This window comes from Pleurodeles waltl, chromosome 11 (genome assembly GCF_031143425.1).
Source record: "Pleurodeles waltl isolate 20211129_DDA chromosome 11, aPleWal1.hap1.20221129, whole genome shotgun sequence".
NCBI lineage: Eukaryota > Metazoa > Chordata > Amphibia > Caudata > Salamandridae > Pleurodeles > Pleurodeles waltl.
The window spans coordinates 251,151,965-251,296,143 of record NC_090450.1 but is presented as its reverse complement, the minus strand read 5'-3'; the positions used below and the strand labels follow the sequence as shown (position 1 = coordinate 251,296,143).

The 144,179-nt window shown below is 44.7% G+C and overlaps 1 protein-coding gene and 1 long non-coding RNA gene across 2 annotated transcripts; one reads left to right on the top strand and one right to left on the bottom strand.

The window, feature by feature from the left end:
- The first annotated feature begins 27,127 nt into the window (after positions 1 to 27,127).
- Positions 27,128 to 37,877, top strand: LOC138265630 (uncharacterized). The gene is made up of 2 exons (XR_011199390.1): positions 27,128 to 28,024; positions 34,026 to 37,877. It is a non-coding gene; the product is annotated as an uncharacterized lncRNA (long non-coding RNA).
- An 11,584-nt stretch (positions 37,878 to 49,461) lies between these two features.
- On the bottom strand, positions 49,462 to 139,665 carry IRS1 (insulin receptor substrate 1). The gene is made up of 2 exons (XM_069213516.1): positions 135,336 to 139,665; positions 49,462 to 50,424 (listed from the first exon to the last, which is right to left on the bottom strand). Exons 1-2 carry the CDS (start codon positions 139,336 to 139,338, stop codon positions 50,420 to 50,422), a joined length of 4,008 nt encoding a protein of 1,335 aa, XP_069069617.1. The 5' UTR covers positions 139,339 to 139,665; the 3' UTR covers positions 49,462 to 50,419.
- Between the last annotated feature and the right edge of the window lie 4,514 nt (positions 139,666 to 144,179).

Below are 144,179 nucleotides of genomic sequence, written 5' to 3'. Positions count from 1 at the left end.
AGGGTCCCACAATGTCGGAGTCCAACTCAGAGGGTTGAGCACTGCAGGATGGAGTGCTGGGGACCCAGTCTAGGCTGCGCACAAAGGAATCCTTGGAGGAGTGCACGGAAGCCGGAGCAGCTGCAAATCGCGCAGTACACAGGTTTGCAATCTATCGCGGGGAGGCAAGGACTTACCTCCACCAAACTTGGACTGAAGGATTACTGGACTGTGGGAGTCACTTGGATAGAGTTCCTGTGTTCCAGGGACCACGCTCGTCGGGGTGAGAGGGGACCCAGAGGACCGGTGATGCAGTCTTTTGGTGCCTGCGTTAGCAGGGGGAAAATTCAGTCGACCCACAGGAGGGAGATTTCTTCTTGGCTTCCAGTGCAGGGTGAAGGCAGGTGACTCCCAGAGCATGCACGACCAGGAAACAGTCGAGAAAGCCGGCAGGATTAGGCGCTACAATGTTGCTGGTAGTCGTCTTGCTACTTTGTTGCAGTTTTGCAGGCATCCTGGAGCAGTCAGCGGTCGATCCTTGGCAGAAGTCGAAGAGGGAAGTGCAGAGGAACTCTGGTGAGCTTTTGCATTCGTTATCTGAAGAATACCCCAGAGGAGAGACCCTAAATAGCCAGAAAAGGAGGTTTGGCTACCAAGAAAGGTAAGAGCCTATTAGAGGGGGTCTCTGACGTCACCTGCTGGCACTGGCCACTCAGAGCATCCATTGTGCCCCTAACACCTCTGTTTCCAAGATGGCAGAGGTCTGGGACACACTGGAGGAGCTCTAGGCACCTCCCCAGGGAGGTACTGGTCAGGGGAGTGGGTCACTCCCCTTTCCTTTGTCCAGTTTCGCACCAGAGCAGGGCTGGGGGATCCCTGAACCGGTGTAGTTTGTCTTATGCAGAGATGGGCACCATCTGTGCCCATCAAAGCATTTCCAGAGGCTGGTGGAGGCTACTCCTCCCCAGCCCTTGACACCTATTTCCAAAGGGAGAGGGTGTAACACCCTCTCTCAGAGGAAATCCTTTGTTCTGCCTTCCTGGGCCGGGGCTGCCCAGACCCCAGGAGGGCAGAATCCTGTCTGAGGGGTTGGTAGCAGCTGCAGCGGAAACCCCAGAAAGGCAGTTTGGCAGTACCCGAGTTCTGTGCTAGAGACCCGGGGGATCATGGAATTGTCCCCCCAATACCAGAAAGGTATTGGGGGGACAATTCCATGATCTTAGACATGTTACATGGCCATGTTCGGAGTTACCATTGTGACGCTATACATAGGTAGTGACCTATGTATAGTGCACGTGTGTAATGGTGTCGCCTCACTCACAAAGTCCGGGGAATTCGCGCTGAACGATGTGGGGGCACCTTGGCTAGTGCCAGGGTGCCCACACACTAAGTAACTTGGCACCCAACCTTCACTAAGTGAGGGTTAGACATATAGGTGACTTAAAGTTACTTATGTGCAGTGAAAAATGGCTGTGAAGTAACGAGGCAGTGGCAGGCCTGTGTAAGAATTGCCTGAGCTCCCAATGGGTGGCAAAAGAAATGCTGCAGCCCATAGGGATCTCCTGGAACCCCAATACCCTGGGTACCTAAGTACCATATACAAGGGAAGTATATGGGTGTACCAGCGTGCCAATGAGAATTGGTAAATTTTGTCACTAGCCTGCAGTGACAAATTTAGAAAGCAGAGAGAGCATAAACACTGAGGTTCTGGTTAGCTTAGCCTCAGTGATACAGTTAGGCACCACAAAGGGAACACATACAGGGCACATACTATGAGCACTGGGGTCCTGCCCAGCAGGATCCCAGTGACACAAGGGCTAAAACAACATACATACAGTGAAAAATGGGGGTAACATGCCAGGCAAGATGGTACATTCCTACACTTTACCCGTTAAACACGCTCACATGATTTAAAAAATTGGTTCAAATATAACTAAAATGCACAATTCGTATAGTCTGGGGGAAGATTTGCATGCTTGAGGTTTCCCTTGGTAATCTGGCCTACTGCCTAGAACTCTACTAGAGGTCAACTGGGTAATGTGAAAAGTGAAAAATGCAGAGTATTCAGCCTGGATGACAAATTAGTTGAATACAGTTTTTGCACAAGGTCATTGGAGACCGTATCTGTTGAGTGCACTTAAATTACATAACAGAAACAGTCTAGCGCAACAGTTAAATTCAGTCAAAAGGTGGCAGTGTTCAGTAACCTGTTTACTGACGATTGTGTAGATCAGGAGGTTGTTACTACTTGAGACATTTATTGTTCGTATCCTTTATAATCAGAGTAAATATTTAAACTTTCTTTGATATAATTGTGCAGCTCATCTAACTTGTATTGCTCTTTCCCTGCTGTTTTAAAAAAAAAAAAATTTAACAACGTTACAAAATATGTATTGAACCAATAAGGATAAGGCGCATCTTGACTTGTGGAGGAAACGCTTGGATGCACAAGACAAAAACACGAATAAATGCTTACAGTATTAATTCCTTAACTCGATAAACAGGAAACTGAATTACAGATTGTATATGGGTCAGAACGCCTTTACATGGAGTCTGAGACATATTGCCACTGTATCATCTTGGTATTCCACAAAAGGGTAAAGTGTCATATGACAATCCACCTTGACCCTATGTTTAAGCGCCGGTTCTCGGTGCAGGCTCTTCATAATCATCACCATCTGAGTCATTACTAAGCTGTGGTGGTCTGTCGGTCAGTCCGTTCCCTGTCAGACTCTTCAGAAGCGCCGGTTCTCTGTGCAGGATCTTCATAATCACCACCATCTGAGTCATTACTAGGTTGTGATGGACTGCTGACAGTCCGTTAGATCCCTGTTAGACTCTTCAGAGTGAGGAAGCCTCTGAAATTTGCATATGTAACTGCTCGGGGAAGTGTACTCCGGGTAAAACAGTTTCAGGTGCTGATTGGCAACAACTGAATGTTCTTGCAGGAGTATCAATTGAAGATTCAGTTGTTATCGGAGTTATCTGTAAGAAAACCTTCAACAAGGGTTGTTGACGACGGGTTTATCCTTGCTAACAGGTCAATGCCATTGAGAGATCAATGCCATTGAGAGATATATTGATAGCCGAAACAATATCAAGACTTTATGTACAGGGCTTTGCTTTTGGCGATAGTGCAGCAGTTGTAGGATTCCTGTTCTTTGTTGTCGTCAATTTTTGTCGAAAATGTTGTTGCTGGTGACAAAAAGTAAAACCTTTACTTCAAAGAACTACCTGGTACAGACATAGGCTTCGGAGAAGCACGCTTTAACAGAAGCTTTTTAGCAATTCCCACATCAGAAGATGGTCTCTGGTGGCGTGGTCAGCCTTCCTCCTGGGAATCTGGGTAGAAAGATCTTTAAAGGATGGCAACCACACTGAGTCGCTGACCGTGAAGCTCCGTGTGAGCCCTCTATTAATCCTTCTCAAATGGTGTTATTGGGCCCAATGACTGTGTGCGAAGATAAGCGTACCCTAGAAACCCCACTGAGGGACAACTGGTAGACAGCTGCCAGTGTTGAAGGCGAGCGAGAGAGCGGGCCGCGACTGAAGACCGCACGGCTCGGCCTGCCCGGGGGAGGGCAGCGTAGGATCGGTGGAAGCGGCACAGTGCCTATACCCCAGAGGCACATGTAGTCAGACCCCCAGGCGATCGGAGACACCTCTGCCTGCAGCAGATATGCGGGCCTCCGAAGCGATCTGTGTTGAGGTCGAGATGGAGGCCGCAGCTGAAATTCCTGATGCCGGCGGGCTAGATGGGGACTTGGGGGGAGCAAAGGGCTTGCCCTGTCTCCCCCCGGGTTTATCGGGCTGTAGTGGAATGTTCCACGAGCCCGAACGGGAATTGGTTTTTTGACAGGATAGGGCAGTGACGTGGCAAAAGGGATAAAAGGTAGGGGCTGCGTGTGAGCGGCCTCTTTGGCCGCTGTCACACCCAGTGGGCGTTTTGTCTTCGTGCCAGGAGTTTTTTCTGTGAGGTTTGTTGTTGGTGAGGCGGTCTTAGACTGTTTTTTGGGAGGAGTTTTATTTGTGACGTGGTGTTGGTGCTTATAATGGAGCCTAATAAGGTTGTTCAAGCTCTTAAAGTACTGCGGGATGAGGGTAGAGAGGATTTATTAAAGGACGGTGTTTTAGAACAGGCGTGGGTGGGTTTAAAAAGGCCTAAGCGTGTATCAGCTGATGGAGTTTCAGCTGCGGAGGCGGCGTGTACATCACCGGTGAGGACGGGTAAAAAATTCAGGGCTAAGAGTGCTTTTGGCAGGAAATTGTTGCACTCACCTCGGAATGATGAGGAGCCGATGCAGGAAATTTTTGACACGAGTTTCCTTAGCGGTGGGACGCGGCGTGGTGGGAGCCGCTTTTCCCGGAGGCATGGTGCGTCCTTAGCGCAGCGTGTGGCTGCCGGGGGCAGAGGGTCTGCTGTGGCGGGTGCGGTGAGCGCTTATGGACGCATGAGGGCGCGGGCCGTTATCGCGCATGCGCGAGCGGCTGGTGGCTCTAAACAAGCCCGACCGTCGTTAGAGAAAGGCGGTGAGCTTGTGGCAGTTACTTTGGAAGAAAGAACCTTAAGAGGTGCGCCCAAGATGGCCTCGTCCTCTGTTTCTGATTCGATGGCAGGAGAGGCATTAGAGGAAAAGCCCTTGGGCGCGGCGAGCAAGATGGCCGAGCCCATTACTATCGATGAAGGAGAGATTATAGTTATTTTGGATGATGAGGAGGTTGAACAGGTGTGCCAGAAAGGAGTTGGGGGTCAGGTATTTGGTGGTTTAGGTGGTGTTTTTAGATGTGGGGTAGGTAGGGGGATACAGCGTTTCCCTAGATTATTTAGTCCTATGCTGCATAAAGTTCAGTCTTGGCAGATGGACAATGAGGCTGTTCTTAGGCTGGGTGAGCAGGTCGAATTAGTGGATGGAAGTGGGTCTGTACTTAGAGGTACGGTTTGTGGCGAGACTATTGGTGATGGGTCAGTGGGTAGGGCATATGTCAGCTTGGATGTTTCGCAGCCGGTTAGTGGTGAGGGAACCTCTGGTGTGACACGCCTCATGCTTCGGGCAGGCATGGGGCGCAGGCGATTTATCGGCCATCTGGGCGGATGGTTGGTGATCAGAGCCTGCCGGTGGAGGTCCGAGCGCCTTCAGAACACCGGCCTGAAGGGATGGTGCGATCCGGAGCGGTCCGCCCGACTTCGGGGGATTCCACTGGAGATTATGAGGCTCAGCCATCCACTAGCCAGGGCTCTGGTGCTGGTTGGGCATATTGGGACGAGGATCTACTCGACTATAAAGAGGATTTGGAGGAGCCTGTTACGTCCAGAAAGCGGGTTGTGGTGGCGGGAGAAGCGTCTGGTGTGGTCCAGGGCGGCCATGTTCCGGAGCAGTCCCATGAGTTGTCTGCGGGCAACTTACCTAGAGGTGAGGAGAGCTTGGCTGGGTTTTTGAGAATGCAGCAAGGGCGGGATAATTTTGGGGCTTTAAGCCGGGCACGGGCATCGAAAGGTATGGGTACGGGGGAGCTCAAAAGTAAGGTGGATGCGTCAATTCAAGTGAATGCGGTCGCAGTGGATGGTAAGTCGGAGGTAAGTGTTGGTAATGGTGATAGGTCATCAACGAAGGCTGAATCTGGTGAGGGTGCTAAGACGGGATCAAGAAGTAATACTGGTGGTGATTAATTGGGGGGGGGGGAGTGTCAAGTTAAAGAAGCTACCTTATATGGGAGTGTCGATGCCTTTGGGGGCGCATCTCACTCTGAATTTGAAGGAGAAGATTTGGAAGGGGGAGTTCATTGATGTTTTTAAGTTGCTTCATAGGGAGGTTCAGGCCAAAGAAGGTTCAAAAGAAGAAGAATGGGAATTAGCTAGGAGACCTAGAGTTCCGACCACGATAGAAAATTGGACTTCGGCCTTTTTGATTTATGCGAGTGTTTATTGTGAGAGACATCAGGACTCTTGTGTTCCTTTGCTGAAGTATATGGATGTGGTGCGTAGAGCTCAAATGGATTTCGGCGGTTTTGGTTGGTTTAGGTATGATGAGGAATTCAGGGCAAGGAAGGCTATTGACTCTTCTAAGATGTGGGGTGAAATCGATAACGAATTATGGATGCAATGGTTGAGGACGGCGAGGAATGCGCCCACAACGCATACAGCGAGTGGTTTGCCGGTTCAATATAAGCCCTTTCAGGGGCGTCCCACCCAAGTTGGGGTGGGTTTCGGGCAATTCCAAGCAAATGGGGCGTGCTGGTCTTACAACAGCGGCCTTTGTAATAGACAGCAATGTAAATTTAGACATGATTGCTCCAATTGCGGTGGGAAGCACCCAGTGTACCAATGCTTCGGTGGTTTTCAATGGTCCTGGCACGGGCCACAGGGAAGAGGTGGCGACAGAGGTAGAGGTTTTACACAGCAAGTTGCGGGAAAAGGGCCCTACGCCTATTAAATTGGAGGTGGTGGCTTATTGGTTACAGTTTTACACATTTGGGGAGGAGGCTAAGGTTTTGTTTAGTGGTTTTTCGGAAGGTTTTAGGTTGCATTACCAGGGCCCGAGGTTGAGGAGATGGGCCAACAATTTGAAGTCGGCAAGGGAACATCCTGAAGTGGTGAGGGCCAAGTTGAAGAAAGAGGTGGATTTGGGCAGGATTGTAGGGCCTTTTTTAGAGTGGCCATTGTCAAATTTGACCATTTCTCCTTTGGGTGTGGTCCCTAAAAAGCAGGTGGGTGAGTTTCGGTTGATCCATCACTTGTCCTGGCCTGCAGGGGCTTCAGTAAATGATTTTATTGCAGCAGAAGATTCGATGGTGCATTATGCTTCGGTAGATGAAGCTATTGCATTGGTACGGAAGTGTGGAAGAGGGGCAGAGATGGCTAAATCAGATGTGGAGTCAGCGTTTAGGTTGTTGCCGGTGCACCCGGACGATTTTTCATTATTGGGCATGCAATTTGAAGGGGCCATATATGTTGATAGGATGTTGCCTATGGGGTGTTCAGTTTCCTGTTGTTTGAGATGTTTAGCTCATTTTTAGAATGGTGTTTTGTATTTCAAGGTGGTTGTGGTTTGGTGACTCATTATTTAGATGATTTTTTCTTTGTGGGGACTGCCAGGTCGGGCGATTGTGGCAGAGCTATGAAGGGTTTTGAGCATCTGATGTCTCTTCTTGGGGTACCTTTGGCGAGAGACAAAACCGAAGGACCTGCAACGTGTCTCAGTTTTTTGGGTATAGAATTGGACTCTGACAAAATGGAAGTGAGGTTGCCTAGGAACAAGGTACAACAATTGGTTACCTTGTTGGAAGAAGCTGTTAAAAAACCAAAGTTGGAGTTACGTCAGGCACAATCGTTGCTTGGTCATTTGAATTTTGCTTGTAAGGTGGTCAGGGTTGGCAGGGCATTTTGCCGCAGGCTTGGTTTCGCGATGCGGGGTGCCGTTTTGCCACATCACCACATTCGCCTTCGGGCAGGTGTTAAGGAAGACTTGAGGATGTGGATCGAATTTCTAAAGGATTTTAATGGGGTGACTATGCTGGTTGATGATGAGGATTGGTTTTGGCAGATTCAGATTTTTTCAGATGCGTCCGGTGCTCATGGATTTGGTTTGTTTTGGGATGGTCATTGGGCATCAGAGGCCTGGCCTGTGAGTTGGAATTTTTTTCTTTGGTGGTGGCTTTGGCCATTTGGGGTAGGTTCTTGGCCAATAGGAACGTAGTTTTCAACGTAGACAATCAGACGGTGGTGCATTTGGTTAATTCTCAGAGGGCAAAGGATGAAAAGGTACTTAAGCTGTTGAGGATTTTCTTGCTGAATTGTTTGAAGTTCAACATTTTGTTCAAGGCTCGTCATGTGCCTGGTGTTAATAATGACATCGCTGATGCGTTATCTCGATTTCAGTGGCAGAGATTGCGTGGTCTGGCGCCGGGAGCGGATTTTCTGAAGGCGGTCATTCCGGGGGATTTATGGGCTCTAGGAGATTGAGGATGTTGGAGCTAGTTCAACAGTCTATAGCTCCGTCAACGAGAAGGACTTATTTTCAGGTGTGGTTGGAGTTTCTGGATTCAGGTGCGGTAAGACGACCGTGTGGGTGTGATGTGCTATATTTGAGACAGGAGGATGCTGTTCGTTTCCTCATGCAGCAGATTGAGGCTGGTTTGGCGGCGGTTACCATATCGGGTAAGTTATCGGGAGTGTCTTTTTATGGTAAGTATTTTTGGGGCTATGATCCCGTGGATGGAGAGTTATGTAGGAGGATTTTAGCTGGTTGGGCTAGGTCAGGTGGTGTGAGGTGCGATCGTAGGCACCCTATCACGCTTAATCTTCTGAAGGCGTTCTTGGGGGGTTTGGGTGACCTGTGCTTTTCAGAGTGGGAGGTATGTTTATTTTCTCTTTGCATGTCATGGATGTTTCATGGGGCTTTTCGTATTTCGGAGCTTTTGGAGGTGAAGGGGAAGGATGGACTCATTCAAGAGAATGTTCAGGTTGGTGACGGGGGCGTTTGCATATGGTTACCATTTTCAAAAGGGGACCAGTTGGGGAGGGGTCAGGACGTTTTTTTGACGGCGGTACATTCTAGTGATTGCCCGGTGCGTTGTTGGTTTACAGCATTGTGGTCACAATTTTCAAGGTTTGTATTTGTTCATCAAGATAGGACGCAGTAATTAGCATCACAGTTCTTTGCGGGACTGAGGTTGGCGGTCAGGAGATTGGGTTTGGACCCTAGTAGCTATGGTACTCATTCTTTTAGAATTGGGGCTACTACGGAAGCAAGACGACAAGGTAAATCCGATCAGTCAATTAAGCAATTGGGTAGGTGGAGGTCGGGCTGTTTTCAGAAGTACGTGCGTTCTTTTAAGCAGTAAGGTTATTTCGTTTTTTTTCTGCTTCTGGCTATTTTTTCTGTCTGTGCTCTTAACTGTCTTTACTTATTTTAATTCTCTGCTATTTCCTATTCTGTTTTCTTTTCAATTTTGTGGACTGTATGATGTGGACGTGCTACTTAACATTTTTTCTTGTAGGTTTGGTCGGGGGTCCTGACAAGGTGTGCGCCGTGTGGATTGTGGGACACTCCTTTGTTCGCTGGGCGGAGAAGCAAGCTGCATCACGACATTTTGGGAGGCAACTGGGGCTCGATGGTTCGAGGATAAAAATTAGTTGGGCAGGGAAGAGTGGGATGAGATGGGGTGAGTTACTCTATGTGTTGGCTAAGAAGATGGAACGGGGGGTTTGTGAAGATTTATTGGTTTTACATTTGGGTGAAAATGATTTGGTAGCTCTGTCAGGTATTGGGTTGCTGAAGGTCATGAAGCTGGATTTATGCAGGCTTAAGGAACGTTGGTCAGGTACACATATCGTTTGGACGTGTTTGGTGCCGAGAAGGGTATGGAGGGGTGCTAATTAATTTAAGGGCATAGAGAAGCAGCGTCGGAAGATTAACAGGGAAATGAGGAGTTTCTGTAAATCTCAAGGTTTTTCAGTTTTGTCTCATGAAAATATTGGGGTGTCGGACGTTGATTTGTTTCGGCAGGATGGTGTACATCTGTCGTTTTTGGGGAATGAGCATTATTTGTTGGAGCTTAGATTGTTGATTGCTGAGTTATTGTGTGAACGCTTATGGGATGGATAGATAGGTTTGGGTGGGGCAGGAAAACACCTTTCGGGTTTTCCTGTGTGGCCTTTCGGGGGGGGGAAGGGGTAGATCAGAAAGAGGAGAGGGCAGGGAATTTGCACAGACAAGGGTAACTGGAGAAGGTGACTGCAGGACAGATGGGTTAATGGGTTGGTCGGGTCAAGGTGGGGATGGGACAAGGGGTAGTGCGGTGGGGTCAGTTTAGAGGGAGGGGGAGGGGTTAGGTGATGATTTTGTATTAGTGAGGTTTGGGTAGTTTTGTGAGGCTATCATGCCAAGGTTGTAATTTGCCAGACCTGTTCTATTAAAGCGGCCTTTTACCCCTTATAGTGAGTGTTGTGGTCATTTCACTTTTCAGCCCAATGGGGACTTGGGGGGAGCAAAGGGCTTGCCCGGTCTCCCCCCCCGGGTTTATCGGGCTGCAGTGGAATGTTCCACGAGCCCGAACGGGGATTGTTTTTTTGACAGGATAGGGCAGTGACGTGGAAAAAGGGATAAAAGGTAGGGGCTGGGTGTGGGCGGCCTCTTTGGCCGCAGTCACACCCAGTGGGCGTTTTGTCTTTGTGCCCTCCCGCCCTCCCCTTCTAAATTTCAATTCCTCAGGGTTTCTTAATGGGGGGAGGTTTTTTGGTTTGAGTTTGTCTGATTCTTCTGGTTTCCCCCTTTTCCAGGTTTCAGAATTTTGCTGTTTCATGTTTTAACAGGGCAGGTCTAATTCAGTTTGTTTGTTATGTTTTTGCTGGGTTTAAGGGATGTTTGTAGCATGGGGGGGGGGGAGAGGATGTTTTCTTTTTTTTTGTATGTCATTGCCGCTGATAGTCAGGTCTGGGATGGGTAGGGTAGTTTGTATAATTTTCCTAATGGCCTTTCGGGGAGGAAGGGGTAGATCAGAAAGAGGAGAGGGCAGGGAATTTGCACAGACAAGGGTAACTGGAGAAGGTGACTGCAGGACAGATGGGTTAATGGGTTGGTCGGGTCAAGGTGGGGATGGGACAAGGGGTAGTGTAGTGGGGTCAGTTTAGAGGGAGGGGGAGGGGTTAGGTGATGATTTTGTATTAGTGAGGTTTGGGTAGTTTTGTGAGCCTATCATGCCAAGGTTATAATTTGCCAGACCTGTTCTATTAAAGCAGCCTTTTACCCCTTATAGTGAGTGTTGTGGTCATTTCACTTTTCAGCCCGATGAAACCAGGCCAGGACAGATAGAGTCTCTCACGCGGTACAGAGGGGGCGTGACCAGACTGGGGTCCAGGAGGTGCAGAGACTGAGGGGCTCACAGAGAGGAAAACGAAATACTGTTTGGGCCTCGAGTGCGGTGGCAGCGGTTTCTGAGGGGGCAGGGCTGCCAGTGAAACTGACACAGGCCCAAAGAGATACTGCGGCGATAGTGCGGCCTGCCCTGGTAGTCGGTGGCGGTCGTAAAGGGCTGGCGCTAAAGAAGACAGCACTGAGACAGTGCCCCTGCGGTGGCCTCTGCTGGTTCCCTCCCTTCCGGAACAGAGCAGTGTCAGGGGAGCAGGAGCGACTACAGATATACCGCCGGAGCTGGCGAACTAACAGTGAAGACACGAGTGATCGCATTAACGATCTATTAAAAGGCATCCCCACTCACGCTGAACGCGCTCTATCTGCTGGATTTTAAGGGCCTGGGGCCTACGATCCAGATTCCCTCACAGGTGGTGGTGGCTAAAGGGCTGAATACCTCATTGTTCTCTTGGTTCTTAGTACATCAAACATGATTGGGAAGACTAGGTCCATCAAGTCATTGCCAGTAGAGGCAACTGAGACCCAGGTACCCTCCAGTCCCCCGGGAAAAGTACCATGCAGTCTACAACACCTTGAAGCCACACTGGCAATCCATTCCATGCAATTTTACAAGGTTCTACAGGCCACATCGGACATGAAATCCTCTTTGGAAACCCAGATTGACACTATCTCGCTGAGGTTAACCTACAGTGAGTGGACCATCACAAACTAGCTGATAGGGTTGGCAACACGGAGTCAACCCTAGATGTAATAGGCCCGTTGGCCCAGGAAATGAAGGATCAAATAAAGCAAATGGAAGCGGAGGTGGCCACATTCCAAAGCAGAGCAGAGGACACAGAAGGACGTTCTTGCTGCAATAACATCTGCTTCCTCGGCTTTCCGGAGCATGCAAAAGGTCCCAGTGTAGAGTTATTCCTAGAAAATTGGCTTACTGACCCTGTGCTTGAGGGAGCAGTCCTGAAGTCATTCTCCATAGAGCGAGCACATTGCATCCCGGGACGGCCCCCACCGCCCGGTGCTCCACCGCGACCCCTGACAGCTCATCTGCTTAACTACCAAAATAGGGACCTTCTCCTAAAGAGGTTCCGGCCCAAGGGGCCATGGAAATACGAAGACTGTATAATCAAAGCCTAGCCAGATTTTACCATGAAAGTGCAGCACCAACTAAATTCCTACACTAAGGACAAGCTACTCACTCCTGTGCAAAGTAAATCTGAAGTATGCCCTACTATTCCAGGCAAAGCTCTGTATGACTGATGGAGAGCAGACCCAGTTTTTCCACTCTCCGGAAGACGTTTGGACGTGGCTGTCCACTAAAAATCCACCAGGATCACCGGAAGAGACCACGGAGAACATGCTATGGCTTCCACCTAGGGGACAATCTGAGAGAGCGCTCAAGTCCAAGCCAAGTAAAGACAAAATGGAAACAGCTCAAGTGCAAGCAATCGAGAAGCATCGCTATGCACTGCTAATCCTTTTGCTTCACTGCACGCATAACAGACTCTGGCTGTGACACTGGGGGGGGGGCTCCTCTTCCGCGCCTGAGCCCACGGGTCACACCCCGCTCTGCAGATGACATATAAAGTCACAAATCCTTTTCACAATACTTGGTTTGGCAGACCCCACGTCTGGTGAAGGTGGTCAGTCGTTGCAGACTTGGGGACCTGTCATAGCAGAATCCGAAGGGGCACACACTGACACCATTAGATACCTTCAATTGGACACGCCTCCCCGTTGTTGAACTTTCCCGTATCAACATAATTGGAACGCAAGTATCTGCTGTTAACTGCATATCTAGTTTGTTAAAGGGTGGCATGGGATTGTTTTATGCTCAGGCCTGAGGAATGGAAGTTCTTTACCGGGTTGGGTTTTTTTTGTTCTGTTTTACGCTGTCTGGAGGCCTCCTTGGAGAATGTGGAGGTTGGGGGGTGGATGTGATATGGGTAGGGCTGGGCACCACCTGGACATGGACATATTTACTTATACTTTATGGCCACCGGAAACAGTGTGCTGACGTGGCATTTTAGGGGACTAGCTACACAGAAGGCACAGGTTATAAGCACACCTCAGACGACGCACATACATATACAGGGAACTCACCGCACTATAAGTGAATTAGATAAGGTAAGCAGGAGATGGGGGGGCAGGTATATGGTACGGAGTACTCTGCTTACGCACAAGGGGCCCTTGTCCGGATTGCTCTGGAGGTCCCCTTTATGAAGGAAAGAGCCTTGATAGATACAGAGGGCCGGTATGTGGCAGTCGAGAGAAACCTAGATGGACGCCCATTTTACTTAATATCAGTTTATGCCCCAAACACAGCACAAGCTGCTTTCCTGGACACTAACACCCACCACACTTCTAAGGCCACAAGCACCAGAGTTGTGTGTGGCAGTTGGACTTCAATTCTATACAAGAAACAGACTGGGATAGAGCTTTCCCTCCCTCGCCAAGATCAAGCATATATACCACTAAACACTTGGCAGTGGTCTAAGGCCATGGATCTCCATGATGTTTGGCAGATGCAACATCCAGGGGAGCGTGAATATTCCTATTATGCACCAGGACACCAGGTACATACGCGCTTAGATTATATTTTCATTAATTCAGAGTGCTGGGCGTTGACATACACATCTGAATATCTATGCAGAACGCTATCAGAACATAGCCCACTCAAGGTCACTTTTCAGATGGGTGGTGGGGGAAAAAATCGAGACCCGATATACCTTCATGGCGCTTGCGCACTGAGGCTTTACAGGATACTCTATTTTGCACCACAATAGCCTCACAAATTACCACATGTTGGGGAAAATTTGGGCACTGGCAAAACTAGAGGAACAAAATGGGACGCAATGAAGGTCACCATGCGAGGAACCTGCATTTCTACCTCATTTGGGGGGGGGGGGGGGGGGGCATAGTGCGCTAACCTGCAGCGTGAGGGAGCTGGAAACAACTCTGTGCCATAGAGCAGGAATCGGTTACATCATCCCATGCCAGATCTAGATTAACGCTACTGCGCCACAGATACTCCTCGGAACACCAACAGCTAAGTGACCGGGACAATAAAGTCTCGGTGACTCACCAACATACAGATGGTAGCAAACCTGGTAGGGTGCTGGCTTGGCTTTTACAAACGGAGGTCCCCAAAAACATTGATGGGGCTATTCGAGAACATGACGGCGAGGTTAAAACCACCCAGATAGACATTAATGACGCGTTTACTAAATACTATGAGTTATATTAATCTCCTGAACAAGTGCAGGCATATTTGAGAGAGGGACCACTACCCACTTTAAATGCACTGCAAAGTCAGGAACTGGAACAACCCCTGCAATTGGAGGAAAGTAAATTAGCTATCCACCAGATGGAGTGCAGTAAGACACTGGGAATAGATGGGTTCCCGGTTGAATTTTATGCAACATATAATTATACCATTGCCCCGCACCTTCTGGAAGAAGAGGCTCACAGGCGTGGTTCTCTCCCCACTTCCCTCAGTGAAGCAATAATTATTGTACTACCTAAACCAGGCAGGGACCCCTGGAGGTGAGTTCTTATAGACCGCTTTCCATGTTAAACGTGGATTATAAAATATTGAATAAAATCCTTGCTAATAGACTGCTTCCCCTACTGCGCAACTCAATACATTCAGACCAAAATAGCTTCATACCAGGCAGAGCCACATATTTGAATAGTAGACGCCTGTGCCACATAGTGGACGCCTCAGCAACAGACCCTGGTGTCCCAGTTGCTGTTTCCTTAGATTTTGAAAAGGCCTTCGATACAATCAATTGGAGCTACTTGCGCCAAGTGCTACAGGTTTTTGGCATGGGCCCCAACCTATTACAATGGATACAAATATTATATACTAATCCTAGGGCCCGGTTAAGACAGGCTAATACATATCACGCTCCTTTAATATAGAACGAGGTACTCTGCAGGGCTGTTCTCTGTCGCCTGTGCGGTTTGCCTTGGCCATGGAGTCTCTGGGTGCCATACTAAGCAAGAAAGGAGCAGACTGAGGAGTCTGAGTGGGGACTACCTGGCATGTCATCTCCTTATATGCCGATGACGTTCTTATTTACATGAGACCAGCCTTCTACAATAATACACTTTTATGATCAACTCATGCACTTTGGTGACGTAACAGGAGTCAAAATTAACTGGGGTAATTCCTGTATTTTTCAGCTGTGGAGGGTAGAGCAAGCCCAGCGCCATCTGACAGCTGACCATTTACCTTGGGGCTTTGACACTTTTCGATATCTGGGGGTAAAAGTATATCACACGACGAAAGACCTATTGGATGGTAATCATGGGAGGGTGCTAGCGTCTCGCATTGTCGCCTATGGGGAGGGAGTCGATCGCTAAAGATGGTGGTCCTCCCACGGCTATTACATTTCTTCGCAACTATACCAGTGCTCCTGCCTACATCCTTTTTTGCCACCCTACGTGGCTTGATGTCAACCCTTATATGGGGCCTAGCAAGGAAAAGGACCTCGTTATTGGTTCTTCAATACCCTGGCTCAAAAGGGGGCCTAGGGCCCCCCGATCTTGAATTGTACTTCGCAGCAGCCCAGCTTCAGTGGCCAATGAAAGGGCTAACAGAGAAGGCGTCGGAAGAAGGTAATATGGTGAAAGCGATCTTGGGGAATACTGACCTACTGGGATGGTTGTTTTCCCCACCTAAACCGAGGGGAGTATACTCTTACAGATAGCAAAGCAAACATGGAACAACTACATACACACCAAAAGAGCTCCACACCTGTACACGCCCCAGATCGCTCCATGTAGCCTACCAACCTTGCACAAGCTACTTAAAATATGACTGTACAGCAAGGTGTAAGCTTGGTTTATCCCAACTGGGTACGCTGTACCAGGAGGGTGCTCTACTCCCTTTCCCCAACATTTGTGCTCAATTTGGCATAGGTGTGGGCCATTTCTTAGGATACTTGGTGCTCAGGGAAGGAATATGACCATCTGGCACCAGGGACCAGTCGAACCACCGGTACATCTAGGACTCCAGTGTGTGCTAACCCATGCTCAGGTCCGTAACGTAATTTCACCATTATATGTAGCATTATGAGAGGGGAAAAAAGAACCCCCTCAAAGTCTAGAAGGAACGCTGGGAGGCCTCCCTATCTACAACACTCACAACTCCACAATGGAACATGGTGCGTGAACAAGTTCAACTAATCTCTCGCAATACATGGCTAAAATATAAACAATTCAATTATGTGCATCAGACTTCATGCCATATCGCCTCAGCAAGATGTTCCCTGCGACAAATGACAAATGCCTTAGATGGAATTTACCTGCTGCAACATTCATTCACATGGTTTGGGACTGTCCCTCGTTGTGATGCGCATGGTATCAGGTAATGTAACTCTTTTCAGCCATTGTGGAGGTACAAATTCCTCTGGGACCGCAGATTTGCCTGCTAGGTATTGCAGCACGCACCATGCATAATAAACACTATCTGAAACGCAGACCTAATAACTGCGTTATATAAGTGACTCATTGCAATGCAGTGGAAGGCTCCTCACCACCCCCTACAGTATTTACTTGACTGAGAACAATTCATTAGTGGGCTGTTGCAGAGTCTGAGGCGATGAGACTACAAAGGACTGCAGCTAACATTGCCTGGAACGGATACATACAACGCACAGCCGAGAAATTATACTCCCCTGTGATAAACTGACACTAGCAGAGGGTCCTACCATAGGATGCCCACTTGACAGTCCCTATGGGATGGAGTCATTGGGCATGATACTGGCTACAAAGTGCTATACGCTACCTTGATAACTACTTACATGTTACGCGGATCTTGCATTTCCCTCTCACACACTCTTGCTTTCTGAAACCGTTTAGATATGGGTGATTGTTCCTCCGCCCCACCCCCCCCCCCCACACTCCTGACACCAGACTCTGTAGACAATAAGATGCCTACCTCTGACTGCTTGATTCAGACAGATGTTTGCTCATTCTGCACAGTTGCATTGTTAACTAATTTCCTTGTTGTATAGTGAGTTCTTTAATTGGCAGTTCCTGGGATCATCCTGATGGGTCAGAACCTCTTTTCCCAGATACACTTATTGCCACTTTGTTATGGTGGCCTTGAACTCATGATTGACCTCTCTGGTGAAACGAGGAGTACCTCATGACACCTGTGGTGTAATGTTAGAATCACACTAAGGTAATTTGTATTGCCTATTTGCAAATGTATGAACTCTAAAGTGCCAATAAAGAAATTATGAAAAAAAGGTCTTTAAAAGGTTGATAGTTTCCCCTCCAATTGTTATTTTCCACAAATTTTGTGCTCCAAATGTCCCCGTTGGGATTTTTTTAAATGCTCAGAGTCCGTTCCTGAAAAGGAAGGGTGTGGGTTTTGGAAAGGGTGGGGATGAGTTTTTTACCTTTGACTATTGGAACCAAGGTTTGACACACATTTGCAATGCATTAGGTCTTGCATCTGCTTGAGTTAGAGCTACTCGATGTAAATTCATAACTGGACTTTTCTTCCTGCATAAATTGGTCACACCTGCCTCAATTTTGTGTTTTCCTTCTACATAATTCCAGTGGCCCTGTAAATAACTAAAGCACTTCCATTTACCTTCTTCCTCCATCTACAGCCTGAAATGAAAATGTTGCCATTTAGCATACTAATTTAAATTGGTCATGTCAATTCCAATTGAATACCACTTTCATCACTCCACCATCAGAGTTGCTGGCAGGCTAACAATTCGCACCCCGCCAAAAAAGCAACAAGACAGCCACTGAGGAGTAATGAGATAAACTAGAAGTGTCGCCCAAACATAGCAAGAGTGTTCAAACAGTCAGTGTAATAAGGATGTTAGGTTGGCCTGACTCATGATCATAATTGTAATAAGGAGAGATTAATAAAACATACAATTATGTAAACCCCAAAAAAACCATCAGGGGAAGAAAAAAAAAAACACTTGGCATTAAGGCTGTAATGCTCAGAATAGCCCGTAGAGGACACCACAATTAAAAAAAACACTTGTAAGAAATATGGTTTTGTAACCATATACTTAGAGCCTGCAGGGCATAACCATGTGAAAAAGAAAATGGCAGAAAGTAATTAAGTGTAACCATATATTTAGCCCTTAACCCCTTCCCCGCCAGGGACGTAATGGTTACGTCCATGGCAGCGCCCGTGTGGCGCCATGGACGTAACCATTACGTCCTGAATGCTGCCCTCGGGAGAAGCGCTAGCGCTCCTCCTGAGGGTCGCCCCCCCACCCCCCTAGGTCAGGGCTGACAGGGGAATCCCCTCCCCTTCAACCCCCGCCCCCCACCCCCCCTGTGACGTCAGCGCGCAAGCGCGCGCTGACAATCACACAACCTCCCCCATCGTGCATTTCTCTTTCGATCATGTGGGGGAGGCCCGGAGGGGCTTCAAAGGGAAGGAAATGTATTTCCTTCCCTTTGAAGTCTCTCCGAGGGTTTCAAAAGCCGGATTGCTTGCAATCCGGCTTTTGAAACCCCACTAGACACCAGGGATTTTTTTTTTTTTTATATGTAATTGACAGAAGGGAGCGACCCCTTGGGCAAGGGTCGCTCCCAGGGGGTCATTTTTTTTTAAGGCCTTTTCTGCCCCCCCTGGGGGCAGATCGGCCTAATAATAGGCCGATCTGCCCCCAGGGGGGGCAGAAACCACTAGACACCAGGGATACTTTTGTTTTTTTTGTTTTTTGATTTGTTTTCTTTTGTGTTTTAGGTGTGGGATGCGACCCCTTAGGCAAGGGTCGCTCCCATAGGGGGGAAATTATATTTAGGCCATTTCTGCCCCCTTTGGGGGCAGATTGGCTTATTTTTATGAGGCCAATCTGCCCCCAAGGGGGGCAGAAACCACTAGACACCAGGGAGTTTTTTTTGTTTGTTTTTCACGTAAGGGGAGCGACCCCTTAGGCAAAGGTCGTTCCCATGGGGGGCAAATTTATTTTAGGCCATTTCTGCCCCCCATGGGGGCAGATCGGCCTATTTTTATTAGGCCGATCTGCCCCCACGGGGGGCAGAAACCACTAGGCACCAGGGATTTTTGTTGTTGTTGTGTTTTACAGATGGGGAGCGTCCCCTTAGGCAAGGGTCGCTCCCCTGGAGGGGCAAATTGTATTTAGGCCATTTCTGCCCGCTTTGGGGGCAGATCGGCCGATTTTAGGTCAATCTGCCCCCAAGGGGGGCAGAAACCACTAGGCACCAGGGATCTTTTTTTTGCGCCGTCACGCAAGGGGAGCGACCTTGTAGGCAAGGGTCGCTCCCCAGGGGGGGGGGGGGGTGAGGGAGGCAAATTTATTTTAGGCCATTTCTGCCCCCCCTGGGGGCAGATCGGCCTATTGGTATTAGGCCGATCTGCCCACAGGGGGGGCAGAAACCTCTAGGCGCCTGGGCAAATTGTTTTTTTGTGTTTTTTTTTTTGTTTGTTTGTTTTTTTTAAGAGATGGGGAGCGACGCATTAGGCAAGGGTCGCTCCCCTGGGGGGCAAATTGTATTTAGACCATTTCTGCCCCCCTTGGGGGCAGATTGGCCAATTGTAGGTCAATCTGCCCCCAAGGGGGGCAGAAACCACTAGGCACCAGGGATCTTTTTTTTGCGCCGTCACGCAAGGGGAGCGACCTTGTAGGCAAGGGTCGCTCCCCGGGGGGTGGGGGGGTGAGGGGGGCAAATTTATTTTAGGCCATTTCTGCCCCCCCTGGGGGCAGATCGGCCTATTAGTATTAGGCCGATCTGCCCACAGGGGGGACAGAAACCTCTAGGCGCCTGGGCAAATAGTTTTTTGTGTTTGTTTTTTTTAGAGATGGGGAGCGACGCATTAGGCAAGGGTCGCTCCCCTGGGGGGCAAATTGTATTTAGACCATTTCTGCCCCCAGATTGACCGATTGTAGGTCAATCTGCCCCCAAGGGGGGCAGAAACCACTAGGCACCAGGGATCTTTTTTTTGCGCCGTCACGCAAGGGGAGCGACCTTGCAGGCAAGGGTCGCTCCCCGGGGGGGGTGGGGGGGCAAATTTATTTTAGGCCATTTCTGCCCCCCTGGGGGCAGATCGGCCTATTGGTATTAGGCCGATCTGCCCCCGGGGGGGGGGGGGCAGAAACCTTTAGGCGCCAGGGCAATTTTTTTTTGAGTGGGTTTTTTTTTTTGTTTGTTTGTTTTTTTAGAGATGGGGAGCGACGCATTAGGCAAGGGTCGCTCCCCTGGGGGGCAAATTGTATTTAGACCATTTCTGTCCCCCTTGGGGGCAGATTGGCCGATTGTAGGTCAATCTGCCCCCAAGGGGGGCAGAAACCACTAGGCACGAGGGATCTTTTTTTTGCGCCGTCACGCAAGGGGAGCAACCTTGCAGGCAAGGGTCGCTCCCCGGGGGGGGGGGGGGGGGAACAAATTTATTTTAGGCCATTTCTGCCCCCCCTGGGCCCGGCTGTGCTAGAGGCCAAAATCCACAGGTAGGCACTGTTTTCTATGAAAAAATTTGATGTGTCCACGTTGTGTTTTGGGCCATTTCCTGTCGCGGGCGCTAGGCCTACCCACACCAGTGAGGTATCATTTTTATTGGGAGACTTGGGGGAACGCTAGGTGGAAGGAAATTTGTGGCTCCTCTCAGATTCCAGAACTTTCTGTCACTGAAATGTGAGGAAAACATGTTTTTTTAGCCAAATTTTGAGGTTTGCAAAGGATTCTGGGTAACAGAACCTGGTCAGAGCCCCACAATTCACCCCATCTTGGATTCCCCTGGGTTTCTAGTTTTCAAAAATGCGCTGGTTTGCTAGGTTTCCCCAGGTGCCGGCTGAGCTAGAGGCCAAAATCCACAGGTAGGCCCTGTACTCTATGAAAAAATGTGATGTGTCCAGGTTGTGTTTTGGGCCATTTCCTGTCGCGGGCGCTAGGCCTACCCACACAAGTGAGGTATCATTTTTATGGGGAGACTTGGGGGAACGCTGGGTGGAAGAAAATGTGTGGTTCCTCTCAGATTCCAGAACTTTCTGTCACCAAAATGTGAGGAAAATGTGTTTTTTTTAGCCAAAATTTGAGGTTTGTAAAGGATTCTGGGTAACAGAACCTGGTCCGATCCCCACAAGTCACCCCATCTTGGATTCCCCTAGGTCTCTAGTTTTCAAAAATGCACAGGTTTGGTAGGTTTCCCTAGGTGCCGGCTGAGCTAGAGGCCAAAATCTACAAGTAGGCACTTTGCAAAAAACAGCTCTGTTTTCTGTGATGTGTCCACGTTGTGTTTTGGGGCATATCCTGTCGCGGGCGCTGGGCCTAACCACACAAGTGAGGTACCATTTTTATCGGGAGACTTGGGGGAACGCTGGGTAGAAGGAAATTTGTGGCTCCTCTCAGATTCCAGAACTTTCTGACACAGAAATGTGAGGAACATGTGTTTTTTTAGCCAAATTTTGAGGTTTGCAAAGGATTCTGGGTAACAGAACCTGGTCCGAGCCCCGCAAGTCACCCCTCCTTGGATTCCCCTAGGTCTCTAGTTTTCAGAAATGCAAAGGTTTGGTAGGCTTCCCTAGGTGCCGGCTGAGCTAGAGGCCAAAATCTACAGGTAGGCACTTCGCAAAAAACACCTCTGTTGTCTTCCAAAAATTTGGATGTGTCCACGTTGCGCTTTGGGGCGTTTCCTGTCGCGGGCGCTAGCCCTACCCACACAAGTGAGGTATCATTTTTATCGGGAGACTTGGGGGAACGCTGGGTGAAAGGAAATTTTTGGCTCCTCTCAGATTCCAGAACTTTCTGCCACAGAAATGTGAGGAACATGTGTTTTATTTAGCCAAATTGAGGTTTGCACAGGATTCTGGGTAACAGAACCTGGTCCGAGCCCCGCAAGTCACCCCTCCTTGGATTCCCCTAGGTCTCTAGTTTTCAGAAATGCACAGGTTTGGTAGGTTTCCCTAGGTGCCGGCTGAGCTAGAGGCCAAAATCTACAGGTAGGCACTTTGCAAAAAACACCTCTGTTTTCTTCCAAAAATTTGGATGTGTCCACGTTGCGCTTTGGGGCGTTTCCTGTCGCGGGCGCTAGGCCTACCCACACAAGTGAGGTATCATTTTTATCGGGAGACTTGGGGGAACATAGATTAGCAAAACAAGTGTTATTGCCCCTTGTCTTTCTCTACATTTTTTCCTTCCAAATATAGGAGTGTGTGTAAAAAAGATATCTATTTGAGAAAAGCCCTGTAATTCACATGCTTGTATGGTCACCCCGGAATTCAGAGATGTGCAAATAACCACTGCTCCTCAACACCTTATCTTGTGCCCTTTTTGGAAATACAAAGGTTTTCTTGATAGCAATTTTTTACTCTTTATATTTCAGCAAATGAATTGCTGTATATCCGGTATAGAATGAAAACGCACGTCAGGGTGCAGCTCATTTATTGGCTCTGGGTTCCTCGGATTCTTGATGAACCTACAAGCCCTATATATCCCCGCAACCAGAGGAGTCCAGCAGACGTAACGGTATATTGCTTTCGATAATCTGACATTGCAGGGAAAAGTTACAGAGTAAAACGTAGAGAAACATTTATGTTTTTTTTCACCTAAATTTCAATATTTTTCTTTTTCAGTTGTTATTTTCTGTAGGAAACCCTTGTAGGATCTACACAAATGACCCCTTGCTGAATTCAGAATTTTGTCTACATTTCAGAAATGTTTATGTTTCTGGGATCCAGCATTGGTTTCATGCCCATTTCTGTCACTGACTGGAAGGAGGCTGAAAGCACAAAAAATTGCAAAAATGGGGTATGTCCCAGAAAAATGCCAAAATTGTGTTGAAAAATTGGGTTTTCTGATTCAAGTCTGCCTGTTCCTGAAAGCTGGGAAGCTGCTGAGTTTAGCACCGCAAACCCTTTGTTGATGCCATTTTCAGGGGAAAAACCACAAGCCTTCTTCTGCAGCCACTTTTTCCAATTTTTTTGAAAAAAACAAAATTTTCCCGGTATTTTGGCAAATTTCTTGGCCTCTTTCAGGGGAACCCACAAAGTCTGGGTACCTCCAGAATCCCTAGGATGTTGGAAAAAAAGGACGCAAATTTGGCTTGGTTAGCTTATGTGGACAAAAAGTTATGCGGGCCTAAGCGCGAACTGCCCCAAATAGGCAAAAAAAAGGCCTGGCACAGGAGGGGGAAAAGGCCTGGCAGCGAAGGGGTTAAAGGGCATAGTGCATTACACTTTTTGAAGGCTAACAGGCCTACTTTAATGATAAAACAAACAAGGCCCTTAAAACAAAATTACTGTCAGCTGCAGAACAAAAGTTCCAGCCATGAAAGAACTTTAAAAAACAATGGTGGGAGGGGTTATTATTTTGGAGTACCCACTAACCTTGTGTGGGGACCCAGATATGATGTAGACAAAGAGCACATTGTGGTGAATGTTTTGAAGGTGGTTCCATTGTCCTAGGACCACAACAAGCTGAGTTATGAGCAAAAGAACAGGTTAATTACATTTGGCAACACATTATCTAGTAGAGACCATCTAGATTCAGATTCCTTACCTTTAGAATTTCCTGGCGCCAGCTTGGAATCCGGAACTTTTGCAGAGCAATACCCTTGCATGCGCCATCAGGTGGCATCATTCAGATATGAGTGGCATCGTCAGAATCGCTGAAGCAGTCAGTGTCACCTCTAAAGGCACCACCCAGGCACATGAACATCAGTTCCTTTCTCGCAAACTTCCATGCCAGAAAGGTAGAGCCATGGAAAGAACTAACAGTTTGTCTATGCCAAAAAACTAGGGCCTAAAAGGCCCTAACCTTAGCAGAAATGTTCGCAGAGCTAGGAGGCATGGGTTGGTGTAAAGAATCTGCAGCTAGAGTCTCTACCAGACAATGTGTTACCGAAGATAACTTGTTCATCTGATACAGACTTCGGACTGCAGATTCCATACCTTTAGAATAGCTAGCCAAGCCATCACCTCTTGGCAGTGGGCTGCGCACAGATCTTCTCACGCTAAAAAGTCCCAGAGGACTGAATGGGCAAAGAGCCAGTCTCTACTGACCCAGCTGTCCAGGCAGTAATGTCTTGCAATCGTGAGCAAGGACGCCCACGTCTCTGCCTGACAGATTCCCAGGACTGGAACATCTTGTGCTAACTCAGTGGTAGCAGCTTTGCACCTGGTGGAATGAGCTCTCAAGCTTTCAGGAGATTGCTTCTTGGCCAGTGAGTAGCAGATCTTAATGCAAAGAATGACCCAGCACGAAATGGTTCGCTTCAGCACTGCCCGACCTTTCTTTGCTCCCACGTACCCCACAAAGAGTTGGGCATCCACACTGAACTTTTTTGTGCGGTCACGGTAGAACGACAACGCTCTTTTTGGGCCCAGCCAGTGGAGTCACACCTCTTCTTTAGAAGGATGCAGTAAAGTAAAGAAGTTGAGCATGGTGATATTCTGATCCAAGTGAAATGAGGTCACCGCCTTGGGATCGGAAAGAAACAAGTTTTAAGTGCCACCTTGTCCGGGAACATGGTGAGATACACCGGTTTAGAGGAGTGCCTGCATCTCACTCACCCTCCTGGCAGATGTTATTGCCACTAAGAAGGCTATCTTGATGGTGAGCAGTCGGAGGGGACAGTTGTGCAAGGGCTAAAAGGGAGCACACATGAGATATGTGAGGACCAGATTTAAGTCCCACTGAAGCATAACAAAGGGCGTAGGAGAATACATATGTACAAGCCCTTTGAGAAATATATGTACAATAGGTGATTTGAATAACTAAGGCTGATCGGACAGCCAAAGAAATGCCGATTAAGCGGAAACATCCTTTACTAGTGCCCAATGCAGATCCTTGGTGGGCAAGGGATAACACAGAGAAGAACGTCAGAGAGAAGCAGAAAGAGGATCAATAGATCTTCCTGTACGATAATATACAAAGTGTATCCAACAGAGGCGTATACCGTCTTAGTGGAGGGACGCCTAGCTGTCAAGAACAAGTTACTTACCTTCGGTAATTCTTTTTCTGGTGGATACACTAGCTACCTGTGGATTCCTCACCTTGTGAATTCTCCCAATGCACCAGCATTCGGATAATTTTATTTTTTTTCCCCAGCTCTTCATGTCAACGAGGACGTCACAATTGCCCGACTCGCACGTGACTACGTCTGACGTCAACAAGGCAATACGAGGTCCTTGCCGGCGTGCGGACGTCAGTTTTCACAATTTTTTACGTGCCTTTGAGACGAACAGGTGATCACCAACATCACATACTCAACATAAATACATCAATCAAATATAATACATAATATTTATTCAAATAGAAACAGTAAAAACACATATCTATTTCTGTACACACACACACATTCACCCAAAGAAAACTTGGTATGACCAGACAGGCAACGGGGAGGCGGGTGGGACCGTGAGGAATCCACAGGTAGCTAGTGTATCCACTAGAAAAAGCGTTACCGAAGGTAAGTATCTTGTTCTTTTGATGGATACAACTACCTGTGGATTCTTCACCTTATGAAGAGTCCCAAAGCAGTACCGCACTCGGAGGTGGGTGCCCGAGTGGTCACACCAAGAAATCTTGCAGCACCGACCGTGCAAAATGGCCATCCCTCCTAACTTCTGCGTCCAAGCAATAATGCTTAGCCAAAGTGTGGAGGGAAGCCCAAGTTGCAGCCTTACAAATGTCAGCCACTGGAACACCTGTAGCCAAGCCTGAAGTGGCAGACTCAGCCCTGGTGGAATGGGCCCTAATTCCAACATGAGGATCCTTCTTTGCCAAAGATTAACAGATTTTAATACAAAGAATGACCCACCTGGACAGTGTTCTCTTATGGACAGCCTTGCCTTTCCTCTTCCTCACATACCAATGAACAGCTGATCGTCCACTTGAAACTCTTGGCCTTTCAATAAAAAAGTTCAAAGCTCTCCTTGGGTCAAGCCGATGCAGTCTCTCCTCTTTCGATGGATGGGGAGGAGGATAAAAGGATGAGAGTGTGATGGGTTGCCCCATATGAAAGTAACTACCATTGGAAGGAAAGCCACCCTGGTTCTCAGCACCATCCTGTCTGCATGAAAAGATGTGAAAGGGGGTTTAACACTAAGAGCCTGAAGCTCATTCACACACCTAGCAGACGTGATGGCTGTGAGGAAAACGTCTTCAAAACCAAAAGCCTTAACGGGCAAGAATGCAAAGGTTCAAACTGTGAACCCATCAGAAAAGTGAGAACCAAATTCAAATCCCACTGAGGCATAACAAAAGGAGTGGGAGGATACCTATTGGTTAGTCCTTTTAAGAACCTTAAAACTATAGGGGACTTAAACAAGGAAGGTTGATCAGGAAGGCACAGAAAGGCAGACCTTCCCAATAAACAGCCCTTGACTGTGGCAACTGCACAACCCTTCTGCGCCAAAGACAATGCAAACAATAAAACGGCCAACAAATGTGCTTGTAAGGGATCAATTTGCTTCTCTCCACAACATTCAACAGATTTTGCCCATCTGCTAGCATAGACAGTTTTGGTAGAGTGTCGCCTGGTCGATAAAATAACGTCCACCACTTCTGGCAGGAGAGAAGGAACTCAGATTGCCCCGTTCAATTTCCAGGCATGAAGGTGCAGGCTCAGAGGTGGGGTGTAGGATCTGCCCCTGCGAGAGGTCAGCCCTCTGAGGGAGACAGAGCAGAGGGCACAGTGAGATGAAGGTCTGTGTACCACACCCTTCTCGGCCAATCTGGAGCTATTAAGATGACTTGGGCCTGGTCTTGGCAAATCTTCCTCAGAACCCAAGGAATCAAGGGCATGGGGGGAAAACACTAAAGCAACTGGCCGTTCAAGGACATCTGAAATGCGTCCCCCCCAATGCTCCTTGCACCGGATACTGGAGGCTGCAGAACAACTGGCTGCTGTGTGCGTTCTCCCGAGTGTCAAACATGTCTACCCGGGAAACCCCCCACATCTGGAAGATATAATGGATCAGCCCTGGATGGAGCCACCACTCACGATCAGCTGAGAAATGCCGCCTGAGACTGTCTGCAAGCACGTTCAGAACTCCGGCCAGATGGTTTACTACTAAGCTAATCCAATGGTCCTGACCCCAGGACCAGAGCCACAGAGCCTCTCTGCAGAGAAGGTACGACCGTACTCCTCCCTGCCTGTTTATATACCACATCGCGGTAGTGTTGCCGGTCAGGACTTGGACCAACTGACCGCAAAGGGAGGGAAGGAAGGCCTTGAGAGCCAGACGTATCGCCCGCTATTCTAACAGATTGATGTAAAACATCTGTTCCACTGGAGACCAAAGACCCTTGATCTCCAGGCCCCCTGTTAGAATTCATTTTGAATTGCTTCGTTTCTTTTACACGTGTAAGTTTGAGCTTTTGTTGTCTCTGAACGCACTGTCTATCACATATGTTATCTTATGTATATTTGTTTAGGTAAAATAAGCCTGGTTCCACGCCATGGGCTTGCAGCTGGTTTCTTTCCCTAACTGGGGCACTGTATTCATTATAATTGTGTGTTCAAATAACTAACTGACCTCGGCTGTGGTATTTTGGGGAGGGAAAGGCTGATATCTATACCTTTGAACAACGTAATCCTTTGAAGGGTCTCAAGAATGTGGGGAGTCAGGCAGCTGCAGAAGGGAGGCAAGGACAAGGCTGGGAATGGAACAAGTGTGTGGATACTGATTAACTCCTTAAAAATATCTGTATGACGTATATCATTAGTTACACATTTTATGTATCCTTTGATGTATGAGTATAAATATCACTGTTAAACGCTTTATGTCAGCACACTTTACTTCGGGCCTGGGATGCCAGTGGTAAACCTGTCCTCTTTGCTGCAGCAAAAATAAACAGACCTTTGGTCATTGATTTTTCACTCCGGCTCTCCGTGTCAAACCTCCTTTGTAAATGCATTTGTAAGTATCTGCAAATATGTGCATTTGACAATTTGGCGCCCGAACAGGGACCTTCCAGTGGATATCTTCAGTAGCTCTGTCACGAGACGTGCTGCCAGTGGGGGGACGCCGTTCCGGAGGTGTAGATTCCAGGGGCCCCTGCACAAAGACTTAGTTTCAGAAGCAGCTGCATCTTATCCACCGGGCAGGTTTCCCCCCGCTTTCTCATGATGTCCCAGCGAAGTCCCTGAAACATCGGTGTTTATCTTGACGGATTAGTCTGACACGGGCGGCCGGAGAGAAATCCAGGAAAAAGCAGATAGTCAGGTAAGACTGTTCCTCGCTGGCTATTTGTCTGCTTTAACTTGCATTTGAGAGAATAATTGTTTTTGGATAACTTATCATTTTTGGGAATGATTAGTTCTTGGTAAATTTGCATTTGTACAAGGTACCATTTGACAATTTGTATTACATGTGTTTTTCTTGTTTGAGTAATTTGCCCAGGCCTGGAGCAATTTGTAAGTTGGTAAATATTTGAAAAGGTTTTCTTTGGTGCACATTTGAAAAAGGGTTTTTTTTTTTTCGGTGCAGGTTGCATTTTGAAATTTGGTGCGTGTTGCATTTTGAAAAAATTAAAAGGTTAGATATGGGAAATAAGAAATGTTGGCAAGGGTTATGTCTTTGTTTTCGCCGAAATCATGTGCCACGTTTAGATAAAAAGCAACCCATTCCAAAAGAGGGAACACCAGGGTGGGACATGTTAAAGGATTATGGTTTAGAGAATAATTTGTATAATAGTATATGGCGCAAATATACTAGACATTGTCCTGACCTCCAGTGGCCGGAGGATGGGTCTTTTGATTTAAAGAAACTAACCTACCTACAGGAATGTTTGTTTCATAAAAAGGCTAGACAACATATGTTTGAAGTATACAGAAAATGGGAAATTGAGGCCACCAAAAGAAAAACGAAGTCAGATAAACTGTTAGAGAAGGAGAACCGGAGAACCATCATGCAGAAAGCCGCCCTGTACCACCATTCCCAAACCCAGAAAAGAATTGAGTCTGAAGATAGAGTCCATAGGGCCCAGGTGGAGGGAAGTTATGTATCAAAGCCAACAGAACCCAAACATGCATTAGAGGAAGATGAGGTAATGCTACAGCTATTAGATAATAGCCCTACTGCACCTCCACCATACACACCCCCTGCAGTAGCCCAACCTATCATGGGGGCACAGCAACAGCAGCAAGGGCAAGGGCACAATTTGGGAAATCCAGGTGCACCACTACAGCAGCATGTGCCACAGCCACCACAGCCTCTAGCTCAAGCCACCCAAATAGCCCAAGTCCTAATCCCTCCGCCACCTGCCCCACCACTACCAGCCAACACTGCAAGGTTACCAATAATGTCCCCTGCCCCTAATACCCCAAATGGACAACGCCGACGGTGCACAGCCACTCACTCACTTTCACCCATATGGAGCACACATATGAAGTCGATTTCGCCCCCTGGTACCCGCTCCACTATTGGGGATTGGGAAAAACGGGTTATCAAGGATCAGTCAGATAACTGGATGTCACATCTTATTTACACCCACACCGATATTATGGACACAATACAACAGATGTCACATTTTGGACAGCAATTAGCACTGTTGTATATGATTGAAAAATTGGAGAGGGATTGGAAGTCTTGCATTACAGATTCTACCCCTCTCCCTTATGAACAAGAATTAAACCAATTATGGCGGGACAGTAGGGCTTGTATTCTTGATAGTAGCAGCATAAATGAGGGAGTACGCATTTGTGTCATAGCCAGGGAAGATGTTCTAAATAGATATGACAAGGGGTACCCAATGAGGGAAGTGCACCCTGATATGCCCACTGCAGCTGCAGTCGCAGCAGCAACTGCCGCCGGACAACCAGCTCCCGTGCCGGTGGCCCAATTTGTTCATATACCATGGAAAAGGGAGGAGGTAATGGCTATAAAGAAAGACTTGCCAGACCCTCGAAAGAATCCAGCTGGATTCTATCGGGACCTTAGAATTGCCATTTCCACCACAACCATGACACTCAAAGACATTGACTATTTTTTTGGTGTTTTATTGGGTCCTGAAGTTTGGCATAAAATTAGAAGAGTAGATGATGCACCTACTTTGGGAAATACATGGGGGGGTTTAGAAGCACATGAAGCACAAAGGGCACCAGGAACCCTGCCACATCAGGATATTTTAGATTTACCTAATCGGATATTGACTAAGTTAGAAACTGTTATACCTCTTCAGACTGTGGATTGGGGAAAGCTTGCCACTTATAAACAGAAGATAGGTGAAGATGTCCCAGATTATTTTACTCGAATTGAACAAGCTTTCATAGATTTTAGCGGTCAAGACCTCGCCACCGTAACAGGTGTCACACTATTTGTAGAACGCTTTGTTAATGGCCTTCTACCTGAAATATCACAAAAATTAAAAGCAACAGAGAGTTCGTGGATGACGAAGGGACAGGCAGAGATTTTGCAGATGGCGCAATACTATGAGAGCAGGTACAAGGAAGAATTAGAAAAGAATGAGAAGTCAGTAAAAGAATTGAAGAAAAAGGTATTATTACAGCAGGCATACCCTCAGCGGGATGCAACCCCTCAGCAAAGGGGTGGCCCACCAAGGGGACGGGGAAGGGGTCGAGGTCGAGGTGCATCTGCACCACCCCAAGACCGCCGATTAAATATCAACCAATGTGCCTACTGTAAGCAGGATGGACATTGGCGTGATACTTGCCCATTACTGGAAGGAAGACAAAGTATGTCACTTCATAGAGGGAACGCGGCAGGTAATGCACGAGGACGAGGAAGAGGTAGAACTGATCAGAATTCGCAGAATGAGAATCAGGTCCCGCGTAACACTAATATTTTTGACAATGCATTTGAACGACAATATTATGCTGATGATTTCTTTTCTGAATCCTACAATTATTAGGACAGCCACAGACAGGGCCAGGGGCGAGTAAGTATTCCTGTAGATCAAAATGGTCCCTACATTGATGTAAAAATCGAAGGAGAGGGCCATAAGTTTCTTCTAGATACTGGTGCCACCAGAACATCTATTGCACATTCTGCAGTCCCCGGGGCTCCCCTGTCTGGGCTTCATACCACATCAATTGGGATTTCTGGAATCCCCGTGGTGAGCCCCATCTCAACACCTATGAGAGTAACTGTAGGCCCATTTACAGTACACACGCCACTCTCTTTAACATCTGGTTGCAATGAAAACCTGTTTGCATTAGATTTGTTAAAGAAATTAAATGCAGTTATTCACTGTTCAATGGATGGTGTCTATGTAACTATGGATAGTGTTTCCCCAACTCGGTGCATGTTCTCACAGGAATACGACTTACCCCCAGAGCTACAGGAAATAGACCCTCGCTTATGGGCCAAAGGCAAGAATGATGTAGGCATTATGGATATCGACCCTATTGTAATAAAAATCAAACCAGGTGCCCGGTTACCTCGTGTTCCTCAATACAAATTACCTAAATCAAGCGAAAAAGGGCTCAAGGCAGTCATATCTGATCTTGTGCATGCAGGTGTCATAAAGGAAATAGTGAGCAGCCCATGTAACAGTCCAATCCTTCCTGTTGTAAAGAAACGAAATGATGCTAATAGATTAGATGGTGAGCAATCATTTACTGATAACACAGTATATCGATTAGTTATTGATCTCCGAGAAATTAATAAAATAGTAATTCCCCAGTTTCCCGTGGTCCCAGACATGAATAGTCTTTTCACCATGATACCACCCTCTGCGTGTTTTTTCACCGTAATCGATTTGAAGAATGCTTTCTTTAGCATTCCAATTGCCGAAGAATCTCAATATTTGTTTAGCTTTGCGATTTTTGGTAGATCATTCGCGATGACAAGAATTCCACAGGGCTTTGTTGAGTCCCCGAGCATATATAGTCAATGTCTTAAACGTCAATTAGACCAATTCAATCCACCCACAGGCTCTGCGTTGTTGCAGTACATTGATGATATTTTAATTGCCTCAGATTCCATGACACAATGTAAGACTGATACTGTTGCATTATTACATCATTTAGCACCTCTGGGCCATAAGGTGTCCCTTCCAAAATTGCAGTATTGTAGAGAGGAGGTCACCTATCTAGGACACCTCCTCTCTAAGGAGGGAAGGAGATTACATCCAGACAGAATTAAATTGGTTCATACAATGACTGCACCACGCACCCCTTCTGAAGTCCGAGCATTTTTGGGATTTACATCTTTTTGCAGACAGTGGATTCCAAATTTTTCACTTATAGCAAAACCATTGACTGCTCTGACACTTTCAGATGTGCCCTCTCCTGTACCTTGGACTGACAAATGTGAGGAGGCTTTTCAAGAATTAAAAAAGGCGATGTGCTCTGCTCCTGTATTGGGTAATCCGGATTACAGCAAACCATTTGTTTTATTTGTGCATGAAAAGCATGGCTGTACATTGTCTGTTTTGACACAGGCCCAGGGTGGGAGACAACGCCCTTGTGCATACTTCTCTTCCACCTTGGACACTGTGGCGCAAGCTTTGCCTACTTGTCTTAGAGGAGTGGCTTCTGCAGCAGCTGCGGTGAAACAAAGTGAAGGGTTTGTTGGTGGCAATCCGCTCACTGTGATGGTTCCTCATGCCGTTGATATTTTGTTAAACAAGACACAGACGCAGCACCTCACCAGTGCTCGTCTAACGGGTTACGAATTAACATTGTTCAGTCCAAATATTACTTTGAAGCGGTGCAATGTCTTGAACCCAGCTACGTTACTACCCCTCCCTCAGGACAATGTGGAATTTGATCATAATTGCATTTTTGCCACTGAGGAAGAAACTAAGGGACGGGTAGACTTGACAGACACTCCCCTATCTGACCCACAGGGAGAGCTGTTTGTAGATGGGTCTTGCTTCAAGTTACCAGATGGTACGACCACTGCAGCCTATGCCGTCACCACAGTCAAAACAGTGGTTGAATCTCATAGAATCCCGCAAAATTCGGCACAGGCTGCAGAATTAATTGCCCTCACCAGAGCTTGTGAAATAAGTGAACATCTTAGTGTTAACATCTACACTGATAGCCAATATGCGTTTGGAGTAGCTCATAATTTTGGGCGACTCTGGGCGAATAGAGGCTTTATCACGTCACATGGCACTACCATCCAGCATGGCAACTTGATTGTGACACTTTTGACTGCTCTCAGTCTGCCCCGTCAGGTCGCAATCATTAAGTGTAGTGCCCACAAAAAAATTACTGATGATATAGGACGAGGAAATGCTTTTGCAGATGCTACAGCGAAAGCAACAGCACGAGCACCATTTGACAATGCATATGTTGAGAGTAGCATCAAGGGAGAGCCCCAGTACGAAGTACTAGAAAATACCATGCAGTGTGTGAGAGATATTCAAGCAGAAGCAACGGCAGAGGAAAGGGAACAGTGGGAGAAGAACGGTAGACTAGACAGTGAGGGTTGTTACACAGATGACACAGACAGAAGAAGATGGATGTTACCTAATTGCTATGTACACGCTATGGTTACTATGGCCCACAGTCCTGCACACATCAGTGCCCAAGGCATCAAGACAACTTTGGACCATGTTTGGAGTAATCCTCTGATATCCAAAGCTGCTAATAACCTGGTTAAAAGTTGTATGGTGTGCGCAGTGCACAATGCAGGAAAAGGGACCCCTACGCCCCCTGGCCACTTTGCCCCTCCTGATCTCCCTTTTGAAGCTATACAGATGGATTTTATCCACATGGAACCGTGTAACAAACTGAAATACGTGTTAGTGGTAGTATGCATGTTTTCAAAATGGATAGAGGCCTACCCATTAAAAGACAATGGTGCCCTCTCTACCGCCAAAATATTACTAAAAGAATATTTTCCTAGATACGCCTTGCCACGATTAGTCTGGAGTGACAATGGCAGTCATTTTTCTAATGAGGTAATGGAGAAGGTCTGTACCGCCCTTAACATCAAACATCGATTTCATGCTGCAAATCACCCACAATCAGCGGGCCTTGTAGAAAGGTATAATTACACCTTGAAGAGCAAAATAGCTAAGATTTGTGCTGAGACCAACTTAAAATGGCCAGATGCTTTGCCCCTAGCATTAATGTCCATCAGGATGACTGCCAGTAGCAAGTCACGATTATCCCCCTATGAAGTTGTCATGGGGAGGCCAGCCAATATCTGGGGGGTACCACGACCAAAGAAGCTTTCTGAAGTGCAATATCCTTTGTTTGTAGATTACTGTAAACAATTGACTAAAGATTTGCGTTTGATCCACTAACAGGTCAAGGCCAGCCTACCGACTCCTCTTGAAGGCCCTGGTCACCCTTTTAAGCCAGGGGATTGGCTTATGACAAAGAATTTTCAAAGAACCAACAGTCTTCAGCCCAGGTGGCGGGGGCCAGCCCAGGTACTGCTTGCAACACAGACAGCGGTGAAAGTGGAAGGAAGGAAAAACTGGATACATGCTAGCCACTGTAAGCGTGCACCAATTCCACTACAGAGTACTTTAACAGCAGAATTACCATTGTCTCCTGATTACAGCGAAGTAGGGAGACAGGAAACACCTCCACAGGTTTCAAGTGCTACTTCTGCTCCTGCGGTGACACAGCAGCCCAGTGACGAAGAGTTGCTGTTTGAAGATCAACAAACTCATCGATACAACCTGCGTCCTCGCCCATCCAAATGAACAGAATTTTGAAGGTGCGTAAGGTGGTGACCCCTACGAAAAGCTACATTTACATCACCCTGATAGCTCCTAGCTTGGAATTGCAAACTGAGGTCTCTTCTGAATGGCCAAGGAATCCTTTGCTCAGCAGAATACGGCACGCCTGCCTTTGTGAAATACAGTTCCCCGCTTTCACCGCCACCGGCATTTCCGATGCCATTGATGTACCAGCATTAAAACGAGCTATCCTCACTGTTGTTACGCACACTTTGGGCGACGAGGTTGTAAATGACTGTGATGACTAAAATTCCAGCATGAACACGGGTGACTAGCCTGTGCAACGACACCAGAACATTGGTCAGAACAATTGTCTCAACGAGAACACAAGTATAGTGGGATGCAGCTTGTGCAACGCTATTCAATCAGTGGGTAAATGGAGTTAACAGTTCTGTGACTGGCGAGAAAGAAAAAAAAAAACCCAAGTACCAGTTCTACGGAAGCGGCCAGCCATTAGGGTTGGTGCGGTTTGTAGTCCCAGCGGTAAAAAAAAAAGGTGCCCTTTTTCTGTTTAATACCCAAGCACATCACTAATCTGGTTGAAAATTGCTGGCCTCCGCCCTCATTTTGCTGAGACACTGAACGAAACTGACAAACTATACTGAAGATTAATTTTGAAGTATTTCGACTTACTCACTGGGAGTTGAGACTCACCAGGAGTTAAAACTTGAAAAGGAGAAGCTAAGGGACCTAGGATCAAGCCAACCTCTATTGTCCTGGACCAACCAGTGCAGCCTAACTGCTAGAGTGGAAAGCACGGCGGTGCCGAACCCTAGTGGGTGTGAACATTGAAGGAAAAATTCACTTATCTGTATCTATACGTATATGATTATTAGTATAGTGATATCAATATTTTGCATTTACATATTTGGTAATTGTGTGAGTATATTTTTGAACACGCGTAGGCGGTTGAGACGAGTAAAACGGTATCATAGAAAAGTTGTAGGACCAAGGAGAAGAGCACAATAAAATTATGAAGATATATCCCTTTGGCAGGACAAATATCCCTCTAGAGAATAGGGAAGAGTGGCCTTATAACTATTTCTACAAAACCATAATGAAGTACCTAGTGACCCTTATGTTAATATGTATAATGTCCAGTGGTGTTGCATCATTGTTGCAAAATCCTACCTTACATCCATTGATAAAGGTCCATGGAAAATTAGCGGAGACATTAAGTCTCACTGACTGTTGGATTTGCCGGCACTTGTCTAGACACCCCGAGGATCCTATAGGCCTTTATGAAGTACCAGTATCACCAAGTGAATATGAAAGAGGGGAAGTGTGTCTTGTACCAAATACCACTTGGAGATGTGACCAACAAGAATATCAATGGTACCCTAGGTGTGCGGTGCTCCCTAATACCCAGGCAGAATACAAGCTCTCCCCGATGCCTGAAGAGAATGCCATACTTAAAATGTTTCCCATATGTTTTGGTACCTATTTTTATGGGCAAAACCCAGAGGCAAAATACATGGGAAAGATCCCTCCTGAACAGTGTGTTTACACTTTGTTATTTGATATAAAGACAGGGAATTGGGATCTTGAAGGAGAGGAGAAAATAGACAGAAATTGGACAGCGTTAATTAATGGGACTCATCAAAATTACACTGTGAATTATTGGAACCTGACTGTGGGAGAAAATGAGATTCTAGTAGATCCAGAAGGATTGTTATATGATCCCTCCAGAGAACAAGATAGAAATGGGAAAAATTCACCTGTAATATTGTCCCGGGTTTTCCTTGGCCCCCTCTGGACGGCTAGATGTTCATATGTTGCACCCTGGGCAAATGTATCATTGCTAAATACAATCTGGGAAGATTACAAATATTGCAATAATTCTGAGCATAACACCCCAGAGGGTGTAGGATTGCCTCGAATAAAATACAGCATTATAAATTCACAAATCCAGGGAGGCATGTACTTCGTATGTGGAAGAACTGCATATAAAGTACTGCCTCTAAACTGGGAAGGGATATGTTCACTGGCATATTTGGCACCCAACATTACTGTGATATCAAATATATCATCTTCCCAGCCCCTTAACATGGGGAGTTTTGCACATAGGTACAAACGAGGGACACCCATACTGGAGGAGCGAAAGAACTGGGTATTTCAAGTATTACATGTTCTTATTCCCGGATTTGGAATTTTCGATTTGCAACTGGCAATGATGAATATGTCAGCTGAATTAGCCATTGCATTTAATGCCACCAGAGAGGCCATAGGAAGTATACAGGTAGAGATAAACTCTGCAGCCCAATTGGCGATACAAAATCGGCTTGCCCTAGACTTGATTACAGTACAACAAGGAGGAGTATGTGTTTTAATCCAACATCAGTACCAGCAAAAGTGCTGTTATTTCGTCAACAAGTCATCAGAGATAGAATTGGATATTGGGAAAATAAAAGAAGCAGTACAGGTATTTGAAAAGGGGGGCCAATATGAAGGAGGCGATTGGAGTTTATCATGGTTATGGTCTTGGTTTGGTGGGTGGGGCTGGTTGTTTAAAGACATACTTTTTATAATAATAGCTATTGTATTAAGTTGTTTATTAGTGCAGTGCTTACCTGCTCTCTGTTCCTGTTTAAAATTGTGTAAACTTCCGCCAGTGAAAATACTAGAAACCAATCGAGCTATGATGCAGAGAGAAGAGATAACTTCCCTAATGGCTATTGACCCCACTGTCCTCACTGCAGATACTGGTTGCTCATACCCATCGGTTGTTTATGTCCCCATGAATGCAAATTTCAATGAAGTGGGAGTAAAATTCAACATATATGAGGAAATTTAGAACTATTCAAACGTTTATTATGTTCAGAAGAAAAAAAACTCAAAAAGGGTCGATTGTTAGAATTCATTTTGAATTGCTTCGTTTCTTTTACACGTGTAAGTTTGAGCTTTTGTTGTCTCTGAACGCACTGTCTATCACATATGTTATCTTATGTATATTTGTTTAGGTAAAATAAGCCTGGTTCCACGCCATGGGCTTGCAGCTGGTTTCTTTCCCTAACTGGGGCACTGTATTCATTATAATTGTGTGTTCAAATAACTAACTGACCTCGGCTGTGGTATTTTGGGGAGGGAAAGGCTGATATCTATACCTTTGAACAACGTAATCCTTTGAAGGGTCTCAAGAATGTGGGGAGTCAGGCAGCTGCAGAAGGGAGGCAAGGACAAGGCTGGGAATGGAACAAGTGTGTGGATACTGATTAACTCCTTAAAAATATCTGTATGACGTATATCATTAGTTACACATTTTATGTATCCTTTGATGTATGAGTATAAATATCACTGTTAAACGCTTTATGTCAGCACACTTTACTTCGGGCCTGGGATGCCAGTGGTAAACCTGTCCTCTTTGCTGCAGCAAAAATAAACAGACCTTTGGTCATTGATTTTTCACTCCGGCTCTCCGTGTCAAACCTCCTTTGTAAATGCATTTGTAAGTATCTGCAAATATGTGCATTTGACACCCCCAGATGAGCTCCCCACTTTAGAGTGGAGGCATCCGTTATAACCGTGACCACTGGAGGCGGTAGTGAAAATAGCCTTCCTTGGGAAAGGTTGCAGTACACAATCCACCATTGTAGGTCGGCTGCAGTCTCTGGAGATCGTTATTGACTCCTTGAGATCCCTTTTGTGCTGAAACCACTGACTGCGGAGGCACCACTGAAGAGCCCTCATGTGCCAGCGTGCATGAGTGACCAACAGAATCCATGAAGCGAAGAGACCGTACAGACATAAGACCTTGAGGACTGCAACAAGCTCTCCACTTTGAAACATTGGAATCGAGGCCTGAATGTCCTGAATCCGCTGAGGCGGAGGAAAGGCCCGATTTAATGCTGTATCCAGTACTGCCCCTATGAACAGGGGGCGTTGAGAGGGCTCCAGGTGAGATTTGGGCACGTTTACTAAAAAATCCCAGAGCGAACAACTGGGTTGTCATCCAAAGGTGATGCGGCTCGAGCTCTGGAGACTTGGCTTTGATCAACCAATCGTCCAGGTAAGGGAATACCGCTATTCCTTTCCTCCTGAGACTTGCTGCAACCACCACCATCACCTTCATGAGGACTCGAGGTGCGGAAGTAAGACCAAACGGAAGGACTGCAAACTGGTAGTGTTGCGACCCCACCACAAACCGGAGATAATTCCTGTGCGACTTCGGAATAGGGATATGAAAGTAAGCATCCTGCAAGTCGACAGACACCATCCAATACTCTTTGTTCAATGCTAGGAGCACCTGTTCTAGAGTCAGCATTTTGAATTTTTCCTGTTTGAGGAACCAATTCAAAACCCTCAGGTCCAGGATAGGCCTCAAATGACCATCCTACTTGGGGATTAGGAAATATTTTGAACAACAACCCTGGCCCCTTTCCTGCTCTGGAACCAACTCCACTGCACCTTTTCATAAAAGCACTAGAACTTCCTGCTGTAACAGGAGATGGTCTTCTGTGCAAAATGATGGACAGGAGGGATGGGAGGGGAAAACTCCTGAAAAGGAAGGGCATAACCTTTCCCCACAATATTGAAGACCCAGGAGTCCGATGTGATTAACTCCCACCCGCGGAGAAAATAAAATAACCTTCTGCCTACACGAGAAACATGAGACGTAATGGGAGGAGAACTAAGGGTGCTTTCGTTGCTGCACCCCCCCCGGAGGAAGAGGAAGAGGCAGGGTGCTGCTGGGTGGCCCCTCTTGTTCCAACTCTACCCCGCCCTCTATAGGATCTATAGAGAAGACTTGAGGGTCGTTGGCTTGCTGGTTGGGGTCTCCCACGAAAGGAAGTTCCTTGTCCGAACCCCCTAAACCTCCTAAAGGATCTGAATGGGGTGGCAGGGGAAGCCTGTAGGCCCAAGGACTTGGCAGTAGCCCTACTCTCCTTAAAGCGCTCTAATGCAGAGTCAGCTTTAGCCCCAAATAATTTGTCCCCATCAAAGGGCGGGTCCAAGAGGGTCGTCTGGACATCCGTTGAGAAGCCAGAAGACCTCAATCACGCATGTCTTCTGGTGACAATGGAAGTGCCCATTGCTCTGGCCACAGAGTCTGTAGTTTCCAGACCCGACTGTATAACTTGCGTATCAGCAGCCTGAGAATCCGACAGGAGTCCCTGCATCTCCAAAGGTAGATCTGGTAGCACAGCCTTGGCCGTGTCCATCAGAGTGTGTATGTATCTGCCCAAAACACAAGTCGCATTGACAGATTTGAGGGCCATGCTACATGAAGAAAATATATTTTTGGCAGGCTGCTCCATCCTCTTGGATTCCCTGTCTGAAGGCGTACCAGGGAAGGAACCAGGAGCAGAATGAGACGAGCATGAAGCCTGGACCACCAAACTTTCCGGACTCTGAAGTTTCGACAGGAAACCTGGGTCCCCCATAGCCACTCTATATCTCTTCGCAACCGATCTACTAACATCAGACAAAGTCATGGGCTTTTTCCAGACCTCCAGAATAGGCTCTAAGAGCATTGTTAAAAGGCAACAGTGGCTCCGCAGCAGCTGAAGCAGGATGGAGGACCTCAGTTAGAATTTTAGTCTTGACCTCTGCGGATGGTAGTGGGAGGTCCAGAAAATCTGCCGCCTTCCTTACCACAGTATGAAGAGAGGCTGCCTCCTCTGTAAATTCCTCAGGAGAGGCTAGATCCCACTCAGGGGAAGTTTCTAGTCCACTTGCCGAGTCCAAACCCTGATAGTCCCCCAGGGGCTCAGCAATTTCTCCTTCCTCCAGGAGTTGCCTCTAATAATCGTTCCTCAAAGCCTCAGAGCCTCTCCTCCTTGACCTTAGTCTGGCTTCAATTCTAGGCGTCGACATGGAATTCACAGACGAAGATCTCGGCTGACGCGGACCAGGAGACAAATCCCGCTCCACAGATCCATCCGACACCGGAACCTAATCCATCGGCACCGAGGACACGTGGGCCCGCTTCACCGGCGTCGACTGAACATGGGGTGACGTCACCGGCAGCATTGGTCTTGCAGGCGAAGTCACCGGCATCAAAGGTCTTCCAGGCGACATCAACGGTATTGGCGCCGGAGCAACACCCTCCGCAGGGCAAAAGGGCATAAATGGGGCTGGTCTATATGGAGCCGGACCACCTATTGAAAAGGCCAAAGGACCTGTGGGACCAGCCGGTGCACCACCAGGGGCCAGAGAGTTAAAGATGGCATTTAAAAATGCTGCTGGATCCGCACCTGGAGCCGGGAAGGCAGGATACCCGTTCCTCCAGTGGCGTTGACGTCAGATCCGGAACGTCTGATTGTGCGCCAGACTAGAAGTGAGGACTCTCCTGACGCCGAACCACCTCGAAGACTGACGGCGCCAGAGAAGCTTGAGGACTCAGAGGTGATCGGGACCAACTTCTATCCAAACGACACCGGGAATCATGCTGATACAGTTACTTGTGCCACCTAAAGGATTTTCCGGAAGAAGACCTCCGATGACTCCTATGCTTCTTCTTCGGCTTGGCCATAAAGAGTTTGGCCTCTCGCTCCTTTGGGTTCATTCTCTGGCATGAACCACACTCCTCCACATCGTGCTCAGAACTCAAGCCCCCTCCGCACTCCCAACAAGGCTTAAATCCGGATTTCTGAGGCGACATTGTAACCTACATTAAACACCTTCGACAACAGTGACTCCCAAGAGCTAGGAAAAAAACATTATGCTTCGAAGGCATGGAAATAAGGGAACTGACGTAAGCATGCCGCCGTGGACCTCTTATTGCCACTATTACATCAGATGGAGTCACGTGGGCGTCAGGCAATTGTGACGTCGAAGTGGAGAGCTGGGAAGAAAAAAAAAAAAATTCTGTTGAATGCTGGCACATTGGGAGAATTCATAAGGTGAGGAATCCACAGGTAGTTGTATCCATCAGAAAATAACTTTACAGACTTCGGGAAGGTCAAAGTCTGTCAACTGTCGCCGCTCAATCTCCATGCGCGAAGGCACAGAGTTGACAGGTTCGGGTCAAGAACCTTACCATGCTGCTGCTATAGAAGATCTTCCTGAAGGGGTAGTCTGATTGGAGGATTGATGCTCAATTTTCAGAAACTTGGGATGCCAAACTCTGACCAGCCCAGAGAAACCAGGATTACTTAGGCCCTGCCGTTCCTGATAATTCTGGGTAGAAGTGGTATTTGCGGAAGGATGTACAGGAGGCCTGGGCGCCACTTGTGACGAAGTGTTACTGAGCGAGTGCCACCTAGGAAACTCTAACATGCAATACTGCTGATATCACGTGATCCCTGCGGAGGAGAACAGATCTAACCAAGGCTCTCCCCACTGCTGAAAGCATCTTTGTGCCACCTCCAGATGGAGGCACCATTTGTGATCTGCTAGGCATCGATGGCCGAGTTAGTCTGCCCTGGCGTTCAGAGAACATGCCAGGTGTTGAACCACCAGTGTTATGCCCTGTTGTTCCAGCCATGTTCAGAGACACAAGGCCTCTTAAAAGTCCACGACCCCACATCTGCCTGCTTGTTGTAGTACCACATTGCGGTAGTGTTGTCTGAACACCTGCACCATCTTTCTTTTGGCAACAGGAAGAAAGGCCTTTAAAGCCAGTCAGATCGCCCAGAGCTCCAGTATGTTGATATGGAGTCCAGATTCCCCCAGAGACTAGAGACCTCTGATCGCCACCTCTCCCAGATGGCTGCTCCATCCCAGAAGTAACATCTGGCACTACTGTACATTCTGGTTGGGGTAAGGAAGAGGAGTCTGCCCTTGACCCAATCACTGGTCACTAAATACCACTGCAGATCTTTTGAGTTCCCTCTAAGATCTGAACCAAGTCGGCAAGATTTCCCTGATGCTTTGCCACTGGAACTTCAGGTCCTACCACAGAGCCCTCATATTGCATCTGGCATTTTTTTTCCTAAGAAGATGCAGGAGGCCATGAGACTCAGCAGCCTCAGAGTCTGTCTCACCAAAATCCAGGATAGAGGCCGAAACATCAGAATAATAACCTGAATATCCTGTACTCGCTGCTCAGGAGGCTAGATCTGAAACGGCACTGTGTCCAGAACAGTTCCAAGGAAAGGGAGCGTCAGACTGTGTTAGGTGTGACACTGGCACATTTATAGTAAACCGCAGTGAATGCAGGTTTGCCGTAATCTGAAGGTGGGTGACAACATCCTGGGGCAAAGGTGCCTTCAACAGCCAAATAGGGCAAGACTGAAACCCCCCTAGTCTGCGCAGATGAGCTGCAACCACCATTACCTTGGTGAACACCTGAGGGGTGCTGATGAGGCCGAAGGGAAGCATGGTAAAGTGCTTATGGCAAACCTTGAACCGCAGGTAACAACGCCTTTGGGCAGGCAGGATGAGGATACAGAAATAGGCATCCTGCAACTCCAACGCTACCATCCAGTCTCCTTGGTCAAGAGCAGACAAGACCTGAGCCAGAGAGCATTTTGAATTTCTTCTTTTTTGAGGAAGAGATTGACATCCCACCAATCCAGAAAAGAGTGAAGGCCCTTGTTCTTTTTAGGTATCAAAAAGTAGCACGAATAACAACTGCCTACTTCTGATATCTGGACCCTTTCTATGGCTCCCTTGGCCAAGAGAGTTGCAACTTCCCTGCAGATCAAAACCAAATGATCCTCCATCAACCGTTCTTTTGAGGGCGGCATTAGGGGAGGGAAGGATTGGAAAGGGAGGGAATATCCCTTCGGTATGATCTGCAAGACCCATTTGTCCAATGTTATAGACCATCAGTAAGGGAAATGAAATTGAATCCTCTCTCCAACTCGCCGTACACAGTCTTGCAGAATCCCATTAGGAGGGCTTGGATGTTGTGGAGGTGGTGGGCTGGGTGGTGGATGAGTTCTGTCCAGACCCTCTGGGTCTGAAGGAACTGCGACATCCTCCCAGCACAAGATGTTGGCCTGGCGGAAGACAGTGGATAACATGGTACCCTGCCCCTGCCAGAGCATCGAAAGGGCGATAGACGGTTGGCGAGGGGCCCAAGGACTTTGCCGTAGCCTGGAAGTCCTTGAAGCGCTCCAACACAGAGTGCCTTTTCACCAAAAAGGCAGGTCCTATCGAAGAACATGCCCATTAGGTTTGCCTAGACATCCCTTGAAAAGCCAGAGGTACGAAGCCAAGTCATGGTGTCGAAGAGCCACTGTCGAAGAAAACGCCCTGCCCAACGAGTCCATTGTGTCCAAACACACCTGATGGTTTGACTGCCTACAAGAGTGGACTGCACGTCCTCCAGGACATGAGGCAGCTCCTGCCCTACCGTATCCCATGGAGTATGGGAAAACGGTACAATAGGCATGAGGTGTTTACTGACATTAATGCCAGGATGGAGGAAAAAAAAAAAACATCTTCTTCCCTAATTGGTACAGCCTCCTGAATTCCGTATACGGGGGAGCGGAAGGGAAGACGCCATGGGAAGTGGAGGCCTGGGCCACCCAGCTCTCCGTGGTGGGGTGTTGCATGAGGAACCTAGGATCACATGATGGACCCCAGGCGATGGCAGGCAATTGCCCTGCTTAGACACCCCTGGGTTTGGACCACGTCTCCAGCAGGAGATCAGAAAGGGCTTCATCAAAGTGCAACATCGGTTCCTATGTAGAAGGCCCCGGATGAAGGTTAGTCTTGACCCACACAGTAGGCAGATCTAGGTCCAAGACCTCTACTGCCCTACGCACCACCACTGTGTTTGAGGCACCCTCCTCTGTAGGGACAGTAGGAAGTGAGTATTCCAGTATCTCGAGGTGTCCAATCCACTGGCCTCTCCTAGCTCCTCATACCAGTCCAAAGGCTCTAAATGGCACTCTAGGAGGTCTTGAGATCCCTCCCATTCCTCACCAGTGCCTGGCTGTTCACAGAAATGCTCATGCAATGAACTGGCACCTGTGGGTGCTGTCGACGCCGATGTGGCTCATCAGTAATGAGAAGGGGGCTTGCGCAACCTGTGGGCAGCAGGAGCGGCGACGTCGGGAGTGACGCCAGACAAGGTCGACTGTAGACACAGTATCATTCTGGATCAGATACTGGATCCAAGAGATCCCATTGGCGCCGAAACTGCTGGCGTGGAACCTGATGGGGCCTCCGCCGACCCCGTGGAGCACGCAGGCACAGTAGCAGGGCCAGTCCGCTCAAACACAAGATGCACGGCCTTGTAAAACTCCAAGTTGAATGAGAGTTACTCCGGCTCCCAAGGAGGGGAGTCGCGTCCAACGACATCGACTGCCGGGCCACCAGGAGCTTCAGGGGCCTCTCCCTCAGACAAAATGGTCAAAAAAAGGCCTGTCAAAAAAGAATGGGGGTAGCTCTGGTCCAGATCTGCGCTTTAACCGGAAGGAAAGAAACTGAGGTACAGGCACCTGGGTGGTGCCTTTATAGGTGACCGTGACGATTACAGACCGCTTCAGTGAGAGTGGATCTGAATGGCACCACCCGTACTGAGCGTGCAAGGGTAATGCTCTGCAAACGTTCCATATTCCAAGCTGAAACCAGGACACTAACAGTAAGCAATCAGCAGCTACAAAGCTCCATTAGATATATTTTGTAAAAGTAATGCCCTGCAAAGCATTATGGGGCCAGTTTCTGTGTCATGAATAGTGTACCATGTTGATATGTTGACTGTAAATGCTTATAACAGCCATTAGGGGCCACCACTCTGAAAACAGCTTTTGTATGACACATGGTCATGTAACCAAATAGTTAGCCCCTAGAGGGCATAACCACATAAAAAGAAAATGGTAGAAAGTAATGCAATGTAACCATAGATTTAGCTCCTGGAGGGCTCAGTGCCTTACACATTTTCAGAGCTAACAGACCTACTGCAATTATATTACAAACAAGGCCCACAAAACACAAACTACTCCCAGCTGTAAAACAAACGTCCCAGCCATGAAAGAGCTTAAACAGCCACAGACTGGTGGGAGGGGTTATAATTCTGGGGTCCCTTCTAACCTAGAGTGGGGACCCAGAGATGGTTTAGACAGACAGGACATTGGGACAACCACCAAAACATTAATGACAATGTGCTCCAAGACAACCACAGGCTGAGTTATGGGCAAAAATGTTTTCCAAAAGTAATGGCCTGCAAAGCATTAAGGGGGAAGTTTCCCTGAGTGCAGTGAATATTGTAGTGTCTGCTCTCCCAGTGTGTCGGGAGAGCCGCTTTGAGGATTTCTGTGTTTTTCACGCAAAGCATTTATAAATTACAAGTGTTTGTCAGAAAGCTATGTAGCGTGAAGGAAAGAGCCAAAAGAAATGACTAATTAGTAACAGTCTGAACAATGTGACCAGCGCTTCAATACCACTGATGGAGTTCGAGCTGTTCCGCGCTGTGAGCGCCATGGAGCATGAAGGGGAGACACAAAAGAAAAAAAATACTTTGCCCATGCTAAAGTATATGAGCAATCGTGAAATAATCCATGTTACAGGGTCAATATGCAAGGCGGTAACAAATCTGCCTCAAGGTGGGACAAGAGTAAAGCAATTCCCAATGACATCCAGTGATTGTTTTAATGGCAAGCCCACAAACAAGTGAAAGTGACGGGCGTGAGGTGGTTGTGGTTAAAAGCCCACAGAATACTTACAACAGATCGAAAAGCGCTTGCGCTCAACCTAAAAAGGCTACCCTTTCTATCTTGGAGGGTTTAATTAGAACGTTTTCAGCCAATATTGCAATCCTTAGTCTTGTGGGAAGGATGACGACGATATAGGCACTCTTTGGGTTAATCTTAAGAATTAAGTACCATTTTATCACATAATTAAAAAGGTTTGAGAAGAACTTTGGATGAATCGGACATGGTCTATCCACCTCAGAATATATGTAACATGCTGTAGAAATCGGAGGCATGATGGTTTACAGGGCTGCAGTTCCTAAAAGAGTCAGTGAGGCCTACTAGGGCACACAGTACTGTTTACAAAATTAAATATTAGCAGATTAATTAAGTATATACACTATAAAGCAAAACAAACTGTTAAACTTTGTTTTTTAAATGTGAAGTAAATTGAAGGCTTAAAGTTTAAATCTGTAGCCTTATCTTAGTTTGTGGGACCAGTGTATGTACAAACAATCTGATGTAACAAATGGTGGATTCATTTGAAGTAGTCATGACAACAAGACATACCTGGGGAGTAAAAAAACACTAAGTATTATGCTATAGTCTAACATCTTTCTTTTAGAACTGCAACTACATCTTGAAAAGTTACATGTTCTGCATTAAAAACTTTAAATGTTGACGCTCCAGTCAGCAATCTTGAAATTTGTATGGGGGGGGGGGGGAAGCCTGCACGGATGCCGCGTCGTGCCCTGTACCGTCCTAAGGAGGAGGAGAGCCTAGCAGTCCCTTGCCTGCTGAGGTATTTTCAAGCTGCCCAGCTGCGCTATCTGCTGGAGTGGAGTCGTCCGCTCACCGAAAAGCACTGGTGTTTTATGGACCAAGCGGTGGGCGGGTCTCATATCTGGAAGGAGCCTTGGCTCCGGCGTAGGTATAGCTTCTGGGCTTTATTCCTCTCAGGTTACAGGTGCGACACTCCGGGTGTGGGATGCAGTGGCAGGGAAGCAGGGTTTGAAGACCTTCCCCTCTATGTCTCCGATCTGCGAGAACCCCGGCTTCGCCCCAGGTCTTCAGGTGGAGCGCTTCCGGCTCTGGTACGAAGGGGGCTGCAAAAGGGTTGGCAGCATATTTGATGCGGACGGAGTAATTCCTTTTGACCAGATGAGGGAGACTTATGGGCTTACGGAGGCAGACAGGCTGACATACTACCAGGTCCGGCACTGGGCCCTCCAGCCGGCGATCAGGCCGATGGTAGATAGACCGCTTACACCGTTTGAGAAATGGCTTCTGGGAAAGAAAGATGACAAACGGATGATATCGGAATTGTATAGACTCTTGCAGGGGGGGGGGGGGGGGGGGGAACGCGGCCCGCTAAAACCAAGGGGCAGAGGAGATGGGAGGAAGAGTTGGGGAGGGCGCTAACAGAGGAAGAGTGGGAGAGTGTTCACTATAGAGCGCATCACACAGCTTACAACACGTCAGGGACAGAGCCCGCCTCCAAGCTGGTACTATACCCCGGCAAGGGTGCATGCATGGACTCCGCTAAGTCTGACCTTTGCCGGAGGGGATGTGGCAGCACAGGCACACTTATACACCTGCTATGGCATTGTTCCAAGTTAAACAGATACTGGGAAAGAATTCTTGACGATATAGACAGTATTCCAGACAGAGATCCCTAGATTGCCGCCGTATGTTATTCTGGGCTTACCCAACCCTCTCACATTTCCTCTTTGCTCGCAAAGAGGACGGCAGATGGCTCTGGCTCTTAACGCAGCGCAACAGACGATACTAGCTCTTTGGGGATTGGACAGGGTCCAGACTTATACCTCCTGGCTTCATAAGCTTTGGTTCATCTTGGCAATGGAGAAACTAACACTGGCGTCTAGGCAGAGGGTGGGAGACGTCTGTAATATCTGGAGACCATTCATTCAGATTCTGTCCACGGAATTTAACGAATTGACTTGCCCTGCATACTTAAAGGTGCTGGGGCTGCTGGGGAATGCCTGATGGTAGGAGGCTTACTGGTGCAGAGGAGAGGGGATGGGGATTGGGCCTCTCCTGGGGAGCGGGAGACAAGGGGTGGGTCAGAAAGAGAAGCACTGCTGGGGGCTACAAAGGGAAGCACAGTTTTGTATTTTGTGTTCTGGTTTGTTTTTGGATTTCTAGTTCCCTCATGGACCGGACGGTCTTGTCAGCTGGGTCACGGGTGGCGACTCCCAAGGGTTGGGCTCTGGAGATAAGGGAATGCGTTTCATTATGTCGGTTGGGTTTCTCTACAGGCCAGTTCGTTAGTATGTGTGGCAGGATTTCCTGCTAACCTTGATTGCCGGCCGATTCGGATGTAGGCACAGAGCTCTGTATTTGGTCCGTCTATGTTATATACCAATAAACAGATTTGATCCATAAACTTTAAATGTTTGCTTTTTTTGTTGGTAAATTAAACAAATGTTGTGTATCTAATGTACACTTGCTTCTGTATTTGTCATACTGTTTTGGGGGGTCAAACCACAGAAATTGCTTAGGTGAAGGTCTCAACTTCCAGAAGTGATTCAGTGAGGGTTCACAGATGTTAAAAGGTTGAGAACCGCTCCTCTAGGGGAAGCAGTGGAGATTCTGGTCTCAAATCATTTGTTGAATTCAGATGCTGTCAATAAGAGGATTAGGCTACTAAAAGGGACAGGAGTTTGAAGGCAAGTTATGATTTAAATTGTGATGCTTTTGAAATATACCTTATAACTCCCAGCTCGATGACTGGGATGTGAATGTATGGTGATCCAATGCTAAAGAAATATGGTTATTTAAAAACACCTTAATACGGTTACATGTCTTGATAAAAGCCTGACGGACTTGCGATTTCTTTAAATAGTTCCTGATGAGTCAATTAAATTGTGTGCCAATGCACAATTCAAGGAGCCTCAAATACGAATACTGCCATACCTCCCAGAACAATGAACAAAGGGTATACAGGGAAGTCCAGGGACCACTAACAATCAAGAGTAAGAGTTGGGAGGGTAAAACCAAAAAGATGAACTACAACTGAAATTAACCATTCAACCAAAATTCAATCTAAGGAAATATCAAGGGGAAGGCCCTTTAACTGCTGAACAAGTTTAGTGTGGGTTCTACAATAAATCGTATTTCTCTTTAGTTGTTGAAAATAATAAACTAAGGAAGAAGCAAAATGAATATTTACGATCATGGGTAGAGTAGAATGGAAAATAAACATGTAGGGGTAATTTTGCAAACTTGAAGCTGGAAAGCACACTTTAAATTCTAAATTTATGCAAGACCATACAAACCCTATATTAAAAAAGGAAACACTCACTGCAACAGGGTGAGCTCTGCAATAAAGGGGCAGAAACGCAACGATATATATTTAGGAATAACCATCCAATGTTTCTGTAAGTTCTTTACTGCACACGAGACAAGTGAAAGAATGAAAAAAAATGAGCACAACAAAGTACCAGAAAAAAAATTAAACATCATCTAGTTTATTACATATAGAAATGTTTCCAGAATTTACAAACACCCACATTGCTCATTCCAGGGAGAATTGATTTGAAAATTTCACCCACCTCTCACTTTTGTTTTACAATATATTTATATATACAAAGGAAGACTTCGATTAGTGTTTATTCACATTCTTGTGCAACTGATGAGTCTGAAGTTGACATTTGCAAGAACCTTGTACAATAATTGTACATAATAACGCCAATTTGAAAGACTTGTTTTCGAGCACAGTCAGCTTAATACGAGGGCTATGCTACAAGTGACATTAACAGTAAATAGGGCTGTACAAGAAAGCCTTCTCCGCGGTCCAAGATTCAAATACTATATTCTGAAGTACTACCTAAAAATAAGAATAGTACCCTACTTTATTCTTATTACCTCAATTTAAGCAACTCCCCACCCCACGCTGTTTACAAGAGAACATGATGCACACCCTTAACCACATCAAAAAAGATGTGTTTAATATTACATTTTATTACAAAAGCACAAGTAGAAATGAAAACCTATGTTAAATATGTAATACTCGCCAACCAACTTTAACAGTTCTGTATGCAATAATTTACAACAGTGATTTGTAACTTTTTTCAGCAGCAAATGAAATGTTATGTAATGTGTAAATGAGCTAGCAGTATACCCATGACACAAGTGGGCATACTAATTTGAGGCTATTAAAGTCCATATGGTGGTAGAGTAAAACAGAAGACGTGTGTCCAGGTGTCACAGTGCTTTTTTGATTGGCACAATAAACAATGTGCAGTTCAGTCAACGAACTCCTGAGGTTTCTGTGTAAAGTAAACAAATGGAAATGGACGCTTCGTACCACGTACTGAGGAATACATTATGAGGTCCAAGTTGTGATGTATGAAATACTTAAGAGTCCAGAAATTCGCCATTTCACGGGCAGCTGAGGTTTAAAGGTTATTCTGGGAAAAAAAAAAAAAGAAAGAAAAAAAAAACGAGGTTAGCTCAATTTTTACTAAGCAAGTCGTAGTTACGAAATGACAAACTCGGTAGATGGCAAAGGACTATAACGATGAGTCAATCAGAGGCATGCACTGAAACAAGCTTAAGGAGGTAATGAATTGTTTCTCTAAAACATTGGGATAATTATTAAAAATAAACACAAGATACTGTATTTAATTCTGGTATTTCTATCCAATCTATTAACATTTAAAAGGAATATTCGAACAAACGTACATTTGGTGTGTTATCAAATAAAAACGACAACGTGTACAGCTATTAACACATTTTCACAGGCTCACTAAAATTAAGTAACTTAAAGGCCCTCCTGTGGTATAGTCTCTAATTGCCAGGGAAACAGGCCCTACTTTGTGTGGTCCATCAAAATAAGAAAACCCTAAGCAAATCCTGGGACGAATGCAATGCAAATCTCAAGAGAACACATTTACATTTAACCTTCTGTTGAACCTCTAGTCTAATCAACTATAATGTTAATATGAATATCTACATGCAGCTGAACGACAGTTATACGATGCTAAAATCAAAGGAACAGACTAAAAAAATTAATGTTTCAGAGGGCTGCGTTTAGACGCCATGTAGGAGTTGTGTGTCTCAACTTGTTTGATTCGATAGCATTAAACATAAATGTCCCTCAATGATACACCATGATTCACCATGGTACAGACGTTCGAAGATCGTGTGAAAGCATCTCGGCCTGTTACAGAAAGGTCAGTATTGCTGGTCACATCAGAGGCAAATCTCCGAAAACACATTTCTTTGAAAAGTGCACTTTGGACCACTGGAGAAAATCTACATTCCAAACACATTCGTGGAATGCAAAAGTAGAGGAGACTAAGCTACAGCATAAAATGCAGAGTGGTTTAAAGTCCATTACCAAAGAAATGCTGCTTATGGGGCAATGCACGGGCAGCTCCCATTCAGCACAAAGACATCTCGGAATCCGTTCACTGCCATTTCGTGCCATTAAATGCCTTTGTAATCTCATGTCCTCAGCAGCTTTCTCGGAAGTGCGCGACTGATGTGAGAGTGGGCACTGATCCATACAGTGTGAGAATACGGGGGACTTCAAAGCAATACTGTGTGAACCACATGCAACTGACGAGTCGGTGGCAAAACTTTCATACAACACATTAGCTGATGGTTTGAAATTAACAAGTCACACTAAAGTACAAAAACACTAATGAATTTTAATAATGTGTGCTTTGTCAATAGTAAGTGGCTTACTACCAATTTAACTTTACAGTCGTAAAATGGTTTGTGGGTTACTCCATGTTGATATAAGAAGTGCAGAATCAAACAAACCTCATGCAGCTTAAAAGGTGTACATTTTAAAACTGCTTCAGAAATGTTGGTAAATGTCATTCTGGTACATTGTAACCGTTCTACAAAAAAATATTTCCCTGATCGCTATGTAAATTTAAGAAAAAATAGTTAACATGATTGATGTAGTGACCCCTTCAGGGGCCTAAATAGAGACTGAAGCAGGACCGACCCAACTATGAACAGGTTAAACTGAGGTCTGAGGGTGGGGGATGAGAGAGGCAGAAGTAGGGAGGGATTTGTAAAGACAAGCGGTACTGGAGTAGGCTGTAGCAGTAAGACACCATACACAATTCCACTGGAGTTCAAAACAATGAACAAGGACCAGACTGGCCGTCAATTTCATGCTGGGAACTGGGTCTTACAGATAAGCTTTCTCCACAAACAGAACACCAATCAAATCTGAATGCAACATTTAAATAGGCCAGTCTTAAAACATACCTTTATAACGCTACAAACAAGTGCATAATAACCCCACCCAAATTGTACTCAATTTATCATCCTCAAAGATGCAAGGCTCCTTGCCACTCAAAATTAGTAGTATCGGACTTGCAAGTTACACAGGGATCAAAAGCATGCATGCGAGCCCACTTTACAACTTTAATTCAATTTGATGATGACGTCCAGAAATAAGCATGATGGCTAGGCATCATGAGCATATATTGGAAAGAATATTCAGGATTTAACAGGACGTTCGTGCACGCAGTAGAACACCGACCTGAAGCTGATATAAAAGACTGCCATCTCAAAAAGTTGTAGTTTCTCCTCTGGGGCGCTTTCAACACCAACCACCACTTCAGGCACAAGTCACATAATCGTCCTGCTTCGCAAGAACATTCTACTCAATCTGGCGAAGTGTCATTGGGCACTAAAAGCAAGAGTGGGGCTGGGAACACTTTCTGCAGACAGGATGTGTGGTAATGCATTTACAACAGCAGTGCATTGCAGAGAATAGGGTCAGTTGCAGCACTTTGCATGATTTAGCACCATTCGTAGTGAATATGCAGTAATTCACATTAACACTTTAGTCAATAGCGCAATTCCACGAAGGAACAAGCACTGGAAAAGCCAATAGGTCTTACCCATATAACAGCTATCAGTTTGGCAATGTGTTTTTGCCATGTTTTACACCAGTGGCGCTGCTGTTCAGCATGGCTAAAAGTGGTGTGGCAGAGTGGAAGTGCTGGAAAGTGGATCTGTTGTAGTAGTGTCAGAGTGGTGTAGGGGGAGCAGTGTCAGAGAGTTGACTAAAGAGGAGTAGAGTTCAGTGGTAGAGTGTCAGAGTAGAGCAGTGTAGAGCTGAGTGGATAGGGTGGAGTGAGGTAGTCTGGTGGACTGGGGTGGGGTGGATTGGATTGGGGTAGAGTAAGGTGAATTGAGGTGGACTGGAGTGGGTGGTAGATTGGATGGGTGGATTTAACTGGATTGATAGGGGTGGGGTGGATTGGAGTGGACTGATTTGGTGGATTGGTTTGGAGTGTGAATTGCAGTGGTTTGAGTGGGATGGATTAGATTGAAATGAAGAGAGGTTGAATGGAGTGTATTGGACTGGGTAGGGCTGGGGTGGACTGAACTGGGAGGATTGGATTGGGGTAGAGTGGGGGTGCAGGCCTAAAAAAAAAAATCATGTTACTAGACCTGCAGGTCAAATAGCTTGAATAATCTACTCGACCTAACTAATGTACTTGACCTGGAAACGGGTCTCAAATTTGTGATCCTCAGCAAATATTGTATTTTACAGTTGCCTTTTTCTTCACTCTCACATATAAGTGCACCTTCAAATACACGAGTTCAGCATTTCTGCTGTAAAAAAAAAAAGGCTCTTATGATTAAATACACTAAACTTTACGTATAATAAATCTAGCCCACATATAGGGTAGACATGATCCATGCATGACTTGCCTCTCAGTTTACTAACAGCTTTGCCATCAGGGCAAGAGTGTTTCTCAGTTTGTTTAAACACTCATTTTCAATAAATATATTACTAAATCATGTGGTAGCGCACTGTCATTTACAGACAGGAACTTTCCAAGAAATGTTCAAAAACCTTCTCACTATCTTGCAGCTTTAATGATAAAACTATATAGTATATTAAACAATCTGCGAAAATTGGGTTTCAGAAAACATCATTTACACATCATCAAGTTAAGTGTTGACATTTTTGCATCCTATTAAAATATTTTTTTTATTACACAGAAATACAAATACATTGTCTTTCATAGCTACGGAAATATATTTTGAAATGTTTGTAAAGTTGATTTAGTTACATAAATGCTGTCTGTTAGGAAAAAACGGATACCAAAAGGATTTCATTTCACATAGGTCAGACAGTTCCACCTTACAAAATCCTGGAACTCTGCAGTCACAAGGAAAGGTATTGGCATTGCAAGAAGACAAACTGACTTTTTACCTCTTTCTCTGAACAGAGTAAATGTGACAGGAATAAGATTTAAAGGCATCTTAATTGCTAATTCAGTTTGACCGAACAGAACACCTATTCTTTGCCCAGTTGCAAGAAGGGTCCAATGGAATCCCAAAATACCTCGACCTCATAAAATAAAACTCACCATAGAGAGTGGTGCAGTAGATTTTTGGAACCCGGGGATGGACTGGAGTAGATTGGATTTGTGGTGGGGTTGCCTGGATGGGGTGGATTGAATTGGAGTGGGCTGGACTGAAATGTGGTGAGGTGGACAAGAGTGAGAGGGTTTGGACTGGGGTGGGGAGGATTGGATTGGAGTGGGACAAATTGGATTGGAGTGGGGCGAAATGGATTGGAGTAGAGTGGGACAGATTGTTTGGAGTGGGGTGGCTTAGACTAGGGGTAGGTTGTACTGGGGTGGATTGGAGTGGGGCAGATTGCAGTAGGGGATACTGTTTTGGGTTGGATTGGGGCAGATTCGTAGTGAGGCAAAGTGGAGTGTTTTGGATTGCTGTGGGGAAAAAAAATTCAGATTGGAATGGGAAAGTTGTTTAAGTGAGGCCGGGACAATTGATTAGGATTGGAGTGGGGCACACTGTTTTGGATTTGAGAGGGGCAGACTGTTTTAGATTGGAGTGAGGCAGATTGGAGTGGGCAGATTGTTCTGGACTGAAGTGGGATAGATTGTTCTGAACTGGAGAGAAGCAATTTGTTTTGGATTGAAGTGGGGTGGGAGGATTGGAGTGTGGTGGATTTGAGTGAATTGGGGGTCAATTGGATTGAGTGCAGTTTACTGACTAGGATTAGAGAGGGGTGGACTGGAATGTAGTGGGGTGGATTGTGGTGTGCTGCACGATTATGTGTTAAAGCATGGTTTCGGAAATGTGTTGGAGTGAGGCAGATGGTTTTGGATTAGAATGGGGCAGATTGTTTTGGATTGGAGTGGAGCAGATTCTTGTTAATAAAATGAACCAGCACAAATTTAAATTAGTAAAAGCCCTATTGCAGAGGTTGAAACGTTTCCAGCACGAGTTGAAAAAAACAAAGGCATGTTAATAAAATGAACCAGCACGAATTGAAATAAACAAAAGCCTGATGGCAAAGGTATAAAATTAACCAACATGGATTAAAAGAACAGATTTGACGTTACAATTGTATCCTGCATGAAGGGATTAGAGTGGACCATCCACTAGGTATTTTAAGGACCTTCAGGGTCACCAGGGCGCTACAGAGTGGTCATGAAACCAGAGGATATCATCTTCCGGTCCAAGTGAATGGAGGTCAGAGGTCAAGGGATGGGACGTGCAAGTACACTCTGGAGAGCGGGAACCCAGGCAGCTCCCAGCTTTTATCGCTCTGGAGTTGTACTGAAAGTGGATTTTAGACACAGTGGCGGCACAGTCATTATAGCCCTTTAGAGTACTTCTCATTTTTCGAGCAGGCATGCTGTTAGCTGCTCTTTGTTGTAATTTTGACTCATGAAATACCATCAGCCAATCCTGGTAGGATGGGATTTGTAGTTCCCACTAGGAGTAGGTCCCTATGTGTAAGGAGTACAGGAGTAAGGGGAATTACCAGGGATGCAGTCTTCGGCCCTGGGGAATCGGGTTCAAGTCTCGACGTCAGTTCATCATTCAGTGATCACTCAATCTCCCTGTGCCTAACAAAAATGAATGTGACCTTGTGTAATCTATATGGTGGTCATGGAAAGCACTCCAATAAAACTGCAAAAATTTTTTTTTTAAATAAATAAAAAAACCAACACCAATTAGGCGGTGGGGAGACAGAAATAGTACCTTAATCACATCGGGAGCAGCGGACAGACACTAATTCGGTTAATTGAATCAATGCTTTGTCCCTGCTCCCCAGACAGATACAGAAATGATGCCGGGCCTGAAGTGGACGAATTACAAAACTGTTAAGAGTGCCATGCAAGCCAATAAATGGTGAGCAATAGACAGGCTCTGCAAGCCCTTTTCGAACTACAACAGCGTCTTGCAAGCGATACACATGTGCCAGCGCATGCTATCACAGACTCAACCCTTTAAAAAAAAGAAAAAAAAGAAATACGAGTAGCTTTTTGTGACAAGACATGACCATCACACAGTAAGGATAGCACAGTTGAATTCCATTATTTTGATTGTACTGCTAGCTTAGAGCTAGTAGATTGAAGATTAAATTTAATGGAAGACTTGCAAAGCTGCGTGTGGCACTTTTGCTTGACAAGGTAATTGTTCTAGGCTAAATGCCTGCCTGGTCCTTATTATGGAATACAAGAACATACAAAGCAAGGGGTCAGTGCACTTCATATATTCGCTCTCTTGCACTGTTAAACAGAATTTTGGCTGGTCAATTACTCAACTTATGCCTCATAATGAGCGTTTTGCCACTTCACTCACTTGCTTATGACATGGCGATATTGCAGTATTAGCAAAATCCGTGTAAAATGAAATCAGTGATATTAATTCCTATTATTTTCAGTGCGTAGAATAGACAGCGGTTTGAAATATTAAAGCAGGTTACTGTTTGCATGTGACTAGCAGGAGCAACACTGGAGTATGGTCTATTTCTAATGAAAAGTGTAATTTGTAGGCATGTTAAGTCCTTCCTCTAAAGTGTAATTCGTTGCTGAAAGAATAAAGAATTTGCTAGCGTCTTTATAAAATGACAAAAGTTACAGCCAAAGTAATTTCCTGAATTTTATTTAGAATAAAACAAGGCAGTCATATGTTTAGCAATCAGATTTATGTAACTTACTATGACCCTTGTATTAAAACTGCCAAAATCCTGATGAACCCGTACTAATACATCTGCATTCCCTACATTTGCTGGGCGCGTCAACTCTCCTCACCCCCAACCCCAATAAGCATCACCAAAGCCAACAGGTGTCACCAATGAAAGAGCTATTGGATGTCAATTTGTTTTGCCATATTCTGCAGCCACGTGCTGGTCAGCATGGTAGAAAAAAAAAGAAAAAAAAAACAACTTGGCAGGGTTGGCGAGGTCATAGCGTTTTTGTGTTTTTTTTTGTCCTGGAGGGACAGAAACCAACAAGGGGGGGGACAGGACAGGCGCAACATGGAAAAGACCGAAAAGAAAAGCCCTATGACATAGCCAGCACTGACAGCATCCAAGCACATTTATGTTTATTGTAGAAGATGTAGATACATGGAGGAAGGAGGGCGAGGTGGGGGAAAAACGGATAGAGTGAGGTGGGGGGAAAACGGATAGAGTGAGGTGGGTGCTAGGGGAAAGCTTATGACAGTGAGAAGGATGGGCTGGGAGCCAGGTGATGACAACAGAGTGTGAGAGGAGCTGGGGAAAGCAGGCAAACAGCAGAGCGTCAGCGGGCAAGAGCAACCACAGTGGGAAGGCAAGTAGAAGATTAACACAAACAACACTGGAAGCCATACTCTGGTTGGGTGCTGAAACAAATAAAGCAGCACCTAAAAAAGCAAGCAGTGAAATAATACAAGTAATGCATCTATGCTCCAGGGGAAGACAAATGTGAAGAGGAAGGACACCTACGGGAGCGGAACAATAAGAAGAAAATGTCTAACAACAAAGCCAATCAATGTTAAGTAATATGCCGACTCCAATATCACAGTTAGAAGACAATGTCTTGCAGAGAGAGAGCGCATGCAGTTTTGGCAAGAGCTAGAAAGAGATGAAAGTGGGTTTGAAGGTGGTGCAAACATGCTTCTTCTGTAGGTCTGTGCTGCACACATTTGTGCTTGAGCCGATTCGATTAGCATATAGCTGCCTAGTTTTCAGCTTGCATATGTGTAATATTTGCATGGTTTCTGCGCACTCATGAGTGACATTCAACTGTAAAATGTGTGACACTTAGAGTGCCACTTTCTCGCAAGTAAAACTAAGCACTGAAGTCCATGGAATGAATAAATATCAGCCATTACACCACTTTGTGAAATAAAATAAAAAAATAAGCTTGGAACCGAAGCAATACCTCGAGGTGGAAGAACACTAACCTACAGCCCCTTTCCAAGAAGATTGTGCACCATGATATTCAAAAACAAACAAGCGTTACAGAGGCAGATCTTTAAAAAAGTTCTATGGATATATTCAAATAGACATGAAGTTCAATACAAAAAGCAGACACATTAGATGAGACATTGACACTTGCATTATACAATGAGAAACATACACTTGCCTGAGAAACGTGGCGAGTCTAGTAAAGCTTCATAGTGACAAAAAAATATTATTTTTCAGAGGTTAAGAGGGTTACAAGATGTGTTCTGCAGTGTGTCCTTTTTGAACAGACAAAAAAAAAAAGGTTACAAAAAAGTGTACAGCAGGTACAGTACAGTCTGACTACCTTTTCTAAAAACATACATTTTTAAAACACTTGTTTTAGAAAACGTAATCGCTGGTACCTCGTGGCACTATATAACAGAAGTCACAATTGTATTCTCCAGTGCACCACCCAGGATATGAAACGTTCTGGTTACACAAACACAATTGATTCAAATAACGAATGGGGATTTCATAGCGTAAAAGAGAGCATTTTCCATCAATTGATTTAACTTCCATTTATCTTGAATGCTTTTTTGTATGTAAATGACTATCCAACAAAACTAATAAAAAAATTAAAAAAAAGAAGTATTGTCTTTGACCCCAGTACACCTACACAACCAGTCACTGACCCGAAAAGCACCGAAGTGCATCAGATTCACAGCAACCAGGCTCAGACAGACGTTTTTGGTCAGCTGGTGAAATGGGCAGGCCTGATGGTGATTTTTTTGGGCTGTGAAGCTCATAAAAGTAGGCTGTTTCATTGAAGGTGTTCAACGGCCTTTCTGCACTTCCTGCCTGGCAACTGTGATGCCACGCTTGCAGTCATCTCCGGTCGTTTTGTGTATATCCCGGGCGGTCAGTCCTGTAAACTGGGACTCTGCTGGGTTGGCTGGCAACTGTAGTTTTTAAAAACGTTAATCTATTAGGGACGGACTGCGACACCCCTGACCTCCACACAAGTGGCTTAGAGGCCAGGCGAGGCTCGGTGGGAGTTATGTTGTTTCTTTTATCCAGCTGGGAACAGAGTAGGACATTATCAGCATATAACAAGAATAGGATCTTCCCCTTAAATAGATACCGCATCTAAAAAAGGCACACCAAGAGTTTGATGGATTAAGCAAATATTAAAGGTTGTGAGGGGATCCTTGGCAGGTATCCATGTCAATATGCACCACTTCCAGAACAATTATTAATAAACCTTAGACGAGCTACAAATCCCCCATATCATAGATTTATCAAATATAAAAAACATTTACCAGATTCCATGCACCATGCCATCTCATACATCGCAATTCCAGTACATAAAATGCTTTCTCAACTTCTAGCTGAAGGGCCACTTCAGATACATTTTGCTACACCCTGTGCCAAACAGCCACCAGTGTAGTAGATTTAAAGCTGTTGGGTATGAAGCCTGATTGTTCAGGGAGCACCAGAATCAGCAACAAGACTGCAGCACCTGATGCAAATATTCTGGCCAAGTTAATTATGCGTGTGTAAAAGCAAAAATGGCAAATATGAGAAGCATTTATGGGGAAAAGGGGTGGCTTCCAGTAAAAAGTCAATGCTTCCATCACTGATGAAGGCAGTATGTCCATGGCCTAAATAAACACTAATAATCTAGGCACTAAAATAGTGCGTTTTTTTTTTTTATAGAACTCCACCAGGAGGCCATCGCTCCGTCCATCCAGGCTACAACATAACCCAAATACCTAAATATTTTATGGGAAGGAAAATACTATCTGGTGGAATATATTTCTCATACCATTACTAAAAAACATTGGCAACCTGTCCAGAGATGCCACCACAGTACTCAATAGCAATGCTCAAGATAAGAAACTCAATATTTTAGGCTCAAACTCCAGGCCAGCAACCTGGCCACAGTCTCCTTCCCAATTGTCCTAGACCAGCTCTGTTTGCCCAGGTGCATCTCTTCACTTCCCAATCTGTAGTCTCCCTGAACCATTGTAAGGTATCCTGTATTTCAGCCATTAAGTTTCTTAAGCTTGAGTTTTACATTCTCTCAAATGCTTCTACTCGTGTAGACAATCATCTGAGGACAACTGCACTTTTAGAGATACACACAGCCCCAGCATGTACACTTTAAATGCTTACTGCAGTATTTACAGGTCAGGTACAGACTTTGTTTGTAGCAAAGTATACTCGTTTTCTTCTCAGATCAAAACATTGGATCCAACAGTTCCGTCTCTCTACGTCCAATATCTAACCATCTTAGATGGGGAAAAGCCTCCTACAGTGAGCATGATAAGCGAATGGTATTATATAGAGTCGTTGGTATCATACACACTTCCCAAACATGTTATATCAGAAACTGCAAGGCTAACCATAAGGCTAAGCAGGAGCTAGTGTCACGACTTGTCAAATAAGTATACCCTGACAATACAGGATGCATTACTCTCCATACATCAAATTATATAGCAGATTAATATAGGATACTGGAAGACGTGCTTTGTTGGGTAATCAGCCTAAATTGGATGATTTAGCTTGCTAAGATGTCAACACTAAATTTATGTAAAAAGAACAGATGGACGGAATGCTGAACAATATAAACATTCACCCTCAGTCACAAAGATCCAGGTTTAATCCATCATTTTTTTTTGCTCAGCAGACCACCCCAGTTTGGACCCAGCCATTTGCAAATCAGTCTTGATCCTATTCCTCATTGGAACAGTCCAGCCCAAACTGCCAAGCCAGGCCCTCCCTGGACTGGAAACAAGAGGCCCCCCAAAAAAAAGCATGTCCGAGCTGTGCTACACATCCCTCCCCACAGGAAGACCTGCATTCCAAAGCAGGAGCTGCAAAGAAGCCCACTACCTTTGGTATGCAGAGCTGGCCTTCCTCAGAGCAAGATGAAGAAGGACCACAGCTACTACTACTTCTTTTATAGGATGAAGACAACAGTGGGGTGGAGGAGGCAGGCAATTCACTGACTTGTAGAGTTATCCACACAAAAATGTATGGACACATGGGGCACCTGGTATGAAGTTACAGCTATTCCCACCTGCCCCAAAACTCAGACCAGACTCTGTAAAGTGTTTCTAAAAAGGACACCTACGGTCTGGTGCAGTATAAAAAGCTGCTCATTTGGATAAGCACAGGAAGGGATGTAGACAGCTCATGTGCACAGTGTAGGGAATAAACAGAATTCCATCAGCAGATATTTGAAAATTTGAGAGAGCTCAAATGCTTTAAAACGTATCTTCAATAATATGGATAGTTCACAAAACAAAGGCTCGATCTAAAATTACAAAAAACATTTACCATTCTTGGGATCTTGGGGATATTTGCTGAGCGCAAAATCATATACTATCATTTGTACAAAGAACTGAGGAAGTAAGTTTATTTTCAATTAATTGTGGGTGCACAAAAAAGACATTACAAGCAGCCAGCACGCAGCACTGTGCTTCACAAGGCATGAACAGCTGGAGGGTGCACAATACAGGTCTCCTGCCAGTGGGGGCATTTTTTCCGGTGAGGGGAAGGACATTGCGCCAAGAATGCATCTCAATTTACCAGATTCGTCCCTAAACATGCTACTATCTCCGAAAACAATCCAACTAGTGCATTTATAAAAACTTCTCTGTATGCAGGGTAACACTAAATTTTTAGTAGGATGACACTAAAAAATGCTACTCCGAGGTGATGCATGATCCAAGCAAGTCAATGGATTAAAGACGATGGCCTAAAGCGGTGTGTAAATTTCAAAAAGGTGTGGCTGACAGCTAAAGCTGTCTTCCAGACCTGCTAAAGAGTTGCATGGCGCAAAAGTAAGGTTTAAATCAGATCTGATAATGGCATATTGTATCTGCAGATCCACCAGTGGGGGACAAAAGGTGCACATTAAAAGATGTCCTGGTTACTTTTCCAAACACAAAATATGCTATAGGACATGTCTCTAGAGAAAGAACCACGTCCGGAGAGAAAGAACCTGCCCTCCCTCGTCAAGACAGCCCCCATGAAAACATGCTCCACTTTCACAACATCCGACCTCTCATTAGGTCAGAGGTCTTCAACCTATGGGGGCACACCGCGTCCTCCCATTCTCCCCACCCCCTTGCTGCACTCCCAGGAGGGCAGAAATGCCAAAGCAAAGACACATAAATTAAGATGACCTAGAAGTGTGACCTATATTTAGCACGTTTCCAGGACATCTAAAAAGTATGGGAACTATGATTCCGTGTGTCAAGTAGGCAAGGGCCAATGAGTTTATGGGGCTATGTGGGATGCAAGGGGTGAGATTTAGATAAGGGAAGCGGATCAGAGGTGTCTGATGAGCTGATGGGCGTCCAGGCAGTAGTTTAAGTAGGCAGGTGCACAGTTGTGAAGGGCCTTATATGCATGGTCTGGAGCTTGAACTGTCATCTTTTTTGTACAGGGAGCCAGTGGGGGTCCCCGATGTAGAGGGTGATGTGGGTTTGTCAAAGTAGATCCAGGGCGAGTCATGTTGCGGCATTCTGAATGGTCTCTGTCGCTCTGCTCGACTTGCTTCTTATCAGCTGTCGTTGGCTCCCTCCTTCCTTGTGTGCCGGTCAGTCCCCTGGAGCACAGCTCCATTACTTCCACTATCCATTTTTTTAAGCACTACTTCTCTTTGGGCTTAAGCACTTTACTAGAGTACAGCTGTTTAACCATGCCCCCTTGTATACTTTTCCCTTCCACATCTACCCACCCATACCACCTGTCTGGGTTGTTGCTTGCCCAAGCTGCCTTATTACCATCCATTTGTCCACGAGCTTGCTCTCAGCCCCTTCCTCCAACCCTATCATCGGTTGTCAGTGTTGCCCCTCGTCATCCATCCATCCATCCATCCATCCATCCATCCCCCCCACCCACCCACCCTCATGTTGCCCTCCACCCCCACCACTCACCCTTCATCCAAAATAAACAAAATAAGCACTCTGACATGGCCAGTGCTGGCCATGTCATAGCACTTTTCCCCCATCCTTTAACCGGCCAAAAAGCTTCTTTCCGTCCGTATTGTCCCCACCCACCCTTTCTCCCAACCACCAGCAGAGAAATAAAGTCATATGATGCATTTTTAATGTCAATTTGTACTGTATCCCGTTTACATCATGTTGCTGGTTTGATTACAGCCTCATTGGTCACACTCCTCAAAATTTGTAGACTATAAAACATAGTGGCAGGCCTTACATTTGGTAATTTACAGAAGAAGCGCTATATAAAAACATAAAATGTAAAAGTTAGACATAGCTTGGTTGGGATAAATGTTTAAAGGGAACATTAGATTTTTTTTTTAAACAAAACAAAAAAAACTCAATTTCTCACCAACTAAGCTCTACTGGTGGGTGGGGTGGCTGGGAGAGAGGAGGGCAGGTGTAGGAGGGGGCCTCGGATACTACAAAATGAAATGGTTAAGAGGGAATCCAGCCTCTTGTGTTGTAAACTAATGTTGCAAAACTGAAGTTTAACACATTTCAATAACAATGGGCCCTGAACGGCCCCCGGCTTCACTGCAGGCCCCCTATGAGACTACAATTCACCTGCTAGCTTATGCAAGTCATCTGTAAATTGCAACCCTCATAACCATGCCTGTGATGATTGGTCTCCGAAAGAAAGATTGAAAACAAAAAAAAAGAAAGAAATCAAGTGTTAAAAATGCTTCTTTCCAAATTGATGGTCTAGAGCTTTGTGTGAAGCAAATACAAAAAAACTACAAAACATAACTGCAAACCCGCAAATAACATGATAAAAAGGGTGAAGGAGTTAAGTTGCAGAAATCAAATTTATTTTCGCATATTTACATGGCCTGAACTCGCCCCGAATGTATTGATAAGAAGCTCCTGATCTCATCCCATCACGTTTTGCATTTTAAAGTACAATAAACATGGTTCAAAACATGAGCAGAGACTGCAGTCCCAGGGCTTATCTTTCTGCAAAGGATGGTTTTCCATCGCTGCAGGCAGAACCATCAGCGCTTTGAGTGCGCAGGATGCAGCCAGTGCTGAGCACTGGCAATTTTAACAACCATTAGCAAAGTCAATGGGTCGCACCTATAAGATCTAGTGGCTTTGTGAATGTTTTTCTAGCCATTTTGCACAGTACCGTGGTCACTGTGCAACATAGTGCATTTATATTTTCTGAATTTTCAGCTATGTCGTGGTCTACACTGCCAGAGTCCTAGTATTTTTCTTTTATATACTTTCAGCCATGTTACACAACGGCTGCACCACTACGCACATGGCTAAACATTAAAACAGCCAAAAAATTGCATATAGGCCAGACCAATTGACTTGGACAATGTTTGTTTTGTTTACAAATTAACAGACGACTTCCTCAGAGACGTCCCCTGGAAGAGCCAATATTAAGGTTTTTTTTGTCTTTATGTACAAGGCCATCACCATCATTAGCACAAAAGGCACTGGGGCCAAGGATGTAATGGCCACTGTAACCCATGTCTTACTGTGAAAAAGCATAGTGGGGGCAAATTGTCCTTGCTAACATTAGAGCCCAGATCACCCTTCCTTTTTCTTTAACACAAAAGGGCAGAAAGGTGTTGAAGGTACAGGACACTGGGGCCCCATGGCACAAGGAGCCAAGTAAATTCCGCTTATAGTTGTTTTACTATGCTTCGTTGCTTGCATTAGGGCCCAGAGCACACTATGGCAGTGCTGGTTTCAGCCTCAGAGCAAAAGCTTAAGGAAGGGGAAAACAAGCAGAAGAGACACTTTAGTTCAGCCCCATGCAGATGGCAGGACAGGGGGATGTGTCAGGATAGAAGCCCTTTCTTTTTTTTTTTTTAAACAAATGGTAGAAGAGGCAAGGCAGTAGCTACGATTACGGGAGCAGGGACAGCTGCACTGGAGCCAGGTGGTGAGCGGCACACTGCATCACAATGACTGTCTAAAGTTAAAATGAGGGCGTGGGGGTAATTTTTCTTCCTTATAGCATTAGGACTGAGACCACCCTTGCAAAAAGAGACATGTGGAATTTTTTTCCTGATAAGGACAGACGGTTGCAAGATTGGAGTGACTGCCAGGCACTGTGGATAGGGGTGAAAGGGGCAGATATTAAAGCCTGTTACTCCAAGCCTCAGTCCAAGGGCTCACAACACCTTAATTCTATGGCAGGACTTAGACGCAATGATTATGCTTTCTTAGTTTATATTCAATAGCAGCCATATAATGTTGAACATTCAAGAACAGTCATAATAAAAACTTCATTTCCCACAACCCCCAGGGGAAAGAAGTTGTAAACTAAACAGTTCATATCCAATCAGACCCTTAGTAGTCGTATGACAAGCGTCGTCCCTCTTCTCAAGTCCAATTTCTTTGCTGCTTGCAGCCACGCAAGTTAAGTATTAGGACTCCGGTCTCCCTTGTTTTCTTACCCACTGTTATTGCTGTGAGGTTTATTGTTCTTTGTTATCAGCGAGGTTTTTCTCTTACAGGTACGCGGCCGCTCTTTATTATTATTACATTTCCACCATCTGAGAATCGGAGTCTGGGCCCCTTTCGCATTTCTAGAGATGCTCTGTTTTGTTGTTGCCGCGGAGCGCTTCAGTTTCAGTAGTGTGCCTCTGCCCGCGGTGATACCAGTGGCAGTGCCCCCCTTCCAGCCTGGAGCTGGAACACCCTGCAGGGTAAGGCCTGTCAGGAGAGGAGACTCCTGACTGCAGTAGACAAAGCACAGCCTGTCAGAGAGTTGACCGCCTGAAATTGAGGAAGAATGCCTGCCATGCCCTGTTCTAGGTCTTGTGAGGGACTAGTGTTCCCTCCTTGTGGGCAGTTCTGCCAAAACCTTACATCTCGCTGGGGGTGGCTCAGGGCAGTTGCCTGCCAGCTTTCATGAACAGGCCTGGCGACTTCACTCTCTCCCCCCCCCACCCCCCCCCCCCCTTTAAAAAAAAAAAAAAACTTCCCTCCTCTCTCCCTTTTCTCAGAGCCTCACTGAGGGCTTGTGCAGGCTTCCCATACAACTGGGACCCCTAATGTAAAAGAAATTCCCTCTTACCTGGTAGGCAGCCATTAACCATGCACCACTAACGTACATCCGGTATTTTGTGATCGCGGAAGAATTCTGAGACACTGTAGAAGCCTCCATCATTAAATCTGTGTGAGACGCAATAGCCCCCCCTGGAAAGAAGACTGATATGACACAAGTGCCAAAAACCACTGGAAAGCTTGCTTGCAGCCTTCCTCTCTAGCAGGAAGCAATGTCCTTCCTTTATGTTGCTGTTTACACGAGGCTTCGGTGTAATCGCGTTCCAGGGACGCTCGGTTTAAATTTACCCGCATTTCCACATAGTAAAAGCTTTTTGTTTCTCGAAACGAGAACAGTGGTTCCTCACGCACCGGTCACTCAGAAACAAGTGAGGATAGAACGCTATTTGTAAGTACAGCCATAAAGATATAAGAGTAAGGTTTTTTTTAAAAAAATTAAAAAATGAAATCATCTGATATGTTTATAATGGTTGCAGCATCACAGCATTTCGTTAGCATGCACAATCACACTTATATAAGAGGCTTGCCTCTTCAGATTATGCATGTTGTTGCCTGCTAATTGTAATAATGCAGATTTATAAACAGCATGCCACAAGACACAAAAGATGGTGGTAGTATTGTGCTTATTAACAAGGTAACAAGTAACATAGAATTATGAACACATATGGTGCTAGATAAGGGTGAACATTGTTATTGTCGGCAGCAGTGGTGTTGTCAAGATGTCAAATTACAGTCATTTACTATAAATTTGTACATAGGCACTGTGTCTGATGTCCTGAGGAGGCCAAAAATTATTAGGCCGAAACGTGTCGACCAGGTTTTGGAGGAATGTTTTGACAAATTTTGGAGCAAAGGAATAATCAAAAGAGAATAGTATCGTCAACAATCATTGGGAGTTATTACCCCTAACATAAAAACGACACCAAGCATCAATACATTATGATACAAGACTGCTTGTCACAGGATGGTTTAGCAGCTTTATTGCTAAGAAAAGACTGCTTTCAGTGCTTTGAACTGTTTGTTTTTATTGATAGAGATTTCTTCTCTTTTGTATTCTTTGTTATGTGTTTTAGTTTAAGAATTATATGTACCACATGTATTATAGTATTCACGCAACTCCACTTGTTGACAGGAGTAGAAGAGAGACACAAACATTACTAAAAATAAATTTAGGACAATAATTGTCCACAATGATTAATTGATGTTTTCATTGTTAAATTTGTTTGCACATCCATTTATCCCCATTATATATTGAAAATGGTTTATTGAGCTCCTGGCCCAGGTATAATTGGGGTTAATGGGCCTCCCCCTCTTTGGTTTATATATTATCTTTACAAGGCTGCGCAGGTCCTTGCTGATTAAAAATCGATCCGAAGCTTAGAGAATTAGCCACATCAGAGGTGTGCCAGGTGGCACAGGGTGGGCTCTTTGGTGACCAGTTGACAAGGAGCTCAGAAAATGTGTCCACATTCAGATCGCTCAACAAGGCCTAATCTACTGTCAAGCACATCTTCAATGCATGTGTCACCGTGGCCGCTTGTGGTAGGGGGCATTCAGCTGGCTGTTCCAACTTCTCCCCCTTTGGCAGAGGCCAGACTTCCCAGCAAGGTCAGTGGCAGGATTCCTCACACTTCAGGGGTTTCTAGCCCACCAGAGGGCAGTCACGCCACAAAAGTCACTGCAACTGACCCCATGGCAGAGGACTCAACTCCAACTCCCACTGTAAGCCTTTCTTCATGCAATGGGAAGTTCAAGAACTCTTACCAAAAGGGGACATGTGCCCTCCCAAGCCTCACCCCTTCGGATTAGTCAGTAATCAGTTTTTTTGGTCCAGAAGCAGGACAAAGGACAGCCCTGGTAATCAACGTCCAGGATTTCAATGAGTAGCAGGTATTCTGCCACTTCAAGATGGAGGGCATTCACCTCAGTTTCGACCACCTCCATCCCAAGGACTGGATAGTCTGGTTGGATCACCGAACTTTACTTCCGCACTGTCTGTTTCTACAGTTCATATGGCAATGTCAAACTTTCAAGTTCAAATCTCTGCCCTACAACTTCACCAAGGTCCTGAGACCAGTGATAAAACACCCGACAGAATCCAGGGATATGGATGATAATGTACATTGATATGCTGTTGATGGACCAATGCCCACATTCTCTATCTTGCTACCTGCAAATGGCAGTGGAACTGATCCAATCCCTCAGATCGGTCAACAACCACGCAAAGTCAAGTTTAAAACCTTTGCGTTCAACCCGCTATCTGGGCATTATGATCAATTCAGTGGCAGCCTCGCAGCCTACCCTCGAGGGAGATGGCAAAAATTCGACACAAGGTGAGGGAGGAGTCTGGCAAAACAAGAATCTCCCTCCGCCAGATAGACTGGGTGATAGACCTGTTGTCATCTTCATTTTAGGCCATATTCCTAGGTCCCCTTCACTTTCTTGCCATGCAGCCCTGAAGGCATTCCACCTCCACCGCGGCCTCTAATATGCACAACACGTTCCCCAGTCGGATGAGGCCAAACAGGAACTCCAGAAGTGGCTGTCCCACGTGGCGACATGGAATGGCCGAGCCATCCTCAGATCACATTTGGATCTCATAATTGAGTTTGATGCCCGGGGGGGGGGCGCAGCAGGGGGTTTCCACTGTGGGAAGTTCAGCAACAGCGGAGGAAGGTCCACAGCAGAACAGTCTTTGCACATCAATTGTCTAGAGCTTTGCGGTCAAATCCTGGTGAAGATTGACAATGTGGCGGCAGACCATTATATCACTCACTTATGGGGTACCCACTCCAAAGATCTGGCAAACTTCTTTTGGCAGTACTGTCTGGACCACCCTGACTAGATGATGGTGGAGCTTCTCCCAGGTTCCTTCAACCAGGTGCCGGACTGGCACGCTTGCCACCTGTGAGACTAAAGTCTATGGAAGATATTTCCGCCAATGTTACAGGCTCTCGCCTCCCTTGGGGGTGGGGTGGGGATAGGGGTGCATGTTCACGATCGACTTGTTTGCGTCCCACCTGGATCATCAGCTTCCCCAGTTCTTCAGCTGGAGACAGGATCCAGGAGCAGTAGCGGCCAATGGTTTTCTCCAAAACTGGGCATCGAAGCGGGGTTACACCTTTCCCCTGTTCTGCATGATAATGTGGCTGACCACGCTGATGCGCCAGCACAAGGCTGATTTGGTTGAGAGTAACCAGATTCTGAAGTCACAAGTTTGGTTTCCAGTTCTGATGGAACTTTTGTGGGCTTCTCTTATCGATCTACACCATTATCCTCATCTTCTGAGCAACCCCTTCGGGAACCCGCATCATCTGGTGACGAGTGGCAGCCTCCAGGTCATGGCATGAGGATTACAGGGCAGAACGACAAGTCTCTGGCCTATCAAGACGCTGCAGACCTTTCACGTGCCGGGGGGGGAATGGTACACTCAAGAGATATCGTTCAGCTCAGTCGCAATGGATGGGTTAGTGCCTCCAAAGGAGTCTGGATCCTGTGGGGGCAGACAGTGTCCACATCCTGAACTTTCTGGCCTCTTTAGCGGCAGAAGGCATGTCTTATAGGTTCATTAATACCTTCAAATGAGCAATTTCAGCAGGTCAGGCTCTGATTGCAGACACTAGTGGGGGTACAACTTTTGGTCAGGAAATTGTTACAAGGTATTCAACTGTCCTTTCCTCTGGCACCCAGGTACGTGGCCCTATGGGTATGAATGAAATCTTAAAACTTTTGTCTGCATGGCCAGGTAACAAGTACCTTTCCCGGAAACATGTGTCAGCCAAGTTGACTATTCATTTGTGCCTGATCTTCTGTAGGAGTGTTCCATATGTCAGGGCCCTAGACATCACAGGACGTTCTTTTACCCCAAAGGGAGTTACTTTCCATGTAACCCAGTGTACAATGTACCATTTCCGGGTAATTTTCTATGCGGCCTTTCCGGCGGTTCCCAAACTGTGCGTTGTTTGGTGCATTGAGGCCTGCAGGCTATGACGGCAGAACTTTGTCCACATGGGGAGAGACCTGTTGATTGCTCTGAGGAAACCTTTCCATGCAGTCACTTCCCCAACCATTGCATATTGGGTGAGGTGGATCATGAAAGAAGCTGGGACAGATACCAAGGTTTTTGGTGCACACGCTGCCAGTGCTATGGATTCGAAAGGTTTGCTCTTGGAGTCCACCTGGACGACAGTTTGAATAAGGCAGCCTGGTCGCCAGATTTAACCTTCAAAAGGTTCCATTTAAAGCCAGTCTCCTCTAGCACCACTCTGGCTGTGGATAAGCTTTAAACTAGCATAATCCTCACCTACGAGTCCATTTGTGAGTGCAGAGTTCCTTAAATTGCATAATGCAGCTGCTGGTGGGGAAAAGCCCCCCCCCCCTCTACCAGGCTAACATGTGACCTCAATTACAGCAATAGAGTCCTCTACCCAGCAAAGAAGTTCTCTCATTGTCAGCTTCTTGCAGGAAGAAAGAGGGCTTGAAAAGAAGGACAACGCGGATCATATGACTAGCAAGGGGCTGGTTGGACATGGATTGTTTTTGTTTTCAACTTTTATTATGGTTGTTATCGAATGTTCACTGTTATACAGCTGCTACTGAAAATAAATGAAGGAAGAAGGCATAATCCTTGCCTCTGAGTCCTTAATAGAATTGAAACTTTCTGCTACGATAGCTAGAAAATGTTTCATTAAGGGTCAATTACTGGTTTTGTCTGATGCATTTGCTGTTTTGTGTCTCACATTTGGTGCGGACTATGAGCTACAGAAAAAGCACCCCTGAAATAGCATAAGCACCACCCCTTGCTCTTGGCCCCATTTCACAGTGCCCCATTCCATCCCTTAAAAGTTTGAGGGGCAGGGTGTGACAAACATCTTGCTTAGGGGGTTTAGAGAAGAAAAAAAAAAAAAAACCTTTAAGACTTCTGCATTAGGTTGAGTGTACCAGATAGCACAGCTGTAAGGTACAAAAAAAAACTATTGGGGTTTCACACAGTGCTTACCGGGTTCATAGCCCTCTAACCACTGTTAGGCTCTGTCACTTTCCTTTGATTGGTTCGTACTCATTGGCTTTGCGTTGCAGCTTGTTGACCTTCCGTTTGTCTCTCCCCTGGAGAACAGCCTTTTACACTATGATCGGCTGGCTTTGTGTTGCTCTGTCTCACCTGTGTGCCTCTCTACTGCTCTTACCTGTATGCTTCTCACCCCATACTCCTTGTCTCTTTCCCCACCTGCTCCAATCGATTTCTGTTACCCGTGTCATTTTGTAGGTGAGCGGCGCACTTATGTGCTCACCTACAAAGGTATGCAGCAGATGCACCCTTTCTCCCCGCCCAAACCCCCACCTAGCCATGCCAGAAACTACTGCAAAGACAATAAGCCAAAAGTCTTTGCCTTTTTCTTTTTTAAAAGGAAGTTTGGATTCACCGAAAGATGCCACCCACTAATTTAAAGAAGCCAACATAAGACGACACCAACTTGGTGCAACACTTGCATTTTGACGCAGACTTGTTTTGCTTTTGCACCTGTACGAAACTGATTGGTTAAAAAGTGGGATAACATTATGCGGAAGAGGACCCTGATTAACCCCTGCCAGCCTCCTTCGAAGTTAGTGGCTGCTCACTCCCAGCTTAAGACGCTGACACACTACATTCTACCACCCTTGAACAGTCAATCCCCTGTGACAGCAATTTTATTTTTAAACCCCCGGCACTGATGTCTAGAGAGTGAAACGACAAATATGATTACAACTATGCTACTCGTGCATTAACTGCAACTTGGGATCGAGCATGATTTGTTTTACTGCGAAATACGTTTATTGAAAATAACATAAATATACGCATGAAAAGCTGACCCTAAAATACTATAGTTTCCATAAGTGTGCTTACAGCCGGCCAATAAATTTGTGAGTGTGCCCCTTTCAGAGTTCAGTTCAGAATTACCTCAATGTAAACATTTTATGTCGGGTTTGCGCACAAGGAAACGTTGATTATCTACACCTATGTTAAGCATTCATTTCTTATGTCATTAAGAAACAACGGCACCACTGGGTTAAGAATTATGGCCCATCGAGGATCTGAAGTTCAACTATGCACAATTACGTTTTTACACAGAAAGGAATGGCCTCGGGTAAGCCATGAAAAAGGTCATAAATAAACTTAGTAAGGTTCATCTGCATGGCCCCTAATGTGCCCTGCCAAGATAGTCACTACCATCTTCTGTAAGAGGAAGTTTATATTCTAGAGAAAGACAGAGTGACCGGATTAAGAAAACCAAAATCATGGATAGTCCACAAAAATTGAAGTAGGACTATAACTCTGCATCGACTGGAGAAAGGGTGGCGATGCACAAGGATCCGTAGACAACATGTGTCTTTGTTACAATTTGGAATCCATTTGAAAACAATAGCTTTTTTAAAGTTCATACCACTTGTCGAAAAACACTAGACCACCAGGGATTATGTTTACGTTATGTTCTTATATGTTCATTTCTGCTTCCTTGGGGGCAGATCGGCCTATTTTTAGTAGGCCCATCTGCCCCCAAGGGGGGCAGAAGCTACTTAGGCACCAGGGACAATTTCTAAGTTCATGGTGGTGGGGTGTTTGTCAACTGGGAAGTATTTGCGATTATAACAGTTTATTGATTCTTTTTGTTCTAGTTCAAAGCTTTTGCTTTCTTTGCTGTGGATCCTTGCGGTTTTGGCAGTATTAGTCCTGCGGTTTGCATAGTTGCATGTTTTAGGAAAGTGAAAGCAATTTACTCCAAAGGAGTATTGTTGACATGCATGAATGACATGTTTGTAGGTGGTATACTTAATGTACTATTGAGTGTGAAATTGTCCTTAGATTTGGGCACAATGATATTTGTCTTGTCATGTGTCTAATTTTCTTTTTAGTGTGATATCATTGGTGATTGCGGTGTCTGTGCAGAGTAGTTGCTGGTGAGTAGCTTTTTCAGGCAAGTGAGTGGTATAGTTTTTTTTTTTAGTACATAACTCTTTGTGATAAAGCTACACTTTGTTTATTACTTATTTTAGTGCTGGTGGTTGTTGGCAATCCATTTGTTGTTAGTGAGGATCATGGCTAGCAGCAGAGTGACCGCTCGGCAGGTTGTTGGCATGCTTTTTGAGTCGTCCTCAGACCATGATTATGAGACTGACGCTGCATCTGAGGCAGCAGAGGAAGTGAGAGATTCTGGAAGTGAGTTTTCTGTCCGAGAGGATTCTTCTGATGAGGAAGCCACTCTTAGTGCAGATGAAGGGCCTGTTTTAGAGGAGGACATTGATGTGCCAAGAGTGCAGTAGCCTGGGGCTGAAGGGTTTCCCATTAGAATACCTGACACCTGGTTTGCCCCAAACATGAAGCAGCCACAGTTACCTGCATTTACTGGTCTCCCAGGGTGTAGAGTCAATGCAAAAATCTTTTTGCCTGTCAATTTCTTTCACTTGTTTATGGACAATGTATTTTTGGAAGAGATTGTGGAGCAGACTAATGTGTATGTGGAGCAATATTTGAGGGACAACGCTGCCAGACTTAGGCCTCAGTCTAGAGCTACTCAGTGGGTTCCCACATATCTGGAAGAGATGAAAGTTTTTAGGTTTGACTTTTTTGATGGGGTTGATAAGGAAGCTGTCACTGGCTTCTTATTGGTCTGCTATGCTAGTCCCTTGATGGCAACTGCTATATTTCCTGCAACTATGACTCGTAATCGCTATTTGCTTCTTCGTATGCTGCTTTTTGTAGACAATGCTTTAGCCTTGCCACGAGATCACCCTGATTGTGACCGTCTTTTTAAGATTAGGCCTGTCCTTGATCATTTTGTAGATCGGTTTTCAGAGGTGTATGTTCCAGGCAAAGAGATAAGTGTGGATGAGTCTTTGGTCCTTTTCAAGGGGCATTTAGTTTTTAAGCAGTACATTCCTAGTAAGAGGGCACGGTATGGGATTAAACTGTATATGCTGTCAGAAAGTAGTACAGGATACGTGTCTAATTTCCGGGTCTAAACTGGTAGGCATTCCAGTATTGACCCTCCTGGTTGTCAGGCCACTTTTGGAGTTAGCGAAAAAATTGTGTGGGAACTTGGTAGATGACTGTTTAACAAAGGTCACCATTTGTACGTAGATAATTCTACACCGGAGTGCAGTTGTTCAAGGAGTTGTTTAGAGTGGACACTGTTGCTTGTGGCACAATCCGTTCTAACGGGAAAGGCTATCCAAGGGAGCTTGTCTGTAAAAAAAACAAAAAAACTTGAGGGGACAGTGCAGTGCCTTGCGGAACAATGAGCTGCTAGCTCTAAAATTTTTAGACAGGAGGGATGTGTACATGCTATCTACCATCCATGATGAGAGTACTTCCCCTGTGACTGTTTGGGGTAAAGTTGCCGAAGTGCGCAAACCTGCGTGCATTTTGGACTACAATAGGCACATGGGTGGTGTTGATAGAGTAGATCAGAGGTTGGAACCTTACACTGCTCTGCGTAAGTCTTACGTTTGGTATAAAAAGTTGGCCCTACATTTATTTCATTTGGCAACTTTTAATGCCTTTATTGTGTTCAAGGACTGTTCACCTGAGTCAAGTATAACATTTGTTAAATTTCAGGAGTCGGCGATAGAGAGCCTTATTGTGGTGGAACAGGCAAGAGTTCCTAGAGTAGCAGTGGTGGAAGATGTAGCTAGATTGAAAGATCGCCACTTTCCAGATCACATTCCTCCCACTCCCAAGAAAGACTAACCCACTAAGAAATGTAGAGTATGTGCCCGAAGAGGTATCCAGAAGGAGAGCCGGATGTACTGCCCCAATTGCCCTTCAAAGCCTGGGCTGTGCGTGCCCGGCTGTTTCAGAAATTACCACACACACACACACACACACACACACACACACACACACACACACACAAACGTTTTGAGGAAATACCGTGAGCGTAAACTGCCTATTTTATATTTTTGTATGTTCAGTTTCACGGTTGGCATTACTGTCATGTATTCAGTTACAGCATTTGTGTTTGTAGCTTGGTACTTATTTTATAATTAGTTAGTGGTTTCTTTGTGGTTTATAAACTGAATAAAACTGGGAAAAAAAAAGTGAGGGCGGTGTGCGTGGGGTGGCACTTGGCCGGCGTTGTGCGTGGGGTGGCGCTTGGCCGGCCGTGTGCGTGGGGTGGCGCTTGGCCGGCGGTGCCAGCTAAACGTCAGTCCACACACTCCCATCAGCTAGTGTGACTGCTGTATCAGGTATGTGGGTGTTTATAACTGATGGGCCCTTGAGTGGTGCTGTCTGTCGATGCTAGTGTTGTAATGTTGTGGGCCCGTGGCTGGCGGCGTGAATGGTCTTGTGCATGTCAAGTATGAAAGGTGTGTGAATGGACTGTAAAACGGTTGGTGCCTTGACGCGGCTTTACCGCTTATGAGCTGCGAATCATTGGTCCAGTTTTTTGGCCTTTCAGTTATTAACAGTGCATTTCATTTTTGTGAAATCTAGTTTGATCTACTGAACCATCACTCACCCATGTGCTAAATCCAACCAAACCAGTATGTGTGGTACAAATGACAAAACCTGCTCCGCTGTAATCAGGCGTTGCAGCACACTTGTGACACGCTAGGTGTCTCAGGTGGGACCCCGATGATGAAGCATGCCACCAACTTGGTTGGTGGGTGAGGGGTCTTTTTCACATAACCTAAGTGCGTTTCTTTTCACAATTTTAGTGTTTGGCACATCACGGACGTACATGGACACATCAAAATGATATGTTGCAAAACTACCTGTGTTTGGGGGGTAGGGGGCACCTATGTTTTTTGGTCGTGGGTGCGGCCTTCATCTAGGGAAACCTACCAAACCCAGACATTTTCTTAAAACTAGACACCCCAAAGAGTGCAGGGAGGTGTGGCTTACGTGGATCCCCCAATATTTTCTTACCCAGACTCCTCTGCAAACCTCAAAATTTGCTTAAAAAAACATATTTTCCTGACTTTTCTTAGTAGGATCACCGCTCCAGCACAAACTTCCTACTCCCCAGAGTTCCCCTCAGTCTCCCAAGTAAAGTGAGACCTCACTTATGTGGGTCCCCAAAGCAGAGTCAGCCTAAAGATGTATAAAAGACGAATATATCCTTATCAACTAGCTGTGCTATCCCCTCTATCTCTACAAGGTTTCGGCCTTATTCAGTTGCAGGCACTTGGCCCACCCACACAAATGAGGTATCATTTTTATCAGGAGACTGGGGGGAACTGGGTGGAAGGAAATTTGTGGCTCCTCTCAGATTCTAGAACATTCTTTCACCGAAATGTGAGGAAAATGTGTTTTTTTAGCCATATTGTGATGTTTGCAACGGATTCTGAGTAACAGAACCTGGTGAGAGCCCCACAAGTCACCCTGTCTTGGATTCCCCTAGGTCTCTAGTTTTAAAAAACGCACAGGTTTGGTAGGTTTCCCTAGGTGCCGGCAGAGCTAGAGGCCAAAATCCACAGGTAGGCACTTTCCACAAAAACACCTGTTTTCTTTGAGAAAATGTGATGTGTCCACTTTGTGTTTTGGGGCATTTCCTGTCCCGGGCACTAGGCCTACCCACACAAGTGAGGTACCATTTTTAAATCGGGAGACTTGGGGGAACATAGAATAGCAAAACAAGTGTTATTGCCCATTGTCTTTCTCTACATTTATTCCTTCCAAATATAAGACAATGTGTAAAAAAGACGTCTATTTGAGAAATGCCCTGTAAATCACATGCTAGTATAGGCACCCCAGAATTCAGAGATGTGCGAATAAGCACTGCTCCTCAACACCTTATCTTATGCCCATTTTGGAAATACAAAGGTTTTCTTGATACCCATATTTGACTATATTTCAGCAAATAAATTGCTGTATACCCGGTACAGGATGAAAACCCACTGCAGGGTGCAGTTCATTTATTGGCTCTGGGTACCTAGGGTTCTTGATGAACCTACAAGCCCTATATATCCCCGCAACCAGAAAGAGTCCAGCAGACGTAACGGTATATTGCTTTAAAAAAATCTGACATTGCAGGAAAAAGTTACAGAGTAAAACGTGGAGAAAAATTGATGTTTTTTTTACCTCAATTTCAATATTTTTTTTATTTCAGATGTGATTTTCTGTAGGAAATCCTTGTAGGATCTACACAAAATTACCCATTGCTGAATTCAGGATTTTGTCTACTTTTCAGAAATGTTTAGGTTTCTGGGATCCAGCATTGGTTTCACGCCCATTTCTGTCACTGACTGGAAGGAGGCTGAAAGCACACAGAAAATCTTTAAAATGGGGTATGTCCCAGTAAAATGCCAAAATCGTGTTGAAAAATTGGGTTGTCTGATTCAAGTCTGCCTGTTCCTGAAAGCTGGGAAGCTGGTGATTTTAGCACCGCAAACCCTTTGTTGATGCCATTTTCAGGGGAAAAAACCACAAGCCTTCTTCTGCAGCCCTTTTTTCCCCCCCATTCTTTTTTTTTTTTTTTTAAACCCAGTTTTCACTGTATTTTGGCTAATTTCTTGGCCTCCTTCAGGGGAACCCACGAAGTCTGGGTACCTCTAGAATCCCAAGGATGTTGGAAAAAAAGGACACAAATTTGTCGTGGGTAGCATATGTGGACAAAAAGTTCTGAGGGCCTAAGCGCGCGCTGCCCAAAACAGCCAAAAAAAAGGCCTAGCTCCTGAGGGGGAAAAGGCCTGGCAGCGAAGGGGCTAAAGTTGCCAACTTTTTTGTTTCGAGTTAAACCAGTGCAAATAAGCCCCTTACGTATCTCCCAGAGTTTGTGCTGAAACTAAAGGGCAAGCTTGGGAATCAGCTGATGCCTCCATAAATCCTGATTTGGTCCTCTTTAATCCCGTGGGGTGCTTCCCTGAAACACTTAAGCAATGCAGAAGTGGATTTAAAACAATGGACTTTCCCCCATGGTAATGGGGAAGGAAAGGCCCTTAATATATGTGAGTCTGTGAACTATTTTAAATCTAACATTCAGACTCGCATACTCTCTCCCACAAAACCGGGCATTTTAAAAAAAAAAATTTTTTTATTAAAACTGTCAAAACGTTGGGCCTGAACATGAAAAAGCGGGACTGTCTGGGGAAATTCGGGACCTCTGGTCACCCTACAGATTAACTTTTACCAGTTTAAAATTACTACACGAGTTTATCAGAAAATGGTGCGTGCCTTTGGTATCAATTTTGCTACGTCAGTTGCGCTTGTTTTTAAAAGGTTCTTGCAAGATATTTTGGGCTTTAGATTTACTGGGAAATACTTAGGACTTGTTTAAACTGACCTATAAAAACTAGTGCAATTAATAATTACAGGTGTTGTGCAAGTGTGCAATTGCTAGAATTCCATTAATAGTACATTATACCTAACCAAAAAACTATAGTCTGTATGCTTTGAAGGTCCCTTGCCTTCAAATAACTCTTGTTTTTTCATTTTCCAAAAGGTGGGTGTTGTACCTGGCTTTTTGAGTGAAGTCAGATTTAATATTACTATTCTAGAAATGCCACTTTTAGAAAGTGAGCATTTCTTTGCACTTAAATCTTTCTGTGCCCTTCAATCCACGTCTGGCTAGGTTTAGTTGACAGCTCCTTGTGCATTCACTCACACACCCCAAACACAGGGTACTCAGCCTCACTTGCATTCGTCTGCATTTTGAATGGGTCTTCCTGGGCTGGGAGGGTGGAGGGCCTGCCCTCACACAAAGGACTGCCAAACCCCCTACTGGGACTCTGGCAAACAGGATTGAACTGAAAGGGGGCTTGGTGCATTTCTTAGACACTCTTTGAAGTCACCCCCACTTCAAAGGCACAACTTAGTATAAAACAGGGCCTCTGCCCTACCTCATCAGACACTTGCTGGAGAAGAAACCTGAACCAGAAACTACATCCTGCCAAGAAGAACTGCCTGGCTGCTCAAAGGACTCACCTGTCTGCTTTTCTACAAAGGACTGCTGCCTTGCTGTTGGCCTGCTGCCTTGCTGAACTCTTGTCTGGCTGTAAAAGTGCTCTCCAAGGGCTTGGATAGAGCTTGCCTCCTGTTCCCTGAAGACTCAGGACCAAAATGACTTCTCTTTTTCACTTGTATGCTTCGTGTGCCGAAATTTTAGACGCACAGCTTGTTCCGCGGCGAGAAAAACGCCGCACACCGACGCTGAGCGACGCCTTCGGGACGACTGAAACTATGACGCACGGCCGCGCAAGGACAACGCCGCCCGACTTCCAAGGAGAAATCGACGCGACGCCTGCCGTGAGAGTGAAATTTCGACGCACAGCCCCGAGGAACGACACGCAGCCAGAAACAAGCAGGAGAATCCACGCACAGACCTGGGACATCTGGTAATCCCCGCGATCCATAGAAAGAGACTGTCTGCGCGCCGGAAAACGACGCACGACTTCCCCGCGTGAGAAATAATGACGCAAGTCCGTGTGTGCTGGGGAGAAATCGACGCACACACCATTTTTCCACGTATCTCTTCTTCTGCGGCCCTTTGCAGAGATTTTCCACCAGAAACCAGGTACTTTGTGCTTGAAAGAGACTTTGTTTGCTTTTTAAAGACTTAAGACACTTTATATCACTTTTCAGTGATATCTTTACAAATTCATATTGCATCTTTGATCGTGTTGACCTGCAAATACCCAGATAAATATTATATATTTTTCTAAACACTGTGTGGTGTATTTTTGTGGTGTTATATTATGGTATTGTATGATTTATTGCACAAATGCTTTACACATTGCCTTCTAAGTTAAGCCTGACTGCTCGTGCCAAGCTTCCAGAGGGTGGGCACAGGCTAATTTTGGATTGTGTGTGACTTACCCTGACTAGAGTGAGGGTTCTTGCTTGGACAGAGGGTAACCTGACTGCCAACCAAAAACCCCATTTCTAACAGTGGGCTAGCAAGGGAGCCTTTATTAAAACTTCTCCCTTAGGTTGACATAGAACAAGTTATTGACCATTGGTAATGCTTTTGATGATGGATACTCGAACCGCAGATCCCTCACTTTTAGAATACTCGCAGGTGCCAGAATGAATCCAGACATTGTTTTAAGAAATGCTCCCCATGTGATGGTAGGTAGCACAGTATGGCTCAGTGGTGACTTCACACCACCCTAGAAGTGGCAGGTACATCTACATACCTACATGCCCATCCCCTGCATGTTGACATCAGTTTATAAATCCTTCTTCCTTGCCCTCAGACCTGAGGGTTTCTAGCAAATCGGAATCTGGAACCTTATTATGATGTTTAGGCAGTCTATGCTACAGAATGGGGAGGTGGAAAGACCGTTACGAATCTACAGCTGGAGTATCCACCAGAAGAGCATTAGGGAACAGACTACTTCTGAAATCAGATTCTATAATTAGAACAGATACCACAACAGTATGCTCAAAGTAGCGAGTCTGGACAGTGGATTTAAAACAGAAAGTCCTGCAAAACCAAGCAGGCAAAGAGGCTCCCTCTGGATCTTATGTTCAAAGCAATACTGCCTAGTGAACATAAGTACAGATGCCCATATCAAAGACTTGCATGTGTCAAGGACAGGTACTCCCCTTGTCAGCATAGTTGCTGCAGACTTAACACAATGGGTCAGCAGGCCTTGGAGGTTAGCCAGTGCATAGCATATTTTAATGCAGAGCATTATACACTTGGATTTGATTCTCTTTTGCACTGCCTTGCCTTTCTTGGTCTCAGCGAACACCACAAAGAGTGGATAATCCAAACCTTTCTCTATTGTACCTTTGGTAGGATAAATGCCTAACCACCAATTTGTCCCGCTGTGCACAGATGTGATGACAAAGATGGCCTTCACAACGAGCAAATTAAACAGGCTTGAGAGGTAAACAAAAAGGTTTAAGAGGTGGAAAAATAACCCTTAACTGTACCCACCACAAGGCTATACTGGGCCAATGACAACACTACCACATCAGACGGTTTTGCAGAGGCACAAGGTGACAAACCCCCAATACCAGGGCACAATACTTTTCCAGACCTTGTGCAGTTTGGTTTCGTGGACAGACATATGGCTGCAGGAATGATATCTGCCACTTAAGGTGGCAAGTCCAAAAAAAAATTAACAAAAATTAACAACTGCCACTCAATCACCATGCATGAAAGTGTAGGCTGTAGAGATCCAGGTGTAGGACCGTACCCTATTGCTAAAATAGGAGGACCTCCTGAAGAGGTTGCCAGATTGGAGGACAGATGCTCAGGAGCTCTGGATACCACAACGAGAGGACCCAGTCTCGAGCTATTAAATAAAAATGACGTGGGAGTGTCCCGACTGGACTGTCCTCAGAATTCATGGTAGGGGAGATACTGGTGGGAACAGATGCAGTCTACTCATCTCCCATCACAAGAGGAGTGGGCCTCCTAGGGCCTTTTTGGAGGAAAGTTCAGCGTTTAGTAGCTTTGACAATACACATTAGATGATGGTGAACAGATCTTACCAGGACATTGCCCACTAATCAAAGAGACCCCGTGCCACCTTAGGAAGGAGACACCACTCGTGGCTCGCCAGGTAATATCTGCTCAGCTTGTCTGCTCTGGTGTTCAGGGACCCTGCTGAGTGGTTGACTACCTAAAAGGCTTCCTGTTGGTTTAGCCCCTAAGATGTAGGGGCTGTAGGTATAGTACCCAGAACCCACCATGCCCCACTATTACGTTAGAATCTGTACCAGACTTCCCTTGATGGTCAGCAGGTAGACTGAAGGCCAGGTGGATCCCCAGAACCTACTAAAGATTGAAAGCCATTTTCAGGGTAGTGGTGGGAGGGCCGTGGGAGGGCCGTAGCAGTGTCTAGATGTCGACAGGCATGAGAATTTTAAACGTGGGTGCAGCAATGACCATATAATTGCTCAGTCAAGAGCCTAAGTGTTTTAGGTTGTTACTTTTGCTATTTGCTTTTAGCATTTTCAGAACTGATTACCCAGCAGTTTCATCTTTTTTTTTTTATATAAGCGTAGTCTGTTATAAACTGTTCGAGCCACTTTGATGACCACTTAGAGGAGAAGACCAGTGGTTTGTTCAATCACTATGGTCTCTGCTCGCATTACTGAGTCCGCATTTTGGAAATTGTGCTGAACGGGAAAGGGAGTGCGCGGTCTAGTTTTCAACCGCCATGAGCAATAAATATGGACACATCGAAGGCAAGCCCTGCTGCACCCATCTGTCGCCAGGACCACGGCCAGTTTCACTAGCGGTAAGGGTGGTCAGATTAAATATTTACAAGGCTTTGCTGCTGGTGGTGGTGGTTAACGATTGTTCAACATCCGGTTGTTTTAAGGGTGTTCCAGAGAAGTTACAGGGACTCTTCTACTGTGCCAACTGGAGATGAGAGTATGGTCCAATTGAGGAAGGGCAATTTTGGGAGGGGGGGGGGGCATTAGGTGTAGGAATTGCTGCTCACCTATGGTGATACAGGCAGGTGTTGGCTCTCGGGGATCATTCATGCTGAGGGAGATTAGTAAGGAAAGCTTAGTGTTTAAATGCCTTTATTTAAATTCTAAATCACCTCCTAAACACGATCACGGTTTGGGACGTTATCTATAAAGTAAAGCCAGTTTTAGTGCCAAAAATCAGCACAACTTCAGTTTGTTGAACTCTGCAGAATCTTGCAGAGTTTTCATACAACTCCACAGAACTCACCAGAGTGCAATTCCACAGACATTCATCAGTTCTAATTAAGAGTTAATTTAAGTAATTATAACTCACACTCTCACCATGCAGTTTTTTCCCTCAATAATTTGATTGCCAATATACTTTATCATGTTACAGGAGTTGTAATGAGTGCTGCAGTATGTTTGGTAATTAACAGTGCACGTCGAGGACGTGAGTTATAGTTACCTTAGGGAATGAGTTTCTGCTTGAAAGAACTCCAACTATAACTGCTGAATTTCTACAGTTTTGCACGAGTAAATTCAGAATGTAACTATAACATCCCTTTAACCGTAGGTGTTTTTTGTGTGAATTTCTAGGTTTTTCACGTAAAATAAATTTAATTACCATACCTTAATCCAACCACCCCTGTGGGGGTGAGGTTTGGCCGCAGGGCTTGCAGCCAACCCCCAATAACTTTCCAACTCTGTCACATGGTCTGTGACTGGGTGCATATGGGTGGTGTGTGTGTGTAAAAGTGGGTGGCTCTGTCAGCTGCATGAGTGTCAGTGCTACTATGAGTGAATGGAATTAGTGTACGAGTAAATGAATTAGTGTATGAATGAGTGGAAAAAAATGCCTGTATTCGCGAATTTGTCATGATGCTACATGGGGTGGGTTCTGTGCTGAGAGTTCAACGTATTCGTGGATATCATGCGCTTTGGGGGGAAAAAAAAAAATTGAGGTCATTATTTGACCCTCAAAAAACCCAATATCACAGTGGGTCAGGGTCCCTCCACGCTGACCCCCTTATGCCTTTTTATTTTACTTTTCAGCCCCAGGGATTGTGTTCCTTGACCTAAAATGGCAGCTGCAACTTTCGGGTCAGGATGCAGCTAGCCAATCACAGCATTCCTGTTGGCACACACACTTGTAATCTCACCATGATAATGGCGAATACTTTGCAATAGATCAGCAGCCCTAGATATACAAATCTATTTTGCATTTAATATATTTTTTTTTTTTTAAATAAAAAAAATAAAAATAAAAAAAAACACCACACACAACAATCTGCGGAACAAAACCTAGCTTTCTGCCATATTTGGTCTAATTCCATCCAGAGGTTCAGCTGTAGTTGTGCTCAAAACTCTTATGGGACACCATACACAACAAAGCGTTTTTCAATCCCAGGACAGGCAACACAAGTTAAGACAGCTGGCAATCAAGCTTTCATGGAAATAAATCTGTTTCAGTACAAGGATGTGGAATTCCTATAGCCCGATCCCTAGGACATATTGTTTGGAAACAAGAACAACAGGTTTTCATATTTGCTTTGTCCTTGGACAAGTAGTCCCAACCCCCTGCAGGACAAACCATTTGGCTGGTGGTTTACAAGGAACTGAACTGTCCATAGGTTAATGCTGTTTGCATTTATGATTCATTAATGCAAGGCCCTTATTGGGATGAGCGCTCTAAATAAATGCTGTAAGCTCACTCTGCACTACAGACTGTGGGTCCAGTAAAAAAAAAAAAAAAAAAAAAAAAAAAAAAAAAAGAAAGTGTGCGCACACATTTGAAAAGTTTAATATGAAGCTATGTATATTGCTCCCAGAACGCTCTGATTATATGTAAATGTTTGAAGAAGCTTGTGAGCAAGATTGACGATACCTTGCTTTCAAAATATCATGTGCAGAAAAAAAAAAATCAAGTTTGAAAACAATTTTTTATGCTTGAATTACTGTGAAATTGTAGATACTATTGTGCTGATGCATGCTAGCATTTTCCAAAAATATTCATAATGGAAAATTAGTGCAGCCAGTTTCAATAAGGTTATGTGAAACATGAAAATAAACAAGCACTGGCAAAGCCAACCGATCTGATATTGGTGGTCAGTCTTTTGGTTTTATCAATGCATGTCTTGTTTCAACATGGCTTTCGGAAATCTTTGTTGTTGTAGGAGCTGCCAGGTCCTCACCCATGTAACGAACACTGGCAAAAAAAAAAAAAAAAAAAAAATGGGTCCCAAAAAACAAACACTGCCACAGTAGTTCCTGGCACTGAACAAAACTACTTTGTGTGCCAATATTGTCCTTGTGGAAGAGCAGAATGGGATCGCTCAAAGTAAAGTCAGCCGATGCATGGCTAGAGAAAAATTGAATTTTATAAAAACAAAAGATCTTGGTTAATGCTAGACCTAATTAGGGGCCCAATTCTTAAAGAAAGTCACAAAAGTGTCCCATGATATATATCTTAGCATAATGAAAATGTCACTTACCCAGTGCACATCTGTTCGTGGCATTAGTCGCTGCAGATTCACATGTTTGGCACAGTCCGCTGCCTGGTGTTGGGCTCGGAGTATTACAAGTTGTTTTTCTTCGAAGAAGTCTTTTTTGGTCACGGGACCGAAGGACTCCTCCCTGTTCGGCTCCATTGCGCATGGGCGTCGACTCCATCTTAGATTGTTTTCCCCGCAGAGGGTGAGGATGGAGTTGTTTGCTATAAATAGTGCCCATGCAATGGAGTGAATATGTATGTACGTTAAGAGTTTATAATAATTATTTACAAATGTACAGATGTTTAAGATTTATGATCTACTTCTAAACGGCTACAGGCTTCCCGGGGAGGTGGGAGGGTACATGTGAATCTGCAGCGACTAATGCCACGAACAGATGTACACTGGGTAAGTGACATTTTCAGTTCGATGGCATATGTTGCTGCAGATACACATGTTTGGCATAGACTATAAAGCAGTTACCTCCCCTAAAAGCGGTGGTTTAGCCTGTAGTAGTTGAAGTAGTTTGGAATAATGTTCTTAGTACAGCTTGGCCCACTGTAGCTTGTTGTGCATTTAGTACGTCTACACAGTAGTGTTTAGTAAACGTATGAGGCGTAGACCAGGTTGCAGCCTTACATATTTCGCTCATAGGAATGTTTCCTAGAAAGGCCATTGTAGCACCTTTCTTTCTGGTTGAGTGTGCCTTTGGTGTAATAGGCAATTCTCTTTTGGCTTTAAGATAGCATGTTTGAATACATCTGACTATCCATCTAGCAATGCCTTGTTTAGAGATTGGATTTCCTATGTGTGGTTTTTGAAAAGCTATGAACAGTTGTTTTGTTTTCCTGATTAGCTTTGTTCTGTCAATGTAGTACATTAGTGCTCTTTTGATGTCTAATGTATGTAGTGCCCTTTCAGCCACGGAATTTGGTTGTGGGAGGAACACTGGCAATTCTACTGTTTGATTTAAATGGAATGGTGAGATAACTTTTGGCAGAAATTTTGGATTTGTTCTTAGAACTATTTTATTGTTGTGTATTTGAATAAATGGTTCTTGTATGGTAAATGCCTGTATTTCACTTACTCTTCTGAGGGATGTGATTGCAATGAGAAATGCGACTTTCCAGGTTAGATATTGCATTTCACAGGAATGCATGGGTTCGAAAGGTGGACCCATGAGTCTTGTTAAGACGATGTTAAGATTCCATGAAGGAACTGGTGGTGTTCTTGGTGGTATAATTCTTTTTAGCCCTTCCATGAATGCTTTAATAACTGGTATTCTAAATAGAGACGATGAATGAGTAGTTTGTAGGTAAGCAGATATTGCTGCGAGGTGTATTTTTATAGATGAAAAAGCGAGATTTGCTTTTTGCAAATGTAGTAAGTATCCTACTATGTCTTTAGTAGAGGCATGTAATGGTTGTATTTGATTGGCATGGCAGTAGTAAACAAATCTTTTCCACTTAGATGCATAGCAGTGTCTAGTGGAAGGTTTTCTAGCTTGTTTTATGACCTCCATGCATTCTTGTGTGAGGTCTAAGTGTCCGAATTCTAGGATTTCAGGAGCCAAATTGCCAGATTCAATGATGCTGGGTTTGGATGCCTGATCTGTTGTTTGTGTTGTGTTAACAGATCTGGTCTGTTGGGTAGTTTGACATGCGGTACTAGTGAAAGGTCTAGTAGAGTTGTATACCAAGGTTGTCTTGCCCATGTGGGTGCTATTAGTATGAGTTTGAGTTGGTTTTGACTCAACTTGTTTACTAGATATGGAAGGAGAGGGAGAGGGGGAAAAGCGTATGCAAATATCCCTGACCAACTCATCCATAGAGCATTGCCTTGTGATTCGCGGTGTGGGTACCTGGATGCGAAGTTTTGGCATTTTGAGTTTTCTTTTGTTGCGAACAAATCTATCTGGGGTGTTCCCCAAATTTGAAAGTACTTGTTCAGAACTTGGGGGTGAATTTCCCATTCGTGGACTTGTTGGTGGTCTCGCGAAAGGTTGTCTGCTAGTTGGTTTTGTATTCCTGGAATAAATTGTGCTATTAGGCGAATGTTGTTGTGAATCGCCCACTGCCAAATTTTTTGTGTTAGGAGGCACAATTGTGTTGAGTGTGTTCCTCCTTGTTTGTTTAAATAATACATTGTTGTCATGTTGTCTGTTTTGACAAGAATGTATTTGTGTGTTATTATGGGTTGGAAGGCTTTCAACGCTAGAAATACTGCTAACAGTTCTAGGTAATTGATATGAAATTTTGTTTGGTGTATATCCCATTGTCCTTGAATGCTGTGGTGATTGAGGTGTGCTCCCCACCCTGTCATGGAAGCATCTGTTGTTATAACGTATTGAGGCACTGGGTCCTGAAATGTCCGCCCTTTGTTTAAATTTTTGCTGTTCCACCATAGAAGCGAGAGGTATGTTTGGCGGTCTATCAACACCAGATCTTGAAGTTGACCCTGTGCCTGTGACCATTGTGATGCTAGACACTGTTGTAAGGGTCGCATGTGTAGTCTTGCGTTTGGGACAATGGCTATGCATGATGACATCATGCCTAGAAGTTTTAGCACACATTTTGCTTGTATCTTTTGGTTTGGAAACATAGCACTTATTACTTTGTGGAATGCCTGCACTCTTTGTGGACTTGGAGTGGCAATTCCTTTTGATGTGTTGATGGTTGCTCCTAGATATTGTTGTGTCCGACACGGTTCTAGGTGTGATTTTGTATAGTTGATGGAAAACCCCAGTTTGTGAAGGGTTTGTATGACACATGTGGTGTCGTTTGCGCATTTTTTTACTGTGTTGGTCTTGATTAGCCAATCGTCTAGGTAAGGGAACACATGTATCTGTTGTCTCCTGATGTGTGCTGCTACTACTGCTAGACATTTTGTGAACACTCTTGGTGCAGTTGTTATTCCGAATGGCAACACTTTGAATTGGTAATGTATTCCTTTGAATACGAACCGTAGGTACTTTCTGTGAGAAGGGTGTATTGGTATATGAAAGTACGCATCCTTTAGGTCTAATGTGGTCATGTAATCTTGCTGTTTGAGCAGTGGAATGATGTCTTGTAGTGTGACCATGTGAAAATGGTCCGATATGATGTAGGTATTTAGTGTCCTGAGATCTAATATTGGTCTTAATGTTTTGTCTTTTTTTGGAATTAGAAAGTACAGGGAGTAAACTCCTGTGTTTTTTTGTTGTACTGGTACTAACTCTATTGCATCCTTTTCCAGTAGTGCTTGAACTTCTAGTCCTAAAAGTTCTAAATGTTGTGGTGACATTTTGCGTGTTTTGGGAGGGATGTTTGGTGGGAATTTGTGGAATTCTATGCAATAGCCATGTTGGATTATTGCTAATACCCAATTGTCTGTTGTAATCTGTTGCCAAGATTGGTAAAATTGGCTTAGTCTTCCCCCCACTGGTGTTGAGTGAAGGGGTTGCATGACTTGAAAGTCACTGTTTAGGTGGAGGTGTTTTTGGAGTCTGGAATCTTCCCCTACTCCTTGGGAATTGACCCCCCCTATATCCCCTGAAACCTCCCCTTTGGAAGGAACCCTGATATGGTGTGGTTCTTGTTTGTTGGCTGGTGGTGTCTGTGGGTTGGCCACGAAACCCCCCTCTAAATGGAGTTTTTCTAAAAGAGCCTCTGCTCTGCGGGGAGTAGAGTGCGCCCATGGCCTTGGCCGTGTCTGTGTCCTTTTTAAGTTTTTCAATGGCTGTGTCCACTTCAGGGCCAAAAAGTTGTTTTTCGTTGAAGGGCATATTAAGGACAGCCTGCTGGATTTCAGGTTTGAAGCCTGAAGTGCGGAGCCAAGCGTGTCTCCTTATGGTGACAGCAGTGTTGACTGTTCTCGCTGCAGTATCAGCTGCGTCCAGTGAAGAGCGGATTTGATTGTTTGAGATCGTTTGTCCCTCTTCAACTATTTGCTGCGCCCTTTTTTGGTATTCTTGGGGAAGATGGTCTATGAGAAGTTGCATCTCATCCCAGTGAGCGCGGTCATATCTGGCCAGCAGCGCTTGAGAATTTGCGATGCGCCACTGGTTGGCTGCCTGTGATGCTACTCTTTTTCCTGCCGCATCAAATTTTCTGCTTTCTTTGTCCGGAGGTGGGGCGTCGCCAGATGTATGCGAATTTGCTCTTTTGCGAGCTGCCCCTACTACTACGGAGTCAGGTGGTAACTGCGAAGTAATAAACACTGGATCTGTGGGTGGTGGTTTGTATTTTTTATCCACCCTTGGGGTGATGGCTCTTGATTTTACGGGCTCTTCAAAAATTTGTTTTGCGTGCCGTAACATCCCCGGTAGCATTGGGAGACATTGATATTGGCTATGTGTAGCCGAGAGGGTGTTAAATAAAAAATCATCCTCTATAGGATCTGAATGCAGTTGGACATTGTGGAATTCTGCAGCCCTAGCCACCAGTTGTGAGTATGAGGTACTGTCCTCTGGCGGTGACGGCTTTGTGGGGTATGAATCTGGATCATTGTCCGGCACTGGGGTGTCGTATAGGTCCCAAGCGTCTTGATCCTGATTATCTTGACTTATGGTAGTTTGCGCTGGTGAGTGCATTTGTGGCGGTGTTTGTGCCGGCGATGCCTGTTGTAGTGGAGAGGGCGGAGGCGTGACTTTTTTAACCACTTTGGCTTGTGGTTGTGCGTCATCCTTGAGGAGACTCATCCTTCTTTTCCTCATTATTGGGGGAAGGGTTGATATCTTCCCTGTGTCTTGCTGGATGTACAGTCTCTTTTGTGTGTAGTCTGATTCTACACTTTGGAGCTCTTGTCCAAATCTGTGCATCTGGCCACTTATTCCTTGTTCCTCTGAGTAGGATGAAGGTGTGGTATTTTTCGGCGCCGAGAGAGAATCTTTTTTCGGTTTCGGCACCGACAGAATTTTTGTTCCTTTCGGCATGGATTCTCGGTGCCGATGTTTTTCGGTGCCGGTATCTTGTTTTTGTCTCTCGGAGCCGCTTTCTCGGCTCCGAGGTTGCTCCATGGCGGTCCCTCGACCGGAGTCGGGTGTCTTCGCTATGGGCGTGCCCTTTTTCGGCGCCTTCGACGGGTCGCCTGTTTTATGGGTCGAGCCATGGCCTGTAGGCAGTGGCGTCCCCTGGGCTTTCGGTTTGTCGATGGTTTTACTTTTCGACGTCTTACTCACAGTTTGTTGCTGTTGTTCGACGTCGGAGTCTCCGGATTCTGATTCCGGAACCGAGAATGTTTCCTCTTCGTCGTCGAAACGTTGTTTTGTCGGCGTGGACGCCATTTGTAGACGCCTGGCTCTTCGGTCCCGGAGTGTTTTTCTGGACCGGAAGGCTCGACCGGCCTCACAGGTATCCTCCTTGTGCTCGGGGGACAAGCACAAGTTACAGACCAAGTGCTGATCTGTATAAGGATACTTACTGTGACATTTTGGGCAGAAACGGAACGGGGTCCGTTCCATCGGCTTCGATGTCGCACGCGGTCGGGCCGACCAGGCCCCGATGGGGGAATCGAAGCTACCCCAAAGTCTTCCGATGATTGGTGTCGATGTACCTAACTATCCCGATACCGAACGGAACAATACCGACGCTTTCTTCCGAGATTCTGACTAACTTTCCGAACCGAAACACGGAGCGAAAAGGAATACGTCCGAACCCGACAGCGGAAAAAAACAATCTAAGATGGAGTCGACGCCCATGCGCAATGGAGCCGAACAGGGAGGAGTCCTTCGGTCCCGTGACCAAAAAAGACTTCTTCGAAGAAAAACAACTTGTAATACTCCGAGCCCAACACCAGGCAGCGGACTGTGCCAAACATGTGAATCTGCAGCAACATATGCCATCGAACGTTAGCTTTCATTAATTCATTAGAATTTACAGAAGCAGAGCAGAAAATCCTACTCCAAGAAAATATTTGTGTACTGTACTTTAGCACGAGTAGATTTGCTCATGCGAAACCTTACGGTGCGTTTACAAGTTCTCTCCCTCCAGCCAAATTTTTTTTCCACCCCAGGAAGAACTTCTACATCTGCCCTTGTCGGGAAGAAAAAAATTCAAACCTTTCCCAGTAAGGGAAAAGATTAGATAAGAGCAGGTGAAAATCCTTAAAACATGCGAGTAAATAGGTTAGTAGGATTGGCATTCCAATCCTAGAACTATTGTTTACTGCTTCCTCCAGCCCAAGTGTGTCGATCTGCAGAAAGGTGGCAAAATAAGTAATTGCTAGTATTCAAACTCTACTATTGTCTCACATAATCGAAGAGGATATCATCAGAGCTCTTATTTAATGAGACTGCTGCCTTAATTTGTTGCCGACTTACATGGCACCAAGTGGACAAGTAGATTGTTTTTTTACAGGACAAGTAGATTCATATAGCCACCTGTCCCATGGACACGTAGATATTTTATTAAATTCCACACACCTGCACTCTGTAAAATTCTATGCTAGGCATGATGTCAGCTGCTATATTTCTAGTGCCTCTTTCGAGACTCAAAATGAAACCACTTCAGGAAGTATTGCAGGAGCAATAGATACAGAAATAAGGATCATTCACCGATATAATCATCACTCTGAACATGAACAACCTAGATTAGTGGACCCAGGCTTCTCATTTATCTCAAGGCGTCCCATTCAATCCTCATGTGCCCGAGCTTGTGATAACAATAGACTCATCCCTCCAGGGCTGGGTCAGCCATCTACAGGATTTAAGAATTCAGGGGGAGTGGTCACAACAGCAAAGAACATGCCATATAAACAGTCAGGAATTGAAGGCCATCTTTCTCATTCTTCAAGACTGTCTTTCAAGTATACAAGGCTAGTCAGTGATGGACCGTAACAGACAACACGACCAGCATGCCTTATATAAACAAGGCAAGGATGAACAATCCTAATTACTCTAACAGGAGACTCAGTATCTCTGGAATTGGCTCTTGGTTCACAATATATCATGAAGGGCAGAGCATGTATCTGGGTCAACAACACTCTAGCAGACACTCAGCAGGACAACAGAAAACTGTCACGAGAGGGAGCTCAAACGCAGCCAAACAAGATATTCTCACACTGGGGCAGGCCAGCGTTGGACCCCTTTGTGACTAACATCAACACATAATGCCAGTTTTATGCAAGTCGATACCCCTCCCAGGGTCGTGGGGGGGAAGGCCTTTTGGATAAGATGGTCAGGAATGTATGCTTACGCTTTTCCTCCCTTCCCGTTAATACCAGCAGTTCTAAGGTAGATGAAATAGGAGCATTATCGCCTGATCCAGATAGTCCCCAGATAGGCCACTCAACACTGGTATAGAGAACGTTTCTTGATGTGAGTGCAAACCCATTTGCCTAACTCCGATTCCAACATTGACAAGAGCTAGGTTCTCCATCTGGACCAAACATCTCTCCACTTGTGTGCATGGCTCCTGAATTCAATGAATACAAGGACCTAGATATCCCGTAGGACTGCAAGGATTTACTGGCTAAAGCAAGAGGCGACTCCACCAACAAAACATACTGAGATGAAAAATTTTCTGTATATGGGGGTCAACAAACTACCTTACACCCTTAAAAAGCATCGCCTGAACAGATACTACTGTATCTTCTATCTCTAGCAAAATCTGGACTAGTGCATGCTTCCTTCAAGGTCCACCTTGCAGCTATATCAAGATACAGAAGATCATTTAACACCCCAGCCCTTTGCTAGGAGAGGATCATCAAACAGTCTCTAAAAGGTTTGTTCAGGGCTTTCCCTCCAGTAAGAGCCCCACCATCAGAAAGGCATCGCAACATAGTGCTTTCACAATTGATGAAACCGCCATCCAAACCAATTCATAAGGCAGACTTAAAATTTCTAGCCTGGAAGGTAGCATTATTATTAGCGCTTACCTCGGCAAGACAAGTCAGTGAGATACAAGCCTTCACTACTAAAGAGCCTGTCTTACATTTTACTGATGACTAGCTCTGCATTCTCTGGATGTTAAGAGATGCCTTAAGCTCTATTTACATCGTACAAAGAACAAACGCAAATCCAATCAACTATTCATATCATACAGTCAGGCACATCAAGGGTCTGCAGTCACTAAAGCCACAATCGTAAGATGGATTTTCATGACAATCCAGTTTTGTCTTTCAAAAGCAGGAAAGTCCCGTACAATCAAAGCCAAGGCACATTCGACTAGGGCAGTGTCCACCTCAGCTGCTGTTTTTGCTGTGCTGCAACATTGAGAATTGCCCAAACATTTACACAGCACTACTGCTTCAAGAAGAGGCAGCCGTAGGTCAAACGGTGTTACGACATTTGTTCCAGTATGGTAAGCCTCTATTTTAGAGGAATATACTGTTACAACATTGCTTATGTCAGAGATATTGCAGAATATTGCTATTATAACTGTTATTCTATTTTCAATTTATTATGGATTTTAAGATAGTTTTTTTTTTTTTTTTTTTAGTTTAATGTATTGGTTTTAGTGCCCAACATCAGCAAATAGTTGTATTGTTTAACACAATGTACGAAACTGCTTGCTATTCTGATTCAAGCATGTGAATCTATTAAAGATCCAATACTGGATAAGAGAATGAGTTACTTCCCTGTAACTTCAGTTATCCATTACTGTTATCTTCATAGATGGACATGCAACCCACCCTCCTACCCTAAGGGGCTCCCCTTATAACTTATACCTCTCATATCAATTTTACACTTGTGCTCGAAAATCTGAGGGAAACAGCCTCTGTGGGAAGGGTTCTAGAAGGTGCTGTTGCTTGATTGGTGATAATTCAAGTTTGTTCCATTTTACAAAATAACATGGATAGGTTGTTAAAGACATTGTTCATTGCCATTAAGGCCTATGATAATAATGCATACTGCTATGTTATGATACCGTGAGACTCCCATCTCAATGACAGAATTCAAGCATGTCAATCTATGATCAATACTCGATAACTGAAGTTACAGGTAAGTAACACCTTTTCGGAAAGTGAATGACGAAGAAAAACAATTTCAAATCCCATAATTGTCACGAATATTAGCGATTTATTTGCAGCCAGAGGTGTACACATTTATTTTCCCATCAATATCCCCAAAACTACTGGACGCACTTACAACAATTAAGCGAAAGCACAATCTCCGTACTGAAAGCCAGCTTTATGCCAAATTTGGTATAATTCTGTCCAGCAGTCCAGGCAGTAAGGGTCCTATGGAAATTAACACGGGAAACGCAACTTTTTGTTACCCTCCCCCTTTTCTCAGTCCCCACTTGGTGTAACACCCCAAAACTTTCCATGCGCAACAAGAATCACCTGCACACTTATTTTTTGGAATTTTCCTAAAGGTTCGTCAAACGGTGCCAAAGATATAGGCACGTCAAAAAATGATTTTTCTATGGAAACATGGTCCTAACTATAACTCCCTACTGGTGACCAGCACTGAAAATATCAGTTTCTCCAGCTCAGAGTGACTGGCCTCAATTCGTGTAATTTTCCAAGGACATTGCTTTTCTGCACTGTAGAGTGTAACCCATACGAAACGATAGGAAGACTGAGACATAGCTGACTTGAGAAATTCTATAACCCTTTTTAACAGGTGATGCTGGTTTAGTCCATAATGACACTGCTGGTGGGGTAACTGAGGTAGGTCAACAAAATTCTGTTAGCGGGAGGGAACCTTCTTGTCAGTGTCTACACCTTTTGTCTCTCCAAAGTGCTATTTCTAAAAGAGTTATGACAGCCAGATCCAGAGGTTTCACACTTCAATGTGCTCCTGTTTTGGGTAGTCCTCCCTGGTGCAAGCAATGTCACTACCTGCTATGCAAGAAATTACCTTTTACAAAGTCTAAGCACTAACCATTAAATATGAAAAGGACCCAATCAGTTCCTGCACACTGACAGTAGGATTAACATCCCCTGTCTGAGAAGCATGTGTAAAAGTGAGAGGCAAACTACCACACTAATTTTCAGTTCAAGTCCAAGGAAGGGAGTGCTCTGCAAAATACTCAAAGCACTGCTGAGATCCAGGGTTCTAGTCAGACAGACAGCCATCCCTCTAAAGGTGAGAGGACATATCATGAACTCTGCACATATTGTTGCATGAGCTGTGGATTTTCTTCAGATTGGGGAGCCCACCTGACCAGTTTGGATTAGGGGTTGGAGGAGTACAAAGTATTCCTTGCCTCACAGTAGCCCACTGTGTCAAGGAAGGACAATTCCACAAGCAGTGCTTGAAAGAAGGAAGGACCAAACTAGTGTACTGAAGGCATGAGAGCAAATGGAGCTGAGAGCCTGCCAGAGGGCTTTTCTGTCTGAGTGTTTCCATGTTTAAGCAAAGTGATCGGAATCAGCTAACTGACAACTTCCAGTGTGCCTGCTCCAGTGACTACTGCCAGGAGGACAGGCCTGTGCTGTATCCTACACAGCAAAAGTGCACCCCCTCCCACACTACTGACCATTGTTGCTTAACTAGAGCTTGCAGATTGATGTGCAATTCATGATTTAAAAATAATCCTGCTTCAGAAAACTGTCTAGTTAAGGAAATCTGGATTGACCTACAGGCTGATAGTCTAAACCGTTAGTGTGCTTGCACCTGAGCTTTTATCTAGTATGGGTTCTGTGTAGATAACCTGCATAGCATCAGCAGTATGCAACTGTGTGGCGATTACGTTTTGTGTACGTGTGTCATATCTTGTTTAGGTGTGAGTAACTTGTTTAAACAAAAAGTACTGGACAGAATTATGCCTACTTGACTGGTTTGAGTTTGAAGACTACCTCACCCCCAACCCCACCACCCCCACACAACTCCCTAGGAAGTCTGACTGCTTGCCCTACCTACCCTGAGGGTCTAGTGTAGAGAGGGTAACCTTGGTCCTGTTTTCATATCCACAACAGGACGGCCTATACAGTACCAGAAACAAACCTCCCCTGCCACTATGATAGAGGCCTGGTAGGCCCAGCTTGCCTTTGACACCCTGAAAAGTCTGACTTTGCCCTCTTGTAAACAGTTGACCAATTTATCACACCATTGTGTATGTCTCGATTTACTTGATGAAAACACAAGGAAAACATACCAAACTACTAGTCTCACTCCAGCACATAACCCATTGAAAAAAAATTAAAACATTTCCTAGCTATTGCAATGAAAAGTTTAAATTCTGTTAATAACACTGATGCAAGAATTATGCGGAAACGCTTCACCTATTAACCAGCACCACCAAAAAAAGGAAAGAACTTTTCCATGAGCACCCAGGAGGAGAAGCATGAGAAACTTATAACCAATCACAATGGGACTGTCCTTTGTAGTCCCTCATCTATTACTCTGCCTCCTCTTTTTTTGTTTGATATGTGCCAGATTCTTGCTCCAGGTTACTCCTGTTGAGAAGATTTATTCCCTACAAGAAAGACATCATTTAATAAACTGGAACTAGATTGAATCTCAGTTACATGAGCGAAGTTAAACACATTTGCATACTTCCAATACCAAATAAAACTGACAAACTCCAGAAAACAACCATATTACGGAAGGAAAATGTTACTTACCCTGTAAGCATCTGTTCGCGGCTTGCAGGGCTCTAGATGTACATGCTGGGCATACACCTGCAATCCAATGTTGGGCCCGGACGTGTGCAAGTTGTTTTTCTTCGAAGAAGTCTTTTGAGTACCAGGTGTCGGGACTCCTCTTGGTGATAACGTGCATGGTCTTCAAATCCATTGTTACGGTTTTCCCACATGGCAGGTAAGGAGGGAATATGAAGCGCAGCAATGTATAGAGATGTCCATGCATACATGGAAGAGAGACTGTAAAAAAAATATTGCAACAGCCAGGGGCGCTCAGGGAGGAAGGTGGGTGCATGTCGATTTACAGCACTACATGCCACAAGCTGGTGCTTACTGGGTAAGTAACATTATCTGTTCGAGAGATGTCTAGCTGTAGATACACACGCTGTTCATAGACTGTAAAGTAATCAGCCCAAAAAGAGGTGGCTAGGCTGTGGATGCAGAAGCTTTAAAGTCTGTATGACTATCTGCCACACCAACATTAGCTTGGTGACGGCCTAGGACATCCACACAAACATGTTTTGTGAAAGTGTTTGGTGTGGACCAGGTAGCTGCTTTGCATGTATCAGCTGTAGGGATATTCCCTAGGAGGGCCACAAAGACTACTGCTTCCAAGTAATGTGCTCTAGGAGAAGCAGGTAGAGTACTCGTGGATTCAGCTTAGCATGTCTGGCGGCATTTAACTATCCATCTGACAATGTAGGACTTGGATAGTGCCTTCCTATTATAGGGTTCGGGAGCAAGCAACAAAAAGTTGTCTTTCTGAATGGTCTGGTTCTACCAAAGTAGTAGATGAAGGCTTATTTTACATCCCAAGTATGAAGAGCCTGTTCTGCAACGGAATCAGGTTGTGTGTGCGGGGGGGTGGGGGGGGGGGAACAGACAGGTCAATGGGACTGATTGAGGTGGCATTGAGACACTAGCTTAGGGAGGAATTTGGTGTTGGTTCAGAGGAGAAACCTATCCATATGAACTTGGAAAAATGGTTCTTCCAGGGCTAATGCCTGAAGCTCATTGACACATGCGATGTGTAAGTAACTAGAAATGCCACACTCTAAGAAAGTAACTGAAGGGGGAAAGTGTGGAGTGTCTCAAATGGAGGACCCATGAGCCCTGTGAGTAAATGATATGCCATGAGGGTGCCTGTGGGACCCAGGAAGGAATATCCCTTTCGAGACCCTCAATGAAAGCTTTAAGGACTAGTATTCTGAAGAGAGGATTTTTCTATCCTGAAGGTAGACATCAACAGAAACGAGGTGCAATGGTATTGAGGTAAAGGCTAGCCTGGAAATCTGCAGGTGAATTAAATAACAATGTCATGTACTGTGGTCAATATCATGATTACCAGTAACAAACAAATCTCTTCCACGTAGCCGCATAGCAGGCACAGGTGGAATATCTCTGCACAATACCTTAAAAATGCTCAAACGTTCAGGTCTAATATTATGGTATCTGAATTCTATGACCTCAGGAGCAAAATCACAAGGTTGAGAGATGTGGGTGCCGGATTGTTGAGGAGCCCAATGTGCAGAACAAGTGAGAGCATGAGCTCTTGAGAAGGCTAAACTTAAGCGATTAAGCAGTCTTCTGTGACCTGTGTGTGTTCGCGGCTGTACTCGTGGGTGGCACTTTTGATTTGCCAACCGTCCAGATATAGGAAATTGTGGACGTCCTGTCTGTGCAGTCACCACTGCAAAGCACTTGATGAACACCCGGGGTGTAGTAGTGACAGAAAAGGGGAGCACTTTGGACTGGTGATGCCCTCCCCTCACCATAAAATCTAAGATACCAGCGATGAACTAGATATATTGGTATGTGGATATCTGAATCCTTCAGGTCAAGCGCAGCCATAAAGTTGACTTGCTTGAGAATATTTTCTTGTATGGGTCTCAGGGACACATCTTTGAGTATTTGGAAGTACAGTGGGTACACTCCCATGTGTTACTGATGGCAGTCAACAGTTTCTATAGCCCCTTTGAAGAGCGCTTTTAAACCTCCTCCGTGAGAAGCCTTAGGCGTTCTGGTGAACGTCAGTTCCAGACAATAACCATGTTGGATAGTGACCAACACCCACTGGTCGGATGTGACGGTTTGCCATGTATTTTGGGGGGGGGGCTCACAGGCACCACCCAATAGGTGTAGTGTGGTCGGTGGGAAGAAGGACCAAGTCAGTGTTTAGTAGTAGGTGTCACTCCTTTTGGAGATCTACCCTTGCCTCTGGAACTGTTGCCAATATAGGACCCTCTAAAATAAACCCTGCAGGAGGGCTGCGGGCCCTGGGTGCACTGATACGATGTGGATGCTTCAGGGTAGATGGTCTATAAGTCTCCAAGGTAAAGGGTGCGGCGAAAGGTAGCTTCCTGGGAGTCGGTGTTTGCAGTGTGCCCATCGCTTTAGTGGTTTCCTTATCTTTTTTTTTTTATTTGTCTACTTCCTCATCATCAAAGGGCATGTCCAACAGGCTCTGCTGAACTTCCAACTTAATGCCAGAGTTACAGAGCCAGGCTTGTCTGCACAGCAAATACTAGAATTTATTCCCATGGCAGCGGTGTCAGCTGCATCTAGGGCACAGCAACCAGATGTTGGTAATCCGCTTTCCATCAGTAGCTATCTATTGCCCCATTTTTCTATGTTCTTCTCGGAGGTATTAGAGGAGCTCCTCGATTTTATCCCAGTGGACATGATGGTCTGCCACCTGTTTCCCTGTCTTATCTATGGGTTTGCTTTTCTTTTCAGGGGGCGGAGCATCCCCAGTGGCTCGGGAGTTGGCTCGCTAACTGGCAGTAGTGATTTAAGTAAAGTCGGGAGGAAGCTTACCGCAACTATAGATAGGGTCAGAAAGGGAGGCTTTATATTTTTTCCTCACCCTAAATGTTATAATCCTAGCTCGGACAGGTTTCTTTAAAAATGTCAGTGATGTTGCATGCCCCTTAGCATAGAGGGGTAATGAGTGGAGCAGAGTTTCAAAGAGGAAGTCCTCTTCTGAGAAGTCAGCATGGTGCTCCACTTTATGTGGCATTACCAATGAGTTCCTGAAAACATGTGGAATCATCTGGAGGAGAGAGGCAGGCACGGTAACCGTCTGGTTGGTCTACATCGTAGGAATCCCATGTGTCACCCAGCAGGATTGCCAAATGTCTCATCACCCCGATTCTCCCATGCCCACTGGTGTCCGAGTACCGAGACCCGTGTTGTCAAGTGGGTCCCCTAGAGAAGCAGACAGGGAGGGCTAAGGCAGAGGAGCAGGGGGAAGAAGCTGGTGCACGGGGCTGGTAGCCTTATGTGCTTTCTTGCATTATTTTACCGGAACCAAAATATCCATGTAAAGGTGAATAACCAGATTTTTTGCTGAATCAGGCTCCTCTTGCAACTTACGGAGAATTGTATTGACTGTGTGGGTGCTAGACTCACTGGTAGACACCGAAGTCTTCGACTCAAAGGGTGCCTTCTGTTTCAGCAAGTCAGAGCTGGGTGTCCGAAGTGGTTTGTCAGTGCAGACTATGTGCCAAAGGCAGTAGCAGTCCAAAAGCCTGTTTCTGTTGCTCCAAAGAGGCTGAGTGCAGTTTGGCTTAAGGTTGCTTGGTGGTAGGACGGTGTTGAGGTCGATGGGGTGCCATACTCACCGACAGATGGGCGGGAAGGTCCTCAATCTCCAAGTCAGAGCCAGAACTTTCTTCAGATGAGAAAGCCTCTTCATACACAGCCAACGGTTGTGGATATTGCTCCACCTCGACGCCCTCAGCACCACAGATGTCAGGGATGTCATACGAGTGTGACAGTCACAAGCAGTCTTCTTGGAGCAAAAGGGGCAGCAAGCTGAGGACTGACAAGCATCAGGGCAGATTTATAGTGTCCTAGCGACAGGCAGACTGCAGACCTGATGGCAATCAGTTCAACAATATTTTGCCTGGCAACGAGGACATTATCGAAATGGTATCTATTCCATCACAGTCGAAACAAGGTCAAAAGACGCAATGGAGAGATGGGCCAAGGAGGAGTCACAGTCAACCCAGACGCTGCTCAGGCAAAGTAATCAAATGTCGTCCCAAGGCGTAAAGTAAGGGAGATGTAATCTAGTACAATACCAACGGAGGGAAAAAAACAGTGTGAACTAAAAAGAGAACCTCAACTGTGTCGACCCTGAGCACACATACAAACCAGATGGCGGAAAGAAAACAAATTCAAACAATGGAGTCGAACATGCACATTATCACGAAGAGGAAGAGTCACAGCACCTTATGAATCAAAAGACTTCTTTTAAGGAAACCTTGCACACATCTGGAACAAACAGATACAGGAGCATTCACAGCATATATATCTATCTACAGCAATGCATGCTGTTACAACAGCTAGGAAATTGTTCAATTTATGTCAGGACCAGAAGCGAGGATTATGCTGGTTCACTGCTTATTAACCACCAGTGCAGCCATATCAGAAACTGGTTTAAAGTAAAACCTTGTAAAAGAGGAATCTGAAGCCCAGTTTGCTGCATTAATATCCTTTAAAGGGACTTCCAACGCAAAAGCCTTGAAAGCCATGGCACCTCCCATAATGAGGGTATGCCAATTACCTTTGTATTTGCCCCCGTTTCTTGCACCACCTGCCCCCACCCCCACCCACCTGGTGATTGTGGGTGAGAATACTGCTCTGTGGAGTTTGCAAATGGCAATAAGCAATTGTCTTTCTCATAAGGCAAATTTTATCAGCCATGTTTTCATGTGCCTTTATGCATCTCATGACAAAGCTCTGGGACATACTGAAAAGTAGACTACAACATAATCAGAATTACATTTAGTTTTTCTTGTAAGATGAAAGGTAAATCTCCCCCCTCTCCCTTCTAGGGTATATACTCTACCTCCTACTTCCAAAGCCCCGACACCTGAGACACTTCTGCAGGAGACCAGGCATAACATGGACAGCTTTCCCCAACAATGCCTTTGTGGATATATACTCAATCTGTCACAAGAGAAGCATGTTCAAACCCAGAGAGAGGAAAATCTTCGTTCCAGCGACTGAGAAAGGTGAATATCTTGCAACAATTTCCTAACCAAGTGATGTTTCTCTACACAGAAAGGCTCTCTACTGGAGTGTGTCCCACAAAAAAAAAAAAAAAACCCACACAAAAACATTGCTGATTGGAATGTGCTAACCGATCTGTGTGCCTTGCCCTCAGAAGCCACACCACCAGGAAATTGAATACATGGACAATGTCTGCACCAGTGGGATCCAAGTTCCTTTGCTGGCACCAGCCCAAATAATTCGACCAAGCCAACCTTTAACACTTGATGTCCTCAGCCCTAGAGAGTAAGTTTTCAGCTTTCTTCCTCACAGTCGTCCAATCGGATCATATGGCGCTTCTTCATGGCACACACTATTAGTTAAGATCTCTGGCAAAGAGCCCCGTTGCAGGGGCCGGGCCGTCAGATATTGCAGCGCCAGTCTGACGAGGAGCTACCCTATGATGAAGCATGACATCTGATAAGATGTGTGAGGGTTTTAGCTCCTGTATATAGGAGTGCCTGGCGAAGTTTCCTACTATATATTTTTTGGAACAGAATTTTTTTGTTTAATACTGAGATTGTTAGGGAGAGTGTACACTGGACCATTGATTCTCCCTGTCCCTCTTTTTGATTGTATAGCCTTGCACAGTGGCTCTGCTGGGGGACCCGATACTCATTTTTCTTTATGATGGACGACTTCCAGGGCTTGAGCTTTGACGATGACGTTGTCTCCGCCATATTACAAACTCCCTCCATTCTTGGGGGTGATGGATGTGGTCATTCCAAGTGTCTGAAAGAAGACTGGGATAAGCTGTCCACACTAAAACAGGATCTGATAAAAAAAATCGTACATGGAACCATCATGACTGAATACTTGCGGGCGAATATTGCCTCTAAAGGTTTAACTGTGACCAACGTAGCAAAAATCTTTCTACAAGACTTGGCCTTTAGAAAAGACTGGTCACTAATTGCTTGGAAATGTACTAGAGATTGGTTGGTTCGGAGTATCAGCACGTCTAAATGGATAGCAGACTCTTACAATACACAATAATTTAGCAGAGAATACACTCAAAACCACATTAATATTACAAAAGGACGATACTAAATTTAGCAAAGAAAAAGTATACTCTTACAAAATAAAAAAAAGGATTATGAGATTGATACATAACTTCTGACGAATCAGTCACTCCTCACAGAAAGCCCAGGAGATACAGCAATAGTTCTTCAGATGGTTGGAGCACGGATGAGGGTGTTCCACAACCCTTGTAACACCCACCAGAGTTCCCGATACATCAACCACTGCCTTGGCAATCTCCTTATCCCTTTTATGAACCACGTCCCTTAATGCCCCTTGTACATTTTTTAAGCCGAGGAAGGGCCAGAGGAAGAAGCAGGTGGAGAGGAAGGCATGTACACTGGGCCAGAGAAGATCCACAAATGGTGACGAGGAGCCAGGTCAGGAACCTACCACCAAGAAATTAGTTGTCAACTTATCCTCCAGGCAACCTTCCACGAATGAAGTTAATGCCTTAAACAAAGGGTTAGGCTTTGTACCCACTCCCAAAGAAGACTTCTTTCAGTTAAACTGTGAACTTTCCCAGTTCTTTAGGAAAACCCGATTACATTTTTTTTTGGGGAACAAACCGGCTGAATTGGAGAGGGGGGGATTCTGGACTGAAAGTCCCATCCTCCTTTGCTTCCCCCCCCCCCCCCCCCACTGCGACCATGCCCTGCGAACTGCTTGCTTTTGAGAAAGCTATCATGAATGACGTAAGCAAGCTAAGCCCTAAGCATACCTTTGTTAACATCCCCCCCAAGAGAGAAACTTGCACTCAAGACATTAGAATCAGACCGATCCATCATTATAAAACCAGCGGATAAGGATGGAGCGATTGGTGTCCTTGACGCTCTAGTATACAGAAAGGAATGTCAGCGCCTTTTAAGTGACTTGACATACTATGCGCTCATCTCTAGAGATCCTACTGTGAGACTACAGACCCAGATTCGTACCATGATCTATGAGACAGAAACCAACGCTTGGATCACTCATAAAGAGGCTGAGTTTTTGGAAACTCCCCATCCACGTATCCCTTACTTTTAATGTCTTCCGAAGATTCACAAGGGCAAATCGACTCCTCCTGGTCGCCCTATTGTGTTTAGGATAGGTTCTGTTCTTGAACCCCTCTCGACATTTTGTGACCATTTTTTTGCCACCTATTGTGAGACAATTTTCCACATTCCTGAAAGACACTAAAGATGTCCTTAACCTGATTGACTATCAATGCCACTGATTATGTGCAGGCTCTAATTACTCTTGATGTAGAAGCTCTCTACACCAACATACCTCAGGGTGAGACATTGGGGGTAGTAAAGGACACTCTAAACAATAGATCTTGGTCCTCAGCCACTCCAGTTGAGTTTATTATGCAATGTGCTACCCTAGCTTTGACTGAGAACTTCTTTCTGTTTGAGAATCAATTATACCATCAGATACGGGGGACATCGATGTGGAGTACCTCGGCTCCCAGCTTGGCCTGCTTTTACATGTATTGAACTACGCTACATACTCAGTAACACCAATCCTTTTTTGGCAATATTAGGTTATGGCGTTGTTACATTGATGATATCCTAGTTATCTGGCAAAGATAGATTAAAGAGGTAGATCCTTTTCTGTTATGGATCAATGGTTTGGATCCTTTTTTTAAAATTTACCTCCATTTCTTCCACTCATATTTCGTTCCTGGATTTAGTGATCTCCATCAATCAGGGCGAATTAGAAACTCCAACTTATCAGAAATTGACTGACCGTAATAGCTTACTATTATATGATAGTCACCATACTAAATATTACCCAGTATAGCAAAATTAGTGGGGACACGAGAAGCATGGGCAAAGGGCTTTCCTTAGGCATGCATTCACCTTGCCATTACTTTTTAGGGCGCAGCCTACCAGACAGCACAGCTATCTGGTTTGCTAAAGACATCTTGGGGACTTTCAGAAAGCTGACCTAGTTGTCGATGCTCCAAGCAGCCCGCCTCACTGTTGTGCAGCAGTGAAAATTTCTAAGTGATGACACAACTGCTGGTGGTAGTCTTGTCAGATTACTGGCACACTCGTGCATGATACACATGCACTAGATTGGTGGACTGTACATATATCATGCAGGCTTGCACAACATGCATGAATATATTTTTTAATTTACTGATCCAATATGCCAGAATCACTTTTATAAACAAATTTTTTTTAAAGTATGTTTTTAAAGCAACTTTTTTCCCCCAAAAAAGAATCACAGGGTGGGGGTAAAATTATCAAATGGGTAACCGGGGGGCAGGTTGATGAGTACACAAAGTGAAGAATAGGGAGAGAAGAAAAGGAAGTGCAGGCGATAAGCATGCAAGAAGCACATGAATGACGCCAACGCGGAGAGCAGGAAGAAACAAATCCAAGAAAAAAAAAAAAAGTTGCAGAGATGCACCAGGGGGGTCTCCAGGAAGCACTGGGGTCGGGTATTTGGATGGCAAAATGTGGAGAGCAGAGAATTTGAACACACCTGCACTCCCATGGAATGCTTAACCAAAAAAAGAAGAAAAAGAAAAGGTTTCCTTAAAGTGAGCAGTTGAAGGATAAGAGCCTAAGGTTATGCTCCAGGGGAGTGGCAAACAAGATGGGCTAGCAGGGACAAAGAAAACCACTGAGGAACAAGCAATCTAATAAAAGTGACAAGGCAAAACAATGGTTGAGCTGTTAGCCTCTCAAGTTCTTAAGAAGTCCACCCACAGTCCACAATGCGTCTTTAGTAACCAGACAGATTGAACTCCCTGGTACACTCCACCTAATGAAGCTTTAGACTAAACGGACTTACAGCTATACACTGTCTTCCTCTGATCTAACACAATGTTTGCAGTACCAAAGTAATGACATTTAAAGTTTTTCATGAAACTGTTCAGTTCCAATATCCTCTGGGCTTCAGTTTCTGTGAAAGGCTCATATGTTTAGTATGGGAGGAGCCTTAATTTATGCAATGCCTATTGTGAAGACTGGCATTAGCCAAGGCCTTTTGATTTTAATAAAATTATATATGTAGTATTGTTTTAGGCACTTTCAGCCGGTTCTCCTCATCCAACGGTCTGTTTTCATTCACATTTTTTGTCCGCCCACTACAACATAGGGAACTTATCCACAGTGTGTGGCAGCATTCTGCTCTTTCGCAAGGAGCAAATCTGCATTTACACTAGTTCCCCTTTAAATGCTAGATGTTACAATGAAAATGTGAGACCAAAAAACGTATTTTTAATGGTAGGCTTTTTTTTTTTTTTTAATAAATATTGGCGACAGCCGAGCAGCTGTCCGAGAACGAAGTTGATTAATTAAAACCAGCATTATCAAGGCCAAAAGGCAAGCAGCCAATGCTTACTGAAAAGGGTAATCTTGTACGAAGTTTAAGAATGCAGATCACAGATCTTCGTGAGTCGTCCTATGCCAAAAGGTTGTACCAGTCAACATTTTTTAGGATGTATGGGGCACAGATTTCCAGGCAGGCTGCGCTATTGCGTTGAGCGTGTGGCTTACACAGGAACAAATAAAAATAAAAAATTATTCACTTTTGAAAGCCTGCTATGCAACCCCAGGGCCAGTAAAGGGCGATTCCGAACAAAGGTCAAGATGGGAAACGTGTACCTTTTAATAGATGCATAGAGACAACGGTATTTTGCTTTTCTGAAGCAGTCCACACTACAAGTAACTGGTGAGCAGCAAAGTAATTCTCCCGTACAAGCTGTATTTCGAGTCTTATTAGGAATTACAGTACTTCATCTGAACGGGCGATTTTATTCATAATCAAGTAGGTTTTGCGATTTGAAAGGCTGTGTTAAAAAAAGAAAATCTCAAACACAGGCTGTATCACTACATTTACAAGTAGGTCCATGTAAGCTGGGCCCTCAGTTACTAAGGTTTACCTCACAGCTATGAAAATCTGATCTTCAAGCTCCACTAGGAGTTTATGCAAAGATATATGGAAAATGAAATGAGCACCATCAAAAATGTGTGTATGCAGGAAACGCACATGTATTAAATTACATTGCAACCAGTAACCGGGAAACAGTAACATGTACCCAGGATGAAAAAAAAAAAAAAAAAATACAAACTAAATGCGCTGGACACTCTTCAGACGATATACTTATGTAGAGAACTATTGGTAAATTGATATTTTCTTTAACTCGTGGTTAGATTGCAGAAACTATATCGGTCAGGGGTTCGAACCAACGTTTACTGGTTGTAAAAAAAAAAAAAAAAAAAAAAAAAAAAAAGCATGGGACTTACTGCATGATCCAGCAAGGTATTCACGCTTTAATGACAATTTCTAATAAATACAAACCATGGGCACTGAACCGTCTCAGAAGCATAAGAGTCAGACAGTTTGGATGGTTTTATGTATAAATGAAGCTTGTTTAATAGTTGCTCTCAGCACAAGCTTGCTTATCAGATTAGCTGAAGTTTTACATGGGGTGGATGAAAAATTCTTCCTCTCCAGCAGAGTGCGGAGTTTTCCCCACTCGTAGTTCCACTAGGAGTAAGCTCAGGCGGCTTTCCAACATTAAATTGACGTGCAAAAAAATTGCACCCCCGGGTGCAATTTTTCAGGTGCTATAACACCCCCCGGCGACATTTCCAAATGCATGCAGCTGCAGCAGGTCTTGGCCGTTTGCACGGATAACCAAGCATCAGTCGGAGGTCAAATGATTAATTGTGGGAATCCAATACAGATGTGCGCTCTGGTTAGTATTAGACAGCTGTTATGAAACACTAAGCACACGCATGTGCATCATGCATATGAGTGGCTGTGCGCTTCAGCTCAAGTCGGTATATTATTGTTTTCATGTATTAAGGGTTGTTGGTTGCTACTGAAGGGCTTCACATTTGGTCCGTATCAGGTTTGGCCAGCACAAGAGCGGTTTAGTTCCTATTTATGGCTCAAAATAACTTAACTACTGCTTGCGTTAGACTGTCTGGCTTCATTCCCTGGAAGGGACAGGGGAATGGGGAAATCTGAAGGTTTGCTAGCAGTGCCGTAATCAGAGATAGTAAAGTAAGCACAGTATTGGTGTTAACATCCCTAAGCATAGAAGAAGCTTTTAACCCTTCAGGGTATCAAGCAATGTAATGGAGGTCGATATTCAACGATTACATCATGACCATCCAATTTTCATGCAGGGTCGCGCAAACCTCCCTGTGGTAACTAAGACAGGGTTTTTCCCCCCTGTAAAGGGTTTCTATGTTGACTGAGACAAAGGGAACAAAAAAAAGTGTCAATTGTAACGGGGGCACAGTGTTAGACTACATTTGTCGCCTATTATAGTTCACTAATTGATCACAAGGGCGTGGTACTGCTGTTTTTTTTTAGTTTTTTTTTTTTTAGAGGTAGTACAGGGAAGGCTAAGGATGAAAAAAAGAACGGGGGTGCTGCCCTCAGATCTTGTACCAAGAATCTGCACTAGACAGGAAGCTTTATTTTGGATCTGGCAGCCTTAAGATAAGGTGACCAGACATCCTGGATTTCCCCTTACATTCACGGTTTTCAGCTGATTGTGCAGACGTCCCAAACGCGTTCCCTAATTTTACATACATGTCCCAACTTTGAGACAATGGTCAAGTCATCCTGCAAAAGGAAAATTTTAAAGTGTGCTCTCCCTTATTTACCTTTTTCATTGCAGCAAAAGAGGAGGACATCAGCTGTATGTATGCTTCAGCAAAGGGGTGACAGAGTGGAGAGAAGTGCAAGGGGGCTAAGCGTAGAGGTTTTGCCATAGCTTATGTTATTTAAGAGTAGTTTGGGAATGTTTGGCTATGCAAAAAATAAAAAAAGAAGGTATATAAGGCTAAAGAGTTTAGCCCTACTTTTACATCTGGCCGGTGCCGGTTTTTGCTTCTAAAATTGTCATCCTACTATAAGACCGTATTGAATAAATGTAGGCTACTGCCCTTAAACAGATGCATTACAAAACAGGTGCAACATGGGTACTGCACAGAATAGAGAAAATACAGTAGTAAATAGTTACATTATGTGCCAAATGTCTGCTTCAATATGACCTCACATTTAACAAAGTGAAAATCAGCCATGATACAACATCATTAAGAACTGTTTGGGAGCACAAATCGCATTTAAGAGGGAAAATATATTCCGGTTGTAAATCATATCTTTTACCCAAAGCAAAAAAAAATAAAAAAATAAAAAATCACACCTGTCTCAACCACCTTGCAGAGATGCTTTACTTTACACGCACTGGAATTGAAAGTAAGCACTCAACAGCAGGATTTAAAAAACAAAAAAAAAACTGCTGCCTCGATTCAAAATGTGAGTGGCAACTTCAAGTAATGGCTTGAAGGTGGAAAAGACTAAGTCTAAGGATACTCTGCACATTTTTGGTGCTGAAGTGCTCTACCACATAATGCAGTCACACCTAAAACTTGGCCTATATATTAATGCAAAATTTAAATTGGGCTTTTGTTGAAACTTACCGCTTCCAACACCGTAATGTTTTTTAAACGATGTTAAGTTCATAAGAATATTCCTCTTGTAGTATGCCTCAAGTGTGCTACGTTGTTCAAATGTGTGCTACGTTGTTCAAATGTGTACAGTGTGGAATTGGATTTCCCAGCTAAGAAATTTCCAAAGGAAGCAAGATTATATTAAAATTACTACGGGAGAACCAACAATGGGCACAGAATCGCTGTTTCAAGCACGACTCGCTTATAAGGTGCACATTTACATTCCGGATAAGAAATTGTACAAGGTTATCTACAGAATGATGGATTTGTTCTGACTTAAGCAGAGTTGTGCCTACTAGATCACTATACAACAACGAAGGTGTATCAGGTGAACAATGACGCAAAACACAAAATGTATTATAGACCCGATAAACTGACAGGAATCATTCAAGCATAAGCACTGATGGTTGTAGTCAAATTCAGTGTTTGGTGAAACTAATACAACGAATAACTATCCTCATAAAAAAACAGTTTCAAAGGATACAACTGTCGAAAAGCTAAACGCCAGTTACAGAGATCCTTTCAGCAGCTTCCAAAGAAAATTATTCTGAGATGAATAGGAAGGCCTGCAAAAGTAACTCCAGGAGCTTTAACTATATTATAAGCAAGAAGATGCTTACAGAGAAATCCTAGCATTGCATTGATTCACAAAGTGGACGATAATAGAGGACTTCTTTAAGTTTCCTTGCACCGACCTAATTGAAGATATGCTGGCTGTAATGGGAGCTCTCTCAGGAACAGCCATGACTTAAAACGATCTAAAACAGCAGTGCCAGTGATCCTCCTATCAAACCATTCTGCTTTAAGACAGATAACTATTTACCCTCCAAAGTTTAAAGGAGAGCCCATCAAGGAGCTCCTATAAGCTGAGACCAGATTCCAGTAAGCTTTCAAAGGCAAAGTAGTGATTAATGACGCAAAGTCTTGGGTGACTTTTTCCAGAGATGCTCAGAATTTCAAGAGGGCATACTAAATGAGATATCAGACAGGAATGCAAGTGTTTAGAGGGGCAGATGCATTTTGACAATAGATGTATAGGACTTTTCAAATGGAAAAAAAATATTGTGTTCTCCAGAAGGGAAGCCGAATGAGATTTGAGGAAGGAGATTGTATATGACCTTCTAGGGGAGGGGTAATTACGATTTGAAATTAAGCTTGGTTTGAAAAATTGGACGCACTATGTTTTAGAGAATACCTGTATGGGTTGCTGCAGAAGTCACACCAGCCTCTGGAGAAGACGCCTGACATGGGCTTTGCAGAGTGGGGAAGAGAGGTTTTCTTGATGGTAACTTGAAGATGGGTCTGGACAGGTCTTTGCTGAGGTGACACGAAAGGAGCTCTGAAGAAGTGGTAAGGAAGATTCTTTGTAGAGAATGTCTGGACTGAACATAGAACTTTCTAGGGTGGCTTTGCATAGAGGCCTCAAATGGGAGTCTGCTGAGGCTTTTAAGAATGGCACACAGAAGGGCATTTAAAGAGCGGTTTTGGACTGGGCTTATAATAGGAGACCAGGGTGAGATTTTGAATACGGTTTCTGAAATGTGGTTTAAAAAAAAAAAAAAAAAAAAAATAGTCTAAATAGTGCTTTACAGACATGTGCCTGGGTGGAATTTTATAAAGGTTTTCTTAACAGTGCTTTGAAAATAGGGCACAAATACTCATTTATAAGGTGGACATGAGTGATGCTTTGTTGATACCTTGTAGTGAGGATTTCAAGAGGGGTTCTGTATTGGGCATTGTAGATGTCTAGGTGACAGCTGTGCAGAACGAGTCAGATCCAAGCAGGGTTTTGGGGGGGGGGGGGGGGGGGGGGGGTTAAGAGAGAGAGAGACAAAAAGTTATATGAGGATGGCAGTTTGCAGATGAGGTCTGGATGAGGCTTTGATGAGAAGCTAGATGGGGTGTTTGCTGCAATTAAATTCCTAATGTGCAAATGATTTACTAAGTCTCTTACACCATTCTCAACTTGCCACTTACTAGGCTTAAGAGGGGCATGTCTTAAAACCATTTTGCTCAGTGGCCTAACAATAAAAAAAAGTTTGAAGATCACTGGTCTACGTGCACCAGAAAATCATGAGCCTTGTTTTCTAACTACTGGTTCGACAATAACTCACTTGAAGAGTTACAACACACAAAACTTGCAGCATTTAACTTCTGCTTAAAATATAACTTTGGGAAAATTGATATATTTTTAAAAAGATCATTTTATTCGGTAAGAGAAGGATTGTAAGCCCATTTGGTTTAAAACTTGTAAATGAATATTGTGCCAAAAAGCCAATAATGTTTTGAGTTTGGCCACCTAACCAAACAGTTAAATAAAAGGTACCTCTGACAGACTTCTGTCAAGTTTTTGTGAATCGTGGTATGCAGATAGAGGGGCAGGTGCAAAACACTACAGTTTTAGTCCCCTCCCCAGGAGCTGCTGGGTCAGAGGGACTTAGCCAACAAGTTTGAGTTGAGTGGTCAGACTGCCAATGCGGCAGTAGGAAGGACACCGCCTAACTGGCAGCTCCCCCCCCGCTCCCACGGCTGCAGTGCGACAGTACCATCAGGCTGGCAGTGGTGTCTGTCGTAGTGGTACTGCAGCGGCATGTTTTGGCTCAAAGTGATCCTGAAGCACATGCCACCGCAGTGCAGCATCAGATGCACCTCGGGCGTACTGTTGTCATGCACAATGCTGTGCATAGCAACAGTGTGCACCAACTGTGCAGGCATAAGGGGGCACAACAAGTGCCTCCAGCCATACTGTCCAATGGGCAAAGCCACCTTGGGGCCCAGCTTGGGGCCTCTTCTCTGCTTTTCATGGCAGGGTCCCCACCATGAAAATCTTAGTGGAAAGCCAGGTCATGATCAGCACAGTGGTGTCAGCATCGGCACCACTGCAATTGATTACTGCTTTCCCTACCGCCACGACATCCAAGATCCTGATGGTTGTGGCAGTCTGACCGCCAGGCAGTCGGACCGCCACCAAGGGTACAGCAGCCCCAGAACCGCTGTACTCTTAATCAGGCTGTTAGTCTTGAATGGGTGGTACGAATGAGGCCAATACAGACCTGGAGAATGAATTCACCATTCGATTTACAACGTTTTATTCCAAGTCTAGTAAATCTTCTGCAACAGAAATTCATTAAACCTAAAGGTAAAATTAATAGTTTGCATGAAATTAAATGTCTAGCTTTTAAAGCATAAGAATTCACTCAACATGTTCAACAGAAAAAAAAAAAAAAAAATAATAAGTGAGTTAAATGGCTTTGAGTAGTGTAAGAGCATTCGGTGCCTCATAGAAATCTACTTCTGAAGCATTCATACACTACGACTAAACAAACCAACTTGCTGTTCTGGAGAAAAACGGTAAGGATTGCATGAATCAATGCAGCCTGGAGTTGCATAAAAAGAGACCTTTTATTCTCGTTTCATTTTGTGGACAAATTGGGTACTGCAGATAAAGTACTACTTGTGGGCAGCAAAATTAAAAATATCAATTTTGCTAGCAAGTGCTCCCCCCACCCGTTAAGAGTTGGATAAAGTAAAACAAATTGCAACGTGAACAAATCGCTTCTCAAGTTGCGAGAAATTCTAAATTGTTCCTACCAAGTTTGAAACGATGGCAAAACAAGGCACTTTGTCCAGCTGACATTATGTCTCAAAAGATAATCTGTACTGAACGTGACCCAGATCTGTCAAACTTTATTACAAGATCTTACATCAAGACATGTTTTCACCTCTCATATTGTCAAAGCTTGTTCACAATCCAAGTCACGTGTTCTCAGAGTGGCTTTTTTTAAAATTACAAAATACTGTTTGAATACTGTGTATGATGTGAGGTTTTAAAAAAAGAGAACATTTAAAATGAGATTGAAAACACAAAAAATAAACTTTTTTCCAAGAATACACTGCTTGTACTCAGGACATACGCCATCTAAGCATGCCAATACCAGGAGCTCATTCAAAAAGGTACCTTCAGAGATTAACCCATAAATGGCGTTAGGCACGTTTTAAATATGTAACAAAAGCAATAAATCAACTATTTGAAGCAGTCTCCAACGCAAGCAATGGGCATATTCACTCAAAACTACCTGCATGGTATAAAAAAATTGACTGGTGTCTACTTATTGGCAGAGACAAATTATAAAATTTCTCTGCCACGTTTTATGGATCTGCCACATAATCTGAAATTTTTTAACAAAATTTGTTTATAGCAAAAATGGATCAAGTTACTAAAGGCCATTGAAAAACATTGACTGGTTTTCCTTATTGTTGCTTACTGCTGTATTTGGGAGTTAAACTGGGATTTATTAGTTAAAAACTTTGCATGGACCAGAAAAAAAAATAAAAAAACGAGAATTACTTTCACAAAATGTGCCTTTTCATGAGAGTACAACTTCAACCAATGTTTGAAAAATAACTTCTAGGGAATCAATGGTTTATTTCTTAGCGTACCTAAACAGGAAAAAGATACTTGTTACACAACACAAAACTGAAGCAAAGCAGGAAGCACTCATCAGCAGTATTTTGAAATTATATATATATATAAAAAAATACATGTTAACATTACAGAACAGTTAGTCACTGTTACAAGTGCAATTCATAAGACGCCCCCATTGGTGCTGCTGCTGCTCAGATGAGCTGCATACAGGGCTGCGTTTAGTCCAACAGTGTCACTCTGAGGCCATTACCCATCTTAGACGGTCAAGGAATAGCAGTTGCGTTACACTTCATGGACACAAACAAGTCAGGTATGGCGAGTGACATACAATACATAGTCAAAAACACAAACCAGCACAAATTAGGGCGTATGTGTGTGTGATGTGGTTAATCACTGCCATGCGGTTATGCACAAAGTGGGATACCATTATGAATGTTTAAGACCTTTAAGCTGCAGTCACTAGTTTAGATAGATTCACTTAACAAAACACGATGTAAGACCTGCAGAATATGGAGACGAGTTTAGAAGAACATGTGTTGGTAATGCTTCTCTCCGAGATGCGATAGAATAACTGCGCAAGTTTACTTGTTTGATATATTGCAGATTAGGCAAAATAAGCATTACAAGCACACACAAAATATTCAAAAAAAAATTAAGGAACCCGTAATGTTATTCATCTAAACAAAAGATTCACACAGAATAATTGGATTTCAAATTGGGTGCATTTCGCTAACAAGTTAAATAAAATAAAAAACGAACCCATTGCATTATTCAAAAGGTCTACTCACCCACTAAATATTATGATATATCATCAGTTAAAAGCAAGAAGCCTTCGTGATTAAATTCCATCCAGACACCCATCAATTTCTAGTAGAAGTCCTTCTAGAATATTTCATTTTAACATCTTTCTACCTTACATAAGAGGTGCCAAAACGAGAATTCTGTGAGCATACCATGTTAACTTCAAGTAAAGAATGAGATACAACGGTTTATTACTTATTTTTAAGTTAAAGCAGTAGTACTGGAGCGCAAATTAGCAGTATAAAGAGAATTTTAAATAAAGAGCACCATACAATTTTACAAAATATGGCTATGTGGTAACTGGTTTATCTTAATGTGTCAACCAATCCAACAATTAATCATTCACATCACCTCAAAACAACCCAATTTAAAAAGTTAATATTGCACAACAGTAAAACACGACTGAGAAATTGCAAAATGCCAAGTGCTAGCTCCTTATATCCAGGTTAAGTAACTTTCCAGACCCTACGCAGCTCTTGTACTCTACAGTGTTAAGGGTGATGCATACTATTGTAAATACACCAATTTATCCATTGGAATATCAAAAAATGTACCAAGACGCTAAGAGTCTTATATTGTTGCATCTAGGATTATCAGTTCCACTTCTCAGTGAATTTGGTGCTCTCTAAAAACTGGAAGCAATATATTGTTTCTTCCTTGATCAATTGTTGTGCACAACATAATCACAATGTTAAAGTGACAGCGTATTCAGTTGACAGAAGGGACATGCATTTGGTATTCCGTTTTTAATCATAATATTCAACCATTGGCTTCCACTTCATTAAAGCTGGACTTGACTGCTTAAGCTTCAGCATCCATGCTATTACTGTACATCTTTTTCTGTTTTTCCAAATACAGTTGTAGAGGAAAACCAGTCTGACCAAAAGGTAAGTTCAGGCCTTTCAAACAATCCTCTCTCTCTTTCTTCTTGGCTTCTGATCTGCACCATTTTTTTAAATTACTTGCTTCCTTTTTTGTGCAGATCCATCGCCTACATTTGCAACTCCATCAGTATCAAGGTGTGCAATATATCTATTTATATTATCCATTCATGACATTTGTTACTTAAGATGTAGGCTGCTTTTTTATTTTTATTTTTTTAATTGTCATAGCAAAGCCTCTGCAACTGCTTTCGCGCTGTTCTTGATTATTACAAGAGATGAAAAGTAAAATGTACTTAAAAAAACAGACCTATAGTCCAGCACGGTTTTTAAATTGTTCACCGCCACCAGTGCATTTTAATTTTAAATTTGTATGGTCTGAAAACATTTTAGTTAAAAAAAATAACATTAAATCATTCCTTTCACAATATTCTGTGAAGGCATTTAGTTGCCGTTGTAGGCCAAATAGTTTGAGGGCAAATGGAACCGTCTTCAACAAACTTATGAGATGGGTTTGTCCCCCTCCCATTTTTGAGGGGGGGGGGGGGGGGGAATAATGGACAAACTGGTCTGACCTGATGTTTCAGGGTGGTATAATATATATACATATCTTTATATCACACGTCTCCTCACTCTCAAAATGAACTGCTCAGACACTCCTGGAAGTGCAAACAACTTATTCCGGCCTCATCGGATAAATTGTTGTTTGCACTTCCAGGAGTGTCTGAGCAGTTCATTTTGAGAGTGAGGAGGTGCGACACTGAAGGCTGCTGGAGCTCTGCTCAGACTGTCGCTCTTCAGCCTCTGTGTAAACTGGCAGAGTGTTTGTGATTCATATACACATACCATAAAATCCAAAGGTTACAGGGACATTATAGTTCAGTTCTGAATTAACTTAAAACTGTACTTCTATTTCCGTACACTAATTCACCACTAAATACTTTTGGGTTCCGGAATAGAGTGCTACGCTCCGAAAAGCACTGCAACGCCTCATCAGGGGTAGTTAGCGCTATCTTATTACTATTACAATACCACAGAAATTCAGCAGTTAGAGTTCTTTCAAGTAACTAACTTGAGCCTTAAAGAAACTAACTTGTGCCCTAGCCATACACAAGTTTTTCTTCAAAAATCTGCCTGCTGATGTTCCATTTTATACCTTTAAGGACTTTATAGAAGTTCTAATGACTGTTGCAATAACTGGGGCAATTAGCAGTGCATGGCAAGGGTACAAGTTATAGTTACCTTCGGGCACAAGTTAGTTACTTGAAAGAACTCTAACTGCTGAATTTCTATGATTTTCTACAAGTAAATTCAGAACACAACTAGAACATCCCTGTAACCATTTTTTTCTGAGAATTTCTAATTTTTTTAACGTAAAGTCATTTTCATTACTATGCATTAATCCAACCATCGCACACTGCCTTCGGCTAGACCCTGTGGACAACCCCTGTAATAACCCAACTGCGCGTCGCAAGGGTTGGCCACAACCAACGCCTATAACCACCCAACCCTGCGCACTGCCTTGCCACTGCAAAGCGGCCTGTGACCCTGCCGCTGCAGCTAGCCCCTAAACCAACGCAACCCTGCATGCCCCCTCCACTGACTGAACTCTGCAACCCTCCCCCCAGAGGCCTGTCCTAAATATATATTTTGGGTGCGCCCTCAGGGACCCCATCTCTCTGGGCGTGGCCTATTTTTTTGGTGGGGACAGAGCACCCCCTATGATCTCTGCTCGGGGGAGGGGCAGGGGAAAGAGGTGTGGAGGGGGATGCAGTGCATCCCACCCCCTCACCCCCCCCCCCCCCCCAAAAGCCCTGCCCAAATATATACATTTTGGTTTTATTTTTTAACCGGATCACAACTCCGGTCCCATTTTTTTGTTTTTTTTTTGTTTCATTGAGGGGCGGAGGGCCGATCTTGGCCCTGGGCACGGCCTAATTTTTATTTTTTGAGGAGGGATCCCTGGGGGTGGGGAGCTTGAAGGCCCCTCCACGATCCCAACTAGTTCCCAGACTCCTGCAGGAGCAGGCATTGCTGTCACAGAGAGGGAGCTGCTAAAGCAGATCATTCTCTTTAAGAGCAATTGTTTCCCTGCTTACATCTCCATGGCCGCCAAGCCACAAACAGCTATGCCTCGGTTGGTGGTGGTGGTGTGGGGGTGTGGGGGGGGGGGGGGAGATTGGCGGTGGTAGTAGGGCTCCTCTCTCCATTACAATGTAAATGCAGAACAATGGCCGGAGCCCAGGATGGTTTCTACAAAAACATTTTTGCCAAAAAGTGCGCAAGAGGGGAAATAAAAAGGAGAAAAGAAAAAGTACTTTTAGCCCCAGGGGACGACCACCACCCCCAGAGCTAAGGGCTCAGGGCGTCACTACCCTGGCCTCTTCACCCCACCCACCCCCATTTTCTTGCTGAAACAGAGCCCCATGATGTTTGCCAACACTTACTGAAGTGTTAAGAGCCAATCAGAGCACTGGATTTGTCGTGCACGAGCTCTTAATCTTCACTAAGTAGTCGGAGCCAGAGGTACACCAATTTGTTTTCCCTTTAATATCTCAATCTACTGAACGGATTTATACCAATTAAGCCAGAGCACAATCTGCATACCTAAAGCTAGCTTTCTGCCAAATCTGGTGTAATTCTGTCCAGTGGTTTGGGCTGGAGTCGTGTCCAGAGGGCCTATGGAAATTAACATGGGAAACCAAACATTTGTATCCACCCCCTCCCCCTTTTCTCAACCCCCGCTTGACAGATCACCCCAACACTTTCCGTGCGCAACAAGAATCACCACCGCTTTTTGGGAGGGAAATTGTGAAGATTCAGCAAACGGTGCCAAAGATATAGGCAAGTCAAAAAACACTTTCGTGGAAACATGGTCTTAACTAGAACTACCTAGCGACACACACACATATATATATATATATATATATATATACACACACACACAATTATTGTCTTATATTTTAATGAGTTTAGCCAAAAATGTTTTTGGGTGATGATCATATCTATATATATATATATACACACACACACACACACACACACACACACACACACAGGAACCTTTATGCTAACATTCAAAGACTCAAGAAAATGGCATCCCGTAATTTTGGCTGCAAAGACTGAGATTAGAATTAGATCACATTGCCTGGGTGCAGATTTTGATATGTCAGCACATAGCCTATCTGGGCCTTGGCCTGTGAACACAAAACTTTTGATGATTCACTACTTCTTTTCCAAGTCTGCCCGAGTAATCAAACACAAATTGTGCATAATGATAGTGTGCTTTGTTTTTATTCCCTAGAGCTCTATTATATAATTTGACCATTACTCTTTAATTGAAGGTGCTTCAATTTCCTTCCATCCCCTCAACATTTTACTTTCAACATTCCAGAACTATTTGACATTCTGTATTATGAGAACTGCTATTGTTTCAATTCATATTCGCTTGTTCTACTAGGCTATCATTTAAGTTTGTTCTTATAATCCTTCTATATTGTATAGAAAGGATCACTTGTTTTAATTTTGTTTTTAAAGCCTCCCTTACATTCTTATTCAACTGCACACTTTTCTTTTAAACACCTTTTTCGATCCTTTAAACAGTTCCCTTCTTTGACTGATGAGGACACAATCAGTGTAATAGCATATATAAATTTTTCCATATTCTTCCAAAAGGGGTTTTACGTTGATCTCTTTCACTGCTTAAGACCATAGAATCCTTTGATTATTATTACATTGTTTTATTCGCTAATATTCCACTTTCCCTTCAATTGCAAGGAAAGAAATAAAGGTACTTATGGCCACTCCCCAGCAAGTCTCCAATCGCCATTATAGAATGACAGAATATTTGCTTGAATTCATCAAGTTAGATTAAGCAACAATCCCAGTACATCAGAAAAAGTTCTAAATCAACACGGTAGAAATTGTGCATTAATTTTGTGAAAGAACTCAATTGAGTTTCATCTAAAAGTTAGGTGGTCTAATTAATTGCTTACCCAAGAACTGAAAAATGATATACCAATAGTAACTTCATACACATTTGACTAGTGTGTCGTGATGGACTAGTATCCACCTCCAAGCATTAGTAAAACGATATCGCTACTGAGAAGCTCAAATATCTATCACACTTATTTTTACTTTTCATTATCATCATGCAAGTCTGCCATAAGGAAAAAATATATAAGCTACCTTTATAAACCCATGGGGGTATACAGGATTTTGTCTCCATCTGAGCTTGGCTTTGCAACACTGGCCTTCCGGAAGGGATTATATGCCCAAAATCATGTACTAGTTTCTGGGACTAAGAGAGACAACTTGAAGGTCATGAAATGTTATAAAACGCTTAAAACAAATTGGTTTAACTTCAATATTAGAGAACACAAGTTGAAGACTATATCCCAATCCTAAATGCCCAAACATAGAAATGTTTAACATTTTGTAGATGGTCAAGTTTAATGGTCAAATGGTCATAAACCTGGTATAAGATGATCTGAACAAAGAGTATAAGATGAAACGTGGGAGTTTAGGTAAGACGAATAACGAGAATGCGAGTTTACAGAAATTGAGACTTTAAATATCGATGACTGCATTTCTATGCTGTTGGCACTGGTGTGAAATATATAGTTATGGATGTGTAAAAAAAAAAAAAGTCCAGAGAGCTGCATTCATATCAAGGGTGAAAAAAAGATTGATTGTTTTGCACTGCACTCAGAGGCTGAGGAAAAACTAGTCAAACATAGAACCATCAGCATTGAAATCTTTATCTGAGGTACAAAGTTTATTATTAGACCAGATCACAAACCATGTCCTAGAGATTTATGAAAACACTGTTAGGTTTGTGCTGTCTATATTCATCAAGTTGGTTATCTATCTGCAGGAGTAGGCTTTCATTAAAAAGCACATTCCAAGAAAGAAAAAAGAGAAAAAACAAAAAAGAAAAAAAAAAACACGCAGGTCTGTGGTTACTCAGAGTCATTTTTCAAAAAAGATGTGGAAAGTAAAGATTAAGGGAGTTCACACACAAAAGAAAAAAGAAAGGACTCACAGTTGAAAGCTTGTGTTGCCTAATTGTTAGGGTAAGTCATCAAGTAGATCTGAATGTCCCAGTGGGGAGGAATGATATGTCGAAGTTTATTATGACTGATGAATGAGGTCAAATAGTTCTGAGTGTGGTCAAAGTAACAGGATGGAACAACCTTGAATATGAACAGAGTAGGTGGTTGGGAGGTTATAGAAGGTAAACTGGAGAGGATGTGTGAACACAAAAGATGCAAGCAAGTAGTCTGGATATGATGAAGGAAAGAAGATACAGGTCTCAATGCTAGGTTTGAGTTAGGATGTTATTTTAAAAGATGTGCTGTAGCGAAATTTAGTATAATTCACCCTTCGTGTTAAGTACTGAAAGCCTTGTTTCCAAATTTAATTTTCCTGAACAGAGTGTATCGCTACATTTTATTATTCTGTTAAGGCATGATTATATTATGACAGTTTCATAAGAAATCTCAGGTTGCAATATTGTAATCAGTCTTCCAATGGTTTTATTCTAGATCACCTGGCTCCCAGGTGGATAGGGTACTTGTAAATAAGGAACCTGCTGCATAGTCATCTAAGTGTATGTGGTTTCCGAAAAAAGACTCACAATAAATTGTACCGAGGTAAATACCGACCAACTAATTAACCAATTTACCAACAACTATGTCAAGGAAACCATGAGAATTATACAAGATTACTTAGCTAGATCATACTGCACAGGATAATATTTGTAAATAAATTGAGGCACACCAAAAAAAGCTGACCTAACCATTTTTGAGGACTTTCAATAACAAATATATGCTAACAGCAGCAGCATCTAATGAAAGGCAACCACCTACAATTCTTAACATCGCATAATCCATTTGGGTGACCCTGTATTAGTAAATCGAAACGATTTTGTTTCAAACCTGGACAGTGTCTTAGGGAGAAAAACACTGTAAATGGAGTTTTACAAAATACAACATGGATATTCTTGGCTCAGCAAAGAGGAACTCCTACTGGTAGGGATCTATTGACCACCTACTTGCAGAACATGCACAATTGAACACAATATTTATGTCCATTAATCACTAACAATTTTTAGATAGTTTTAGAGCTCCTTCAACTTCACAGGCCAAAGAATAATGTTACAAAATGCAAAAATACCACCATATCAATCTGAACTTGCATTAATGGTACTTTTAAGAGTTCTTCCTTAAATTATGCCTGCCAATATATTCAAATGTAAAGTCCCTCTTCCTCATGCTAGATGATCACAAATTCTTTTGAGAGTTTTAGATTGATTTCAGATCAGTTGTTAGGAAATGTGATCAATTTTCTGTATAAACAAACTAACTTAAAGCTATTTAAATCATACATCACTCAACAACCATTGTAATGGCAATGTGACCTGAAACTTCCAGTCACAAAATGGACTAATATAGTTGGCATTTCAAAGCCCAAAAGTACGCATTAGCAAATATTTCCGGTTTAATGCAGGTTGGTTGGCCCTTAATTGGAAATTGAAAATACCCTTTCCACCACAGATTAATTATTTCTACCATCTTTTGGATTCCCATGGATCACTGCATGCCACAAAATGCAGCTGTAATGTAACTGTCAGTTATGTCCAGCAATTCTTATGTGTACAAACAGTTAATTCACCTATATTCTTTTAACTGGCAAGTTCAAGTCCTGAGTTGGACATTTCTAATTATTTCACTGGTCAGTTGAGAAAATGAGGTTGCTCAGAGGTTGGTCAAATTCAACATTATATCTCATTTGCATTTTTTATTTATGATCAAGAACCTTGCATAACATTTGTACTGTATTGGTCCATAAGGCCAGGCTAAAAGAATAAAGACTAGTAAGAAAGTTGAAGCAAAAAAAAAAAAAACAATCAGATCAGGCCTTCCATAAGGACACCTTTACAATCAACACACAGTATAATATACTACATTTACAGCAGTGACTCCTTTTGGACTGTGGAAGCAGGAGGTCATATTCAAGGCAGTGGTTATCTTGGATACTAAACAAAGGAAATTAGAACTAGTGTAGCACTTCTAGAAAAGGGTTACTGGGGTCTAAAAAGTGACATGAAGCAACATGAACATAAGAATGGCGTTTGTGGGAATGCTCATCCAAGTGTGGTTTGAAGAGTTAAGAACCAATTTGAAAGAATCAACCACACAGGGAAGCAGGATAAACAATTCAGTGAAACTGAAGGGTTGTCTAATTGGAAATCGATGTCTAGTTTCAAGTTGTGGAGAAATGTAGGTTTTGGCCAAGATGCACTAGTGGGGTTGCTTTGATATGGCCAGAAAAGATCAGGAGTTCTACTTTGTAACCTCTCCTGGATAAATATTTTTCCAGAGAATGAGGGGTGTGAGTTGGTTGAGTGGTTTTATATCTGCAAGCTGGAGAAAGTATGTTTTAACAAGAAACTGCTGTCTCATCTCCCTCAAGTTCCCCATGTTTTCTTAGGGGATTGAAAGAAAGCAGATTGGGGTCAGATGCAACTTTATTGCAAGTTTGTTTCTTTTTCAAAGATTCAATGTTGCGTGTACGTGCATGGAACCTAGATGCCCTCCCATTGGAGGAATAGGAAAACACAGGAGTTTGGAGTTATGTGGTATGTGGAAATGGGGAGCAACAGTGCTTCTATCCTCTACTTTTATACTATCTGGTAATATTAATGTGCACATTCACACCTTTTCCTTACTAGGACATGATAACGGGCCAGAATAAGGCAATGCCCTAAACCTGCCAAGCTGCTTTCCTTCACACATTCAGCAGAAGAGGTCTTCTTACTTGAGGGCAGGCCATACTATGCTGATATCAATGGGCTTGCACTTGTGATCTTGAGCTACCAAAATCCATGCTGCAGATGCGCAGAAGAAAACATTTCTTAACCATAGATTTGAACATCTGCTGCGGATTTCATACATATTTTAAATTAAGGCAGAGATGCAGACTAAGAGACTACATTCAAAGGAAGAAAGAAAAGAGAAGGGCAGGGGTGGGTTGCAGACAGCTTTTAATACATCAACACTGCTGATTCAGACTGACACACTACTTTGACAGCTCAGCTTTGCAGCTGCGATGAGCAGTAAGCGTTTGTATAGCGAGAGTGTACACAGAACGTGCAGGGATGTGGAATTCCTACGCTCGATGGCCGGGACACATTGTTTGGGGTCAAGAGCAAAAAGTTTTCTTGTTTATTTTGTCCTTAGGACAAGTAGACCTAACCCCCTGCAGCACAAACCCTTTGACTGCCAGTTTACAGAGAAGGCAACTATCTGCAGTTGAGGTAATGGGTGTCCATATGTTAATGCTGTTTGAACCTGTATTTATGGTTCATTAATGAAAAGCCTACATTATTAGGGTGACCACTACATAAGTGTTTTAGGTCACATGGCACTACTGACAAATTGTTCCAGTTTAAAAAATAAAAAACAAAACACACACTACACACCTTTGAAAAGTTTAACAATGAGGCTAATTGTGATGCTCCCAGAACGCGCTCTGATTATATGCAAATGTTTGCAGAAGCTTTTAAGCAAGAGTGATTGTGTTCAAAATAAAATGTTCCGAAAAAAATACGAGTAGGAAAAAAAGTTACTATGAATTTTAAGGTGCCATTTCTTTCAAGCGTCATTTAGTAAAAATGTGTTAATGTATGTTAGTATTTCCTAAAAATATTCCTAATGGAAAATCAGTGTAACCATTTTCAAAAAGATTATGGGAAGCATGAAAATAAACAAACAGTGGCAAAGCCAACCTAGCCAACATTGTTTGGTTTTGTCAATGCGTGTCCGCTTTTGACATGGCTTTTGTAACTTTATTGTTGTGGAAGCTGCCAGGCCCTGACCATTTAAAAAAAACAAAAAAAAAAACACTGTTTTTGGTCTCAAAATGCACGGATTGCCACCAGTGGCGTAAAAAGGTCCCCACAGCCCCCCTCCAAGGAGCCAACTCAGCACAGCACCTGCCACGAGTTAGTCTGGAGGGGGGCCCCTCCTTATTCTTTGCAGGTGATCGCCTTCTAGTTTTGTTACCCCACTGATTGCCACTGTAGTTCCTGGCACTGAACAAACCTACTTTGTGTGCCAATATGCTGCTTGTGGAAGAGCAGAACACTACTCACAGTAAAGCCAGCCGATAGAGAGCAAAACAGATGTTTGATAAAAACAAAAAGTCTTTACCTAATTGGGGACCCAAATCTTCAACAAAGTCACAAAAGTGCGCCCATACTATATGCCTTTGAATTGGTGGCTTTCATGAGTTCACAAAATCGTACTCCAATAAAATATTTGTGAACTGCATTTTAGCATGAGCAAATATGCATGTGTAGATTTGCTCATGTGAAAAACTGATTGAGTGTTTACAAGTTCACTTTCTCTCCAACTACTTTCCCCCCCCCCAACCCTGGAAGAACTTCTACCTCTGCCATTGCTAGGAGTAAATTTCCAACCTTTCTCATAAAGGGAAAAGATTAGTGAAGAGCTGGTGAAAATCCTTAAAACATGCAAGTTTGCAGAGTCAAAGGCATTCCAGCCCTGGAACTATTGCTTATCTGCTTCCTCCATCCCAGGTATCTAGATCTGCAGAAAGGTGGCAAAATAAGGAAACTGCTATAGTATGTATTGAAACTGCAAATATTCAAGCCCTACTCTAGTAGAATCCCTGGCATAATCCGAGAAGCCATTATCAAAACTCTTACATAATGAGATTTCTGCCATAATTTGTCACCGCACTACATTGCACCAAAGGGACAAGTAGATTTTTTTTTTACAGAACAAGTAGATTTAAGAAGCAACCAGTCCCATAGACGAGTAGATATTTTATTAAATTCCACAACCCTGATGTGCCAAGCCCACATCACTGTCATGTGTTGAAGGTTCTCTCTTAGCTCCTATGCTTGAAGTGGCAAGTGCATGTGCTTTCAGGGTATCCAAACGTGAGGTGAGAAGCTAGTGCAGACTGTCTTTAAATACGATACTCAGGCAAGAGGTGTGTGGGCAGGGGAAATGGATTTCTGGATTCTTCACAAACTTGCTTTCCTTCCCTTTCACTTCATGTTGGTTTCTCACCATCACTTGCTTCCCCCAACGTGCGCCATCTGCCTTTTCATCCCTGAGCTCCACACATTCTCCCTCTCCAAGTTGTTTGGATCCCTCACCAGCTCCTTCCATGTTGCTTGAGCAACCCCACCAAAATTTGGATAGGTAATTAAAAAAAAATATATATTATATATATTTTAAAAAGCACCTGCGTCATTTTGTAGATGCACACCTACAAAATGACACAGCCAGCCGCCCACTACACTTTTTTTTATTCCTCTTTCCATGCTGCATATAATAAGGAGATGTTGTACAGCATCACTGTTGTACCTGGCTTTTTGACAGGGTCATCCCCAAACTTTTTGCCTCCTTCCTCATATTTTTTCTGACCTGTTGTTGTTGGCTTTTGACCTCTGGGCACTTTACCACTGCTAACCAGTGCTACAGTGCATATGCTCTCTGTGTAAATTGTACTATTGATTGGCTTATCCATGATTGGCTATTTAATTTACTTATAAGTCCCTAGTAGAGTGCACTATATGTGCCTAGGGCCTGTAGATTAAATGCTACTAGTGGGCCTGCAGCACTGGTTGTGCCACCCACTTCAGTAGCTCCTTAACCTTGTCTCAGGCCTGCCATTGCAAGGCCTGTGTGTGCAGTTTCACTGCCACTTCGACTTGGCATTTAAAAGTACTTGCCAAGCCTAGAACTCTACATATAAGTCACCCCTAATGTGTGCCCTATGTAAACCCTAGAGCAGGGTGCTGTGTGGGTAAAAGGCAGGACATGTACCGGTGAAAACTCCTAAACTTCGTTTTTGCACTAATGTGAGGCCTGCTCCCTTCATAGGCGAACATTGGGGCTGCCCTCATACACTGTTGAAGTGGCAGCTGCTGATCTGAAAGGACCAGGAATGTCATATTTAGTATGGCCAGAATGGTAATATAAAATCCTGCTGACTGGTGAAGTCGGATTTCATATTATTCTAGAAATGCCACTTTTAGAAAGTGAGCATTTCTTTGCACTTAAATCTTTCTGTGCCCTTCAATCCACGTCTGGCTAGGTTTAGTTGTCAGCTCCTTGTGCATTCACTCAGACACACCCCAAACACAGGGTACTCAGCCTCACTTGCATACATCTGCATTTTGAATGGGTCTTCCTGGGCTGGGAGGGTGGAGGGCCTGCCCTCACACAAAGGACTGCCAAACCCCCTACTGGGACTCTGGCAGACAGGATTGAACTGAAAGGGGGCTTGGTGCATTTCTTAGACACTCTTTGAAGTCACCCCCACTTCAAAGGCACAACTTAGTATAAAACAGGGCCTCTGCCCTACCTCAAGAGAAACTTGCTGGAGAAGAAACCTGAACCAGAAACTACATCCTGCCAAGAAGAACTGCCTGGCTGCTCAAAGTACTCACCTGTCTGCTTTTCTACAAAGGACTGCTGCCTTGCTGAACTCTTGTCTGGCTGTAAAAGTGCTCTCCAAGGGCTTGGATAGAGCTTGCCTCCTGTTCCCTGAAGTCTCAGGACCAAAAAGACTTCTCTCTTTCGGCGCACGAAGCGTCCAAGTGAAATTTAACGCACAGCTTGTTCCGCGGCGAGAAAAACGCCGCACACCGATGCGACACCTTCGGGACGACCAGAACTTCGACACACAGCCTCGCAAGGACAACGCCGCCCGACTTCGAGGAGAAATCGACGCGACGCCTGCCGTGAGATCGAAACTTCGATGCACAGCCCCGCGGAACGAAGCGCAGCCAGAAAACAAGCAGGAGAATCCACGCACAGATCCGGGACATCTGGTAATCCCCGCGAACCATAGAAGGAGACGGTCCGCGTGCCAGAAAACAACGCACGTCTTCCCCGAGTGAAAAATAATGACGCAAGTCCGTGTGTGAAGGGGCGTAACTGACACACACACCATTTTTCCACGCATCTCCTCTTCTGCGGCCCTCTGCGGAGATTTTCCACCAGAAACCAGGTACTTTGTGCTTGAAAGAGACTTTGTTTGCTTTTTAAAGACTTAAGACACTTTATATCATTTTTCATTGATATCTTTACAAATTCATATTGCATCTTTGATCGTGTTGACCTGCAAATACCCAGATAAATATTATATATTTTTCGAAACACTGTGGTGTATTTTTGTGGTGTTATATTATGGTATTGTATGATTTATTGCACAAATGCTTTACACATTGCCTTCTAAGTTAAGCCTGACTGCTCGTGCCAAGCTACCAGAGGGTGGGCACAGGATAATCTTGGATTGTGTGTGTCTTGCTTGGACAGTAGGTTACAACAGAGAGACTTAGTCGCTTTGAGGATGTTTTCTATTTCGCCACTGACAATACAAACAATGATGTACATTTTACCTGTCGCTCTCTCATGCGGGGAATAGGACAGTCAGTTCAGATTAAGAACATAGCCTGGGAGCTGGAACTGTTGTGTGGTAATTTGTAGCGGAAGTAGCTACTAAGGGGACTGACCCCAGCTACCTTTATGTTGTGTTCTTTTGACGATGTTCTATATATAAGAGAATGCTGGTTTCCGAACAAGGATCATGATTCGTGAGTGGTAGCATAGGATGTTGAAGTGACGTTTATGCCTGTGACTTATCCACTAAATATAATCTTAACTTTAGGGGATCCAACTTCCATTTAACAATGGCGACGATCCAAACTCACCACCATAACAACCTAGAGAGCATTGTAAGTGACGATGTGTGGTAGTGGGATAGTTACATTATTCTATGTATTTATATGCAGTCGTTTACTAATCAATGTGTTTGCGAAACTTACATCATAATGTACAGAAGTGGGTGTTTACTTTTAATGGACTCCCGCTCAACATTTGTTCTCTGTGGTATCCATCTGTGACTTCGTCAGTTACAGACTAGACTCCATGGAGAGAAGACACAGCGACATGGGCTCCTTTCATATTACAGAATAAACTTTACAAACATCAACTGCCTCTCAAGCCAACTAGGTTTTAGACATCCGACATTACAAGAAGTTGTTAATATGGCCAAAGCCATAGAACGCTTTATTATTTCAAGCAAGTGCATTTCAAGTGATCTCAGCAACCAGACATTGAACTCCGTGCAAGTTGATAAACTGCATGCATTAACGTATAGAGACAAGAATAACAAATGTATACTAAAGATAGGTGGGACAGATTGCTATAGATGCAGTTCAAAAACATTTCAGCAATCACAACGCTTGCTCTGCTTTGGGGAGAAATGCAATAAATATAACTAGGTGGGACATTTTCAAGGAACGTGCCAGTGTGTTTGGAACAGTTCTCGGGTTAACTCTATGGAGATTGCATCTGTTGTAGATGAGTCATCATGGGATTTCTCCAGAATGGCCCTTACACTTTGTGATGTAAACATCGGAGAGGTAAAAGTTATGATGGCGGATTCTGGGTGCACCCATAACAATTACTCATGATAACATGACAAAATATGGAGTAAACTCAATGTTACATTGACCTGATGTTTCACTAAAAGCCTACGGTGGCCAAGATATAAATATGATTGGTTATTTCACGCCAAAGTTAAGCTATTTAGGCAGAGAAATACACACCAAAATATACATAGCACAGAAAGGAAGACTGATTGTTGGATAACATGACCTAGCTAAATTAGGTATAATTCTCGTACCCGGGGCTTCAAACATCATCAGAATAAATGATTTGGTAGTAGCAAAAGTCATTGATAACGATTTACTATCAAAATTTGAGCCAACATTTTCCGGGAGTTTTTAATCAGATTGGAACCACTGAAAAAATGTATACACAGGATTAACCCCTTCGCTGCCAGTCCTTTTCCCCTCCTGTGCAGAGCCTTTTTTTGGCTATTTGGGGCAGTTCGCGCTTAGGCCCTATTAACTTTTTCTCCACATAAGCTACCCACCCCAAATTTGCGTCCTTTTTCCCTCCAACATCCTAGGGATTCTAGAGGTACCTAGACTTTATGGGTTCCCCTGAAGGAGACCAAGAAATTAGCCAAAATACAGCGAAAAGCTTTTTTTTTTTTTTTTTTTAATTGAAAAAAAGGGCTGCAGAAAAAGTCTTGTGGTTTTCCCCTGAAAATGGCATCAAAGGGTTTGCGGTGCTAAAATCACCATCTTCCCAGCTTTCAGGAACAGGCAGACTTGAATCACAAAACCCAATTTTTCAGCACAATTTTGGCTGGCATTTTACTGGGACATACCCCATTTTTACTATTTTTTTGAGTTTTCAGCCTCCTTCCAGTTAGTGACCGAAATGGGTGTGAAACCAATGCTGGATCCCTGAAAGCGATCGCGCACTGTCGGGGGTGGGGTGGGCAGAACACAGAGGTAGCGCTAGCGCCCCCTCTGGGTCTGTGCCCAGGACGTAATGGTTACGTCCTGGGCACACGAGCACTGTGCCGCAGGATGTAACCGTTACGTTCGCTGCACAAAAGCGGTTAAACTAAAAAAAGAAAAAGCACAACAAAAACAAAAAATACCCATACCCGGTGCCCAGAAAGTGAAACAACCCCTTTGTCTGTAAGAAAAAAAACGTAAAGCACTCCTAGACAAACTAGTTACAGAAGGCGCCATCACACATACGGATTCTTCTGAATGGGCAAGTCCCATTGTGATTGTCAGCCAAAAGGATAAAGACATTAGGATAAGTGTGGACTTGCGCACTAAATACAAATGTGGTTGTAGACTGCCATACTTCACCGAAGAGAAGGGGTTTATTATCAAATATCAATGGGACCAAGTTTTTCTCTTTGTCGTATCTACGCTCAGCTTACCATCAGATTCCGCTTGCTGCAGATTTTCAAGACCTCACCGCTTTTATTACCCCTTTGGGGGCATACAAATTTGTAAAATTGCCTTTCGGTATTGTGCCTGCAGCAAGCATGTTTCAGAGGTTGATGGATGACATTTTAGACAAAATACCAGACACCCAAGCTTATCAAGAGGTTACTTTGATATTTGCCAAGCAAGTTACTGAACGAATGCCACACTCAACAACATACTATGACAGAGTACATGGTGCTAAAAACCTAATTCTCAAAATTGGTGACTGGGTGTTGATCAAACGACCACTAAGGGCAAAAAAAAGGAAAAATTAATTTCTCTTGTCCTGTCCAGATTGCTAAAGTTTCTAACGGATCAGTTCTAATCAGAGGAAAAAGGTTAGTGGAGCAAGAGGGTGCTTGTAGTGGTTAATTCCATTTATCGCGTTAATTGAACTAGATGACTTGATACCTCTTAATACTAACAGCTCATTCCCGCAATGCAGCTGTGCCAAAGTATGAAGACTTGTGTACTGAATTATTTTCTATTTCTGTGTAACAGGGAAGCTGAAGTAGTGGTAGAATAGCTAAGTTATTATATGTATTTATTGATATACAGCTGTTTACTATTAAATGTGATTGTGCAACTTATTTCATAATGTACTGAAGTAGCTGTTTACCTTCAATGGCCTTTCGCCCCACGTTCATTCTCCATGGTATACATCTGAACATTGGTCAATTACTGATAGGACTTCATGGAGAGAGGCTGCAGCAACATGGGCTCCTTTCATATTCCAGAGAAAAACTTCACAAACCTCAACTGCCTCTCAAACCTCATCTTGTATTGTGCCATCGCAACACAGATGTATATACTTTGCTGTTGCTGAAGATTGATTGCATCCTCTGCCGCCACCTGACAGAAAGACTGTTCTTAGGGTGCTCCATCGCATTATCAAGTTAGTGCACCTCTAGGCGAGGATTTCTGCTGACAACAAAGGAGGCAAGTGGGGCCTTCTGACCTAGTATAGGCTCTACATTAATTTCATCGTGTCAGAGTCATCAAAGTGAAGCAGAGGCATGAAATTCAATAAGCCCTGAGGTAAGACGTTTTACGTCTTGCAATGTGGATAAATGTTATTGGTCTATCCAGTGCCACATGTTGAACAGCGTCACACGTTCAAGAGCAGTTAACCTTGAGCAAGTCAACACTCACTGCAATTGGTTAATGTTGAGTGCACCAATTTAACTACAGAACTTGGTTACAATTATTTTGCAGGAAATTAAGGTAATCACAATTTGGACAATTCTATTAATAGTACCTTTCCAAACATTGTGTTGATTACTTTCCGACACAACTATTGGGGGTCAAAGTACATTACTATTAAATAAACTGTTTGGTCCACACAAGCTAATCATTGATAGTTTTAAAACGTGTGTAAAGATGCAAGGTGTATAACATCACTAGTTTTAGTTTTGGCAGTACTTGGAGAACCAAATGTAGGTTGGAAACAGAGGTACAAAAGTTTGAACGGTAGATAGTTGCAATACATGGCTGGAAATTTGGCCATAAAAAATAATAATAATAATAATAAATAAAATTATATATATATATATATATATATATATATATATATATATATATATATATATATATATATATGTTATTACACAGCTGTTTAGAAACTGATAGTCAACGAATTTTTTACCATCTTCCGAGCTTGAAGCCGACAACAATGAATTGGTGAGTGGAATGAATACAAAAAGGGGGATGAATTCAGCAACCACTTTATTAACGCGCCTAGCATGGCCATTCAAACAGTCTTTTTCACAAGAAAATACCTTCTGCATGAAATGATGGCCAATTATGTTGCAGAGTTACAAATTTTCCCTTCAGGTTCAGTTGACCAATATCCTCGTGATCTGATTGTGGCTGGTTGTTTTTATAAAAAGGTAGAACAACTCTTGTGTATTAGAAATCCCATTTTTGTGACTGAGATTACCAAAGGGATTGAGAGTTGGTTCACTGCAACAAGGGGACTTACTAACCTGAAGGCATCAGTTTCTTCAAACTTCATTGGCATTGTTAATAGAAGCAACTGACACAGGAAGAGCTTCAAAAAAATGACTAGTTTAGTCTGAAACAAAGTTGTTTCAGATGAGCAAAGTGCGAATTCCTGACTGAACAAGCTGAATATTTGGAACCTTCAACTTCTGAGAATTATCAACCTCAGGCTTTACCTCGATGAGTCTATGTAATACTAAACTATACTACACCACAGAGCGTGAAGCAACCGCTTTTGTTTGGGGAACAGACATTTTGGAACTTGTGTCTGGGGAACAAGATTCTTGTTATGTTCTGATTATGAACCACTTCAATATCTGAATGAGATGCATTGGGAAGGCACCTTTGAGATTAAATTACATTATAACATGACATGAGTTTGATATTGAGTTGGTGCATTTTTAGGAAAAGACAAGGTGAGCGCCATTTTTTTTGCTCAGATTACTTATTGCCACGGGAAAGGGAATTTTGTCTAAGACTAGTTATCCTCTTCTATGTGTGGTGAGAGTTATTGGGTGTCCTGGGAAAGGGACACTCTTTAGATTTGGAAGTCTGAAATCCTATAGTTCTGACAAGGTCTTCTACCACATTTAAAAAAAAAAAAACACGATGTGAATTGAAGGATTGGCGTTCACATCAGTTCAGATAGGTGACTGAAGGGAGAACAAACATTTTTCCTTGAATCGAGATGAGTAGCCTTCAGAAAATGACAACTAACAGTGAAGGATGAGTGAATATTATTTGTGGCCAGCTATGAAGTTGCATCCCAGCATTTGGCCCCTTTTGTCAGAGTGCCAACAAAGAGTTGGTTTCTAGGAATACACAACTGGTATGTCTTCACTGTCCAGAGAATACTTGGAGGGGAAAAAAAATGGGAATTTATTTGGTGGGTCTTGTTTTAGTTTCACCACGTGGCAATACAAAAATAAACGTGTTTGTTCTTTATCATTTAGAATTGGTGTAATTTTCCTTCGTGAAAAAAGGTCAAAACATGAGTAGTTATTGACTTTTTGAAGAGTATTTACAACCATGTTTTTGGTGTCTGGTAATGAAAGAGTATTTTGCCACATTCAACAACTGGTGTGAGCCCATTTCAACTTTTGCATCTCAACGATCCAATGTAAGTTGTCACTAAATATATTAAGGATTGGATAGTTAAGGAGAGCATACCAGACATGCAACCAGTCAAGGAAAGGGTTGATGAGGCTAAAGGGAAGAGTACTATACAAGACCCATCACACTATATATCTCGATTTTAAAGTGGGTGATATTGTAATATTTGTAAGCCATATGGTGACAGCAAAACAGATTCCTTTTTTTATGTTCACTAGCGTGATTACAGTACTACAGTAAGGGGTCAATCAGTCAAAGTACATAACCATTCTTAGAGGTGCCAGGAATGGAGTCACGTGTTCTTGAGATAATAGTAGTGAAATGCAAATAGGTAACACTGAGTTTCAAATCGAGTTAAGGTCAAGTGAGTAGGAAAAGCAGTGAAAGTGTTACTCTATAAGCAGTGGGCACAACTATAAAAATGTGGGAGCTATTTCTTCAAGCAGCAATGGGTACAATAGAGTGGGGATGAATTTGTGCATAATTACCAGGATGTTCAAAAGCAGGCCATTTTAAAACCATATGTGAAAAGTCAACATCCTAGTAATAAGTGTCACAAGATACAGATATTTCCAATGTTTCTGTTCCAGAGTTGTTCCTCTGAGGCAGTCTCAAATGATGCTCATAATGTTTATGTTCAGGTTGCTTCAGGTTAGCAGAAGAAAGAGTGGTTGAGAGGCCTGAATGTTTAAAAAAAAAAATCTGTTGAGTTTTTAACTTATAATGTGTGTTATTTATATGCAGGTTGTTTCTATCCATTATTAGTATTGTTATTTCGAACATTAATTATGTAATAAGCGAAAATGCATTGCGTTCTGATTCACGTCTTGATGTTATAAGAATGGTCGTGTGGGAGAATGGATTAGAAAGAAGTAATTATGGATGCTTATGTGGGTTATGTATGAGACTTCAATAAATATTAACATTACAACTTGCGCTCTTAGATTTCGACTTAATACTCTTTTTCTCCATATATTCGTTACTGGTAAATGAACATTAAGTTTTTGGAATAAAGCTGCTACACAGATCGATACTAACACCCGTCACATTTCACTTTTCTTGCCCAAGGTTTTAGAATATTTCCAAAAAAAATACAAAGTGTCCAATAATGTGGTCAGCACTTCTGTCAGACAATCAGAGAAAGCGACTAGGGAGTCCATTTACACATAAGATCGGGCATATTGAAAGTACGCCTGGAAGGCCCATTCACCTACTGCAGCCAAAAGAAACGTAGATTAAATACAATTCTGTACAGTATATAGGTTTGAAGTTACCAGAAACTTGCAGCAGTAATGTAGGGTATGGGCCCATGTTGAAGCTCCAAACTTCAGTTGTTGCCTTGTGCTAGCCTAATGTACACGTGTACTTGGGAGGGGGCAAAAAACCTACACCTGCCAATATCAAATTCATATTAAAGTTACGATTTCTGTTTTAGCACAACTAGACAAAACGAATGAGAACAGTCTGGTTCCGTAATTTACAACACGTGGGATCGATTACTCAAGCGCACGATGGTCACGTGACTCGGTGTCTATAAACAACACGCTTGTAGGGCATCAGCGAGAGCTGACAACGTAAACAATGCCTTCTTACAAAAGTCGGGTAATTCGTCCGCATCGAATGCTTGTTCTACTAGACCAAAAAAGAGACGTTTAAAGATCGCAAAGCTCACGTGCCGTCAAAACGGAAACATCACAAATCAGCGTGCTTTTAGCTTGGTTAACCTCTGCGATCAATTATACACGAGCGTTTTCTGAAATAGCTCAATGACAAATAGTAAGTTAGATAGAGGATGGCACTTTGTCTATTTAAAAACGTCAAACAGGCCAACAAAACTACTCGGAAAGTTTTCCGTTCATACGCTCATTTTGTCCTAAGGGTTGCCTGTCTGGTACTCCATGAAATGCCCTTCTTTGGTGTCAGGTTTTCTCTTTTTTCCCATAAGTCACTAGTTTTCATTAACCTGGAATAGGATAATCCCCAGAACTACAGTTCATTTCCAAAAAGCATTTCGTTTGCTCAATGTACAATAGCAATGATCACACATTGACAAAAAACAGGGACTCACCTTCTTTCGCTGAAGTGCTTCGGAGGTCTCCAGACTTCTGGAAGGTGATCCTTGCATATGGACGTAGGTCCTCGCTGGAGCAAGCCGTGCAGGGTTCCCCAGAAGGCTTGTGATGCAGCGGGGAGTGATCCATGCCCAGGTCCAAGTCTATGTAGTTTAGGGGGGTGTCCGACACGCACGGAGGCTCCTTGCCTGGCTCTGCGCGCAGGCTCACGTTCTCGAAAGAGGCCGAGCTGTGGCGCTTGCCTTCCTCGGCGCAGGGCTGTGGGGCGGGTGCGCGGGCAGAACTGGGGGTGCTGGAGAAGGTTTCAGAGCTGTGCCGCCGCCGACCCTGCGGATCCACCCGCACCACCCTGGCATTGCTGGGACTCAGGCTGACCCGGGTGAAGGCGCTGAGGCCAGAGCCCTGCCCTGGCAGTGGGGCAGGAGAGGCGGGACCAGACAGGTCCTGAAGGGCTGCAGCCTTGGGAAAGACCACGTTCTCTGAACATCTTTCGAAAGCCATCTCGGCATAAGTGCTGTGCGCCCGGCCTGCGGGGGGACCATCGTAATTCGGTATCCTTGGAACCTCCGCAAAGCCCCGGTTCGAGTGACCCGGCAGCGCCTCGGTGCAGCAGGTGGCGTGGACCCGGGCCGGCTCTGCATAGGTGCTGCGTGCGCTGCCAAGAATCGCCGCATAGTCGTCATTCGGTAGCACAGAGACAAGCGGAGTGACCTTCTGCACCCTGGATACAGGCGGTCTCCCTATGTACGTGCCATAGCTCGCCTTCTTTGCTCTTGCATCTGATGCTATCTCATAGCTACCAGTACTCGGACTCTTGGGAGCGGAAGAAATCTCTGCATAGTTTCCATTAGCCTGCTGCCTGGATTCAGGAGACATCTGAGCATAGGAACTGAAATGTATCCTAGAGGAAGGGGGTACCTCACGAGTGGTCTTGTTGCCCTGCATCCTTGGGTCGGATGAAATACCATTGTACTTCCTAATACTTCGCTCATTTCCATGGTTGCACTCGTTTTCAGTCCTCGATTCAAATGTAGTATCCGCGCGACTGCCAGTGCATTGCACTCTGGAGGCAGGAGGCGTGTCCACGTGGTTACTGTTAATTCTTGGTTCAGCACAGACCCCTACATGCTTCCTAATACTTTCTACCCTGGAAGCAGAAGGCATCTCAACATAGTTGCTGTTTTCAGTTCTTGACTCGTGAGAGTTTTCCCCACCGTTTTTATTACTTGTTAATTGTTCAAAGATCTGGCCAGATCTGCCATTGATTTGCGCTCTGTGGGTAGCAGATACCTCCACAAATTTGCTGCCATTATGTGCTCTCGATTCACACGAGCCCCCACCACAGTTGATAACACTTTGTTTTTTGGAGGTAGCAGGCATCTCCACATAGTCTCCATAGCTCTCGCTGACGGAATCAGAGCTCCCCCCATAGTTACCAATAACTTCCACTCTGGAAGCAGGAGACCTCTGCACATAGTTCTTAAGTGCTAATTCTACGGAAATCCCACCACAATTACTAGTAATATGCGCTCTTGAGGTAGGAGGCATCTCCACATAGCTGTCAATCTCAGCCCTCGACTCTGAAGAGTTTGCCCCAAAGTTGCTAATACTCTGCACCCTTGAGGTAGGAAGCATCTTGGCGCAGCTGCTACTCACAGTCCTCGTTTGTGAGATGGCCCCACAATTAATACTTTGCTCACCGGAGGTAGGCTGCCTGTGCACACCGTTCCCATTGTCATTTCTGGATTCAGCAGAGAGATCCCCAGAGTTGTCAGTCTGCGCCCCAGAGGTAGTAGGCAACCGAGCACTATCCGAAGTAACGGTGCCTGGCTGCATGCACATGTAATCCCTGCCCAGCCGGGCCCCCAGGTCCATGTTCATGTACTCAGACAAGTTTTCTCGCTGAGGGATGATGCGACCCTCAATGTAAGGGGGCGTGCATAGGGAGTTGGAGCTGCTGAAATCTATGTTCACATACTCGCCGGGGCTTTTGGGTTCAGGAGGCTCGCGGACACGGGGCAGGGTGCTGGCTTTGTCCAAGGAGAGGCGCGTGGGCCTGGACAGGCGTGTGGCTGTCTGCGCTGGAGAATCTGACTTGTTTGTTTGGTCTTGGCCACCCAGGCTGTCACTGCTGGCGGAGGAGGACGAGTCCTCCCCGCCAGGGCGATGTAAGTGCTTGAAGGAACGCGGAAGGGAGTAGTAGGCGCAGGCGGGCTGAGTGGCCACCTCAGCGGGCAAGTAGCCGTCTGGCGGTGTGCTGGTGCTAGAGCCGCTGGCCGGGCTCATGTTCATATAGTCCCCGCAGGGCAGCTTGCCATCCCCGCTCTCCAGGGACAGTCGGGCGCCACAGCCATCGGGGGAGCAACTGTCACTCGGAGACATCATCATGTAGCCACTGGAGTCGGTGCGAGGTCGCAGAATCTGTTGCGGGGCAGATACGCTAGTGGGGCTCATGAGCATGTAATCGCCAGGCCGAGCAGGCGCCACACCTGGGCTCATTGGCATGTAGCCGTCGTCCCGCGGCTGCTCCGCGGGGTAGCAGTGCGGGGGCAGGAAGGCAGGCAGTCGGCAGGGCTGTGCCATGGCAGTGTAGTCCTCGGTGCAGGCCGGGCACGGGGGTCGCTGTTGGCCGGCGGGAGGCGGTGGGGAGGTTCCCGTCGAGTGTGTCCGCTTCCTGAAGCCCGGATCTTGGGCTGACGGGGGACGGCGGAGCGGTGGGGCCCCGCGGCCCATGCAGATGTAGGCCAGCCCGTCGGCGGGCGGAGTGTGACCCGGAGAGTCCGGCGTCACGCTGCGAAAGGAGCCCTTGAACTCGCAGGGGCTGGATCCGTACTCATCCGACGAGATGAAGCCGCCGTCGCTGGGGGAGCCGGACACCGAGGCGCTGGAGCGCCGCGGGCAGAGCCCGTCAGACGTGGAGCCGTGGCCGCTGGTGCTGCTGGAGGACAGGCTGGCAGGGCTGGCGGCGGCCGAGGGGGAGCAGCGGCAGGCCGACGCCGGGATGGAGCGGCTGTGGCTGAGGGGCGGGTGCAGGCGCTGCGGCCGCGGGCAGCAGGAGGCCGAAGAGTGAGCCCGCCCCGGGCTGGCCGGGCTACCGTCCCCCGAGGCCGGCCGGCTACCCTCGCCGTCGCTGGAGGCGCGCACGCGGAACGGGCCGGGTTTAGCTTGGCGGCTGAGGCCGGCCTGGCTGGGCGGCGGCTGCGGGCGGCGCACGGGCACCGAGATAGGGTTGGAGCAGAGCTTGGCGCTCTGGCTCTTGCTGCGCGGCCGGAACTCGTCGCTCAGCGCCCGCATGGCCTCCAGGATGGTCTCGTGCATGCTCTGTGCCACCACCGCGTCGTCCACTTGCATCCAGAGCTCGCCGGGGCCCGTGGCCGCCGAGCGCCCCAACTCCACGAAGAAGAAGCCCTCCGAGTGTCCGCAGCGGCGGATGTTCATGAGCTGCAGCACCAGCGCCGCCGCCTCCGCGTGAAGCTTCACCAGGCTCAGGGTGCGCGGGCCCAAGCACAGCCGGTACACGCCCGTCAGGTTGCGGCTCTGCCCAAGCCCCTTCGGCTTCAGGATCACCTGCCACACCTCGCGGAAGGCCGGCCCGCCGGCGGAGGAGACAGAGCGGAGATCGGGCTCGGGGCTGCCGGCTCGCAGCTCCAGCATGAGGCTGCGGTACCAGCCTTCCTGCTCCTGCGGGCTCTCGGCGACCAGGGAGAAGCACTCCTCGCGGGTGTAGAGCGCCAAGAGATGCTTGTGTTTGGCGTCGGCGCGCTTGTGGATGTTGAGGCAGCCGTCTAAGCGGATGCAGCGCTTCGGGGCAGCAGCCTTATGCCTCCACTTCTTCTCGCTCTCGTAGTACTCGAGGCGGGCGGGCCCGGCGGCGCTGGAGCCCCGCAGCACGAAGAAGCGCTTGTGCATGCTCTTCGGCTTGCGCAGGTAGCCCACCCGCCGCACGTCAGAGAAGCCGCTGCCGATGTCCGGCGGTGTTGGCTCGGGGGGGCTAGCCATGCTGCTGGAAACGCTGCTCCGGAGGAAGGCTCTATCACTGCTTCACGGGGAGCCTCATCCCGCAACCGAGATGCTCACCCTTGCTCTGCGCCAGAAGGGGCGGCTCCCGCAATACTCCTAAGGTGAAGGCTATAGAGGCGTAAATAAATAAAGATGCATCCAAGGAGAAGCTGCGTTAGAGTAAATATCGGCTCAGGAGGTGTCTTCTTCGCTGTGCGCGGTCAAAACAAGCGGCGGTGCAGGGCGCACGCGAGTCAGGTCCGGCCCGTTCTCAGCCGCCGCCGCTGCCAGCAGCAGCGACCGCCTCGGCCGCTCCACGGCAACAACACGTGACGAGCCAACGGAGTCAGCGCGTGCGGCCGCCAGGGGGAGGCACCCTAACTTGCTGCCGCCCGCCGTGGCGTTCCAATCCACCTACGCACTCTGCTCGCCTCCTGCCACCACTGCCTTCCATAGGCTGAGCAAGCAAACCCGTCACCTTTGCTCCGCCCTGCCTTCTACCGATCGCCTTTTTTTTTTTTTTTTTTTTTTTCATATTCAAGGTTTTCGATAGGTTAGGTTGAAGGGTGGATGCGGTGTAGTAAAAAAAAAAAAAAAAAAAAAAAGACAACACAGACGCCATTCAGCGTCGTGTTATTTATAAAACGAAGGCTTGAAGCCTTTGCTGTGAGCATCTTGTAGTAAGAGAGATGCTTCGTATACGCGGCAGCCCTGAATTCTTTGTCATGTGCGCCGTGGTCTCCATCCATGTTCAACTCTCGCAGGCATTTGAAACACTGTCAGTGTGTGATGTATTAGGTAGCTTGGGTTCTACCTCCGGGATTGTCTCGGCATATCTCCCTAAAGCCAACCAAGACAAGTGGTTGGACAGCGTACATTGTAGAAATGCACCAACCAAGTAAGGCTTCTTCAAATTTATTGGTCACAAATCAGGAGCCCAGAGAGGTGCACCCACGAACGATTATGCCTTATCTCCAGTAACTTGTTCAGGAAATGAAATGTCTGATGCCCTAAAAGATATTTATTGCTGCATACAATCAAGAGCCCACAAAGATAAACACCAGTCCTCTGGAGGTCATAAGTCAACTGCCATAACAGCCGAGCATGACCAGCCAGAGAAACTCTTCAACTTAAATCAGTACATTCCTTTAAAGCTCCCAGAGCCAGTTTAAGAACACAGAATACATCTTGAATAAACAGGTTGATAATGAGCTTAATGACACCTGCACAACCTAACAACTAAAAGTAGGCGCTACATTTAAACATTTGTTAGCACACACATATACAAAACCCCCCTTATCAATCAAACAAAAAAAAAAATACTTATAAAATCAAAACACAACACTAATACATCTTACATATAAAAAGCCAGAATTTTTTGGGTATACCCGAATTCCTTTGTAGTCTTTTCTGTTTTATATTAGTTTGCAATGTCTTCTGATACCTCTTCTGCAGTTACTATTTTTTGAAAATTTAATGAAGTAGATGCCTCATTCACCTTAATACACAACTCCTGGCCAACTGAACTATAAGATTGTATATCACCAAGAAACTTATATTCGTGGCTGCTTTCAGCACCCTTCTTGGAAAATAATTTTTCTAGCTTGTGTTTCTGTAATTTTTACTAATGTAGGAGGCTGGACTGGCTTGTAGTGAGTACCAAGGGGTACTTACACCTTGCACCAGGCCCAGGTATCCCTTATTAGTGTAGAGGGGTGTCTAGCAGCTTAGGCTGATAGAAAAGGTAGCTTAGCAGAGCAGCTTAGGCTGAACTAGGAGACAAGTGAAGCTCCTACAGTACCACTAGTGTCATATGCACAATATCATAAGAAAACACAATACCCAGATATACTAAAAATAAAGGTACTTTATTTTTATGACAATATGCCAAAAGTATCTTAGTGAGTACCCTCAGTATGAGGATAGCAAATATACACAAGATATATGTACACAATACCAAAATATGCAGTAATAGCAATAGAAAACAGTGCAAACAATTTATAGTCACAATAGAATGCAATGGGGGCACATAGGGATAGGGGCAACACAAACCATATACTCTAGAAGTGGAATGCGAACCACGAATGGACCCCAAACCTATGTGACCTCGTAGAGGGTCGCTGGGACTGTAAGAAAACAGTGAGGGTTAGAAAAATAGCCCACCCCAAGACCCTGAAAAGTGGGTGCCAAGTGCACCTAAGTTCCCCAAAGAGCACAGAAGTCGTGATTGGGGAATTCTGCAGGAAAGACCAACACCAGCAATGCAACAACGATGGATTTCCAGACAAGAGTACCTGTGGAACAAGGGGACCAAGTCCAAAAATCACGATCAAGTCGGGAGTGGGCAGATGCCCAGGAAATGCCAGCTGTGGATGCAAAGAAGCTGCCACCGGATGGTAGAAGCTGAGGATTCTGCATGAACGACAAGGGCTAGAAACTTCCCCTTTGGAGGATGGATGTCCCACGTCGTGAAGAGTCGTGCAGAAGTGTTTTCCCGCAGAAAGACCGCAAACAAGCCTTGCTAGCTGCAAGGGTCGCGGTTTAGGGTTTTTGGATGCTGCTGTGGCCCACGAGGGACCAGGATGTCGCCAATTGTGTGAGGAGACAGAGGGGGCGCCCAGCAAGAGAAGGAGTCCACTCAGAAGCAAGCAGCACCCGCAGAAGTGCCGGAATAGGCACTACGAAGTGGAGTGAATTGGTACTCACCCGAAGTTGCACAAGAGAGTCCCACGCCGCCGGAGGACAACTCAGGAGGTTGTGCAATGCAGGTTAGAGTGCCGGGGACCCAGGGTTGGCTGTGCACAAAGGAAATCCTCAGTGAGTGCACAGGACACGGAGTAGCTGCAAAACACGCGGTTCTTAGCAATGCAGTCTGGCGTGGGGAGGCAAGGACTTACCTCCACCAAACTTGGACTGAAGAGTCACTGGACTGTGGGAGTCACTTGGACAGAGTTGCTGAGTTCAAGGGACCTCACTCGTCGTGCTGAGAGGAGACCCAGAGGACCGGTGATGCAGTTCTTTGGTGCCTGCGGTTGCAGGGGGAAGATTCCGTCGACCCACGGGAGATTTCTTCGGAGCTTCTAGTGCAGAGAGGAGGCAGACTACCCCCACAGCATGCACCACCAGGAAAACAGTCGAGAAGGCGGCAGGATCAGCGTTACAAGGTCGCAGTAGTCATCTTTGCTACTTTGTTGCAGTTTTGCAGGCTTCCAGCGCGGTCAGCAGTCGATTCCTTGGCAGAAGGTGAAGAGAGAGATGCAGAGGAACTCTGATGAGCTCTTGCATTCGTTATCTAAGGAATTCCCCAAAGCAGAGACCCTAAATAGCCAGAAAAGGAGGTTTGGCTACTTAGGAGAGAGGCTAGGCTAGCAACACCTGAAAGAGCCTATCAGAAGGAGTCTCTGACGTCACCTGCTGGCCCTGGCCACTCAGAGCAGTCCAGTGTGCCAGCAGCACCTCTGTTTCCAAGATGGCAGAGGTCTGGAGCACACTGGAGGAGTTCTGGGCACCTCCCAGGGGAGGTGCAGGTCAGGGGAGTGGTCACTCCCCTTTCCTTTGTCCAGTTTCGCGCCAGAGCAGGGCTGAGGGATCCCTGAACCGGTGTAGACTGGCTTATGCAGAGATGGGCACCATCTGTGCCCATCAAAGCATTTCCAGAGGCTGGGGGAGGCTACTCCTCCCCAGCCCTGACACCTTATTCCAAAGGGAGAGGGTGTAACACCCTCTCTCTGAGGAAGTCCTTTGTTCTGCCTTCCTGGGCCAAGCCTGGCTGGACCCCAGGAGGGCAGAAACCTGTCTGAGGGGTTGGCAGCAGCAGCTGCAGTGAAACCCCGGGAAAGGCAGTTTGGCAGTACCCGGGTCTGTGCTAGAGACCCGGGGAATCATGGGATTGTCTCCCCAATACCAGGATGGCATTGGTGGGGCAATTCCATGATCTTAGACATGTTACATGGCCATATTCGGAGTTACCATTGTGAAGCTATACATAGGTAGTGACCTATGTATAGTGCACGCGTGTAATGGTGTCCCCGCACTCACAAAGTCCGGGGAATTGGCCCTGAACAATGTGGGGGCACCTTGGCTAGTGCCAGGGTGCCCACACACTAGGGGCCAGATGTAGGAAACGATTTGCGACTCGCAAACGGCAAAAATGGCCGTTTGCGAGTCGCAAATGTGAATTTCCTATGCAGAAAAGCATTTAAATGCATTTTGCGAGTCGGGACCGACTCGCAAAATGCATTTCCGACTCGCAAATAGGAAGGGGTGTTCCCTTCCTATTTGCGACTCGCAGTGGGATGCAATTCCATTTGCGACCGCGTACGCGGTCGCAAATGGAGTCGCAGTTACCATCCACTTGAAGTGGATGGTAACCCACTCGCAAACGGGAAGGGGTCCCTATGGGACCCCTTCCGCTTTGTGACTGGACCCCATATTATTTTTTCAGGGCAGGTAGTGGTCCAAGGGACCACTCCCTGCCCTGAAAAAATACGGAAACTAAAGGTTTCGTTTTTTTTTTTAAGTGCAGCTCGTTTTCCTTTAAGGAAAACGGGCTACACTTAAAAAAAAAAACTGCTTTATTTAAAGCAGTCACGAACACGGAGGTCTGCTGACTACAGCAGGGCTCCATGTTTGCGAGTGCCTTGACTCGCTATGGGGCCGCAATTTGCGACCCACCTCATGAATATTCATGAGGTGGGTCATTGCGACCCCATAGCGAGTCACAGTCCATGTCTGAGACACCGTACTGCATACCAATTTGCGAGTTGCAAATTGCGAGTCGCATGGACTCGCACTTTGCAACTCGCAAATATTTTATTTGCTACATCTGGCCCTAAGTAACT

Bases quoted from the DNA above. Each gene is read 5' to 3' on its own strand.
- IRS1 (XM_069213516.1), bottom strand. From the start codon at position 139,338: ATGGCTAGCCCCCCCGAGCCAACACCGCCGGACATCGGCAGCGGCTTC.